The 144,179-nt window shown below is 46.9% G+C and overlaps 3 protein-coding genes and 1 pseudogene across 3 annotated transcripts; 2 read left to right on the plus strand and 2 right to left on the minus strand.

Moving 5' to 3' along the window:
• Nucleotides 1-6,864: 6,864 nt before the first annotated feature.
• Prosalpha4 (proteasome alpha4 subunit) lies at nucleotides 6,865-94,759 on the minus strand. Its single transcript, XM_068393596.1, has 6 exons — nucleotides 94,585-94,759; nucleotides 50,890-51,016; nucleotides 40,034-40,136; nucleotides 22,390-22,534; nucleotides 21,891-22,073; nucleotides 6,865-7,514 (listed from the first exon to the last, which is right to left on the minus strand). The coding sequence occupies exons 1-6, from the start codon at nucleotides 94,687-94,689 to the stop codon at nucleotides 7,425-7,427; spliced, it is 753 nt and encodes a 250-aa protein (XP_068249697.1). The 5' UTR covers nucleotides 94,690-94,759; the 3' UTR covers nucleotides 6,865-7,424.
• Nucleotides 61,190-61,308, minus strand: LOC137659396 (5S ribosomal RNA; annotated as a pseudogene).
• Nucleotides 94,760-95,792: 1,033 nt separating the features above from the next.
• Nucleotides 95,793-96,676, plus strand: LOC137659008 (probable inactive protein kinase DDB_G0270444). The gene is made up of 2 exons (XM_068394109.1): nucleotides 95,793-95,973; nucleotides 96,162-96,676. Exons 1-2 carry the CDS (start codon nucleotides 95,793-95,795, stop codon nucleotides 96,674-96,676), a joined length of 696 nt encoding a protein of 231 aa, XP_068250210.1.
• Nucleotides 96,677-97,102: 426 nt separating this feature from the next.
• Nucleotides 97,103-97,573, plus strand: LOC137659009 (uncharacterized). Its single transcript, XM_068394110.1, has one exon. The coding sequence runs from the start codon at nucleotides 97,103-97,105 to the stop codon at nucleotides 97,571-97,573; it is 471 nt and encodes a 156-aa protein (XP_068250211.1).
• The last annotated feature ends 46,606 nt before the right edge of the window (nucleotides 97,574-144,179 follow it).

Consider the following 144,179-nt stretch of genomic DNA (forward strand, 5'->3'; position numbering starts at 1 on the left):
CAGGGTCGAATCTTCGAGTTCAAAGTCCTATGCTTTGGGCTCTCGACCGCCCCACAGGTCTTTACGAAGGTTTTCGAACTCGTATCTTCGTGGGCTCACAAGCACGGAATACGTCTGCTAAGATACCTGGACGATTGGCTACTCCTGGCCTCGTCCAGGGAGCTAGCTCTGGATCACCTGAGAAGACTTCTAGACCTTTGCAAAGACCTGGGGATCCTTGTAAATGCAGAGAATTCTTGCTTGACTCCAACCCAAGTCTTAAACTACTTCGGAGACTGGATCAATCCATCGCCCATCTCTTGTCTCCACTACTGCCTACAGCCAAGTCGTGGCAGAGTCTTCTGGGCCATCTTTCCTCCCTGGAAAAACTAGTTCCAAGCGTAAGATTGAGAATAAGTCTCCAGTGGCATCTGAAGACCCATTGGTCTCAAAAGATCGATTCCCCATTCTTGTCAGTGGAGGTTCCAGCTCTGGTGTTACAAGATCTTCATTGGTGGTCAACCAGAGAGAATACTCAAAAGGGCATTCCCCTCCTAAGCCCCAGTCCGAAGCTAAAACTCTTCAGACGCATTGTTACGGGGCTAGGGTTCCCACCTAGGCCCCAAATTAGCATCAGGAGTTTGGTCTCCGATAGAGCAAACTATCCGCATAAACCACCTAGAATTATTAGCTGCCTGGAAAGGCCTAAAATTCTTTGTAAAAGATCTACAAGGACGAGAGGTGGTGCTGATGAGCGACAACTCCACAGACGTCTCGTACATCAACAAACAAGGGGGTACTCTGGCAAGAGACATCTGTCTGCTAGCGGTCCAGATTTGCCAGTGGGCGGAAGGTCATAACATTTCTCTAACGGCCAGGTTTATTCCGGGTCGGAGAAACATCGTGGCGGATCAACTGAGCAGGCATCACCAAGTGTTGAGTGGCGAATGGTTTTTGGATCCTCAAGTAGCGAAGACAGTAATAGCTTTGTGGGGTTTCCCCACAATAGACCTGTTTGCCACTTCTCTGAATGCGAAACTTCCCCGCTACGGGTCCCCAGTTTCAGACCATCAGACAGCGATCCAGGACGCCCTTCAACATTCCTGGGACAACCTGGACGCATATGCCTTTCCACCCTTTTGCCTGCTCAGAAGGGTGATCAACAAACTCAGGACCTCCCGGAACTGCAAGCTAACTCTAATAGCTCCGGCATGGCCAAGCAGAGATTGGTACGCAGACCTTCTTTCCCTGCTGGTTCAAGTTCCAAGGTTTCTGCCTCCAGAACCCCTTCTGTTGATGCAGCCACACAGTGGTATCCCCTACGGGAGAATCCACTTCCTGAAGCTTCACGCCTGGAGGCTGTCCAGTCTCTCCTCAGAAGTACAGGCTTTTCAGGGAAAGTGGCTAAGCACATGTCCAGGCACCTGCGCCAATCTTCCACAAACCACTACCAAGCAAAATGGAGTGTGTTTGCAGCTTGGTGTAGAGGGCGAGGCATGTCTCCACTCGGTCCCTCTCTTCCATTAGTGACAGACTTCCTGGTGTACCTCAGGGATGAGAAACCGTCTCTCAGTCTCGGCAATTAAAGGCTATCGTTCAGCCTTAAGCCTCATCTGTAGACTGAGAGGGGTTGACCTTTCCACCTCAGAAGGTATCACCTTGTTGATTCGAGGTTTTGAGAGATCTTGCCCGCCCAGTTGAGGTTAGACCACCACCTTGGGACGTGTCCCTGGTCTTACGTTCCTTGAAGGGACCACCCTATGAGCCCTTAAATAGGACCTCTGACTACTTCCTAACTATTAAGACCATCTTCCTAGTAGCTCTGGCCTCGGCAAAAAGGGTTGGTGAACTTCATGGTCTATCCTACGAAGTCACTCATTCTAGAAGATAGGGGGGGGGGGAGTTTCGCTCAACTTCGTGCCAGGCTTTGTGGCCAAAACTCAGAATCCTTCATTGGCCGATGAGAGGTTGAGAGAATTTCAATTTTTCAGCCTCAATAGGGTAACACAGGATACTGACCAATTGCTACTATGCCCAGTCAGGGCGCTAAGGAAATACCTGAAGTGCACCAGACCTTTCAGACCTCACCTCCATCATCTCTTCCTCAGTACCAACAAGGTAAAGAAGAGAATTTCTCACAACACCATCTCTTTCTGGCTCAAGAAAGTTATTGCGAGAGCCATTCACGGAGACCCAGAGGCAGCTCAACCCAGAGGCAGCTCAACCCAGAGCCCATCAAGTTAGGGGAGTGGCTGCCTCACTGGCGTTTAAGAAGAATTTTTCAGTCTCCCAAGTCTTAAGAGCTGGAGTCTGGAAACGCCAATCTACATTCATTCACCACTCACTATTTAACCGATGTGACACATAGGTCTCTAAACGCCTTTTCTATAGGGCCTATTGTGACAGGTCAACAGGTGCTGTAGCTACCTTACGCCCTTTCAGGGTTTCAGGGGACAGTAGCCATTGGTCGAGGATTCTGTGTTACACTAGGTTTTAGAAGGACATCCATCTATCTTCTGCACCTTCCTCCCATCTGGGTATCCTAGTCTGTAACCAGTTTCAGATGGACTCGCCAATGGAAATAAGGTATGAAACTCATCTGACTCCTCTCACAGGGTATAAGTTATACTCGTAGTCACGAGGGTTCCCCTTTTCAAGGTCAGGGGAATCCTAAGTATGATAGGGTCCAAGTCATATGTTCCCGACCCTCTTCATCCTGAAACATTTGTTTCCACATAATTACAAACTTTCAGTCGTGCTAAGATTATGGGGATCTACAAAGAAAAGTTAAGGGGAGATTTTTTCATCAAAAGAGAGAAGTCTGAGGACTATCTTTCTTAGGAATAGGGAACTCCTCGTCCACCCTGACCTCAAGACTAAGTCTCCTATAGTAAAGAATGAGGGATTGTATTTAGTGTAGGAACAAATGACAAACTTAGAACAGTTTGTATTTTTCCTAACATACAAACCCGAATTCTTTACACAAATCTTCCCTCTGCCACCGCCCCCTAAAAATAGTCCTAGGTATTCAGTAGCTACCGACCGGCAGTACCCCACCCCTAACATGCGGATAACTACCGGCCCAGTCGTTAACGACCTTTTTAAGGTTTTCTGCCGTATTTTCCAGCTCGCGCCAGAATATCTCCTATAGTAAAGAATTCGGGTTTGTATGTTGGGAAAAATACAAACTCTGTTATAAGTTTGTAATGTTTGTATCCGTGTAGGAGGCAGTAACATTTTTCATAACATTGATCACCCCTTGCATGAAGAGTTTCCCAGACTATGCTATCTAACACATTGTAATAAGTTTAAAGTTAATTCCAACCCTTACCTTTTTTTTGGTAAGGTTTAGTATTATGAAGTATTCTAATTACTATATACTGGCTATGACCCCTATTGTGGAATACTATAATCTTTCTAATAAAATAGTTAAATCGGTAGAGCTTCCAAACTTGGTACAACAGGTTCTCTTGTTGAGTAGGTATCCATTGTTTAAATTCATAGTTTAACGTATTTATTTATCTTAGTTTGCACTGGGCTACTTTCCCTGCTGGGCTTATAGCTTTCTGTTTCCCTAGCTAGGATTGCAGTTTGCTCTGTAACAACAATAATAATAGTATGTACTCTAGGTAGATTAAAATACAGTCACAAGATCCTTTAGAACATTCAATAGTGTTTTGGGGACTAAATGTTTTGCTTAATTACCCAACTAATTTCATTAGTACTGTCTGATATGAAGGATATCAAAAGAAGGCTGTTGTTTTCAGCGTAAAGGTGAAATTAAGAAAGTAAAGTAAGTGGATTAGGTCCTAAACTGTCTGTGAAACTGAGGAAAATTGGAGCAGATAAAATTCCAAAATCTGACTTTAAGAGAAAAAGCAGGAAGAGCCGATATAATTTTCTCAGAAGAATCATGCAAATGGTGATACAAGCACCCTCTTTTTGGGATACTAGTCGGTGCAAACTGACTAACTATTTGAAAATCCAAGATAGCCACTCACTGGTTGTTAAGTTATTTGTCTTCCCAAGATTTGATGTAGTCCATCAAATCAGGAGCATGGCAGAGCATTTTACATATATATGAGCATACTGAAACTTATTTAGGTACTAATTATACTCAATTTTTTCTTCAATGGAAAGCTGACCATTACCAGGGCACACTAGTGACATCACAGGTGTGTAACTAAGCTAAGGGTTAATTGCCAGAAGAAAAAGATCTCAATAGCAAAAAAAACTGCTTCTTAGCAAGGCCAATTCAGTTAAACAGCCTTCACTTGAATTGACAAAACATGGCAGGTAGGAGAGGCGAGCCAAAGATAATGAGACTAGTTATCTGGATAGATGAAAAGTCAAATTAGGTGTATGGCAAAAAGCAGAAACCTAGTTGCATCCTTTACAATAAAGCGTCCATTAAACAGAATGACACGTAAAATTGAAGCTTCATCTTTGAGCCCCAAAACAGTTGCATACATGGAAACTATGAAAAAATCATGGCATACTGGTTAGACAAGTTGTTGCCTCTTGTAACCAAAACAAAACCTAGTATAAAAAAGGCACTAATGAATATAGTAACTTGGCAAAGAATATTCCTCTTTCATTCCATCACTTCAATGTCTTTCAACCTTGATCCAGGATGATTGTACTGGTGTGGCATATGCAAACTTTATAACACACCAGTGTGGCATATGCAAACTTTATAACACACCAAGGCATTGTACCAGGAGAGTTACAGGCTACTGATTAGCAACACAAAGTTACTGGACAATGTTTCTTCAATAATGTATGGACCCTTTTAAATTTTAGGTGTGATTCTTGTCAGCAAATTTACTTTTGAGAAATACATTAAGTCTGTCTTTTCTTCAGTTACACAAATATTTGGCTTATTAAGAAAGTCTTGTAGGATTTTCTTTTATGAATCTATTCTGAAGAAGTTTTAATTCTTTCACTCCACCTAGTTTTGAGTACAGTATTGTTCTATTTGGTCTTTAGCTGCTGATTCTCATCTTGTTGGACAGAAACTTAGTCTATTAGATTTCTTACTCCTGATCTACATATTAATGTCTGGCACTGTCGTTCAATTAGTTTGTTATACATTTTGCTTAAGATTTTTCATACTTCTGATCGTCCTTTACATTCAGATCTTCCCGGAGAGTACCACTTGGTTCTTAATACTAAATATGTAGTTAATTCTGTCATGCTTTCTCCATCATGAGACTCGGTATTACACAGCATTCTAGAAGTTTTATTCCAGCTGCGACCAAGTTGTGGAATGATCTTCCTAATTGGGTAGTTGAATTGGTAAACTTTAAAGTTCAAAATTGCAGGAAATGTTTTTATGTTGAAAGGCAGGGTTACATAAGTCTCCTTTTATAGTTCACATATTAAAGATTTAGTTTTACTGTTCTTAAAATATTTTATTTTAATTATTCATTACTTCTAATAAGGTTTATTTACTTCCTTTCCTCACTGGGCTATTTTTCCCTGTTGGAGCCCCTGGGCTTATAGCATCCTGCTTTTCCAACTATGGTTGTAGCTTAGTTTGTAATGATAATAATGAGCTTTTCTGTAAACTCAAAGGCATTGAGTGGCCATGAGCATTAATGAGATTTCACACTGAATACAATACTACAGTAAAAACTTTTGCTTTTGTCAAAGCTGAATTTGATACTTTAAAATTTTTCTCACTGCAATCATGAGAGCATATCCTGTTTATTTTAATTACATCCTTCAGTATAGTAACAAATGAAAGAAGCCAATTTTTGCTGAGAAGAAAAGTCTAGTTGTCCATTCAGAAAAATGACACTCAATATACAATCCCTTTAGCTAATTATAAAATGAAATTGAATAAAATAACGGAGTCATAAACATGAATGTATAAACAGGGACATGATTGTTTGGTAAATAAAAGACAACCTTATCTTTTTCAAGATACTCCAGGCATATCATTTCATCCATCAAACAGTACTGTACTGTTACAGTATCTAGTCTTTAATTAGTAAGTAGGAGTAAGATCAAGGATAATAAATGACTCCTCCTTGCAAAGCAAAGATAAGACAAGGCTGACAGAGTTGAATAACTTGGCCAGATTTAAACCCGTTGTATTAGTCTTCCATAAAGTAGTGGATTTATAAGCTTAGAAATTAATTGCGAACTCAAAATAAACATTTGAAAACTCCTTTCAAAGTTTGGCTTTTTATTAAAGACTTATCATAAATTTTTCCAGAGTTGCATTTGAGTAATTTGGTCCCTAATGATAAAATTGTTAAATTGGCTTGATCTGTGGTAGGCCTTCAAGAATACGTCTCGCTTGTCATAGAAAACGACTGAAAGGACAACTGCTCCTTTGCAGTCTTGCTTTTCTGCAAAAGGCTAGGCCCACTGCCAAAAACAGCTGCCTTGGACTTGGACTATCTGGTTAAAGGTTAGGCCCACTGGCAAAAATACATGGAAACAGCTGCCTTGCACTTTGACTATCTGGTTATAGGTTAGGCCCACTGCCAAAAACTGTGGAAACAGCTGTCTTGCACTTGGACTATGGTTAAAGGTTTGGCCCACTGCCAATAACTGTAGTTGATGACTGCAAGGGCATGCAAATGTTTTTAAACCATATCAAATTAGCTTTTGACCCCTTAATGTAGGGATAGTGGTGGGAAAGAAGATAAAGAGGTCAGATTGAGTGATTAAAATGCATCCTCACAGACTTAACAGGAAGTTTTTTTTTACCATGCAAGAACCCTTAGCAATATACAGTTTACAGTACGAAACTTACCAGTATTCTTTGGGTATAATCTGTTTGCAACTTTATTCAAAATGTAGCTCTACTCCATTTTCCAGATAATGTTGTGCTAGGACATTATTTTTAACCTTGAAATTAAATTACTAACGTTAACAGATCCCTTTTAGCATTTAATTCTGTATCAAGTGATAAGTGGCTCAATGTTCTTGACTCCCCCCCCACACACACACACACATACACATATGATTTCCCAATGGTAATAGAATAATGACATAAAAGACAAATCTTGGAAATATCGACTTATATATAGCCTGTAAATAATTGCTTCATGATGTTTAAAGCCCAAGGCTAAAACACTTATCTAAAAACCTATCAATACCTTGTAAAGGAAATTATTACTTTAAAGCAAAACTAAAGCCCCTATGTTAAAATACCGATTACAAAACATATCTTATACTTCTAAAGTAAATAATTATATTTGTGAGCAAAACTATAAGTAAAATAAATGATCATTTTCTGATGAGAGAAACTATAACCTAGATCTCAAAGCCTTTATTGAAAAATTAATAGCTGTAATAAATCTAAAACATCAATTTTATATATATATATATATATATATATATATATATATATATAGCAATGGTTGAAATCTTACTCATATCAAAAAGCAACACAAAAAAACAGTTAATCCTAGACCAAAAAGTTACTTCTATTTCTTCTGCTTCTTCTTTTCTGCCTCCTCCTCTTTTTCCTTTTCAATCTCTGTGACAATTTTTTCCAGGCTGCCAATGTCAAGCATCTGTAAATAAATTAAGGTTTCTGTAATTACCACATTCAATAAATATGACAAATTTGAGAGTAATCTGTATTTTTTCCTAACGCTACAAACCTGGAGCTATTTATAGGGGATATTACTTTCGGCGAAGCTGAAAGACAAACCATGAGAATTTTAGCGAGGGATAACCACCACAACCGCTAGTTAGCGGGAGGGATGAGGGGTAGCTGGCTACCCCACTCAGTCACACACCTGGGTTGAGTGCCCACTTTGCTTTCGGGCAAGACTTTCTTGGGGGACAGGGCTGCCGGACCAATTTGCATAAATTAGCTCCAAATCTATCATTTGTTGTCACTAAATACAGACCCTTCGCTATTTATAGGGGACGACTTACCTCTTAGGAGGGAGGAAGTCCGTGCCAACTAGCTTTGGCATTTAACCCGGGGTTCTCTCCCCTATGTCATAGATTGTAGGCAGTAGGAACCCTGCCCTTGCTAAAATAGTAATGCTTTGCATGATTAGTGGCCTATGCAAGCTGTGTTTGTGATATTAGCAATGTGGCTAGTCTAATAAAAGGATCTCAAGTCAGGAATATGAGAGTACTGAGACTTTACCAAATAGCCCCCTCGCAAGAGGTATTAGGGAAGCAACAAGTATTATTTCTATAATTAGGTTACACAAGGAAAGTGGATCTTACTTACAGAAAGGTGAGGTTAGCTGTGCTGTGTACTGTGGAGCTGATTCCCCAGAGGGGGAGAAGGTGAAGGAAAGAAAGAAGCCAGTCATTCTACTCATTCACCCCCACACTAACCCAGGTAACCTCAACCCTTTACTACGTGTCCATTAAGGAGCTTGAGGTGTTTAGACCACTTGTTGTGCAGCCACCACAGGATCAATGGAAAATGTATCCATGTTCCTGTGGGTTACATCTTGCAGGTAGTGGCGGTGAAGGTCGTCTGATGCTTCCACACCCCTTTGCAGTACCCGTGCCACAGAGTAGTTCTTTGTTGAACGCCAGGGACATTGGTTTAATGTCACGAGCTTTGGGTCGTCATAGTGGAGGATGGTCAATATTGAGTGCAAGGTCAATGACTTTCCAAATTCAGGATTGAGTTCTTCATGACCCTCCTCTTGACCTTCCCCGTGCTGACAAACTTTGCCGACACACAGGAGCAAGCTGCTGCTGTTATTCTAAGTAACCCCTCAGACTCCTCACTGGGCAAAGTACCAGTTGGTCTGGGTCTTTGGTTACATAACGAAGCCTCTCGATCTTGAAGGGTTTAGGATCCCCTACCTGTGGATTTTTGAGTCTTGGCAATAAACTCAGGGACAAAGCTGAGAATTCCCTCTCTGCATCCCCTTGAATGGGAGATGTCATCTGATAGACCATGCAGTTCACTGATCTTTTGGCCGAGGCCAAAGAGAGTAAGAACACCATCTTCAGAGTACGGTGGCCATCTCTGGCCTGGCGTAATGTTTTGAAGGGAGCTACCTTCAGAGACTGAAGAACTTGAACGGCATTCCGAGGAGGAGGTCTAACCTCCAACTGGGGACAAGTCATCTCATAAGTTTTTATGAGGAGAGATAGTTCCAATGAGGAAATATTTACTACCTTCAAATTAAAGGAGAGACTCAAAGCTGACCGGTAGCCTTTGACTGTCAAAAATGAGAGAAGCATCTCTTCCTGAAGGTATACAAGGCACTCTGCTATTGTTGGAGTAAGAGGCATCAAGGGGAGTGATACCCCTTCTATGACACCAACTACAGAAAAGACCACTTAGCCTGATACTGATGCTGAAGAGCATCAGAGGAGTCTAGACATTATTTCCGCAATTCATTGCAAAAAGCCTCTGTAAGTGAGGAGATAGTGGACAGTCTCCAGGCGTGAAGTTGAAGTGAAGCTACCGTTTTGTGGAAGCTGTTGGTATGTGGTTGTTCAAGTAGGTTGTGGAAGTTCCCTCGGAAGCACCGGGAACCACTATGCATGATGCCATATTGGAGCTATCAGAATCATTGAAAAATTCTTGCTTATTCTGACTTTGTTGAGGACCTTTCTGATTCGGACGAAAGGTCGAAGATGGTTTGGTGCGGCATATGCCCCCCCCCCCCCCCTTCTTTTAATGCATCCGAAGAGCATCGGTTCCAGCGGAGGGACGATAAGATCGACCTCTTAGCAGAGGTTCTTGTCTGCTACCCACCATCTGAGACCTGTTAATTCCTGACCTTAGTTGAATCAGGGTGTCAGAGGAATCGCTTCCTTGATTCCATTTGGACTTGAGGTGCCAGAGGACCCATGAAGAAAGATTTTCCCCTTCGATCATTGGAATATGGGAAGGGCATTGGACTACCTGGTCAATCAATTACCCCATAGAGTGGTCAACAATACCCAGGGATTGTGACTATTGTCCCACCCCCCTTAAAGACTAGGAAGTTCCCCGAGTGCAACAAGCAAACTTGACTCTAAAGCGAAAGTCAATGCTCCTCGGTTCCCCCCGAGGGGTCTAAAGATTAAAATCTCAGGTTGATGTCAAGATGTGCAACCGATTGCACATCTCTGCTACGAAGGAGGGGGGATTCTGTCTTCCAACTGCCACCAATCCAGTGGGGGTTGGCTGAGTAAGTGTGATACAGACCAGTAAACCAGGGTAGCCAGTACTGCTTATGTTATTAAAGATAATCTCCTTAACCCTTTTACCCCTAACGCTATTTGGAACTTTCTAACCCTTAACACCCAGGCGTTTTTTTTTTCAAGCACATTTTGCAATATATCTTTTTTAAATTGCTCTAACAGCCTTAATTTTCATCATAGAGAGGTTAAGTTGGTCTCATTATTTTGGAAAATGCCTGAAGTTTCTCAAAGTTATAAAAGATATGCAAAAGAAATGTAAAAAAACAGTGCTTTGCAAGGATGTACCGGTACGTCCATGGGGGGAAAGGGATGAGTTTTGTGAAACGTATGAGTACGTCCATTGGGGGTAAAAGGGTTAAGAGATCGCTTTTCGGACAGGAGAGTGGTTGGTAATTACTGAACGCACCCAACTTCTAAAGGATAAGATTAAGACATATAGTCAAGCCTCGTTATTCGCGATAGTTAGGCTACAGACACTGGCGCGATAAGCAAATTTTCATGAATAAATACTACACTAGGGTGGGCTAATTTTTAACCTAAAAAGTCACTGCCCCTTGCCACGAGTGGGTGCAGCTGATAATTAACACGAGAAATATTGCCTAATATGGTTTTAATTTGGTTTCTACAACAGTTTACAATCATAAGTACAGTGTACAGTGCATTTGCACATGTAAACTACATACATTGTTCTGTATAACAAAAGTTGTTCCTATCAAGTAATACTGTACTATAACCTAACTCACTAATACTGTAGTGTATATTACTGTAATATATGTAAAGTAATATTACTACAGCTTAACTGGTACTTACTTGAAGTGTTTTCTGTTTTCGTTCAAGACTCGTAGCCTACGCCGGTACTTTAGAAGCATGACACAACTTCTTAAGTGTTGTCTCTACCACAGTATGTTATATATCTTTCATAAACAGAAATACAGCTTGTCTTATAAACTAAAAACTTAAATATCATGAAAATAATTGCCTCTTTTAAATAAGTAAACAAAAACTGTGCATTCGATTATACACACACACGCATACACTCACTCTCTCATATTAGATTTCTTTTCAGAAGCATTATTGCATTCTAGGAAATTACGATTATCTAAATAGTTAATAGAGCATTAATAAAACATTTATGCATATATGAGAGAGAGAGAGAGAGAGAGAGAGAGAGAGAGAGAGAGAGAGAGAGAGAGAGAGAGAATTAGTTCCCTCTTCTTCAATGTCAGGATTCAAATCATTCATATTTCTCTCTTTCTCTCTCTAATTATATCTTTCTTTGCTAAGTCTCTATTGAGGCTTTATAATCAAGCACCACGGAGCTAAGAACTATAAAATATCGTGCATCGGCAACATGAATGAAACTCTGGTTATTGTCATGCGATTCAACTCACAGTACAAGTAAATAAAATAGGAGAGAAGCATTTCAAATAAAACTATTGGAATTAGTATGATAATTGGAAAATGATAGATCAAGTAATAATTATTTCTTTTAGTAAACATGAAAATCCTTCGGTAGCATGCCTTAATAATCAGGGATTTACTTAGTCCGAAAATTGAGGTTGACGGCGGACTACGCAGGGTTGATCAGCTGATTTGAATGTAAACAATCCATAAGATTATAATTTACTATGTTTTTAATTTAAACACATTACTAAAATGTGAATATTACATGCACTTTTATTGGATACAGTTAAGTAAAACACCAGGGAGAACAGAGAGAGAGAGAAGGATAAAGAAATACTGTATGACAAAGAGACGAGACAGGGGGAAGATAAGTTGTAGATGTGTGTGGGAGAGGAAAGTAAATGTACGGAAGGGATTTGAGAAGGAATTGGGAAAAGGATTAAGGATATAATAATAATGTGATGGACAGTTGTTGTTTGCGGATGATATTGTACTGGTTGCAAACGCGGAAGAGAAGCTTGGCCGATTAGTGACAGAATTTGGAAGTGTGTGAGAGAGAAGGAAGTTGAGAGTTAATGTGGGTAAGAGTAAGGTTATGAGATGTACGAGAAGGGAGGTTGGTGCGAGGTTGAATGGAGAGTTACTTGAGGAGGTGGATCAGTTTAAGTACTTGGGGTCTGTTGTTGCAGCAAATGGTGGAGTGGAAGCAGATGTACGTCAGAGAGTGAATGAAGGTTGCAAAGTGTTGGGGGCAGTTAAGGGAGTAGTAAAAAATAGAGGGCTGGGCATGAATGTAAAGAGAGTTCTGTATGAGAAAGTGATTGTACCAACTGTGATGTATGGATCGGAGTTATGGGGAATGAAAGTGATGGAGAGACAGAAATTGAATGTGTTTGAGATGAAATGTCTAAGGAGTATGGCTGGTGTATTCGAGTAGATAGGGTTAGGAACGAAGTAGTGAGGGTGAGAACGGGTGTAAGAAATGAGTTAGCAGCTAGAGTGGATATGAATATGTTGAGGTGGTTTGGCCATGTTGAGAGAATGGAAAATGGCTGTCTGCTAAAGGAGGTGATGAATGCAAGAGTTGATGGGAGAAGTACAAGAGGAAGGCCAAGGTTTGGGTGGATGGAAGGAGTGAAGGAAGCTCTGGGTGATAGGAGGATAAATGTGAGAAAGGCAAGAGAGCCTGCTAGAAATAGGAATGAATGGCGAGCAATTGTGAAGCAGTTCCTGTAAGCTCCGCTGCTTCCTCCGGTGCCTTGGAAGACCGCGGAGGTACCAGTAGTAGGGGATTCAGCGTTATGAAGCTTCATCTGTGGTGGATAACGGGGGAGGGTGGGCTGTGGCATCCTAGCAGTACCAGCCGAACTCAGTTGAGTTCCTTGTCAGGCTGGGAGGAACGTAGAGAGGAGAGGTCCCCTTCTGTTTCATTTGTTTGATGTCGGCTACCCCCAAAAATTGGGGGAAGTGCCTTGGTATGGTATATGTATGTATGTATGTAACAGACAATGATAATGTGAAAGAGATATCATATGAATATGCATGATAGGTTATATTCAGTGAGGTAATTCTGTGAAAGTGAATAGTCATATCAGTGGGATAATCTCGTGAAAGTGAATATAGGTTGACAACAGACTAGGCAGGGTTGATTAGCTGATTTGAATGTAAACAATGCATGAGATTATAATTTGCTATGTATTTTATTCTAATTATAAATACAATACTAAAATGTGAATATTACATGCATTATTATTTGGATACAGTTAAGTGAAACACCAGTTAAATCGAAATCTGGTTTATTTCCAATATAGCTGTAATTTTTTACCACATAAATGGATATACACTGTACAGAGAGAGACCTAGGACCAGCTGGGTGTATAGATAGGTAGTGGCGCACGGCGCTCCCAGTGTAAAAGAGTGAGGGCTATTTGAAATCATTGTCCGGCTTGAATTTTATAGCGATTTTTATGAGAATTTTTATCTAATAGGTATTGCATTGTTCTTAGGCCATCCCAATGCTTTTTGCCAACTATTAGAAATCAATTTCTTAACATTGGGTAAACAATCTTCACAAAGAATGTTTTTCCTCCTTGGTCAGGAAAAACCGAAACCGTGAAGCAAGATTAACAAGGTCTGACTGTAAAAGCTTTCTCTTGCAAACAAGAGGAATATTCTCCCAAAGGAGGACATTGCCTAAGACAATGCTTTCCCTCCGACCTAAGGGGAGAAACGTAGGCATAATTCACATGCTGAAAAAGATTATAAAGTTATTATTTCAACTTAATTACCAAAGAAACCATTGTGAGTGCCACCTAACCAGCAAACGGGAAAGGTGTTCTCCGCAGAGAATCTGCCTGACATCCAGTATCAACAACGATTCCCCCACTCATGCGACGAAGGCCGAGTCTGCCCTACATTGTCAAATAAACAGCAACTGTAATAAAAGATTTAAATACCGTATTTCCTGTATCATAAGACGTACCTTTTTTTCCTGAAAAAACGCCCCCATAACCACCCTGCGTCTTAACACTAAGAAAAAGTTGTAAAGGGAAGTTTGACAATTCTCAAACTAATGACTTAAAAGCACTCTCACCCACTAGACAAAATATAAACCTACAATTATCATTCATATGTAATACATGAATTTATCTTTATATTGCAGTTTCTTTAATGAAGTACTGTAGCAAATTACTGCATTTGTTTCTTTTGATAATCAGCTGAATTGCCAACCCTCTTCTACAAGCAAACACGCCAACTAAAGTATAGTGGTCACCTAGCAGATGACACTGTGACATATTACTAAAGTTGTTTATCCTAGCAGACAATGCTATGACATATTAGTTGTTAATGCAATATTTATCTATTTTATCTTTTTTTTCTTTTAGATTTTGAAATAAAGCAACATTTTGATAATGACTTTTTTGCCTGAGTTCCAAAATAGGACAGACAGTTGCTGAATATGACCTAGAAAAAAAACCTTTCACAGTTAGTTGAGTGCAGTGTTACCTAGTTGGCAGAAAGTAATTAGACCTATATACTGTACACACAGCTAATGAAGTAATGGCAAAGTTTTAAAACCAGCCTCATTTACGATTGTACAGTTTTCAAAATAAAACAATTAACTTTCAATAATTACCGGTAAAATGTAGAACAGTAACAATAAAAAGGTAAATTGCTCTTAAATATCACAAATTTTAAGTAATTTGTATTTTTCCTAACAGTACTTACCTCGAACTACTTTCTTAGGAGTATCTGGGATCTCCTTCCCATCCGACCAGAGTTTTGTGTAGTTTACCCTAAACCCATTTTCTATGAGGGGTAACCTCAGGCGGAGTGATACGCGCCCTGAGGCTAACCCCGGGTCAGAGAGCATGCTTGCTCAGGTCTCGACCTCCAGTAAGTTCTTGGTAGCTAAAGTCTCTAAGAATACCAGGGGACACTCTGGGAAGGCAGGGTGGGCCATTACCCGAAAGTAGTTCGAGGTAAGTACTGTTAGGAAAAATACAAATTACTTAAAATTTGTGATTTGTTCCAACACGAAGTACTTACCTCGAACTACTTTCCTAGGAGACTTATACTTTAGGAGATGGGCGTGGCCCTAAAAAGTTCTTGAGACCGTGCTGAGTAATATCCAGAGACCTAGAAAGGAGGCTAGGTCGTGTTGACCCCCATGGAAAATCAATCGAGAGGAAACTACACAAAAACCCATCTTAGTGTCTAAGAAACTCACCTGTGCAAGAAATCCTAGGGGATATGACTTCCCCCTGTTGAGGTACTTGTCTCTGGCTCAGGGCCCTCTCAGAGCCCACTTGGAGCGGAAAAAGAGGAAGAAAGTACAAGGGGGTTTAAGGAACGAACCTGTGTCTCTTGGGCTTGTTACCCACGGTTATCACTGAGGCTATACCTTTAAACCGTTTGGAGCGCGGAAACAACGGTACTTATCGAGAACCCGTCCAGGGATTTTCTTGAATAGTCCTTCAAATAGTGAGCCGTGAAGGTAGACTGGTTGGCCCAGGTGCCTGCCCTTAGGATCTGGCCCACTGCTATATTTTTCTCGAAAGCCAATGTAGTACTAAGGCCCCTAATGTCATGGGGCCTGGGCTTTCCCGGCAGGGGGATTCCTGCCTTACTGTAGGCCCTGATGATGACCTGCTGCAACCAGAAGGAGATGGTATTTTTCGAGACTGGCTTGTTCACGAGGCCTGTGGAAACAAAAAGGCTTTTGATCTCGGGCCGGAGTTTGGCTGTCCTCTCCAAGTATTTCCTCAACGCCCTGACGGGGCACAGGCGCAAATCCTTCAAGCCGTCCGACCGGAGGATTGCCGGAATTGAGAAACCTTCAAACCTGGGGTCCCACACGGCAGGATTCTGGGTCTTAGCTACAAAGGAAGGGACGAACTTGAACGTGACTTCCCGCCAACCTTTCGAGTGAGCCACTTCGTAGGACAGACCATGGATCTCGCACACCCGTTTAGCTGAAGCTAACGCCAGCAAGAAAACTGTCTTGAGAGTGAGGTCCCTGTCCACGATGTCTTACGGGGGTTCGGATAACATTTTCAGGACCCTTGCCACGTCCCATTGTGGCACCTTCACAGCCTGCAGGGGGCATGATAGTTCAAAACTTTTAATGAGCATTGAGATATGTCTAGAGTTACCCAGGTCTATGCCCTTCAGGAGAAAAACTTGGCCCAGAGCAGCGCGGACTCCCTTGATGGCCGGGATGGACATGTTGACCACGTCCCTGAGGTAAACTAGGAAGTCCGCTATCTGCGGAATGGAGGCCTTCAGGGGCCTGATGTCCCTAGCGGTGCACCATTTGGTAAAAGTGGCCCACTTAGCCTGGTAGACCGCTACTGATGATCGTCTCAGGTAGCCAGACATCCTTGTTGCTGTACTCGAAGAATAGCCCTCCCTCCTCAGGAGGCGCTTGATAACCTCCACGCGTGAAGGCGAAGGGACCGAAGGTTCTCGTGGAATCTTTGGAAGTGTGGTTGCCGGAGAAGGTCTGGCCTGTCCGGAAGGGGCCAGGGCGGCTGTTGTGCTAACTCCCTTAGGTCCACGAACCATTCTCTCTCCGGCCACCAGGGCGCTACCAAAGTCATCCACTGGTTGTCCGCCCTTCTTACTCTGTTGAGGACCTGCCTGAGCATCCCGAAGGGGGGGGAAAAGCGTACACGTCGAGATTGTCCCAAGGATGTTGGAAGGCGTCCTCGAACGCCGCTTTTGGGTCTGGCACAGAACAGAACAGAACACGGGGAGTTGTGTATTCAGCCTCGTTGCGAAGAGGTCCATCACCGGAGAACCCCATTTTTGAATGACCGTTCTGGCTACTCCCGGGAGCAGAGACCTTTCAGACCCAACCACTTGCCCCATCCTGCTGAGGCCGTCGGCGAGGACGTTCCTTTTCCCCGAATGAACCTTGCCGAAATTCTGATCTGCTCCACTTCGGCCCACTCCAGAAGTTCTAACGTGAGGACGCACAGCTCCTTCGACCTTAGGCCTCCCTGTTTCTTTATGTAAGCTACCACCGTGGCGTTGTCGCACATCAGAGCCACGGTGTTTCCCTGGAGTAGGTGGATGAACTCCTGGCACGCCCTTCGTACTGCCCTCATCTCTAGCACGTTTATGTGCTGGGTCTTCTCTTGGGCCGTCCTGCTCCCTCTTGCTGACTTCCCTAGGAGATGGGCACCCCACCCCTCCTTCGATGCGTCCGTGAACAGGAGCATCTCCGGGGGGTCGGCTGCAAAGGGCATCCCCTTGAGGGTGTTCGTCCTGCAGCTCCACCATCCTAGGACCTGTTTTGTCTTCAGGAACACCGGGACCACCCTATGGGGGGAGTCCGTCTGGTTCCAGCTCTCCTTCATGTTCCACTGGACCTCCATGAGCTTCAGCCTGCCCTGGGGGACCAGTTTCTCCAACGACACAAGGTGGCCTACCAGTCCTTCACCCTCCTGGGTTGGTCCGTCAGGAAGGGGCGGAAGACCTGGTCTAAGTTGTCCAACCTTTCCGAGGAGGGGAAGGCTTTCACCAACCGGGAATCCAGAACCATTCCGAGGTAGGTCATACTGGTGGAAGGTATCAGTTGGGACTTCTTTAGGTTGATGGTGATCCCCAGAAAGTTGCAGAACCGCAGCAGCTTTGCGCCTTGCTCCTTCAGTACTTCCTCTGAGGCTGAAAGTAACAACCAGTCGTCTAGGCACTGAATCAGGCGAATGCCCTGTTCGTGTGGCCAGACTGAGACCGTTGTGAAGACTTGGGGGTCTGTGGACAGCCCGAAGCAGAGGGTCTTGAACTGCAACGTTTGGGTACCCCATTTTACCCGTAGGTAATTCCTGCTGGAGAGATGAACCAGGATTTGGAAGTAAGCATCCTTGAGATCTACTGACATCATGAAGTCCCCTTCTCTCAAGGACGCCAAGACCGACTTCGGAGTGTCCATTTTGAAGTCGGTCTTGCAGACAAACTTGTTGAGGGCTGAGAGGTCTATGACTGGTCTCCACCCTCCTGTCGCTTTCTCCACCAGGAACAGCCTGCTGTAGAACCCCGGACCTGGGTCCTGGACAGGTTCCATTGCTTCTTTTGCCAACATTGCTGAGACCTCTCCCTGCAGAGCTGTCTTTTTTAAGGGGTCCTTGGGGGCTAGCCACTCCGCCTGCTGGTCTGGCATCAGAGGTGGAGGGTCCGCTAGGAAGGGCAACCTGTACCCTTCTTTCAGTACTGTCACGGTCCACGGGTCTGCCCCGTGGTCTTCCCATGCTTGCCAAGAATGTTTGAGGCATCCCCCCACCTGAGGCTTCGGCAGGAGTAGGGGGCCTTCCACCCTATCTTCTTGAGGTGCGGCCTGAACGTCCCCTTCTGGACGCTGCGAACGATGGTCTATAGGCGGCTTGGGTCGAGGCTGATCCCCTACGGGAGGCCTGAGACGAATGGGACCAGGCCGTAGCCGAGTTGTCTCTCCTGGGCTGGCTAGGAGAGGCCCGAGGATGGCGAGGCATGTCGGCGGAGGGCCTTCTGTACGCCGGCCTTCTGACCGGGTGGGGCCTGGGCTCGTACGGGTCCTTCAACTTCCTAACCCTGTCAATCGACTCCTCCGCTGCCTTCAGGGGAAAGATAGCGTCGTCCCACAGGGTCAGGCTTCTCAGAGACCTGGCCTCTGTCTGGAAGCCGTCTAGTGATTTTGCTCAAGACCGTGTCCCTCCTCCGCAGGACCCAGTTGGCGGCCAAAGCTAGCGACTGGTAGGAGAGGAATTTCAGGGCCTTACCTCGAACTGATAAGTTCCTTGAGTAAAGCCTGGGTTTCTGGTACCGTAAGATCGTATGAGGACTGGACGCCCACCAGTCCAGCCACGAGGAGACGTTGACTAAGTCCTTCGAAATCTCCTCCGAAGGAGAGAAGCAGATCAGAACTGTCGACGCCCTCTCTTCTGAGGCTCCCTGCCCCAACACGGCAAGTGCCGGCTCCAGTGCACAGGCGCCTGCTCGCTGTCCCTCCGGGAGGTAAAACTTACTCTGGGACTTCTGGCCCTGGAGTAGTTTGGAAGCACTCTGATTCTTGGGAGCCTCGGCGTGGTTGGCCACGATCCTGTCCACATGGGCTCTACCCAACTTCACTTCCCTCGCTAAAGGAAGAGCCAAGGAGGGACGCTGCTGGACCGGGGCGTCCACCATCCTATTGAGACTGGAACGCCATGAATCTTCGGAGGAGGGCTCCGGCTCATCCAGCCTGTGGTGGCTCCTGATGAGGCCTATTACCCTCCGATAAGCCGATACCTCTGCTGCCGAACCCTCTCCATGGTCGTAGAGTTCTTCCGAAGGGCGCGCTGACGCATGCGACGGGGGTACTCCGGACGGACGGCCCGGCGGAGGCCCTCACACGTGGGGGAGTCCTGGACCGACCCTCTCGCGGGGGTTCTCGCTGAAGGACGGGCATCGCCGTCGGGACGCGGGCCTCTGTCCTAGGTCCATCACCACTTCCGGAGGTCCTTGTATCTGCGGGCCTGCAAGCCGAGGGGAGCCGTAGGTCACACTCGTGACGAGCTAGGTGGGCTTTTCAGGTCAGGACTCGGCTGCCAGAGCGAAGGGGCGACTCTCTCCGCTGGGCGGATGGAGCCGGAACCTTCGCGGACTTACGCCTGTCGACTGGAACCTGCCAGGATGAATCCCTCCGTCGGTTGCCACTGCTGCCGGATGAGTATCTATCTGGGGAGCACGTCCTCGGGCGCCAACTTGAAGGGCCCGGAGTCGCAGCTAACTTCAGCAGCCTGTCGCGGTGAATCATCACCCACTCACCGTCCAGGGAGGCACTTTTCTTCCACTTCCTCCTGGGGGATCCTGGGCGCCGACTCTCGTGGTGCGAGCGAGAGCGAGAGAGCGAAAGCTTCCCGCGGGACTTCTCCCGCCATCTCCTGAGCTTCCTCAGTGCCTCGTCCACCGAAGAGCAGCTCCTCCACTGAGGAGACCGAAGACTTGTAGGCCCTCTTCGATGACCTCGCCTCCCGCGCTGGTGTAGGGGGGTTCCTTCGACGCTCCGTGGACGGCGACGCCTGTAGAGGAGCGTGGAGGCTCTTCCATGGGGGACCAGGTCCCGAAGCCTTCCTCCATCCTCAGCAGTGACCTGAAAGGCGTCTTGGGGGGAACCCATGCAGTGGGGTCCGACGGCGGGGAAAGCTCCTTCTCGACGTCGCCCTCGGCTGCAGAAGTGCCTGAAAAACACGCCCAAGAGGCTGGAGAAGAATTAGGTACATTTTCCCCCCACATGGGGTCATCTGAGGAGACGTGACCTGCTTGCACCAGGACTCCGTCTCCCGTACACACTCCCGCCCCTCCCTCAGGCCCCTCACTCGCCTGGAACGACGCCACAACTCCACTATCTTGAAGGTCAGACTCTTGAGGAAGGGCCGCGGGCCTCTTCCCCGCAATGGACTTACCTCGTCCCCTACTCTGGGTAGGGGAGGGTGGAAGGGAAGCTCGGTCCGACGAGACGCCCGGCGAAGCAAGGGAGGAAGGGATGCTCGGCTTCTTGGGCGACTTCTTTGCCGCCGCCTTCTTCTTGGTGCTATACCGCACCCACTGCACCTCATTCCATGACATCGCACTCCGGACACGTGGCGGAAGGGGAACAAACGCTGCCCCTGCACGAGGAACACAAAGAGTGCGGGTCAACTTCAGGCTTCGAGAGGAACGCTCCACACGACTTACCGGCCATAGGCCCAGGACAACGGCGGAGATGCTCCATGAGGCGGGAGAAAGCACTACGAGACACAAGCACGCACAGGGAAAGCACAAGGGGACCGCATGAGACACAAAGGGGTCGGGGACACACAAAGTCACACTGGGATTCGGAGATCGGCGATATGATATCGCGACGCGACCAGAGAACTTACTGGAGGTCGAGACCTGAGCAAGCATGCTCTCCGACCCGGGGTTAGCCTCAGGGCGCGTATCACTCCGCCTGAGGTTACCCCTCATAGAAAATGGGTTTAGGGTAAACTACACAAAACTCTGGTCGGATGGGAAGGAGATCCCAGATACTCCTAAGAAAGTAGTTCGAGGTAAGTACTTCGTGTTGGAACAACTTATCATTACAGTTACAGTCATTAAACTACTTTTGTAGATCAGCTTGTCAACCTTCATGGATCTTACTAAGGTTGCTTAATCAATTTTTCTCCACATTTTACAGCAATATTGGGAGGAGGAACAGATTCCAGTCAGTAGGTCAGATGAGATTAATATGAAAAGATGCAGAGTAAAAAACAGGATGCAATGCAACTAGAAGACAAAGAAAAGCCAAAATAAGCCTTTGCTGCTTATAATGTACAGTACTGAGTAACACAAACCTCATCACGAAATAATACTTTACCACGTCCTTCGGTCTCTATCTCCATTGCTTTCTTATTTTCATATTACATAACTTTCTTTGGTATCTAATCTTCCAACATAACTGTTCAACTTCCTCTTGTTTCAATTTTCCCCAATTTTTTAAAAAATAAAATCCCTTTTATTGGATTATAAAATTCAGGCCAGGCACTCTGACTGATCAGGTCTTAGGCTTGCTCCACAAGAGTGGATTGAAGCTGTGTAGATTAGAAATCAATGAAGATTAATGAGGCCATTCAAATGCTGCCTGCTTGGAAGAATTTCAGGTCTGTAGCCATTTACTAAAAACGTGCACAGCTAATCCACGCAGATACAATGCAGCAGCTTATAGAAATTATGAAGCTGCTTGGGGAAAATCCTTCTGTGTGAAGGCATGCCTTCTAACAGGCAGAACTACTTCTGTACGGAAAATATCCACTCGTGTGAAGCGAGCAATACAGCACTGCTGTACCATCTGGGAAAATAGCAATTTTCAGTCTTAAAACACTCACCTTCATTTGTTCATTTGGCTTCATGATAGCCACTTCTACATTCTTTGCACCGGATTGCACCACTTCTAATAGAGCACGTACAACGAGCTTTATGGCACCTTCTTCGGTGGACACGGCATCCTCGGAGTAATGTTTCTCGAGAAACTCTCGCACGGTTTTTGCACTGCGGCCGGTGGCATTAGCCTGAAATTACAAATATTTATACATGCCCTTCCTTATGGATATTAAAATCAGCATAATGTTTCTCAAGAAAATCTTGCATGGTTTTCGCACTGTGGCCAGTGGCATTAGCCCAAAAATTATAGAAACAATTTATCATAGATGCGCTATCAATAACTGCCTTTCTTTGTCAAAACTAAAACATGATATGGCATGCTTTCCTTATCAAAATTGAAACAAACTCACATGAAGAGGACCTATTACTGTATTGTTTAGATCATTCTTACAAAAGAAAGGATGGAAAAATTAGAAGAAAAAAAAAAAAAAAATGTGAACTTGCCTGCCACTCTGTGTATGTTCCAGATGGATCTGTCAGGTACAAATGGGGAGTGTCATCCATGTCAAATCCTGCAATGAGGCACGATGTACCAAACGGTCTTCGTCCATTGCTCTGGGTATATTTCTGCTTCAGTGTAGCAATATATCTGTAAAATTGAAATCATGAAAAGCATTCCCTCCTGAATGGGATTTCTGTTTAAAAAATATGCTAGTACAGGTGACCATTATTTTTTAATAATTAATTCATGGAAGCAATAGAGCTTCTCAAGCACATTCAAATGCTTCTGATGATTTATTTGCCTCTGTAATAAAGAGTAAGTGACTCAATAATACCATATGATGATTAATGTACACTTCAATGGAAGCAAAATTATTAAACTTCACAACCAGGAATAAGGATGACAAATTCATAGATAATTTGCATTTTTCCTATGATACAAAACTTAGCTATTTATCTAGGGGTATTACTTTTGTTGTTTGCGGATGATACTGTACTGGTTGCAGACACAGAAGAGAAGCATGGCCAATTAGTGACAGAATTTGGAAGAGTGTGTGAGAGAAGGAAGTTGAGAGGTAATGTGGGTAAGAGTAAGGTTATGAGATGTACGAGAAGGGAAGGTGGTGCAAGGTTGAATGTCATGTTGTGAAAAAAATTAATAGTAGTTGGGAAAAATACAAACCATTTCCACATATAACAAGCTTGGGTTATATATGTTTTAAAGTAACTCTCATTATCAATTCCCTTTTGTCATAATGTCTGATATTCTGCCCCAGTACTGTACTATAATGATTTTCCATATATTCACTGTAAAGATTTAAATTTTTCTTAAATAGGTTTACATATTTTGCCAGCAACTAATTAATTTTTTTTTTATAACAGAAAGTCATGAATAGAAGCATTTTTTATATTTTTAAGGGGTATTGTAATATTTTTTGGTCCTACCAGTTGTCTAACCACATTTGTTTTTGCAGCACGCCCTACTCTCTGTAGGGTTTTTGGAGAGGCAACCAGAAGTTCAGTCGAGACGTGGCACAAGTAAAATGATTGTAAGGGTGCTGTATTATGTCCGAGTCTGTTTATAGGGTTAATCAGCTTGATAAAAAAAAAATGGTAATGTAAACATTTCTGTCCTGCTACATGAGTCACTTCTCAAACTTGGTATTGACAGTGTGTTCTGATAGTGACCTATCTAGAGGTTTAGAAAAAATTTTTAAGGATCAAGATATTGCTACTCCACATCACCAGATCACAAAAGGTGATTCCATACTGGAACTTAGTGATGGACAGTTTTTTTAAATGTTTGCCCCAGAACCAAGTGAACGTAAAGGGGCCTAAAACCGTCTTTTTGCGGAAGACCACAAACTTTTAAGTGTCATAAACATTAGTAGTAAACTGGAACTATTGAAATGGCATACTGGTACTTGCCCAAATAGATACACGGTTAGGTGTGTCTTTGTTAATACTTGTACTGAATAGGAACACTTATGAGTGTCCCCCCAGTGGAAATCTTGATGGTGTAATTTGTTTATCGTGTTACCCGGATGCTGAAGTTTTACGTAAGGGATGTTAATTTTGTCTTTGATTATTTTGATTGATACATTACGGTATTCCTAACAGTTTTTCAAATAAATTGTTCTTTTGCCTATTTTATGTATACAGCATTTCATTTCAGAACCTCTCACCACGGTGTCTTCTCCTCCACCACTGTTTTTTGAAGCTCATAAGTACAGTAATTTATCATAATTCTTTCCTCCCACACTGTGTTCCGTTATTAATTATAATATTCCCTTTCACCTAATGTTCTTATACCTTTATTTATAATCCAGCTAGCCCAATGAAAGGTATGATAAAAAACAAGATTCTAGCTGGGTCCCCTTGCCCAGTATAAATCAAAGAGTGGTGCCCAGAGCTCCGTTCTCTTGACCTGTTATTTAGGTTTTTTTGGGGTATTCCACCGTTGTATGTTTGTTGTGTAGTGAACGTCGGGTTGTGGTCGGCATCCGGATACTAGGCAGTTTGGGTGCTACCTTTGGCCACAGTTCGCAAACCACTACATAATTTTTGGTGCCCAGACCCGGGAAACACCAACCTTTAGTGATGGCATCGTCATCCAGTAAACGCCGAAAGGCTAAGAAGAGCCTGAGCCGGGATGTAGAGAGTCTTGTCAGGATTGTCAGTGACCTGACAACTCAGGTCAAGTCCCTGACACTTCAAGTGGCGGCCCTGAAGACCGTTGAGCCGTCACCAACGTGCCACGTTGCCACTGGGGTCACAACCACAGTGACCACCAGTGCTCCATCTACGTCCCCTGCTTGGCCAAATTACAATGGTCTGGCAATTCCAGTGACTGGAGCAGAGCCACTGATTGGAGGTCTACAGCCCCCTCCAGGGTTCACACCGTTAATCCCCCCCGTACCATGCTTCTAGGAGTCTCCTGTCCCAAGTGGACTGCTTGCTTCCTCGCCTGTTCTGGCAACTAACTCTGTTAGTCCACCAGAGCCTGCAGCCAGTGGACTAGGGGAGCAGTTCCTGGATAATCCGACTGAAGCCAGTAGGCCAGAAAAGGCTCCAGCAGCTACCGCTGAGGCAGTTCTTGCCCAGACAGGGGCTATCCCGAAGCGGAGATGCCAGGCCAAGGAAAGAGCCAGACCAGCCATACCCGAAATGACCATGTCCTAGGAGTCAACCAGCGACGATTCTGGCAGCGAGACTTCTGGAGATACTTCCAGTTCCTGTCTCAGTGACACAGTCTCCACCGACCACGTCCAGTCCCTCCAGACAGAACGCAGTCTGTCTGATCTGTTGAAGGTCCTCGACTCCAAGAGGAACCCCAAGCCTGGTATCTTCCAGCTCGAAACTGGCCAGAGTTTTGCCCGATTCCTGAGGGATTTTGAGGCCTACTGTGCGAGTAAATATACCGCGGGAAGCTCTGGCCGGTGGACTGTTGACCTTGGAAGATTTCTGAAGGGAGAAATTCATGAGGCATTCTCAGCCATGGGGGGTCCCGAGATCTCATACCCCGTCATGAAGGAACGCCTCCTCGACTGGTGTGATGTGGGTAGAAAGGCCCGGTTCAGCAGTGCTACCTGTGGCGAGGGCGAACTGCTGAAAATCTACCCCGTCCGGTTAGACTCCCTGTACAAGTCTGCCTATCCTCGCCGTAGTTTGGACCGGAGGGAGCTTAGGCAGAAGCTCCTCAGAACTGTTCCAAGCAAAGCTGCGAGTTGGCTGGAACAGTCTCTGGCCACCATTAATGTCTCCGCTGGCCGTCAGGCCACTTGGCAGGATGTTTTGCACCTGTTGAGTGCTCTCGACGAGGCATCCCGTCAGCGAAGCCAGAAGGCAGAGGATTTGGCCATCAGTCGTTTGGGACAGTCATGGCACGGCTCGTATGCCGACAGGGTTGCCATGGCTGCCCCCAGCCGTTCACCTGGACCTGACAGAGCGTATTTACGCACTCCTCCTCGACCGGTCCCCAAACCTGCACCTGTGGAACTGCGCCTGCCACCATCGCACACCCCGGATAGATCTCCCCAATTCCAGAGGAGGTACTGTGCAGGGTGCCGAAAACCAGGGCACTTTGTGGACGAGTGTCGCAGACGCCTCAACCTCTGCCTACGTTGTGGCTCGTCCAACCATTATGTGGCACAGTGTGGACGACAGGCGCCGGTTATAAGCAGATCACCTGTCCAGAACACAGCTAATGCCCGCAGCCCTGGGAGGGAGACTACCTCTGTCCAGACTCCTTCAAGGTGGAGAGCAGTACCAGTGAATGCTACTCCGACCCCGTCATCCTATTCTGGATCAACCAGTAGCCGGGAGACCCGAAGTGGGAGCGAGTCCAGTGCTCCATCTCGGACTGTGGGGAAGAAGAAGAGGAGGAGCAAGAAGGCAAAGCCCAGGAAGTCAAGAACTGAGGAGTATCATAGGGCTTTAAACACCAGGCCTTCGATGTAGAAGATGGGGCTACATCGAAGGAGGGTGTGAGTGCTAGGGTGCATGCTCCTAGTATTCCGGCGGCAGCCTCGGAAATCTCGATTTCCAAGGTTACCCCTCAACCTGAAGAAGTCATTGCACCTCCAATGGCTGTTTCAGGATTGGCCTGTGATAACCTCTCCTCGACACATTCCAGAGCTTCTCCAACTGACTCCTCCAGGGAGAAAGCAGAAACTGAGGCAGTATTGAAAACCCTACGTAGGGTTAACTTGGCGCAGTTGGCTCCTGTACCACTGATGGTTGTCCCAGTGACCATGTCTGAGTTTCCATCGGGAGCGTTGGATGCTCTCATTGACTCCGGAGCTGAGGTCAACCTCCTGTCATCGAGAGTAGTACAGGATTACCAGCTGCAGATGGTACCCAACACCATTGGTCTGAAGGGTTTAGGGCAAACAGGACCTAAGACCCTAGGTACTGTACTGTTGACCCCTATACTGCATGGAATGACATCCGCCCCGGGTGTGTTCCATGTAGTGCATTCAGGGACTATGGCTGAACACATAGTGCTTGGTTACCAGTTCTTGAGAGCAAATGGGGTGATAGTTGACGGAGCCCGAAATCGGCTGAGCGTTGGCAGTACTCCCCAAGAAGCCTCTTTGGGAGTATTATGTCCCGATACGTGGAGCCTGTTGTCAGTAAGTGCTTTACGCACTTGAGGTCCACGCAGCCGATTTAATGAGGATTGCCAGTATTGAGCCAGTACTTGTTCCAGTTAGTGTTAACTTTCCTAAGGGACTTGACACGTCTTTTAGGTGCCCTGCTTGTCCGACCAACTGTTGGCCGGAAATGTATTATGATGGCGACATCATAACCCCAGGTCTGTCAAGGAAAGTTACAGCAATTCCTGGCATCCTTGAACTGAGACAGGAAAGCCTCAGTTTTAGTCAAGGGTTCATCTGAAGAAACTGCCAAGATCAAGGAGGGCGATCTCTTGGGGGAGGTGTTCACCATGGCAATGGTGGATGCTCCTCTATCCTGCCTGATAGCACAGGAGTGTGACCTGACTCCTGAACCGAGTGTATTGGAAGAGATAGACAATCTGTCTATCTCCGACGAACTGGACTCTTCTCAGAAGGACCAGTTTTGTCAAATGCTTCGACGTCATCTTCCAGTTATCAGTACTGGTGATGATGATGTGGGAGAGTGCTCAAGCACACCAATACGCATCCACCTGTATGACGAGACGCCCATTTATCAGAGAGTTCGACGGTTTGCCAAACCCGTCGCTGACGCCATCGAGGAACAGTGCAAGGAGTTGCATGAACTGGGTATTATTGAACCCAGCATCTCTCCTTGGTCTTCACCCATTGTTCCAGTCCGAAAAAAGGACAATAGTATACGGTTGTGTGTGGACTACCGTAGACTGAATAAAGTGACTGTCTCTGATAAGTTCCCGATGCCTAACATGGCCAACTCTGTATTTGGACTTCAAGGAGTCAAATACTTTACAACCCTTGACCTGGTTCGTGGATACTACCAGTTACCATTGGCAGAGGACAGTAAGGATTACACGGCTTTCTCTACCTCCTTTGGACACTGGCAGTTCAGACGCTTATCGTTTGGACTGAAAAATGCACCTGCAGTGTTCCAGAGAGAAATGCAGAGTATTCTCCAAGAGTTCCCGAAAGCCAAGGTGGTTGTCTACATTGACGACATCTTGATACTTGGGTCTTCTTTCGAGGAACACCTGAAACTGGTAGAACGAGTTTTGGCTACTCTCCAGAAGCACGGACTCAAGATAAAACTCGGGAAGTGTTCTTGGGTTCAAGCCGAGGTCCAGTATCTTGGTCATCTGGTTGGACGTTCTGGTATGCGTAAGCTACCAGAATACATCCAGAAAGTGGAAGACTTCCCTAAACCAACCACTGTGCGTGAGCTACGGGGATTCCTGGGACTGGAAGTTTATCCCCATGTGCTCACAGATAGCCAAACCATTATCTGCGAAGACTGGAGGACGAAAATCTCAAGGAACTAAGAAACTGAAGTGGACTGCAGAAATGGACAGTGCCTTTATGCGCTTGAAGGAACTCATCAAAGAGGACATTATGTTGTCATACCCTGACTACTCCGCTGATGCTAAACCCTTGGAGTTGTTTGTTGACGCTTAGGGTGAAGGTGCTGGTGCTTGTCTGTGCTAGGAGTCCTTGGAGCATCCAGGGGAGCGTCGGGTGATAGCGTACGACTCCGACTTTTCTTGACTGCGAGACCCGTTACTCTACCATTGAGCGTGAGTTGGCTGCTCTGCGATGGGGAGTGAAAACCTTCAGGGCCTTCCTTTATGGTCAGTTCTTCGTGATCCAATCTGATCACCGTCCCCTGATGTACCTTCATGACATGAAGATGGTGGACAGTCGTCTAGCACGGACACTGGAGGACCTGTCCGAATTTAACTTTATTGTTAATTACTGTCCAGATCAGAATGCCGCCGCTGACTGGTTATCCCGCTGGCCTGCATTAACTGACTGTCTGTTAGCTACTGAACCCAGCACTCCGAAGTTGCCTACTGGACTGGCCTTGTATAAGGAGGTTCGTGGTGGTCCAGATTCTCTTATCGAATCCTTGGAGCTAGTCGGGAACTGCTGGACAGAAGGGTCAGGTGTCGCACCCGACTCTCCGCTGATGGGAGCCAAGCTCCGGGATGCCTTAGTTCAGCAGTTTCTGAAAGACGCCGGTCGACTAGGCTTCAAACTGGACAAGACCAGCAGGAACAGGATCAAGGCAATGAGATTTCCAGGTACAGTCCCAGCTCTGGAGTTGCTATTGGCAGCATCAAAGTTATTAAACCTGGAAATCTGGGTCCATTGGGGTCCCACTTGTCCCGTAGTCTATCGTGATCCATCCGTGACTGAGCCTCAGTATGTGCATCTTCAGTGTCTGTCTGGAGTGCATTTTAAACCTCTGATCGAGCTCCACAATTACGTCCCTCCAACTGACGTGATTCTGGGCCATAAGGCGGAGATAAAATCTCGTGTTCCTGACGCTGAGGGCTTGATCACTGATGATCAGGAAGCGCCGGAGGATTGTCCTGTAATCCAGTACGTGACAGAAAAGGCACCTCGTCAGTCCAGTTGTACCCATGTGTCTCAACACTCGGCAGTAGGTATAGTAATGATGCAGGAGACCTTATTTTGTGCTCTTGTTGATACAGGAGCACAGGTTTGTCTAGTAAGTGAGTCTGTACAGAGCCAACTTGGCATAGAGTACCAGGTACTGTCAGGAGAACAGCTAGAGGGGTTGACTGGTTCCTGCACCAGCATTCTAGGATACGTCCAGTTAGAGGTGAAGTGTCCTTCTGGGTGGAGGCTACCGCTGTTTAACTATGCGGTGGTAGCTGCCAAAGACATTAACTTTTGTTTTGTTCTTGGTAGGAATATACTGGATGCAGCCTACCTGACACTGGATTCACCCCGAGAACAGTTGGTGTATGACCACACTACTGTTCTTCAGTTGTCTCCCAAGGTACTCTCAGTCTCCTCCCTGCATACCGAGACCACTGTTATGAAGGTAACTGATCCTGAATCTGATCAGGGAGTGTTCTCCGGAAATGCTCTTCTGTCCTTTAGTCAGGTGTCCAAGATCCAAGGAGATCATCGAAAGATTCAATCTGTCATTAAGATGATCTACTCTGGGGTTCCTGCATCTCGAGTTCCACGCTCCTGTCTACCCTATAGGAGATGTTGGTCGAACCTGGAAGTTCACCAGGGTTTGCTAGTGAAGCGGAACCCAGACGGCTCAGTAGTCCCAGTAGTCACCTTCAATGTCCTGATTGACCTAGTTGCCGAGACACACCTCCAGAATGCTCACTGGGGGATCGGAAAAATGATTGCAATGCTCCGTCGACTCGTCTGGCACAGATCTTTGATTAATGTAATCAGAGATATGTGCCGGACGTGTTGGGAATGTCAGACTTGTAAGGTCTCAAGGGAGGTGGTTGCTCCGCCGACCTTGAAAATAGTGAGCTCTTCTCCCTTTGAATTGAATGCTATGGATCTTGTAAGTCTCCCAACAACCAGTACTGGTTTTATTGGGTGTCTGATGGTAGTCGACCATTATTCCAAGTGGGTAACGGCAGTACCCATAAGGAATAAGAAGAGCAGTACGATATGCCAGGCGCTTGAAGACCGAGTTTTTCCTGTTATTCCTCGTGTTCCAGTCCGGATATTGACTGATAACGGCCCTGAGTTTATTTCCCAGGAATTTACTGAGTTGTTGGAGCGGTATAATGTTGTACATGTGAAAACAACTCCGTATAAACCCTCTAGTAACGGTGCAGTGGAGCGAGTGAATCGTACCATTGGTGAGTTACTGAGGGTGATTTCTGGGGAATCTCGGAAATGGGACCAGTTCTTATCCCGAGCAGTTCTCAGCTACAACCATTCCCACCACACTGAGATTGGCTGTACTCCAGCTGAGAACATACTGAAGGGTGCTCACGATGTTGATAGTATCCCGTTGCTATCAGCAGAAACGAGAGACCCATGGGCTGAAGGGCATCCTCGGTACAAACCGTTTAAGGAGGGTTCTCTGGTGCTTAAGAAGGTGCAACTGTTGGGACACCTTCTGACGAACAAGCTCATCCCTAGGTTTGAGGGGGTATTCCGTGTTACTAAGGTACACGAGAATAAGGTCACCTATGAGCTGCAGAGACTGCCTGATGGTGAACTGGTAAAAGCTCACCATATCCAGTTAAAGGCCTGGTTTGAACCTCCAGTTTATCTTAGGAGGCATTTTCTCTGGTATCCGAAGGGTCCTGATCTTGTAACAGAGACACTGAATAGTCCAGAACTCATGGATGACAGTCCTGTTTCTTCTGAAGTCTCTGAGAGTTCTAGTTCTAGTAGTGATGGCGACTCCTATGGGGTGGCTGCAGTAGTGGCGTCCTACCTTCTGTCTCGAGATTGTAACAAGTCCCAACGACAGAGGAAAATGAGATGTACGAGAAGGGAAGGTGGTGCAAGGTTGAATGTCATGTTGTGAAAAAAATTAATAGTAGTTGGGAAAAATACAAACCATTTCCACATATAACAAGCTTGGGTTATATATGTTTTAAAGTAACTCATTATCAATTCCCTTTTGTCATAATGTCTGATATTCTGCCCCAGTACTGTACTATAATGATTTTCCATATATTCACTGTAAAGATTTAAATTTTTCTTAAATAGGTTTACATATTTTGCCAGCAACTAATTAATTTTTTTTTTATAACAGAAAGTCATGAATAGAAGCATTTTTTATATTTTTAAGGGGTATTGTAATATTTTTTGGTCCTACCAGTTGTCTAACCACATTTGTTTTTGCAGCACGCCCTACTCTCTGTAGGGTTTTTGGAGAGGCAACCAGAAGTTCAGTCGAGACGTGGCACAAGTAAAATGATTGTAAGGGTGCTGTATTATGTCCGAGTCTGTTTATAGGGTTAATCAGCTTGATAAAAAAAAAATGGTAATGTAAACATTTCTGTCCTGCTACATGAGTCACTTCTCAAACTTGGTATTGACAGTGTGTTCTGATAGTGACCTATCTAGAGGTTTAGAAAAAATTTTTAAGGATCAAGATATTGCTACTCCACATCACCAGATCACAAAAGGTGATTCCATACTGGAACTTAGTGATGGACAGTTTTTTTTAAATGTTTGCCCCAGAACCAAGTGAACGTAAAGGGGCCTAAAACCGTCTTTTTGCGGAAGACCACAAACTTTTAAGTGTCATAAACATTAGTAGTAAACTGGAACTATTGAAATGGCATACTGGTACTTGCCCAAATAGATACACGGTTAGGTGTGTCTTTGTTAATACTTGTACTGAATAGGAACACTTATGAGTGTCCCCCCAGTGGAAATCTTGATGGTGTAATTTGTTTATCGTGTTACCCGGATGCTGAAGTTTTACGTAAGGGATGTTAATTTTGTCTTTGATTATTTTGATTGATACAGTGAACCCTCGTTTATCGCGGTAGATAGGTTCCAGACGCGGCCGCGATAGGTGAAAATCTGCTAAGTAGTGACACCATATTTACCTATTTATTCATCATGTATATTCAGACTTTTAAAACCTTCCCTTGTACGTAGTACTGTTAACAAACTACCCTTTAATGTACAGAACACTTAATGCATGTACTACAGTACCCTAAACTAAAACAGACACAAATATTAAAGGCAATTTTATATCATGCACTTCCTAAACAAGCTAAAAAGCACGATAAAAAATGGCAACCAATGTTTTGTTTACATTTATCTCTGATCATAATGAAGAAACAAACTGGAGGTAGAGCTTTGCTTATTACCCAGACATATTTCCCATACTATTCCCTTAGAACTACATCACATCTTCCTACTTTAGATATATATATATATATATATATATATATATATATATATATATATATATATATATATATATATATATATATATATATATATATATATGCATACACATATACATACCTACATACATATATACATAAATACATGCATACATATATATATATATATATATATATATATATATATATATATATATATGTTACTGTATATATATGGGTTATGGAAAAAATCCGCGAAGTGGTGAATCCGCGATGGTCGAACCGCGAAGTAGCGAGGGTTCACTGTACATTACGGTATTCCTAACAGTTTTTCAAATAAATTGTTCTTTTGCCTATTTTATGTATACAGCATTTCATTTCAGAACCTCTCACCACGGTGTCTTCTCCTCCACCACTGTTTTTTGAAGCTCATAAGTACAGTAATTTATCATAATTCTTTCCTCCCACACTGTGTTCCGTTATTAATTATAATATTCCCTTTCACCTAATGTTCTTATACCTTTATTTATAATCCAGCTAGCCCAATGAAAGGTATGATAAAAAACAAGATTCTAGCTGGGTCCCCTTGCCCAGTATAAATCAAGGGGTGGTGCCCAGAGCTCCGTTCTCTTGACCTGTTATTTAGGTTTTTTGGGGGTATTCCACCGTTGTATGTTTGTTGTGTAGTGAACGTCGGGTTGTGGTCGGCATCCGGATACTAGGCAGTTTGGGTGCTACCTTTGGCCACAGTTCGCAAACCACGACAATGTTGAATCGAGAGTTACTTGAGGAGGTGGATCAGTTTAAGTACTTGGGGTCTGTTGCTGCAGCAAATGGAGTGGAAGCAGATGTACGTCAGAGAGTGAATGAAGGTTGCAAAGTGTTGGGGGGCAGTTAAGGGAGTAGTAAAAAATAGAGGGTTGGGCATGAATGTAAAGAGAGTTCTATATGAGAAAGTGATTGTACCAACTGTGATGTAAGGTTCGGAGTTAGGGGGAATGAAAGTGATGGAGAGACAGAAATTGAATGTGTTTGAGATGAAGTGTCTACGGAATATGGCTGGTGTATCTCGAGTAGATAGGGTTAGGAACGAAGTGGTGAGAGTGAGAACGGGTGTAAGAAAAGAGTTAGCAGCTAGAGTGGATATGAATGTGTTGAGGTGGTTTGGCCATGTTGAGAGAATGGAAAATGGCTGTCTGCTAAAGAAGGTGATGAATGCAAGAGTTGATGGGAGAAGCACAAGAGGAAGGCCTAGGTTTGGGTGGATGGATGGAGTGAAGGAAGCACTGGATGATAGGAGGATAGATGTGAGAGAGGCAAGAGAGCGTGCTAGAAATAGGAATGAATGGCGAGCGATTGTGACGCAGTTCCGGTAGGCCCTGCTGCTGCCTCCGATGCCTTAGAGATGACCGCGGAGGTAGCAGCAGTAGGGGATTCAGCATTATGAAGCTTCATCTGTGGTGGATAATGTGGGAGGGTGGGCTGTGACACCCTAGCAGTACCAGCTGAACTCGGTTGAGTCGCTTGTTAGGCTGGAGGAATGTAGAGTAGAGGTCCCCTTTTTTGTTTTTGTTTCATTTGTTGATGTCGGCTACCCCCCTAATTGGGGGAAGTGCCTTGGTATATGTATGTATGTATGTACTTTCGGCGAAGCTGAAATGACGAGCCATTAAAATTTAACGAGGGTCAACTACCCATACCGCTAGTTAGCAGGGGTAAGGGGGCGTTCATCAGTGATTTAGCTCACTTTGCTTGGAGGTAGGACTTCAAGGGGATAGAGCTGGCGGGCAAGTTTTTATAATGAGCTAAGGTTTGTATCATTAGGAAAAATACAAATTATCTACAAATTTGACATTTGTTCTGCAACTGGAATACAAACCTATGCTATTTATTTAGGGGTGACTTGCCAAATAGGAAGTGTGGACATCCCTGCCAATTTGGCTTTTGGAATTTACCTGGGGGCTCCTTATCTGAGTATGTTATTACTCAAAATAAGGGGTCTCTACGCCTCGCTAAAACCTTGCTATGCAAGGTCCGCAACCTACGCAAGCTGTGTGTTGAGATATTTAGAAGTGTGACCATCCAGGTAAATTTATTTAGTCTTTAGTAGGAAAAACTGTTGAAACCAAGACTTTCCCAATGCCCCCTCGCCCGGGTATGGGGACACAACAGGATTAGCTTGCTACTAGGTACACAAGGGAGCATGGTTTACCTGCAGTGGTTTGAGGTCAGCTTGTGCAGAGAACCAAGGATGCTGCTTTCCCCAAGAGAGAGGAAGATGAAGAAAAGAATAAGAGCCAGTCAAACCTTTTCATTCACGTAGACTAAAACCAGGTAACAGTGCCCTCAACCTTCTGCAACTTGCCAATAAGGAGCTTGAGATATACCAACTGTTGTGCAGCCACCACATGACCGATAGAAAAGGTATCGAGCCTCGTGTAGGACACGTCTTGCAGGTAGTGGGATGTGAAAGTAGTTTGTCGTTTCCACACCCCAGCCTGAAAAACCTGGGTCACTGAGAAGTTCCTCTTGAATGCCAGGGAGGTAGTTACGCCCGACATCATGAGGTCTGGGGTGACGTGAAGGAGGAAGGTTTGGATTCAGTGCATGATCTAACACCTTGCAAATCCATACTGAGATTGTGTTCTTGGTGACCCTCCTCTTGATCCTTCCTCTGCTGACAAAGAGTGCAAGCACACGAGGACAGGCTGCGGCTGTTCTCTAAGGTACAGCCTCAAAGTCCTCACTGGGCAGAGTAAAAGATGATCAGGGTCATCTGTTACAGAACGAAGACTTAAAATCCGGAAGGAGTCGAATCGAGGATCCGCTACTCCCGTGTTCTGAGTCTTAGCAATAAACTCAAAGACGAAGCCGAACATTACCGCTCTCCATCCCCTTGAATGGGCGATGTCGTATAAGAGACCATGAAGTTCAACGACTCGCTTAGCCGATGCCAAAGCTAGTAGGAACATTGTGCCTGGCGTAATGGTTCATTGGTTCATAGGGAGGTATCTTAAAAGACCTGAGAATTCGAAGCACATTCCATGAGGGAGGCCTCACTTCAAACTGAGGACAGGTAAGTTTATAATTCCGTATGAGTAAGGAAAATTCTAGCGATGAAATGTCCATCCCATTCAGTTTAAAGGTGAGGCTTGAGGCTGAGCAATAGCCTTTTACCGCCGAGACTGACAGGCACATTTCTTCCCACAAATACACGAGGAACTCCGCTATTGCTGGAATAGTGGCATCGAGAGGAAAGATACCCCTTACACGACCCCAACCACAGAAGACCTGCCACTTTGCCTGGTAGACTGCTGCTGATGACTTTTGCAGGTATCCAGACATCCTGATTGCAACTTGTTGCGAAAATCCTCTCAGAGAGGAGATGCTGGATAATCTCCACGCGTGTAGTCATAGCATAGCTACGGCTTTGTGGAATATGTTGACATGTCGCTGTTTGAGTAGATCGTGTTGTGGAGGGAGTTCTATTGGAGGCTCCATCAGGAGTTGCAGAAGGTCCGGAAACTATTCCGCGTGATGCCATAGCGGAGCTATGAAGGTCATTGAGAGGTTTACCATGTTCTGGCTTTGTTGAGTACTCTCCTCATCCGACAGAATGAGGAGAAGGCGTAAACATTAATGTTGTCCCACCATTGTTGGAATGCATCTTGCCAGAGAGCCTTGGGTCTGGGACTGAATAACAGTACAACGGGAGCTTGAAGTTCAGGGCCGTTGTGAAGAGGTCCACTGTTGGAGAACCCCACAAAGTCAGGACTTTGTTAGCTACTAGATGATCCCGGATCATACGGTACTTACTGTCTGAGATGCTCTGCTTAAGTAGTTGGCGAGCACATTCCTCTTGCCCACAATGAAGCGTGTTGATAGTGATTTCGAGTGAATCAGTATCTCTACTGCTAGATGGGATAGGGGCTGCAAAAAAATACCTCCTTGCTTGTTGATGTAAGCCACTACTGTGGTGTTGTCGCTCATCACCACCACCAACGAGTGGCCCGCCAAGAACTGTTGAGGGCCAGAAAAATGGTCTTCATCTCTAGGAGATTCATGTGGAAGTACTCTTCTGACTCTGACCAGAGGCCTGAGGTCGTTTGGTGCAGCACGTGGGCCCCCCAACCCTTTCCTTTTTGAAGCGTCTGAGAACAGCAACAAATCCAGGGGAGGACGAGAAGATCCACACCCTTTCGTAGGTTCTCGTCTGCCACCTACCACTCGAGGTCCGTGTGTTCTGCTAATCACATGGGGATCCGAATGTCTGGGGAATCGAGAGGACGATTCCAACGGGACTTGACTCGCCACTGGAGAGATCTCATCCTGAGGTGACCATTGGGAACTAGACAGGCCAGTGATGGAAGGTGGCTGAGGAGACGTAACTACACCTGGCTTAGAAGTTCTTCTCGTCTGAGAAAGGGTCTTGCGACCTTTCTCAGCCTCATTATCCTGTCGTATGATGGGACGGCTTTGTGGAGATTAGTGTCTATCATCATGCCTAGGTATACCAGTCTCTGTGTAGGAAGCAGGGAGGACTTCTCAAGGTTTACCATGACCCTCAGAAGTTTGTTTCTATGTTGAAGAAGGGTTGACACCGAGTCTGCTAGGATTAGCCAGTCGTCTAGATAATGAAGGAGATAGATGCCAGTCCTGTGTGCCCAAGATGACACTAGGTCAAACACTGGTGAAAACTTAAGGTACTGTGGAAAGACTGAAGCACAGGACCTTGGACTGATATTTCCTGTTGTCTAGGCTGAATCTTGAGTACTTCCTTGAAGATGGATGAACTGGGATCTGGAAGTATTAGTCCTTTAGGTCCAGTGTACACGTGAAGTCCTGTGGTCTTACCGCTAGTCTGACCGTGTCTGCTATCTCCATGCTGAACGGAGTTCAGCAAGAGGATTTACATCTGAAGTCAATGACGACGGCTGCACACTTGCACCCCGGAGAATGAGCTGCAGCAAGGAGTCCTTGGAAGGCGGACCCGGAAGCCCCAAGTACGACCATACTTGTAAAACAGAAGACATGGACAAGGCCTCACCCGAGGGAAGAGGTGGGTGAGCTTCGCTAGGGGAAGCAACACCATCTCTCGAGGACCGGGGTTAGCCGCAATTAAAGGAGTCTACGCTACTACTCGACGCTCTCTCGGAAGAGGCAGAACAAGTAGGAGCTTCGAAGGAAGGTCGAGAGACGGCAGAAGAGGCCCTGGGTTTTTCCTCCTTTGAAGGAACCTTCGAAAGAGAAATATCCTGCTTAGATGACTTCTTCCGTCATAGCCCAAACCTCTCCCACTGGGAGGCAGACCACTCGCGACACTCACTACACTGGTTATTAGTACTATCACGCTGTTGACCTCTGCAGGCAGGACAAAGGGTGTGGCGATTGGTCTCCATGGCCAACATATAGGTTGCGCACGGCCAGCCATCGAGTCCAGGGCAGGTGCGCATGGTCGCAAAAGTCAACACACACTAATACGAAGAAAAAGCACAAAAGAATTAATGGCAGTCCAATAATAACGGCGAAGAATGAGGAACGGCAACGACCGTACACCATCTGAGCCAAAAGCAAAATGAGCTAAATCACCGGTGTGTGAGAGGGAGCGGTAGCAAGCTAACCCCCACTACCCCGCCTAACTAGCGGTATGGGTGGTTAACCCTCGCCTAATTTTAATGGCTCGTCATTTCATCTTCGCCAAAAGTAATACCCCTAAATAAATAGCATAGGTTTGCATTCCAGTTACGGAACAAATTTGATATGTAAATCTGACTTATCTTTGCATAATGCTGGTAACTTGCTCTATTCTAATCTGATTCAACTTGCAGGAAATATTTTGATACTTATTTAGTAAAAGTCTATATAAGTGATATAAGAGATTTTCAGAAAAAATACTTGAAAATTTACCTTTTATATACCGTAAAGGACTCATTTGTGGTGATTTGTGAAATCACCTTGTTTGACCAAGGTAACTCAAGTCTAGTCTCAGTTGGTTGTGGGTCACGGCAGAAAAGGTCTAACACCACGTCGGCCCCCCTCTGGGGGAAGTACATGGGTTCCCTAAATCCATTAACTTTCCTAATACATGACAAGACCTGCCTAAAGGTGGCTGGAGCTTTGGGGTTAGCTGGAGGTGGCAACACGGCTCCCGAGTAGTCCGAATCAGAAACCATCGTGTCCTTTTACTCACAAATCACGCCCATAGAGGCCAGAGTTGTGTCCAGTTTGAAACTTGCACCTTAATAAGGAGATCGAGGCCTGGGAGGAGAATCTCAGGTCAAGGGAACCGACAAAGCAGCCACTGTGACCTAAATTGTCTTCTGAAGAAAAGGGTCCTCCACCATTTTAGTTGCCCAGTTCTTTGGAAAGGAGTTCTAATCCTTCTACCCTTGAGGCTTAGAAGTGGAGGAGGCTAACACACTTGTAGCCCCCTTCTGAGGAGCCTCCAAAGGCTGCAAAGCTTGTAGGGGTTCATTGGGAGCAGCAACTAGAACGGTGAAAGCAGTATTGACTATCTAGATGGACGACAGTTGAAACTTGTCAACAGAGACCTCTCTCAGAAGTCTTGATCCACTGCTTGTTTTCAAGTAAAGGGTGTCTCCTGGAGGAGGCATAACCTGGCTTGTTTGCTCTGTCTCTTAGTCACCTTAACTGAGATAACCCACACTTGTTTCCATAAGGGATCAGGCTTGGCATGGCCAGCCTTTGAGTATAGACATCTAGACACGTGAGCAGGTGACTTGCGAACGGGCAGTGACTATGGTGCTGACAAAGGAACTACAGGGGCTGAAGGAGGAATTGGAGCACGAAAGGTGGCTGTGTTGCTCAAACATTTAGGATTCGAGGGTACACTTGTGTTCCCTGCAGACCTGGACACCATCAGGGCGATGTTCACGGCTTTATAAGATTTGTCTAGTGATTGTGGCGCTATGGGACTGGTTGTAGCATACATGACACCTTTCACAAGGCCTTGAAACCATGGCGACACTCTTGCAAACAAGGCAGCAGCCAATTTGGTTCATGACTGAGGATATTGCACCTGCCAGGTGCGAGACAATTTCTCCCCTGACGAACATAATGCCAATTGTGCATGCAACGCTATAGCGCACCATGCCAAAGGGGGGGGGGTTAAATGGAGCACTCACAGAAGCAGAGTAGGTTGTAAACATATTGCGCAAGTTGGGAGCGCGACCTAGGACTGCACGCGCTGATGCGTATATGTCTTCAACTGTATCGTGCACAGTTTACGCATGAGTCTATGCTACGTGTGCTAGCACACGAAAACTCTTGAGCTCTCATACATGGAAACAACAGTAAAACATGCAACTCTTTACATAATTTAATATTTACCTGGTAATATACTCTAGGGTTACTGGATCCTCAACAGTCAACTTGTGAGACTGGCACTCTACACGAGCTCTGTTCACGAGGATACGGGCATCAGCAGTGAGACCTGAAAAAAAAAATTGATAATACAGTATTCACTTTGATAAAAACAAACCGACAAAAGTTATAAACACCAGCTTTGTAAAGCAAGTGCAGTAACTATTTTTCCATTAATAGCAGTACAGTGGTATTACAATTTGGTCCACAAATCCCTTAAACTATCAATAATGGCAACATATTTAGATCATCATTACTATCATATAGTTTTGCAGAACTATTCTTATTCATAGACAATCTTGGAGTTTACCAAAAAGGATTTTTTCCTACATAAGAGAGGAGAAAAGACAAGGTATTTGACATGTAGTTTAAAGGTCGCTCATGAATGGCAGAGGCAAGGGACTGACATTGCCCAAGCCAGGACCAGGGAGGGCCAGGCAGTGGCTGCTGATGCCTAAGCAGATAGACCTATAGGCTCCCCCAAATCCCCCAAACCTTAGCTCACAAGGATGGTAAGGTTGCAGACAATAATAGCACAAACGTGCCTGAGCGGAACTTGAACCCCCGACTGGCAAACACCAGGTAGAGACGTTACCAATCAGGCCACAGCAACCTCTAAATGAAATGACAAATTTGTAGGTAATTTGTATTTTTCCTAACTATACAAACCTTAGCTATTTAATATGGATAATTACTTTAGGCGTAGCTGAAATGATGAGCCATTAGAATTTTAACGAGGTTTTACTACCCCACCTCTAGAAAGCTTCCTACCCCCCCACCCCCTCACACACACCTGTGCTTGAGCTCACTTTGCTTAGAGGTAGGACTTCACGGGGGATAGGGCTGGCAGGCAAGTTTGATTAAATAGCTAAGGTTTGTATAGTTAAGAAAAATACAAATTACCTATGAATTTGTCATTTGTTCCGTAACTGAAATACAAACCATGCTATTTAATATGGGTGACTCACCCCTTAAGAAGGGTGGCAAGTCCCAGCCAGTACTGGCTTTTGGCTTTGCCTGGGTACTCAGTATCTGAGTGTGTCAGCACTCAACAATAAGGAGTCCTTGCACCTCGCTAGAACCTTGCTGCGCAAGGGCTGCGGCCTACGTAAGCTGTGTGTGAAAGTCTGAAGAGTGACTCGTCCTAGGAAGTTGACCTGTAGTCCTTTAGATGGAAACTTTAGGCTAGGACTCTCCCAATACCACCTCGTCAAGGTATGGGGACGTGACAGTATTACACCTAATACAGTACTAGGAACACAAGGAAGCATGGTTTACCTGCAGTGGTTCGAGGTCAGCTGTGCAGAGAACCCAGGATGCTGCTTTCCCCAAGAGATGGGAGGATGAAGAAAAGAATAAGGGCCAGACAAACCTTTTCATTCATACAGACTAAAACCGGGTAACAATGCCCTCAACCTTCTGCTTCTTGTCCATCAAGGAGCCTGAGGTTTTAAACCAGCTGTTAAGTATCGAGGCTCCTGTGGGTCACGTCCTGCAAGTAGTGGGCTGTGAAGGTCGTCTGACGCTTCCACACCCCCGCTTGTAGAACCTGCGTCACTGAAAAGTTCTTCTTGAAGGCCAGGGACGTAGCTACGCCCCTGACATCATGTGCTCTAGAGCGATGTGACGGAGGAGGGTCAGGATTCAGGGACAGATGGATTACCCTACGAATCCATGCTGAGATAGTATTCTTGGTAACCCTCCTCTTTGTTCTCCCAGTGCTCACAAACAATGCCTGCACTTGGGGACGAACTGCAACCGTTCTTTTGAGATACAGCCTCAGACTCCTTACTGGGCACAGTAGGAGATGGTCTGGATCATCTGTTACAGAACGAAGACTCGAAATCTGGAAAGAGTCGAACCGAGGGTCCGGCACTCCCGGATTATGAGTCTTAGCAACAAACTCAGGGACGAATTTGAACGTTACCTCCCCCCATCCCCTGGAATGGGCGATGAAGTTCACTGACTCGCTTGGCCGAGGCCAAAGATAGTAGGAACACCATCTTTCAAGTTAGGTGGCGATCTGAAGCCTGGCGAGAACTCGAACCACGTTCCATGGAGGAGATCTCACTTCTGACTGAGGGCAGGTAAGTTCATAACTTCGTATGAGTAGGGAAAGTTCCAGCGAGGAAGAAATGTCCACTCCTTTGAGCCTGAAGGCTAGACTTAAGGCTGAGCGATAGCCTTTCACTGCCGAGACTGAAAGGAGCATTTCTTCTCGCAAATACACAAAGAACTCCGCTATTGCTGGAATAGTGGCTTCGAGTGGAGAGATACCCCTTCCACGACACCAACCACAGAAAACTCGCCACTTTGCCTGGTAGACCACTGCGGATGACCTTCGCAGGAGTCCAGACATCCTGCTCGCAACTTGTTGCGAAAATCCTCTCTCCGCGAGGAGATACTGGATAGTCTCCAGGCGTGAAGTCGAAGCGAAGCTATGGCTTTGTGAAAGATGTTGGCGTGTGGTTGTTTGAGTAGCTTGTGTCGTGGAGGGAGTTCTCTCGGAAGTTCCGTTAGGAGTTGCAGGTCTGGAAACCATTCTGCGTGATGCCATAGCGGAGCTATAAGGGTCATCGAGAGATTGACCGATATTCTGGTCATGTTGAGTACCCTCCTCATCAGACAGAACGGGGGAAAGGCATACACATCGACGTTGTCCCACCGTTGTTGGAAGGCATCTTGCCAGAGTGCCTTGGGATCTGGGACTGGGAAGCAGTACAGCGGGAGCTTGAAGTTCAGCGCTGTAGCGAACAGATCCACAGTCGGGGAACCCCACAAAGTCAGGACTTTGTTGGCTACTAGATGATCCAAAGACCACTCGATACTCACTATCTGAGACGCTCTGCTCAGACTGTCGGCGAGCTCATTCCTCTTGCCTGGAATGAAGCGATTCGATAGTGGAATCGAGTGGACTTCGGTCCATCTCAGTACAGTGGAACCTCTACATCCGAACGTATCTACATCCAAATTTTCCAACATCCGAAGTAAAATTCGAGCAAATTTTTGACTCTACACCCGAATTTTATTTCGACACACGAAGTAAGCAATTTTCGTCGTACCGGTTGTATCCGAATTTTTCGACACGCGAAGTACAATTCGAACACGTTCCAACTCTACACCCGAATGTTTTATTCGACACCTGAAGTAAACAATACTCGTACGCGTAGTCGGTGCTCATAGCGCCTGAAGTGTTTTTTATTTCCGCCGATAGAAGACAGCACATCGACCTCGGAGGGACGCTCAATTAGCGGGGCTTGGGTCAGCCCTCTGTTCTCGTCGGCTTCTTGCGGTTGTGCACTGTGCGTTCTGCTATTAACTCTGTTTTAATCGTGATTTTTTACGTGCATCCTTTAACGGTAATTTACGTAAAGTATGGGTCCTAAAAGGCTTAGTTTTGCAAGTGGTAGTGGTAGTGGTGAGAAAAGGAAGAAGGAAATGCTTTCTTTAGAAATTAAGCAGAAAATTATTGAAAAAACATGAGCGTGGCGTCCGCGTGAGTGAACTTGCTAAACAGTATGGCCGTAATATGTCGACGATCTCGACAATCCTTAAACAGAAGGAAGCTATTAAAGCAGTGAAACCTTCTAAGGGGATCACCATAATTTCCAAACGCCGTACCCCTATCATAGAAGAGATGGAACGACTTCTACTAGTGTGGATTAAGGACAGAGAGATCGTTGGCGACACCATCACCGAGACCGTCATCTGCGAGAAGGCGCACGCCATCTTTACGGACTTGAAGGAGGAGAGCTCTGGGGGTGATGCTGGGGAGAGTTCAACCGAGCCTTCCTCAGATGATTTCAAGGCATCTCGTGGCTGGTTCGAGAAATTTAATAAACGGTCCGGGATTCATTCAGTTGTTCGCCACGGAGAGGCTGCTAGTGCGGACACAAAGGCTGCTAGTGCGGACACAAAGGCTGCAGCTGACTTTGTCAAGAACTTCGAAAAGATCGTGCAGGAAGAAGGCTACGTAGAGCAGCTGTTTTGGAAGATGATGCCGAGTCGAACCTACATCACTGCCGAAGAGAAGAAATTGCCTGGGCATAAGCCATTGAAGGATTGGTTGACTCTTGCCCTATGTGCCAACGCTAGCGGGGACTTTAAAGTCAAGCCCTTACTGGTTTACCATTCAGAGAACCCTAGGGCCTTTAAAGCACACAACGTCGATAAGGATCAGCTTCATGTTTTCTGGCGATCCAACTCGAAGGCCTGGGTCACTAGGCAATTCTTTGTGCAATGGGTTAACCAAGTTTTCGGCCCTTCTGTGAAGAAGTATCTTCATGAACAGAAATTGCCTTTAAAGTGCCTGCTATGCCTTGACAATGCACCCGCTCACCCCCCCCGGACTTGAAGATGATATCTTCGATGAATTCAAGTTCATAAAGGTGCTGTATCTTCCACCGAATACCACCTCTATCCTCCAGCCCATGGACCAGCAAGTCATCTTTAATTTTAAGAAGCTGTACACCAAGCACTTATTTAAGCAGTGCTTTAATGTCACGCAAAGCACCAACTTAACTTTGCGTGAATTTTGGAGGGGTCACTTCAACATCGTGCACTGCTTGAAGATCATAGATCAGGCTTGGGTGGGATCAACTCAACGGATCCTCAATTCTGCCTGGAAGAAGCTGTGGCCTGATGCAGTTTCTCCCCGAGATTTCGAGGGTTTTGACCCCGAACCTGATCCCGTGGTCGGTGCAGCGGAAGCCGTAGAGGAAATCGTCTCCCTTGGCAAGTCCATGTGTCTGGAGGTCGACGCAGATGACGTTACGGAACTCGTCGCCGAACATCACGACGAACTTACCACGGATGAGCTCAAGGAACTCCATGCTATGTCGGAGCACATGAGTGATGACGAGGAAGGGAGCGAGGAGGTAGAACATGTGTTAGGTTCGGCACATATAAAAGAGGTGTTAGGAAAAAAACAAGACGTGGTCGACTTCATCGACAAATACCATCCAAAGAAATTGCAGGTTTGTCGTGTAGTTTCTCAATTCGATGATGTTTGCCTAACTCACTTTCGAAACATTCTGAAAAGCCGTACCAAGCAATTATCTATCGATAATTTCTTTAAAAAAACTGCGAAGCGAACTCGTGATGAAGAGGATGTAAGTGATTCGAAGAAAACGGCAAAGAGTGAAGCGGAAGAAAGTGAAACAAAGAAAACGGAAAAGAGTGAAGCGAAAGAAATTCAGTCAATTTTAAGTGTAGAGAGTGAAAGTGATTAAAATTACGTAATCATCAAAAAGAAAAAAAGAAAATGTAAAAAAAAAATATAAAATATAAAAATAAAAAAAAATAAGCTAAGTTATGTTAAAGTTCACTTAGTGTAAGTTAGAATAAGTTACGGTAGTGTACGTTTATCGTAGTTAACCTCTCTACCTCCTCGCCGCCCGTCCGTCTCCTCTCTGCGTAGCAAGACTAACAACACCTGCGCTGGAGTTTCTAAGGTAAAGTGACGCTAAAAACCCGTTTCTTATTTATCATTTTTTGCTAATTCTTCTTATTTACATGTCTATTCTTCTTATTTACATGTCTATTATCTAATTTAGTGTTCATTATTCTCATGGGAAAATTATGTGTAGTAGTTTATTAAGAAGTTATCATAGGTTTTTGGGCTCAACCACGGATTAATCCTATTTCAATGTATTCTTATGGGAAAATTCGTTTCGACATCCGAACATTTTCTACATCCGAAGTTGGTTCTGGAACGGATTAAATTCGTATGTAGAGGTTCCACAGTATCTCTACTGCGAGATGGGATAGCTGCTCTGAAAAGGTACCTCCTTGCATGTTGATGTAATACACTACTGTGGTGTTGTCGCTCATCACCACTATAGAGTGACCCACCAGGTATTGTTGGAACTGTTGAAGGGCCAGGAATATGGCCTTCATTTCTAGCAGATTTATATGGAGGCACTTTTCTGATTCTGACCACAGGCCTGAGGTCCTGTGGTGCAGAATGTGGGCCCCCCACCCTTTCCTTGAGGCATCCGAAAAACGACATCAAATCCGGGGGAAGGATGAGAAGATCCACTCCCCTTCGTAGGTTCTCGTCTGTCACCCACCACTGAAGGTCCGACCGTTCCACAGGACCCATAGGGATCATGACGTCCGGGGAATCGTGACCTTGATTCCACCGGGACTTGTCGCCATTGGAGAGATCTCATTCTGAGGCGACCGTTGGGAACTAGACGGGCCAAGGATGAGAGGTGACCGAGGAGACATAACCACGATTCGGCTGAGAGCTCTTCTCGTCTGAGGAAAGGACTCGCGACCCTCCTCAGCCTTGCTTTCCTGTCGTCTGATGGGAAGGCTTTGTGGAGATTGGTGTCTATGATCATGCCTAGATATACCAGTCTTTGAGTAGGAAGCAGAGAAGACTTCTCGAGATTTACCATGAGCCCCAGATCTTGGTAAAGTCCCAGAAGTTTGTCTCGGTGTCGAAGAAGGGCTGACTCAGAGTCTGCTAGGATCAGCCAATCGTCCAGATAACGGAGAAGACGGATGCCGATCCTGTGTGCCCACGACGATATTAGGGTGAACACTCTGGTGAAAACCTGTGGTGCTGTGGAGAGACCGAAACACAGCACCTTGAACTGGTAGATCATGTTGTTTAGGCTGAATCTTAAGTACTTCCTTGAAGACGGATGGACTGGGATCTGGAAGTACGCGTCCTTCAGGTCCAGTGTACACATGAAGTCTTGCAGTCTCACTGCAAGTCTGACCATGTCTGCCGTCTCCATGCTGAACGGGGTCTGCTTGACAAACCTGTTCAGAGCTGAGAGGTCGATGACTGGTCTCCAGCCTCCAGACGCCTTCTTTACAAGAAAGAGTCGACTGAAGAAGCCTGGGGACCCGTCGACGACCTCTTGGAGAGCGCCCTTCTTCAACATGGTCTCGACTTCAGCCCGAAGGGCTTGCCCCCTTGCCGATCCCATGGCAAGGGAGCTCAACGACACTGGATTCGCTGTCAGGGGAGGTAGAGATGTTGTGAACGGGACGCGATACCCTTGACTGATTACGGAAATCGTCCAGGAATCGGCCCCGAGTTGCTGCCACCTGTTTGCGCAACTTTGAAGGCACCCCCCTCCTGGTGGACATGCAGGGGGACTGTCAATCCTAGCGTTTGCGGCCTCGGCCACTCCCCCTAGGATTCTTTCCTCCCCTGGAGGACTTTATGCCTTTCTTGTCCTTGACAGGAAAGGGCTTAGACACCGTTGTCTTCGCTGTAGCTGCCGGTTTCGTAGTCTTGGTAGGACGTGGTTGCCGGGTTGCTGGAGGTTTATAGGGCTTCGATGTTAAAGCTCTATGTAGGAGAGAGTCCTGGTTGGACTTCCTCCACCTCTCAGCTGCCTGCTCCACGTCCTTAGGCTCGAACAAATTCTTCCCCAAGATGGAAGAATGTCTGAGCCTGCTGATCTCTGCACTGGGGACCTTTTGGTTAAATCTCTCAGACACCGCATCTCAACATTTCAAGATGGTATTAGCCCACAAGTTAGAGACTTGGTGGGCTAGAAACTCGATTGTACGAGTGCCTGAGAGTAAAAAGGTCTCCATGGCCTTCCTGGTACTCTCTCTGGACAAGTCCTCAGATCGTAACAGGATGCCCAGAGACCCTAGCCAGATGTCCAGCCACAAAGTTGCCTGCATGGCACACTTCGCCACCTTCTCTTGGCTAAGGATCTCCATCGCCGAGAACGATACTTGCCGGTTGGAGAGTTTCTCTAGAGGGACTCCCCTGGTAAGCTCTTCCAAAGAGTGGTGTAAGGGAAGAGCTAAACAAGTCTCCTCCATGATGTCAAAGTACCTCCTCTGATGGACACAATGAGGCGTGAGGAATTTGTTACCGGCGCTGGATCGGCTGGAGGAGGCAAGCTCGGAGAGCTGGCCTTCGACCTTGTCTCTGGCACTCTTAACCCCTTGAGACCAGGGCAAAGCCGCGCTGGCCTTTGAGGGTTTTTGAGTACCAAAGACTCGGTCCAAGACCGTGTCCTTGCCCTCACGAGGGGGAATCTCTGGATCCGCAAACCCATTGAGATTCCTCATAAGGGTCAGAACCTGCCAGAACGCATGCTCGGATTCCTGTAGCTCTCCTCCTGAAGGGCTAGCAGCGAAGTCTCCTGTCCCCAAAAGCTCTTCTTGGGGGGACTCGTGGACGTTCTCCGAAGGCTTGGCTGGCTCTGGTCTAATCCTCGAGGATGACTTAGGTAAAGTCTTGGAGTCCTTTGACTCCCTCCTGGGAGGGATGCAGGACTCCAACAGTGATGGTGGGAGGCTCTTCTCCACCCCTAACCAAGAAGACTTCCCTGTGCGAAGTGGGGTTTCCCTCATTGGTGCGATGGGGGAACACCTCACCTCACGTGACTCCCCTGAGGAGGGGAAATCTTCGTCCGAAAGGGAGGGAGTGAAAGTCTGGGGGGGGGGGGGTGAGGAGGCCTTCCTCAAAGACTTCTGAGGAGTCAGCTTCGCCCTTGGAGAAGTTACGACGTCAGATACTCCTCTCTTCCTCTTCAGGGGAGTAGAAGCTGCCACTGATTTGTGGCCCAGATCACAGAGAACAGGCTTAAAAGCCTGCATGACCGCTCTGACTAGGGACCCGAACCAGGGCTGCTGACTGACAGCTGTGCTGTCAGAAACTCCCTCTGGAGGGAAGGGGATCGTTCGATCCCTAGGAGTTACCAAAGGAAGGTTAGCCTGAAAAGAAGAAGGAGAAAAGTCCACGGACCTATCCGGAATCCTCCCTCCCTCCGGCGAGCGCGCTGTTCTGCGCTTGGGGGGGACGCGATGATGACGACCTGGTCGCGCGTTGTCCTGCAGCCTCGTGCGTAGGATCGCGCGATGGGATTTGTCCTGGGTTGCGCGCGGGAGATTGTATGCCCGCACGCGCGGGTGATGGAGCGCAGGTGAGGGCGCGCAGAAGGCTGGATGAGCACTCGCGCGCGAAGGCGAATGTTCGCACACGCGGGTGCACAGGATCTAGCCGAAGAGCCTGTGCGCAGGCGCGCATGAGAGCGCACATCTGGTTGTAGAGGTGGGCGTGCAAGGCGCGCGTGTGCAAACTCGTTGGCGCGCGATGGCGCACAGGTGAAGGATGGCGAGCAGGCGGGATCCGATGGCGCGTTGGAGTGTGCTGGCGAGCAGGGGAAGAGGTTACCTTCCCCTTTGCACCCAGATCAGAAGATCGAGGGCGCGTGGGAGATTGTTGGCGCGCAGTAGCGCGCTGACGAGCAGGAGAGCGCTGGCGCGCTATAGCAGGATCTTCAGCAGGCGAGCGCTTGCGCGCAGGGGATACCTGGCGTGTAAGGGAATTAGACACAAATTTGTGTGAAAGCCCTTTGTGCCCCGAAAGGACCATTGCCCGTTTAACAACGGGGTGAGTTGGCACCCACAGCGCATCAGCAGCCAGGAACGTCGATGGCAGGTCAGCAGGTCTGACGGGTGGAAGGTCGGCATGTCCTTTGCAAGGACGACCTTCCATCGAAGAAGAACGCGAACGATTTGCGGAGAGGTCCAGGGATGTAGCTGGTAGAGTCGGCGAACAACGGCGAGGTTCCTCTGTGGCGGACTGCGGAGATGATGAACCGAAGAGGCGCCTCCTAACACCCTTGTTCGGTGAAGGAAGGCCTCTGCAGCGAAGAGGAAGGTGGACTTTACGCCTTATACGCCCTCTGGGGGCTGTGGGGTCAGCGGGCTGACCATCAGCAGTCCTCCGAAGAGGAGTCTCTGTGAGTGAACCCCCCCGAGGGGGAGAATCACCGGCAGGAGAGACCGTTGGACTTAGTTCCTCCCTCGAAAGGTGTTCGGAGGGGGGAACTAAGCCTTCAGCTACATCAGCAACATCTGGAGCAGAGGTTTGATACAACTCATCAGAAGCCTCTGCCACAACAACGTCGACGATAGACAGAGGATCAACCTCTGCTAACGTCGGCGATTGTTTGACAGCTGTCCCCTACCTGATCATGTCAAACAAGGCTTCCTTGGAGGGCAAACCCTCAAGCCCCAAGGAAGCCCAAAGCTGCAACAAATCATTATTAGTTACATTTAAATTTAAATCCTCCCCCGGGGGAGGAGGAGGAGCTGCCTCGCTATGGGAGGCAACTCGCTCTCCCAAACCCCGAGGCCGGTCAACAAAACTACGGCCTATGCTACCACTCGACAGTTTCTCGGAAGAAACCGATCGAGTGGGAGCTTTGGAGGAGGTTTGGGGCACGGAAGAAGAGCCCTTGGGATCTTCTCCTTTCAAAGAAACCTTCGAAGGAGAAATATCCCGTCTGGACTTCTTCCGGCACCGGGAAAACCTTTCCCACTGGGAGGTAGACCACTCCCTACACTCACCACACACATTACTCTTATCACACTGGTGGCCCTTACAGTAAGGACACAAGGTGTGGGGGTCCGTTTCAACCGCCGACATATACGTACCACAAGGGCGGTCATGTAAACCAGGACACTTACGCATCGCAGAGGCCAACTTCACACACTCTGTCAAAGGAAAAGCAAACAAAAGATTAGCAATGGCTGTCAAAGAAGGCGAGGGTGACAGCGGACACGTCCGACTACCACCCGAGCCGAGAGCAAAGTGAGCTCATGCACAAGTGTATGTGAGGTGGGGGGGGGGTTAGCAAGCTACCCTCCCTACCCCTCGCTAACTAGCGGTGGGGTAGTAAACCCTCGTTAAAATTCTAATGGCTCGTCATTTCAGCTACGCTGAAAGTAATTACCCATATTAAATAGCATGGTTTGTATTTCAGTTGCGGAACAACTAAAATTTAAACCTTTGATTATAATTGAAAAAAAAAAACAGCAAAAATTCTTACCAGCAAAAGCTAACATTACATGATCATCAAGCAGACAAATTTTTCTTACAGTTCGTTCTTCTTGTAATTTGGGGACAGATTTCTTCTCCACACAAAGAACCACAACATCTTTGCCTTTCACACCAACCTGTAAAACAAAGTTTAAAGATAATAACCAAGAAGTCTTAGTACACTAGAAAACCTTTGGTAACATGTATAATGCTCAGTGTCCATTAACACATTTAACTACTGTATTTTAAAAACATTTTAATTGAAAACTTTGGTCAAAATTAAATCATACCCATAAAATTGCAAATCTTGAAAGATTTTGTAATTTTTCCTTGAATACAAACTAAATATATTTGTATGGATATTCTTCTGATGAAAGCACAAAAGACTGTAGAAGTTTATAGATAAGACACTCAACTTATGGTAACTGATGAAGTGGAAGGGGATACCACCTTAATATGAGCACTCGCTAAGCAGTTCTCCTTTCACGACAAAAATATCACAAATTTTAACCCTTTCACCCCCAAAGGACGTACCGGTACGTTCTTGCAAAACACTGTTAATTACATATTCTTACATATTTTTGATAATTTTATGAGAAACTTCAGGCATTTTCCAAAAGAATGAGACCAACCTGACCTCTCTAGGACAAAAATTAAGCTTTTTAGAGCAATTTAAAAAAATTATATAGCAAAATGTGCTCGAAATGGTGGGGGTAAAAGGGTTGAGTAATTTGTATTTTTCCTAACATACTTACCGAGAACTACTTTCTTAGGAGTTACCTGGAATCTCCTCTCAACCGACCAGAGTTTTGTGTAGTCTACCCTACTTCCGTTTTCTGTGGGGGAACTAATCCAGGAGTAAGGAGAACGTGCCCTGAGGGTAGTCCTGAGCTAGGTCGGCGTTAGCTTGGGTCTCGCTCGTCAGTAAGTTCCTAGGATGGTACAAAAGGTTCTTCAAGGTCAGAAAGGCACTCGGGGAAGGTAGGGAGGGCCATTACCCGAAAGTAGTTCTTGGTAAGTATGTTAGGAAAAATACAAATTACTTGAAATTTGTGATTTGTTCCAACACAGAGACTTACCTCGAACTACTTTCTTAGGAGACTTACACTTAGGAGGTGGGAGCGTCTTCCTAAACTTCAGACCCAGCTAAGCGGACGTCTCGTAACCTAGATGTGAACTAGGTTGTATAAAATATCGGAAAACGAAAGGTAGGGCAAACTACACAAAGAGCTCATGTTAGTGTCTAAGTACTCACCCTTTAAAAAATTCCATGATGCTGAGTCCTGTGACGTGTGGTTATCTCCAAGCAGGGATAGGAAAACGGGGACTAGGGTGAAAAGGAACGAACCTGTGTCTCTTGGTTTTGTTATCCGTGATCGTACCTGGGGCTTCACCGTTAAATCGCTTGGAGCGCGGAGATGACTGTCCCAATAGAAAAACCGTCTAAAGATCTCCTCAAGTAATCCTTGAGATAATGTGCTGTGAAGGTCGACTGATTCGACCAGGTGCCTACTCGAAGGATCTGGCCCACCGCCATGTTCTTCTCAAAAGCTAAAGACGTGCTTAGACCCCTAATGTTATGTGGCCTAGGAGTACCTGGCAGGGGCAGTCCCTCTTCATTATAGGCCCTGACAATAACCTGTCTCAACCAAAAGGAGATGGTATTCTTCGATACCTGCTTCTTCGTAACACCCGTGGAGACGAAAAGATTTTTGATACCAGGCCGGAGGTGTGCAGTCCTCTCAAGGTACTTTCTAATGGCACGGACGGGGCACAACTTCAAATCTTCTGGATTCCCTGTCTTAGGAATAGCTGGCATTGAAAATCCCTCGAACTTCGGATCCCAGACCGCTGGATTCTGAGTTTTTGCCACGAAAGAAAGGACGAACTTGAGGGAGATTTCTCTCCACCCCTTCGAATGAGAGATGTCGTAAGACAGCCCATGGATCTCTCCTACTCTCTTAGCAGAGGCCAAGGCCAACAAGAAGACCGTCTTGAGAGTGAGATCCCTGTCTACTATATCCTTCAGTGGTTCGAACGGGGGTCCACTTAACATTTTCAAAACCATTGCCAAGTCCCACTGCGGCACCCTGGAGGTTTGAGGAGGGTAAACTTGTTCGAAGCTCCTGATGAGCATAGAAATGTGCCTAGAGGTGCCCAGGTCGATGCCCTTCAGTAGGAAGACTTGGCCCAAGGCTGCACGTACCCCTTTCATAGCCGGAATTGACATGCCCACTTCGTCTCTGAGATGCACTAGAAAATCTGCGATATCTGGGACCGAAGCTTTGAGAGGCTTGATGTCCTTTGAGGTACACCATTTCGTAAAAGTGGCCCATTTTGCTTGGTAGACCGCTGCTGAAGACCGTCTCAGATAACGTGACATCTTTTCTGCAGTTCCTGTTGAATATCCCTCCTTCCTCAGGAGCCGCTCGATAGTCTCCAGGCGTGAAGGCGTAGAGACTGAGGATTGTCGTGGAACCTTAGAAAGTGTGGCTGCTGTAGAAGATCTGGCCTGTCGGGTAGCGGCCACGGAGGAAGACATGCCAGGTCCTTTAGATCCGCGAATCACTCCCTCTCCGGCCACCAGGGCGCTACCAAAGTCATCTTTAAGTTTCGGGCTGCCCTTACTCTGTTGAGCACTTGCCTGATCAATATGAAGGGGGGAAAAGCATACACGTCGAGGTTGTCCCATTTGTGCTTAAAGGCATCTTCCAAGGCCGCCTTTGGGTCTGGGACAGGAGAACAAAACACGGGGAGTTGTGCGTTCAGCCTGGTTGCAAAGAGATCCATCACCAGCGATCCCCATCTTTGAATGATGAGCCTGGCTACTTCTGGGAGGAGGGACCACTCTGTTCCCACTATTTGTCCCATCCTGCTGAGACCGTCGGCTAGGACGTTCTTCTTGCCTGGAATGAACCTTGCTGAAATCACTATCTGGTTCAACTCTGCCCAATCCAGGATCTCCAGAGCGAGATCGCACAACTCCTTTGACTTTAGACCTCCGTGTTTCTTTATGTACGCGACTACTGTGGCGTTGTCGCACATCAACGCCACCGTGTTTCCCCTTAGAAGTTCGACGAACTGCAGGCAAGCTTTTTGGACTGCCTTCAACTCCAGGACGTTGATGTGTCGCCCTTTCTCCTCGTCCGTCCAGGTTCCTCTCGCCGTCTCGTTGAGATGTGCTCCCCACCCCTCGTTGGAGGCGTCTGTGAACAGGAGCATCTCGGGAGGCTCGGTTGCGAAGGGCATCCCCTTGAGTGTATTCGACCGACACTGCCACCACTTCAGGGAGGGTATTGTGTCCGGCAGGACGGGAATTAATTTGTGGGGCGAGTCTACTTGGTTCCAGAAACCCTTCAGGTTCCATTGGATGCTCCTGAGCCTGAGCCTCCCTTGGGGAACGAGTTTCTCTAACGACACTAGATGTCCTATCAGCCTTTGCCAGTCCTTGGCTCTCCTGGGTTGTCCCGAAAGGAAAGGCAGGAGGATCCTTTCTAGGTTGTTCACCCGGTCTTCTGACGGAAAGGCCTTCACTAGTCGGGAGTCCAGTGTCATCCCCAAAGTAGGTCATCCTGGTGGAGGGTGACAGATTCGATTTTTCTCGGTTGATCGCGATACCCAGATCCTTGCAGAATTGAAGCACCCTTACACCTTGCTCCCTCAAAACTCCCTCTGAGGAGGAAAGGAACAACCAGTCGTCCAGGTACCAAATGAGGCGAATACCCCGCTCGTGAGCCCACACCGAAACTGTCGTGAAGACTCTCGTGAATACCTGGGGAGCTGTTGACAAACAGAAGCAGAGAGTCTTGAACTGTAGGATCTGGGCACCCCACTTCACCCGGAGAAACTTCCTGCTTGAGGGGTGGACCGGGATTTGAAAGTATGCGTCCTTGAGGTCTATGGTCATCATGTAGTCCTTTTCCCTCAAGGACTGCAAGACCGACTTCGGGGTGTCCATTTTGAAGTCCGTCTTGCAAACAAACTTGTTGAGGGCTGACAGGTCTATCACCGGTCTCCATCCCCCTGTCGCCTTTTCTACCAGAAAAAGTCGGCTGTAGAAGCCTGGGCCAGGATGTAAGACCTCTTCCATAGCACCTTTCTCCAACATAGTGGACACTTCTTCCTGAAGGGCTGCCCTCTTCAATGGGTCCTTGGGTGCCAGCCACTCCGCCAGGTTGGCTGGAATCAAAGGTGGAGGTTTCGTTAAGAACGGGAGTCTGTACCCTTCTTTCAGTACGGATACTGCCAATATTGTCTGAGGCATCCCCCAACCTGAGGCTTGGGCAGGAGTAGGGGGCCTCCCACTCTATCTCCTCCTGGAGGAGCGGCCTGAACGCCCTCTCCTGGACGCTGAATATGCCGTCCTAAAAGAGGCAGACGCTGCTGGGGCTCCTCTGTGGTGGTTGAGCCCAAGTGCCTCTCCTCGTCAGGCTAGGAGAGGCACGAGAAGTAGAGGGACCATCCGACGTTGACCTCTTGTAGGCGGGTCTCCTCGCGGGTTGAGGTCTGGGTGTGCTCACCTCCTTCCTTTTTGAGACCTTTTCCATTAGCTCCTCCAGCTGTTTCAATGGAAACAGGGAGTCACCCCACACAGGTAGGCTCCTCAAACCCCTTGCTTCTCTGTCCGGGATCTTCCGGGAAAGCTTGGCCAAGATAGTATCCCTTTTCCGAAGTACTGTACCCAGTTAGCTGATAGGGCAAGAGACTGATAAGTCAAGAATTTCAAGGTCTTGCCCCCGTAGATGATAAGTTCTTTCAGGAGATCTTGTTGCGCCGGTCTGTCAAGTCGTAGGTGGCTTGCACACCTACCAGAGTGGAGGCCCACCAGTCCAACCAGGAGGCGACGTGTACCAAATCTTTGGACATTTCTTCCATCATTGCAGCCTCCGACTGCGAAAAACAAATCGGGGCTGATGCGGCTCTGTCTTCTGGGGCACCCTGGCTCAATACTTCCAGGGAAGATTCTATTTTGCAGGCTCCCGGTCGCTGCCCTTCTGGGACATAAAACTTACTCTGGGACCTGAGTCCCTGTAGTAACTTTGAGGAGCTGTGACTTGGGGACCTCGGCATTGCCTGCCACAATCTTGTCCACGTGGGCACGGCCCAGGACCAAATCCCTGGCCACAGGCAGCGCCAAGGAGGTTTTCTGCTGCACGGGGGGCCTCCATCAGCTGACTTAGGCTGGACCGCCAGGAGTCCTCGTCGGCTGGAACAGATTCTTCGATTCGGTGATGTCTGCGTATCAGGCCTATCACCCTACGATATGCCGAGTCCTCGGTTGGGGAACCTTCCCTGTCGTCAGCAACACCCTCTGCCTGATTCCGAGGTGCCGGGTCAACGGGCGCTCCCAACGGGCGTCGTGGCTCCGGCTCAACGAGCACCTCCCTGCGGTGGTAGCGGTCTGCTCCGACGGAAACCTCCGCACTAGGTCCGGGTGTCGGGACGGGAATCGCCGTGTCGGCAAGGACTACCGTCCGTAAAATATCTTTGGAGGACGAGGACGCGGTTTCCGTGGGCTGGCCCGACGGAGGAAACCGTTCCTGTGAGTCCAAGGGCCGAGTCAGCTGTGCTGACCCGACCAGGCTGCCCGTCCGAAAGCATGGCTCCCCCCGCTGGGCGGGTTGAGCCGGAAGCTTCGCGGTCTTACGCCTGCCTGAAGAGGCCTTCTTGCTCTGTTCCTTGCGAGGGTCATACTTGTGGCTGACCGAGGGCCTTCGTGGCGAATAATCTCTGGACCGGCGGCTTGGAGAACGCTGAAACTCGCTCCTGCGGGGAACGAAGACCCATTCACCATTGGGGGACCTACTCTTCCTGTACTTCCTCCTCGGTGACCTGGATCGTCTTCTACTATACCTTGAGCGGGAACACCTGCTCCTGGACCTCTCCCTCCGCCGTCGGCGCCTCCTCCTCGCTTCACCCTCTGAAGAGACCGAAGAGCCGCCCTCCGAAGATCCCGACGTTACTGCATAACCCGACCGACGGACGGGAGCGGGGGCCACGGAGGTCTTCGCGACCTGTTGAGTTCCAGAGGTCGAGGGTTGTAAAAACGAGTCCGGAACCTCCGTCAGAGGAGCTGGAAAGGAGGTCGGACGCACTACGCTGGGGAACCAGGTATCTAGGCCATCTTCCATCCGTAACGGGGACCTACCTGGCGTTTTCGGGAGCTTCCACCCGAAGGGCTCCCCTACCGTCGAGTCTAATCTCTCCTGGACGCTATCAGCTGCTGAAGTACCTGAAACACAGGCCCAAGACGCGGGCGAAGAGACAGGCACAGTGTTACTCCACATGGGGTCATCGGAGGAGACGTGCCCCCCAATCACAAGGGCAGAGTCTCCAAAACCCCCAGACACAGCACTATCAGGCCCCCCACTAGCCTGTGATGGCCCAGCAACCCCCACATCATGTAAATTAGACTCTTGGGGAAGCGCCCTCGGCACTTTCCCCGCAACGGACTTACCTCGTCCCCTACCCTGGGTAGGGGAAGAAGAGACAGAAGCCCCGTTAGACCGTCCACCTGGCGACGGTAATGGCGAAGAGATGCTTGTCTTCCTGGGAGATCGTTTAGATGATTTCTTCTTCTTTGTGCTATAACGCACCCACTGGATTTCATTCCAGCTAACACACTCCGAGCACGTATCCGTCGGCGAACACACTCTGCCTCTACAGGAAGAGCAAAGGGAATGCGGGTCCACCTCCGGCTTGGAAAGGAACGCTCCACACAATTTCCCGGCTCTAGGCCCAGGACAACGGCGGGTCTGCTCCATCACAACACAACCACAAGACACAGGCACGAAGGGAATGAATAAGGAAATCACTTGAGAAACACAAGGGAAAGAAGTGAACACGCGAGAACACAAGGGAGATGCACAGAGATACCACGCGGTAACCACGTGGGACACACGAATCGGGACACAAAGGGTCGCAAGAGAATTGAGAGCGGCGTGATGGTATCACGACGCGACCAGAGAACTTACTGACGAGCGAGACCCAAGCTAACGCCGACCTAGCTCAGGACTACCCTCAGGGCACGTTCTCCTTACTCCTGGGTTAGTCCCCCACAGAAAACGGAAGTAGGGTAGACTACACAAAACTCTGGTCGGTTGAGAGGAGATTCCAGGTAACTCCTAAGAAAGTAGTTCGAGGTAAGTCTCTGTATTGGAACAAACAAACCGTAGTCATTTGTGAGGAGGTGTAGATAATGAACAGCTGGCATTATAATAAAAAAAAAAAAAAAAAAAAAAGCAGCAGCAGCAGCATGTATCAGCCTTAATCATTGTTAGCTTAACAGGTTACATATGTCAAAATGTTCCCAGACACCTAAATCACTATTTTAGCTTTTCACCAGGGCATCTCCTAAATTTTCACTTGCCTCTTGATACATGGCATATGGGTGTTAATTTAGTGATACAGTCAGCGGATATGACAAATTCAAAGATAATTTGTATTTTTCCTAACCATACAAACCTTAGCTATTTACAGAGGGTTTACCTTTTAGCTCAGCTGAAATGGTGAGCCATTAGAATTTAACGAGGGTGTATTACCCCCGCGCTAGTTAGCGGGGGGGTAGGGGAGTGGTAGCTAGCTACCCCTCCCCCCCCCTCACACACAGATGAATGCTCACTTTCACTTAGAGGTAGGACTTGTCTTGGGGGACAGGGCTGGCGGGCAAATATGTGTAAATAGCTAAGGTTTGTATGGTTAGGAAAAATACAAATTATCTTCGAATTTGTCATTTGTTCCGTAACCGAAATACAAACCATGCTATTTACAGAGGGTGACTTACCCCTTAAGTAGGGTGGAAAGTCCCCAGCCATACTGGCTTTGGCTTTACCCGGGGACTCAGAATCCGAGTGAGTCGCACTCGAGAAAAGGAGTCCCTGCACCTCACAAGTTCCTTGCTCCGCAAGGAACCATGTGTCCTACGTAAGCTGTGTGTGAAGGAAGAAGTGTGACCCGTCCTAGGCAGTTGACCTGGAGTTCCAGAAGGAACTCTGGGTTAGGACGTTCCCAATACCACCTCGTCAAGGTATGGGGGACGCGACAGTATTGACTCAATACTCGGAACACAAGGAAGCATGGTTTACCTGCAGAGCTTCGAGGTCAGCTATGCAGAGACCAGGATGCTGCTCCCCCGTAGAGGGGATGATGAAGAAAGAAATAAGGGCCAGACATACTTCTTTCGTTCATGCAGACTAAAACCTGATAACAATGCCCTCAACCTTCTGCTACCTGTCCAAAAAGGAGCCTGAGGTTAGACCAGCTGTTGTGTAGCCACCACAGAGCGATAGAAAACGTATCGAGACTCCTGTTGGTCACGCCCTGCAGGAAGCGGGCTGCGAAGGTCATTAGACGCTTCCAGACTCCAGCTTGTAGCACCTGCGTCACAGAGTAGTATTACTCGAAGGCGAGGGACGTTGCGATGTATCCAACATCGTGCTGTAGGGCGACGTGACGGGGGAGGGTCTGGAGACAGGTCGCGATGAATGTCCTTGAGTCCGGGCTGAAGAGGTATACTGGTGACTCTCCCCTGTGTCGTCCTTGTGCTCCCAAATCGGCTACAACTGAGGACAAACTGCAGTTGTTCCCAGCGCTAACCTCTCGATTCCTTTACTGGCAAGAAAGAGAAGGTCTTGGGACATCAGATACAGAATGGAGACTCGAAATCTTGAAGGAATTGGACCGAAGGGCCGGGACCCCCAGATTCTGAGTCTAGCCAACAACTCAGGAGCGAACCTGAATGTTGCCTTCCCCTCTTCCTTAGAAAGGGGGGAGTCTTAAAAGACCAAGAAGATTGTTTACACACTGGCCGTGGCCAGAGTGAGCAGGAGACCCAAGGCGGAATACAATCCGAGGCCTGTCGTAAAGGGTCTTGAGAAGATCTCTTAAAGGACTAAAAGTCCGAGCCCTGCTCCAAGTTGGAGGTCTTCCTCCGACTAGGGCAGGGACGATCGTAGCTTCGCATGAGCGAGGATAGATCCAGCGGGCAGGAAAAAGTTATTCCTTTAAGCCTGAAGGTCAGGGAAAGGCTGAGCGACAGGCTTCATTGCCGAGAGCGGAAAGGAGTTTCCTCCCGCCGAAAGGCAATAAAACCGTTATTGCTGGAGAAGAGGCCTCAAGGGAAGAGGTATATCTCCCACGGCACCAACCACCTTAGACTCTTCACTTTGCCTGGAAGACCCCTATGGATGACTATCGCAGATGACGCGACCTCCGTACCGCGACTGTAGCGGGTTGTCTCTTCTTGAGGAGGAGGCGTAGTGTCTCCAGGCATGAAGACGAAGCGACGCCCCGGTTCGGGAGAGATGTCGCAGTGTGGTTGTTTGAGTAGTCTGCGCCGTGGGAGAAGCTCTCCCGGGAGTTCCGTCAAGGGAAGCAGAGGGTCCAGAAACCGTTCTGCGCATAGTCCCAGTGGAGCTCTCCCATTGAAAGGTTGACAGACAACCTGGTCTTGTTGAGACCCATTGTCCACAGACAAAAAGGAGGGAAGACGCAGGCGTCGAAGTTGTCCCACCATCACCGGAATGCATCTTGCCAGAGTCTCGGGGTCTGAGACTGGGGGGAAGAACAGCGGAAGCTTGAGGTTCCAAGCTGTCGCGATCAGGTCCCCCAGACCAGGACTTGCTGGTAACCCAAGGTCAAAGACCCCCAGGTACACTCTCTCTACGAGGCTCTGCTCGGATAGTCGGAGGGAACATTTCCCTGCCTGGAATGAGAGAGCCGATGGTGGTATTGAGAGAATCTCAATCATCCCGGCATCTCTACTGCAAGATGTGAAGGTGTGAAAATGCGTCCCCTGCCGGTTAGAATACGCCAGAATCATGAAGTCGACGCGCACGGGGCGACTCGGCAGGAGCTGTAGGATCTGTAGAGGGGCCAGACTAAGGCCCCTAAGCCTGCCTGAATAATGGAGAGGTATCCTTCAGGTCTTGACCATAGGCCTGGACCGGAACATGCCCCCCCCCCTTTCCTTTGACGAGTCCGAGAACAGCATCAAGAATGTAGGGAAAGGACGAGAATATCCACTACCATCAAAAGGCTCCATAGGTCAACACCCATTGCAGGTCTAATAGTTCCGCTGGTCCAATAGGGGCCAGGAAGTCTGGTTAAACATTTCCTGAAGCCACCGGAACTTGGACCGCCCCACATGGAACTTATCCTGAGGCGACCGATCGGACTATAGACGGGTCAATGAGGAAAGGAGAACTAGGAAACGTTCCAAGGTAGGGCTGAAAGCTCTGCTTGACTGAGAACAGGTACTGCGACTCTCCTCAGTCTTGCTACAGTCAACTGAAAGGAAGGCTCGGAGGATGTGGTAACAGAATCTGGCGTCCCCAGGTGGTCACCCATCCAAGTACCGACCAGAACCGACGTTGCTTAACCTCGCTGGACGGACGAGAAGCGGGGTTTCCAACGTGGTAAGGCCGTTGACTCAATATCATGGCCAGATACTCCAGATGTTGAGGCAGAAGAAGAGAAGGCTCCAAGCAAAATACCATGAACCCGCACTCATGGTAAGCATCCGGAAGCTTGTCCCGGCGCTGAAGAAGGTCGAACCCGAGCCTACCGGAGTTGACCAGCCCTCCAAACAGCAGAGGAGGCGGAAGCCTGCACCTGAGCGGCCATGAGGAAGGCAGGGAGAGTTCTCTGGGGGAAAAAACCTGCTATGCCACGGCGGGATAGCCACACTGCATCATAAGCAGGAATACTTGCAGTCTAGGCTGAATTCGACGAGCTCCCTGGAAGATGGATGGAATGGAAACTGAAAGTACCCGTCCTTCCGATCCAGGGTTTAAGGAGTCCTGTCGCCTCGTTACCAGTCTGATCGATTCTGCTGTTCTACGCTGGCCGAAGTTTGTTCGACAAACTTGATCAGGGGCTGAGAGGTCGACTACGGAACTCCTCTCTCAGATCCTTCCTTACAAGAAAGGATCGACTGAAGAGGCCGGGGGTGAAGCCGTCGATGATCCTATGGAAGACCTTCGCCTAAGGTATGGATCATTCTGCCTAACCGGGCAACTCTTGCTGACGCTATGGCATAGAGGTTCAGAGACACTGAATTCGCTGACAGAGACGGCAGGCGCGATATCCTTGGCTGATCACAGAGATTGTGCGGGAATGGGCATCGGGAAGCTGTCATTCGGATGAGTAACCTTAAGCATCCTCCCAGCGAAAAACCTGCAATCCTAGAGTTCGTGAACTCTGCCGCTCCTTTTAGGACTATGCCCCCCCGGGGAAGCCTCCCGTGCCATCTGTTCCTGACAGGAGGAAACTGCAATTGGACACCTTGTCCCAGTTGTCGTAGCCGATAACTTAGGCCGACGTGGTTGAAAGAAAAGGGCGCTGGAGCCCTGCAGAGTCTGGAAGAAAGCGCCTTGGAGGAGTGAAAACGGAAGTCGATTTCCTCCGCACAGCCGCTGTCTAAGTCTCTGTCCTTGGGCACAAACAAACTCTTCTCAAGGATGGAAGGGTGTCTGAGGTCGTCGACCTCCACAGATGAGACACCCGAAGGAAGCCCTCAGTCAGCGCATCCAGATGGTACAACATCGAGCTTGTCCGCAAGTTAGATACTTAACGACGAAAGGCCAAGGTGCCTGAGCTCGAGAGGAGGAAAATACCCATGATCTTCCTGTAGCTTCCTTGAACCAAACCTCGGGCCGTAACCAAGGAGGGAAAGGACCTCGTAAGCCCCCAGAGGAAGGGGTAAGCAGTCACCCCTTGTCCGATGGAGAAATCTCGAACGGAAAGCCCCCCCGCCAAAAATCCTTCCAGGGAATGACGGGGAAGGGCTAACCCAGGTTCTGGAAAGAGGAGTGTTGCTCAGATCTCCCTGAAGTTTCTCCTATTATTGCAAGTGCCATGCTCTGTGTTTACGGGGTGAGGCCGTGTTCTGGAAATACGCTCCAGAAGAACTCGCCAGGCTGGCCATGCTGCGAAAACCCCATTGGGAATCGTGGTCGCAATCGCCCTGGAGCTCGCGCGATGGTAATTCAAAGATTTGCGCGTGGGCGAACGTGGAAGCGCCCATGCGCGGTAACGCAGGAACGCAAACGAAGGTGAGCGAAGGAGCGCAGAAGGAGGGCGAGCGTGGTAGGAAGGGCAAGAGCTGGTGGTCGGCGAGCAATAACCCATAGACGAGCAATGGATACTGCAAGAAATAAGCCGACGTTTATGCGAAGAAACACTGTAGGTTCGAGCGACGGAACACCGTCGGTTCGCGCGACGGCGTGCGACGGAACAATGTCGGTTCGCGCGACGGAACACCGTCGGTTCGCGCGACGGAACACCGTCGGTTCGCGCGACGGAACACCGTCGGTTCGTGCGACAGAACACCGTCGGTTCGCGCGACGGAACACCGTCGGTTCGCGCAACGGAACACCGTCGGTTCGCGCGACGGAACACCGTCGGTTCGCGCGACGGAACACCGTCGGTTCGCGTGGTTCTCGCGACGGAACACCGTCGGTTCGCACGGTTCTCGCGACGGAACACCGTCGGTTCGCGCGACGGAACACCGTCCGTCCGCGCGACGGAAAACCGTCCGTCTGCGCGACGGAAAACCGTCGGTTCGCGCGTGGGCGAACATTGGAGAGCATGGGCGCGGACACGCATGAGCGTAGACGTGCAGGCACGTGGGCGTGTGGGCGCGCAGGCGAATGATCGCGCGGGCGCACAGGCGAAGCGGTCGCGCAGGCGAGCGGTCGCGCAGGCGAATGGTCGCGCAGGCGAGCGGTCGCGAGGGTGGGCAGGTGAATGAGCGCGAGTCCGAGGCGGCGAACGCAAGCGTTAGCGCGATGGCAAGGAAACGCGCTGCCGCGTGGGCGAGGAAGACCGCTGGCGATATGGATCAACAGGCGATCGGTAGTGAGCTGGTGAGCGCTAACGCGCAGGTTGGCGATGACGCGTTGTGGCATGCCGACGCGATGGCGAGCAGCATGCGCAGGTGAGTGATCGCGCAATGGCGAGCAGCATGCGAAGGTGAGCGATCGCGAGCAGCATGCGCAGGTGGGCGGTCGCGCGGTGGCGAGCAGCATGCGCAGGTGGGCGGTCGCGCGGTGGCGATCAGCATGCGCAGGTGGGCGGTCGCGCGGTGGCGATCAGCATGCGCAGGTGGGCGGTCGCGCGGTGGCGATCAGCATGCGCAGGTGGGCGGTCGCGCGGTGGCGAGCAGCATGCGCAGGTGGGCGGTCGCGCGGTGGTGGCGAGCAGCATGCGCAGGTGGGCGGTCGCGCGGGTGGCGAGCAGCATGCGCAGGTGGGCGGTCGCGCGGTGGCGAGCAGCATGCGCAGGTGGGCGGTCGCGCGGTGGCGAGCAGCATGCGCAGGTGGCCGGTCGCGCGGTGGCGAGCAGCATGCGCAGGTGGGCGGTCGCGCGGTGGCGAGCAGCATGCGCAGGTGGCCGGTCGCGCGGTGGCGAGCAGCATGCGCAGGTGGGCCGGTCGCGCGGTGGCGAGCAGCATGCGCAGGTGGCCGGTCGCGCGGTGGCGAGCAGCATGCGCAGGTGGGCGGTCGCGCGGTGGCGAGCAGCATCCGCAGGTGGGCGGTCGCGCGGTGGCGAGCAGCATCCGCAGGTGGGCGGTCGCGCGGTGGCGAGCAGCATCCGCAGGTGGGCGGTCGCGCGGTGGCGAGCAGCATCCGCAGGTGGGCGGTCGCGCGGTGGCGAGCAGCATCCGCAGGTGGGCGATCGCGCGGTGGCGAGCAGCATCCGCAGGTGGGCGCGATCGCAGGTGGGCGCGATGGCGAGCAGCATGCGCAGGTGAGCTAGTAGCTGGCGAACCATGTTCCTTCAGAAGTGTTGGAGAACGTTGGCGTGCCGGCTGTAACACACGCGGGCGATCCGGAGATCGCCGAGACAGGTGATCGCTGGCGAGCTGATGATGGCTGACGAGCAGAAGGCAACGCGTGGAAGCCTGCGCATAGAAGAAGAGTCCTTGACCCCGACCTGAACCGAAGTTCTAGATCGCGAGGGCGAACGTGGGCGCGTAACAGGAACCAACAGGAACAGCAGGGATGATCATCATGAGAGCGCTGACGAACAGGAGAGCGCTGATGAGCAGGAGAGCGCCTGTGCGCTAACACTGAGCAGGAGCAGGAGAGAACACAGCAGAAGGGCGCGCAGGGGAACCCTGACACGCAAGGGAAGAACCCCCGTGGGAGGCAACCCTTTGCCCCGAAGGGATCGTTGTCCGTCGGGAGACTGATGACCGTCGGAAGACCGTTGTCTGTCCGCCAGGAGACTGATGTCCGTCGGAAGACCGTTGTCCGTCGGCAAGAGAAGAACCCCCCAAAAGGGGAAAAACTCAAGCCTGGACAGGAAAAACTTCCCTCGGAAGGAAAGTTACCCGCCCAAGGAGGCAAGCCTCCTGAGAGTTTTAAAATGAACTGGAGAGCTGTCCGTCGTCACGGGAGTACTTCCAGTAGAAGGGGACACGCCCCTGACGAAAATACAAGGGGGGAGGCAGCAACAGCCGAATCCCCGGGACTCAACAAGACAGCTCACACCGTTGCCATATTACAGAAACGAACGAGATCGGTAACTGTAAAAAAATAAAACAAAAAACATTAGTACACATTCATTCCCCCGGGAAGGCTCCGAAGAGGAATCCCGAGGGAAAGGAAACGAGAATTACACAACAGGCACGTGCCCTCACAACCACTTACACTCACGGAAGTAGAGCTGTAACCAAAACAGAATTATAACAATTATGATTATGTATCTATGTAATTATGTAATTTAAAAATGAATGAACACTAAAGAAAGAACGAAAACCCCGAAAGGAATCGTTCTACAAGCTGAAATAAAAAAAACAACTACAATTAGATTCATAAACTAACTGAGACAAACGTACGGCGTAGCAACACCCCCACACGGAAAGGAAGCTACAAGGGCGTAGTAACACGTAGTAAAAGGGTGAACGACCTCAAGAGAGAGAGAGAAAGACATAAGTCAAACTCGATCGCCACCCATAAAATTACGCCGTGGTGGCCTAACTGCCGAGGACTCCACGTAGATATCGTACACTACACACACAACTCAGAAAAGGAAACTTACTGATTTCTATACTCAATTATATATACAAACATGAAAACATGTTTACATATATATTGAGTAAATGAAAAGTAAGCGATTAAGTAAAGACAAAACAAACAATGGCTGCCAAGAGAGGACCAAGACAGAGACGTCTGTCACAGTCCGAGCCAAAAGTGAAAGTGAGCATTCATCTGTGAGAGGGGGGGAGGGGTAGCTAGCTACCACTCCCCTACCCCCTCGCTAACTAGCGCGGGGGTAATACACCCTCGTTAAATTCTAATGGCTCGCCATTTCAGCTGCGCTTAAAGGTAAACCCTCTGTAAATAGCGTGGTTTGTATTTCGGTTACGGAACAAATAACAAATTTGGAGATAACGAAACCTGGAATTATTTATATGGGTATTACTTTTTGGCAAAGCTGAAAGACTAGCCAAGACAATTTTAGTGAGGGATAACTAACCCCATCCACTAGTTAGCAAGTGGGGGTGGGGGGTGGGGTAGACCGGCTACCCCGCTCACTCTAACCACTCGGCTGAGTAACCACTTTTGCTTTCTGGCAGGACTTCTTAGGAGACAGAGTGGCGAGCCAATTTGTATAAATAGCTCCAGGATTGTATGCTAGGGAAAAATACAAATTACAGTACCTCCAAATTTGTTATTTGTTCCGGCGCAAATACAAACCTTTCGCTATTTATAGGGGTGACTTACTCTTAGGAGAGAGGAAGTCCTACCAACTGGCCTCTGCTATGACCCAGGATTTTCTATATTTTGATCTGATATTGAAGTAGTAGGAACCATATACTCACTAAAATCATAAAGTGCCGATACAGGGTTACGCATTGATAGCAGCCTACAGAAGCTTGTGTGTGAGAGACCAGTGGCTTGTCTTTACATAGGAACTCGAGTACAAGCCTAGAGTTCTAAGACTTACCCAATACCCTCCCTCAAGAGGTATTGGGGATGTAAAAATTATATAAAAATACTCAGGATGCACAAGGGAAATGAGTCTTACCTGCAGAGAGGTGAGGTCAGGTGTGCTCTTGCGGTGCTGTTTACCTACAGGGGGGAGGTGAAAGGAAGAAAGAAGCCAGTCATACTTTCTTATTCACCCCCAGACTAACCAGGGTAACCTCAGCCCTCAACCCTCTGCTACTTGTCCATCAAGGAGCTTGAGGCGTTAGACCACTTGTTGTGCGGCCACCACAGCACCAATGGAAAAGGTCTCCATGTTCCTGTGGGTTACATCTTACAGGTAGTGGGGTGAAGGTCGTTTGACGCTTCCACACGCCTACTTGCAGTACCTGCACCACAGAGAAGTTTTTCTTGAATCCCAGGGAAGTTGCAATGCCCTTGACACCATGAGCTCTGGGTTGTCTGGAAAGAGCTCTCTCTCAATCACTTTCCTGATCCAAAGAGGAAATGGTTTCCTAGTGACTCTCCTCTTGACCTTCCCCTTGCTAACAAAAAGCGCTTACTGGACATAACAGTTGGTCTGGACCTTCTGTTACAGAATGAACTCTCTATCCAGAATTGGCCGAACCCTGAGTCCAGCACACATGGATTTTGAGTCTTGGCAACGAACTCACGGACATAGCTGAGGATTACTTTTCCCCATCTCCTGGAGTGAGAGACGTCAGCAGATAGACCTTGCAGTTCACCAACTCTTTTGGCCGAGGCCAAAGCGAGCAGGAACACTGTCTTCTACGTGAGTGGTGATCGGAAGTTTGGCGTAATGGTTTGTAAGGGGGGCTCTTCAGAGACCGAAGGACCCGAACCACGTTCCAAGGAGGAGGTCTAAGCTCTGACTGGGGACAAGTAACGTAAAGCCCCTCTGTGTGAGGAAGTGCTGGACGGTCTCCAGGCGTGAGCGAAGCTACAGTTCTGTGGTAGATGTTGGCATGTGGTTGCTTGAGCAGGTCATGCTGTGGAAGGAGTTCCCTCGGAATCTCTGTGAGGAGTTGCAGAAGTCCGAGATCCACTCTGCATGGTTGAGGACTGCTCATCAGACAAAAAGGGGGAAATGTCGTTAGAAAGCATCTTATCAAAGGGCTTGGGGATCCGGGACTAGGGAGCAGTACTATATAACGGGAGCCTGAAGTTCAAGGCTGTTGCGAACTGATCTTCAGTTTGGGAACCCCACAAAGTCAGGACTTTGTTCGATACTAGAGGATTCAAAGACCACTTGGTGCCCACTATCTGAGTCGCCCTGCTCAGCTTGTCTGTTCTGCTTGCCTGGAATAAAATGAGCTGATACAGTCACTGACTTGTCTTCTGCCCATCTGAGTATCTCTACTGCAAGATGGCACAGCTGCTGCGAAAAGGTACCACCTTGTTTGTTCAGACACTCTACTACCATGGTATTGTCGCTCATCAATAACACGGACTGCCCGCCAGGACTAAGTGGAACTGTTTGAGGGCCAGGAAGGCTGCCATCATCTCTAACAGATTTATGTGCTGGTACCTTTCCGATTCACACCATTGGTCGGAGATGTAGTGGTGCAGCACGTGGGTCGCTCACCCTTCTTTTGATGTATCTGAAAAGAGCATCATCTCTAGGGTAGGAATGAAAAGATCATCCCTTTGCAGAGATTCGCATCTGCCAGCCACCATTTGAGATGCTACCATTCCTCTAGTTCTATGAGGACTAGATGATCCTTGGAATCGCTGGACTGATTCCATTGGGATTTCAGACGCTCCTGGAGAGATCTCATCCTGAGGCGACTATTGGGAACCAGTCACGTCAGACAAGACAGGTGACCTAGAAGGCGACGCCAGCTCTGCGCCGGGAGCTCTTCCCGCCTGAGGAAGGTCTGTGCTATCTTCCCCATCCTCTGAATCCTTTCGTCTGATGGGAAAGCTTCGTGCCTTGAGGTATCTATACACATGCCCAGGTATACCAGTTCTTGAGAGAGAAGCAGATGAGACTTCTGCAGGTTTACCACTATCCCCAGATCCTGGCAAAACCTTAGAAGCTTGTCTCGGTGGAGGAAAAGGACTGCCTCCGAGTATGCTAGAATCAGCCAGTCGTCCAAGTATCCTAGGAAACGGATGCTGACTCTGTGAGCTAAAGATGACACTAGGGCAAACACTCTCGTGACAACCTGGATGCTGTGGAAAGACCAAAGAACAGCTATGGTAATGCTTCTGGTCTAGCATGAATCTTAGATACTTCCTGGAATATGGGTGGATTGGGATCTGGAAGTATGCGACCTTTAGATCTAGAGTGCACATGAAGTCCTGCGGTCTTATCGCTTGTCTGACTTGTGTCGGCCGTCTCCATAACCGTTTAGAGCTGAGAGGTCGACGACTGGTCTCCAGCCTCCAGGCGCCTTTCTCACAAAAACGAGTCGACTATAGAAGCCTGGGGACCCATCGAGGACCTCTTGGAGAGCGCCCTTCTCCATCATGGTCTGGACTACTGCCCTGAGGGCACATTATTGTGCTGATACCTTCGCATAGGAGTTCGAGGGAAAAGACACTCGAGTCAGTGGAGGGAGAGAGAGTGAATGAGACGCGATACCCCGAACCAATCACCTCGATTGTCCAGGGCTCGGCCCCGTGATGAAGCCACCTCTGCCAGCGGCTTTGCAGGCATCCCCCCATAGGTGGACAAATGGGAGGACTGCCTGTCCTATTGGGATCAACCTCGGCCAAATACCCACCATCCCTTCCCTCCACGAAAGGCCTGTTTAGACCCCCTTCAGACCCTGTTGTTTAGGGTCTTTAGCCCTCTGTCTGCGGTTTCGGAGCTGGTTTCCGCTGTGGCTGAGAAGTGTAAGGCCTGGCTGTTAAGACCTTTTGGATGAAGGGGACCTGGCTGGACTTCCTCCAACTCCTGCCACCCGATCGACATCCTCGGGGGTTGAAAAGGGAATTACCTTCAAAAGGTAAATTCCTGAGTCTCTCCACCTCGGCCTGAGGGCGTTGCCTATGGAGTCTTCCTAGGACGGCATCCCTCCTCTTCAGGATGGCGTTGCCCTCGAAGGTTCACCACCTGATGGGAGAGAAACTAAATGGCCCAAGTACCATACAATAGGAGTCTCTATATACTTCCAGGAGGACTCCCGAGACAGATCCTTAGATCGAATCAGTTGTCCTAAAGAACCCAACCAGAATTCGAGCTACAGTTGCTTGCATGGCATACTTAGCGACCTTCTCCTGGTTGAGGATCTCGGAAGTCGAGAACAAGACTGGAAGTCCCGTGAGCTTTTCGAAGGGAGTGGCCCTCGAGAGTGCCCCTATGGAATGGTTGAGAGACAAGGTAGGGAGAGACTCCCCCAAGAATTTCATAATACAGTATCTCCTCTGAAAAACATACTGAGATAGGAGGAGCTTGGAGGATGAGTTGGAAAGAGAGGAGGTATATCCAGTTACCTGGGACACTGTCTTCTGCTTGGCACTCCTCAACTCCATAGAGCAGGGCAGAGCTGCACTGGCCTTCAGGGATTTCCGAGTACCATAAAACTGGTCCAGGACCATTTCCTTTCCATCAAGAGGAGCTACTGATGTATCTGGCAGAACACTGATGGAACAAATGCAGGACAGAATCTGCCAGAAGGCATGCTCCGATTCCTTCCGCTCATCCTCAATTAGCTTAGGGCTAGCAGCAGCTGGCAAAGTGTAATCCTCAAACCTCTTTGCTCTTCCACTTCCGAGCTACCACCCATTGGGACAGGCCGGAGACAAGGAAACTGCTGTGGACGTGCTAGCTTCTAACTGCCTAATAGGCAGCGAAGGAGGAAGCCTAGCCAAGGATTTAGGGATTGTAAATAAATCCTTGGGCTCTCTGCATTCCTTCATCAGCGAGGGCCTTATAGGCTCTGCTGGTCTGTGGGAACCGCTGGAGTGTAATCGTAAGAACTCCTCCTGGAATCGGCAGTAGGAGAGGCCCCAGGAATGAGAAGTGGCAACAGAGGAATCCTAAGAGTGCCTCATTAGGAATGGGAACGGTGAGTGACCCCCATCATGGCTTACCACATTACGTTGGATAATGCTCGCAGGCATTGGGGGTCGCTGGGAGGGAGCTCCTTAGGAAGAAACGGATCCCTGAGCTTAGGAACCTCAGAAGGTTCCTTAGCCCTCTTGCCTGTAGGCGGTTTCCCAGCAGGCAAGATCGGCACAGGCCTGCCCTTAGGGATGGAATCTGTGTGTTGTCGCATGGGCGACTGTGTTGTCTGAGGCAGTGGAAGCCCCTGAGACTGGAGAGATTGATGGACATCACTCCTGGTGGAAGATTTATCCCAGGAAGGGTGACCTGCAGCCAGAAACGCCAATGGAATTTTGTCCGAGGACGAAGCAACCATCAGAGCGAGGCAAGAGGAGTTCTGTGAGGAAGGAAAATCGTGAGACTCCAGGTTGCGCGACTCAAAGAAATCCACGTGAAGAGGACCCTGAGGTACCTCGTCACCAAATCCTGTAGGAGGATGGACACCAACAGGACAAGGGTTGCGAGAACCCGTAGGTTCCACATAGCGCCAGTAGCATGAGACCGAAGGCTCCGTGCGACCAGAGTCTGAAGAGTCTGTCAGGAGAGTAAAACTCAGCATGACGAGGGTCACGAGAACTGTCAGGTTCAGCGCGACTGGCCCGCCCAAAGGGTCAAACGTAACAGGAGAACGAAACCTCCCTGCCACGAGAAACCGAAGGTCCAGCGTGACTGATGGCACGAGATCCCAAAGGCTCAACGTAACTGGAACTCGGAAGTTCCAAGTCACGAGAACCTGAAGGTTCAGTGCGACGGAGGCCCGAAGGACTCCTAGGGTCATGAGAACCAGCAGGATCAACATGAGAGCCCGAAGGCTCATGATCACGCCAGCTCAAAGGGTGATCGTCATGTAACCCCGAGGGGTCAACATGAGGAGAACCAGCATGTTCAAAGAGACGTTTCCTCACAACCCAGGGAGGAGAATGTCCAGGATGGAGAGGGGTAACAAACCCTTTCACCCTAAGAACCTCCAGAGAGGAATGTAAGGCAGACTCCTACCGAAGGGGAGACTGTTCCAGCTCAAGAGCAACCTCTCCTGAAGAAAAGGTTTGGAGACAAGGCTCTCCCTCCGCCCATGGAGGAGAACCATAAGCGTACGGGGACCGCTGATGCCCAGTGGCGGTCTTCTCTCACGAACAAGAGACTTGTTCTCCCAAAGGGAAAAACATGCATCGGAGAATGCTCTGCCACCGGCCCCCGGTGGATCAGCAAAAACCTTGGCGTTGGAAACAGACTCAGAGCCTGACCGACGGGCTGCAGCACCTGCGCCCACAAAAGGAGGTTCAACCTCTGTGGAGGAAGATGACCGCATTTTCTCCGGTCCCAACTGAAGGAGTTCGAACAGAACTTTCTTCGAGAGAGGACCATTGACACCACGCAATGGCCAAAAAGGATGCAATATCAGAGAAAAGGCAGGCACTCCCTGGGGGAAGGGAAGGAACCGACTTGCTAGGGGGTCAACACATTCACCTATTCCACAGAGTTGACCTGGAGTCACAAGTGTCCGGAAACTCTCTATCAGGGGAGTCTACAGACTTGTCTTAACAAATGTCACAGGGACCAAAAAGTTCCTCTTAATGTTGGTTACGAAAACAAAGGAGTGAAACCAGTGTCGCGCAAATCTGAAGGTTTCATGCGACAGAGGACTGAGGTCTCCCTGTTACAAGAGCCCGAAGGTTCAACATAAAGTCTAGTCTGAGAGCCCAGGACTGAACAAACCTGACGCTGTGCAATCCCGAAGGATCCATGCAACGGGAAATTGAGGTTTCAGCATAGCGGGGGGGCCCGAGAGCTCTAAGTCTCAGCGTAACCTGGGTTTCGAGGTCTCAAGGGAGCTGCGCATTGAGACCGAAATCTCCCCGTCACGTGAAACCTGAGTCTTAGCATGACTGTGAGAACGCGCGCCAGCTGGCACAACGTTATCACCGTTGCGAGAACTCAAAGGCTTAGCGCAACTGGAACACGGGGGTTCTGTGCCACGAGAACTACAAGGTTCAACATCACTGGAAACCGAAGGTTTCTGGTTGCGAGAGCTCACATACCCTTGGTAAAGGGAGTCCGAAGGCTCCAACTCACACAGCAGAGCGTGTTGGTCACGAGCCCCAAAGGCTACCCCACCCCAACCCACTAACTAGCGGGTGTGGTAGTTATCCCTCATGATAATTATCATGGCTTCTTCAGGTTCAATGAAAACAATATATCCAATATAAATAGTGGAAGTGTTTGTTTGCACTGGAACAAAAATATATAAAACAAAGAATGTTTTTGTATACCCCTGTATACTGTATAAAAGAAAAAAAGGAAAAAAAATATTAAAAAGTCAAAAGGCCAGTCAGTTAGAGAGGGGAGAGAGACAATGTGTCTCTCCTCAAGCCAAAAGTAAAGTTGAGTTAGTCACATGTATGTGAGGGAGAGGGGTAGCTATCCTCACACCCCCGCTAACTAGAAGTATGGGTGGTTAACCCTCGCTAAAAGTCTAAACGCTCATCAAGTAATACCCCTATTAATATCGTTTATTTGTATTCCAGTTACTGAACAAATCCTAGAAATAATTACCATCACCTCTAGGGTCTCACATTTTGAGAGAGAGAGAGAGAGAGAGAGAGAGAGAGAGAGAGAGAGAGAGAGAGAGAGAGAGAGAGAGAGAGAGAGAGAGTTTTTTGTAGAAATAATCTAAAAGTACACAAGATATACAAGAAATACACAGCCGTGCGCAGTTCAGCCTATGCTGCTTGCCAGTACATAGGAGCAGGGGTTTTTATTTATTATATGAGCAAAGCGATCCACAGCAGAGCAAAAACCATTAGAATACTTTAAAAAAATATTCAAGAAACAATAACCAAAGGGGCGGCCTTGCCCATCTCAGCATGTACCGCTTGCCAATACATAGGAGCAGTAACTATTAGAACTATTTAAAAAATATCCTAGAAATAACGACCAACGGAGCAGGCTTGCACAACTCGGCATGTACCGCTTGCCAGTACAAAGGAGCTGTGATGTTTTTTTTCTTGAGGGCGAAGCAAGCAACGGCAGAGCAAAAACCACTTTAAGTTTTATAAAGATATTCTCAATCAACGAACCACGAGTTACGTGAATCCGATAATTTCAATACAGGGAACACCGTTTTTTCTATAGTTAATCAAGTATTCAATTAATTTTAGCTTTACTATATTTACTTAAATAAACACCGGTTTTCCTGACGTTTCCCGACTGAACTTATGTTTCCAACTCATGGCCATTGGGAAGGAAGGGTGTCTAACAGGAGTTTGGTTTATTTGCTGTTGAAATAAATGTCAAATTCAATGAAAACATTATTTACTACAGGATAAAACTATTTTTTTCTGTTTGAAATGTTGTCCCGTCCTTATCTGAAATTTTACTGTATTATGATATTTTAATTATAAAATAAATTTTTGAATATACTTACCCGGTGAATATATAATAGCTGCTACTCAGCGGCTCGACAGAAAACACACTCAAAAAACTCGCGAGCGATCGCTATGAAGGTTGCGGGTGTGCCCACCAGCGCCAACTATCGGTCAGATACCACTCTTGCATGTAAACAAACCCTTCAATTCTTCTCGTCCCGCTGCGTCTCTATTGGGGAGGAAGGGAGAGCCTTTAATTTATATATTCACCGGGTAAGTATATTCAAAAATTTATTTTATAATTAAAATATCATTTTTAAATATTTAACTTAGCCGGTGAATATATAATAGCTGATTCACACCCAAGGCGGTGGGTAGAGACCAGAGTTAATTAAGTTTACAGCGTATAAGCTAAGAGTTTTTGACAGTTATCAATATAACAAAACCAAAATATATAGGTACCTGGTAAGGAAGTTGACTTAGACGATTACTCTGCCTTGTAAGTCTGTCTTCCTCACGAAGCCCAGCGATCCTCTTAGGATGCTGAAAGACTTCCAGGAGCTGAAGTATCAAGGGCTGCAACCCATACAACAGGACCTCATCAAACCCCTAATCTGGGCGCTCTCAAGAAATGACTTTGACCACCCGCCAAATCAACCAGGATGCGAAAGGCTTCTTAGCCTTCCGTACAACCCTTAAAACAATATTAAAACATTTCAAGAGACAGATTAAAAAGGATATTGGAATTAGGGAAGTGTAGTGGTAGAACCCTTACCCACTACTGCACTCGCTGCTACGAATGGACCCAGTGTGTAGCAGTCCTCGTAAAGAGTCTGGACATCTTTCAAGTAAAATGACGAGAACACTGACTTGCTTCTCCAAAAGGTTGCGTCCATGATACTTTGCAGAGATCTATTTTGCTTGAAGGCCACGGAGGTTGCTATAGCTCTAATCTCGTGCGTCTTAACCTTAAGCAAAGATCGGTCTTCCTCATTCAAGTGGGAATGGGCTTCTCGTATTAAAAATCTGATAAAATATGACAAAGCATTCTTTGACATAGGTAAGGATGGTTTCTTAACCGAACACCATAACGCCTCAGATTTACCTCGTAATGGCTTAGTACGAGCTAAATAGAACTTAAGAGCTCTAACGGGACATAACAGTTCGTTGCCTACGATCTCAGATAAGCAAGGAATATCAAAAGATTTAGGCCAAGGAGGAGAAGGCAGTTCATTCTTGGCCAGGAAACCAAGTTGAAGAGAACAAGTGGCTTTTTCTGTAGAAAAACCGATGTTCTTGCTGAAGGCATGAAGTTCACTGACTCTTTTAGCCAAGGCCAAGCACACCAGGAAAAGAGTCTTAAGAGTGAGATCCTTCATGGAGGCTGAATGTAATGGCTCAAACCTGTCTGACATGAGGAATCTTAGGACCACGTCTAAGTTCCATCCAGGAGTAGCCAAACGACGTTCCTTAGAGGTTTCAAAAGACTTAAGCAGATCTTGTAAATCTTTATCGTTGGAAAGATCTAAGCCTCTATGCCGGAAGACCGAAGCCAACATGCTCCTGTAGCCCTTGATCGTGGAAGCTGAAAGGGAGCGAACCTTTCTCAGGTGTAAGAGAAAATCAGCGATTTGGGCTACAGAGGTACTGGACGAGGATACAGATACTGACTTGCACCAGTTTCGGAAGATTTCCCACTTCGATTGGTATACTCTAATGGTAGAAGCTCTCCTCGCTCTTGCAATCGCACTGGCTGCCTCCTTCGAAAAGCCTCTAGCTCTAGAGAGTCTTTCGATAGTCTGAAGGCAGTCAGACGAAGAGCGGGGAGGCCTTGGTGTACCTTCTTTACGTGGGGCTGACGTAACAGGTCTACTCTTAGAGGAAGACTTCTTGGAAAGTCTACCAGCCATCGAAGTACCTCGGTGAACCATTCTCTCGCGGGCCAGAGGGGAGCAACTAACGTCAACCTTGTCCCTTCGTGAGAGGCGAACTTCTGCAGTACCTTGTTGACAATCTTGAATGGTGGGAATGCATATAGGTCTAGATGAGACCAATCTAGAAGAAAAGCGTCTATATGTATTGCTGCTGGGTCTGGGACTGGAGAGCAATAGATTGGAAGTCTCTTGGTCATCGAGGTTGCAAAGAGGTCTATGGTGGGTTGACCCCAAGTCGCCCAAAGCCTCTTGCACACGTCCTTGTGGAGGGTCCATTCCGTAGGAATTACCTGACCCTTCCGACTGAGGCAATCTGCTAAGACGTTCAAGTTGCCCTGGATAAACCTCGTTAACAGGGAGATGCCTCGATCTCTTGACCAAGTGAGCAGGTCCCTTGCGATCTCGTACAGTGTCAGGGAGTGGGTGCCTCCTTGCTTGGAAATGTATGCCAAGGCTGTGGTATTGTCCGAGTTGATCTCCACCACTTTGTTTCGAAGGAGACTCTCGAAGTTCATCAAGGCCAGGTGGACTGCCAAAAGCTCCTTGCCGTTGATGTGCATGCTCCTCTGACTTGAGGTCCACAGACCTGAGCATTCCCGACCGTCCAGGGTCGCACCCCAACCCAAATCCGATGCGTCTGAGAATAGAACGTGGTTTGGTTTCTGAACTGCTAGGGGAAGTCCCTCTCTTAGACTGATATTGTCGTTCCACCAATTCAGGCATGCCTCTAGCGTCTTCTCCTTTTACCAGTGAAAAGCTAGATGGAACTGGAGAGGTCGAAGGTGTAGCCTTCCTAGCGAGACAAACTGCTCCAGGGATGATAGAGTCCCTACCAGACTCATCCAATTCCTGACTGAGCAACGTTCTCTCTTCAACATCCGTTGGATTATGAGCAGGGCTTGCTCTATTCGGGGGGCAGACGGAAAAGCCCGAAAAACTGGACTGCGAATCTCCATCCCTAAATACAGTATAGCTTGGGATGGAATCAGCTGGGACTTTTCCATGTTGACCAAAAGTCCCAATTCCTTGGTCAGATCCAATGTCCAATGAAGATCCTGCAGACAGCGATGACTGGACGAGGCTCTGAGAAGCCAGTCGTCCAAGTAAAGGGAGGCTCGGATTCCCGATAAATGGAGGAATTTTGCCACATTCCTCATAAGCCTCGTAAACACGAGAGGAGCAGGACTTAGGCCAAAGCACAGGGCCTGAAACTGGTACACCACATTGTCGAAAACAAACCTCAGAAAAGGTTGGGACTCTGAGTGAATGGGGATGTGGAAGTATGCGTCTCTTAGGTCGAGAGAGACCATCCAGTCTCCCTTTCTGACCGCTGCTAAGACTGATTTCGTGGTCTCCATGGTAAACTTTGTCTTCGTGACAAAGACGTTCAGGGCACTGACGTCTAGCACCGGTCTCCAACCTCCTGTCTTCTTCGGTACTAGGAACAGGCGGTTGTAAAACCCCAGTGATTGAAGGTCCGAGACTTTCACCACCGCTCCCTTCTCTAGCAAAAGAGACACTTCTAGTTTCAGGGCTTGTCTCTTTGATTCCTCTCGGTACATGGGAGAGAGGTCGATGGGGGAAGTCGCTAGAGGAGGTTTGTGTACAAATGGAATTTTGTACCCCTCTCTGAGCAACCTCACAGACTGTTTGTCTGCGCCCCTCTTCTCCCAGGCTTGCCAGAAGTTCTTGAGTCTGGCACCTACTGCTGTCTGAGGCTACGGGCAGTCAGACTCTGCCACGTGAGGACTCGGCTCCTCTCTTCTTTCCTTTCTTTCCCTCGGCACGAGTACTTCTCCTGCTGGGAGCTCTGCCACGAAAGGGCGGTATAAACCTGGACGCCGGAGTGTCTATCCTTGGTCTCGCAGAAAAGGATGTCGAAGGAGTCCCTTTGCGAGCAGAGGACGCTACCAAGTCATGGGTGTCCTTCTGCACGAGTGACAAAGCTATGTCCTTAACCAAATGTTCAGGGAACAAAAACTTTGATAAGGGAGCAAAGAGTAGCTCAGATCTTTGACAGGGAGTAACTCCTGCCGACAGATAAGAGCAAAGAGACTCTCGCTTCTTAAGGACTCCTGAAGTAAAAGAGGAGGAGAGCTCATTGGATCCATCGCGGATGGCTTTATCCATGCAGGACATAATGAGTAGGGAGACATCTCTATCAGCCGATGAGATTTTCCTACTTAAGGCTCCCAAACACCAGTCAAGGAAGTTGAAAACTTCAAAGGCTCTAAAAATGCCTTTCAGCAGATGGTCAAGGTCCGAAGATGACCAACTAATCTTCGAGCGTCTCATGGCTAGGCGGCGGGGAGAGTCTACAAGGCTCGAGAAGTCGCCCTGGGCAGAGGCAGGGACTCCCAAGCCGAGAACTTCTCCCGTGGCATACCAGACGCTCGATCTAGACGAGAGTTTAGATGGAGGGAAGGCAAAGGCCGTCTTCCCCAAACTCCTCTTGGTTTCCAACCAATCGCCTAAAAGCCGTAAAGCTCTCTTGGATGAGCGAGAGAGCACAAGTTTTGTAAAGGCTGGCATGTCAGCAGGTATGCCTAAAACAAACTCAGACGGCGGTGAACGAGGAGTAACAGAGACGAAGTTATCGGGAAACAACTCCTTAAAAATTAACATGACTTTCTTAAAGTCCATTGATGGCGGAACTGTTCTGGGTTCATCAATATCTGAAGGATGATCCTCAGGCTGAGGGTCAGCAACGTCCTCATCTGAAGGTTCCTCATCTGACAACTGCTGAGAAACAAGCAAAGGGGTTGGCAATGCTTGACACGCCGCGTCCACACGCACTGGTGCATTAGTAGCGGACCAGGACGCAACGTCATGTAACTGCTTGACAGTCTGTGAACTGTCAACAACAACAGGTGCGTGAGGACGCACAGCGTCCACCCGACAAAGCTTTGACCGCCTAGTCTGAGCAGTCAAAACAACTCTAAGACTGCGGATGTTGACGCTCAGCGTCAAAACAAGTCAACTCCGATGGTTGGCGAACGTCCTGAACGTCAACAGGAGCATCAGCAAGTTGCCTAACGTCCAAATGCGGCTGAAAATCCACACGAGACCGCATCGAGTGTGGTTCTAAACAAACTGATTGACGTGACTTGGCTACACCAACGTCAACAGGACGCACAAAGGAACGTTTGGGTGGCTGAAGGCCAGGATCTTGATGAGATAAACGGCTAGGCTCAACGGAAACCTTATCGGCAGAATAGTCTTCCATAAGGGAGGCAAGGTTAGACTGCATGTCCTGCAGTATAACCCATTTAGGGTCCACGGGAATGGGTGCGGTAACCGACGGGGTTAACGTCTGAGACGGCACAACCTTGCCTTGCTTAGGCGGCGAGCAGTCATCCGATGACTGCAACGGGTCCGAACTGTCCCAATGACTACATCCAGGACGTTGGACCTGTCCTGAAGGGACCGACTTCCGTTTAAGAGGCCTAGAAACCTTGCTCCACGGTTTCTTGCGTGAAAAGCCTTCGGAAGACGAGGAGAAAATGGGCTCTCTCGTCTTATGGTAGGGGCGATCTTGGTGAGATACGCCTAATACCATAGAGGGAACGTCTGTTCGCTGATTAAGGCCTCTCGAACCCATAAGTCGTACGACATTACTTCTCCCCTGGGCTTGGGAGCTTGCAAGAGGTCCCAGACTAGGTGAACGACAGGCACGAACAGACGAACCCTCGGTCGCAACACTGTTCACAACACTTTGCGCACTAATCACTTTCCCACTTTCCGCCGTGGCACTCTGACACTTAAGTTCCTTCACGTCAGCCATGAGTTGATTACGATCAGTTGCTAACGCTTCAACTTTTTCCCCCAAGGCATGAATAGCACGTAACATGTCTTGCATAGATGGTTCCTGAGTGCTAGAAGGGGGGTTAGGAACAACCACTACAGGGAAAGGATTAGGTTCAGGGGCATGTGGAGAGGAAAAATCTACAGACCTAGATGAACTCCTCCTTACCCTATCTCTCTCTAGCCTACGTGCATATTTATCGTATTCGAGCCAATCGAATTCCGAAAGGCCCACGCATTCCTCACACCGATCTCCCAATTGACAGGTTTTACCCCGACAATTGGAACACACAGTATGTGGGTCGAGAGATGCCCTTGGAAGACGCCTATTACAGTCCCTAGCATTACACTTCCGAAATCTAGGTACTTGTGAAGGGTCAGCCATTTTGAATTAGTCAAAGAAAATTCCAAAAAACAATCCAAGTCATCAACAAATAATCTGATTCAATAAAGAGTTCAAGAGTTTATGTTGAGGAAAAACACCTGCACTGCGAAAGCTCAAACCAAAATGAAGTACTTCACCAAATATGTTGAGAAAACTCCACGTTCTACAGCGAGTATTGATACGTCTTGTCGTCAAGGTCGACAGAGAAGAATTGAAGGGTTTGTTTACATGCAAGAGTGGTATCTGACCGATAGTTGGCGCTGTTGGGCACACCCGCAACCTTCATAGCGATCGCTCGCGAGTTTTTTTAGTGTGTTTTCTGTCGAGCCGCTGAGTAGCAGCTATTATATATTCACCGGCTAAGTCAAATATTTAAAATTGTTTTTTGCAAGCCATGGCTGAGAAAAAACCATAAGAAGGACTTGATGTGAATCATTTATAATTAGGATACTTTAATTTTAAGCTGCTTACATGACCCATATATTTTTGCAACTGCTTGTCTTGTTTATTTTGCACTGATCATTAGTATTCTGCAATCCACTTGTTTTTACCATTTCCCCACCACAAGAAACAGTGTTTCCCACTGGGGTCTCCTGTCTTTATTTGAGGGGGTCTAAAATCTCATGAAACTTGGTTAGGGGTGCATGTATGATAGCAGCCACCTGTATGTGTTATTATGCCTAACTTGGAATACAGCAGTGTAAGGGGAGTAGCAGGGGGCATTAGCCCCCCCCCCCCCCATCGTTAGGTATGTAGGTAAGGACACGGCTTGTAAGTTAGGTTAGGGGGGGGGGGAAATTTAGGTTAGTTGATGTCCATTTTTAATGAATGTGTGAGGAACTGGCCAACGATATACAAAGGCTCCCTTGGTAAAATTATAGTTATGAACGGAACAAAATTTGGAAAAAATAGTTTTCCCTATAGTAAATAACATGCTTTCATAGAATTTGATCTTCATTTCTACATCAAATAAACCGGAAACCTGTTAGACCGTCTATGAACGGGGATATTTGGGATAAATCTAATGGTTTTTGCTCTGCCGTGCACTTGCAAAATAAGAAAAACATCAAGCTCCTATATATTGGCAGGTGGTACATGCTGAGCTTACGCATGCTAACCCCATTGACTATTATTTTTCAGATAAAATGTTTTTATTTGCAGTGAAATTGAGTGTCATTTTCAAAGAAAACAGAAGTTATTCTATAAGGGTATTATTGTACTGTATTACAGGGCAATGTAACCTAGGGAAAAAACTACTTATTTCTATAGAAAAAACTCCGCTCTTCGAAAATGACACTCGTTCCCGTCGCAAATGAATAGTTTCAGAAATATATATATATATATATATATATCTATATCCAAAGATAATGAGGGATCCCCAGTGGGAACTCGGGGTTTTGGGTGGGGAAAACATACTGGGGAAATTGGTATATAATGAAAAAACAAGCGTTTTCTTCTCTATACATTACCTTCTTGGATGTATAATAAACCGATGAAAAAATACGGTAATATTGACCTGCCATTAGCAATGTTAGCTTAACCCTGGATAGGTACGCTACTCGGACACCCATTTAAGGGTATAATCGGTCGTGCGCGACCCCGACTCCAAAAAAAATTCAGGAAAAATTTAGTTATGCATAAATCTGTATTGTTTGACTTGCTAAAAATACTTCAAAGAATGCTAAAAACTACTGAAAATGACAAATTCGAAGATAATTTGTATTTTTCCTAACCATACAAACCTTAGCTATTTACATTGGGTTTACCTTTTAGCGCAGCTGAAATGGCGAGCCATTAGAATTTAACGAGGGTGTATTACCCCCGCGCTAGTTAGCGGGGGGGGTAGGGGAGTGGTAGCTAGCTACCCCTCCCCCCCCCTCACACACAGGTGAATGCTCACTTTCACTTAGAGGTAGGACTTGTCTTGGGGGACAGGGCTGGCTGGCAAATATGTGTAAATAGCTAAGGTTTGTATGGTTAGGAAAAATACAAATTATCTTCGAATTTGTCATTTGTTCCGTAAGCGAAATACAAACCACGCTATTTACATTGGGTGACTTACCCCTTAGGTAGGGTGGAAAGTCCCCAGCCATACTGGCTTTGGCTTTACCCGGGGACTCAGAATCCGAGTGAGTCGCACTCGAGAAAAGGAGTCCCTGCACCTAACAAGTTCCTTGCTCCGCAAGGAACCGTGTGGCCTACATAAGCTTGTGTGTGAAGGAAGAAGTGTGACCCGTCCTAGGCAGTTGACCTGGAGTTCAAGAAGGAACTCTGGGTTAGGACGTTCCCAATACCACCTCGTCAGGGTATGGGGGACGCGACAGTATTGACTCAATACTCGGAACACAATTAAGCATGGTTTACCTGCAGAGGTTCGAGGTCAGCTATGCAGAGACCAGGATGCTGCTCCCCCGTAGAGGGGATGATGAAGAAAGAAATAAGGGCCAGACATACTTCTTTCGTTCATGCAGACTAAAACCTGATAACAATGCCCTCAACCTTCTGCTACCTGTCCAAAAAGGAGCCTGAGGTTAGACCAGCTGTTGTGTAGCCACCACAGAGTGATAGAAAACGTATCGAAACTCCTGTGGGTTATGCCCTGCAGGAAGCGGGCTGTGAAGGTCATTAGACGCTTCCAGACTCCAGCTTGTAGCACCTGCGTCACAGAGTAGTATTACTCGAAGGCGAGGGACGTTGCGATGTATCCAACATCGTGCTGTAGGGCGACGTGACGGGGGAGGGTCTGGAGACAGGTCGAGATGAATGTCCTGAGTCCGAGCTGAAGAGGTATACTGATGACTCTCCCCCGTGTCCTCCTTGTGCTCCAAAATCGGCTGCAACTGAGGACAAACTGCAGCTGTTCCCAAAGCTAACCTCTCGATTCCTTTACTGGCAAGAAAGACAAGGTTTTGGGATATCAGATACAGAATGGAGACTCGAAATCTTGAAGGAATTGGACCGAAGGGCCGGGACCCCAAGATTCTGAGTCTAGCCAACAACTCAGGAGCGAACCTGAATGTTGCCTTCCCCTCTTCCTTAGAAAGAGCGGAGTCGTACGAGACCAAGAAGATTGCTTACACACTGGCCGTGGCCAGAGTGAGCAGGAGACCCAAGGCGGAATACAATCCGAGGCCCGTCGTAAAGGGTCTTGAGAAGATCTCTTAAGGGACTAAAAAGTCCGAGCCATGCTCCAAGTTGGAGGTCTTCCTCCGACTAAGGCAGGGACGATCGTAGCTTCGCATGAGCGAGGAAAGATCCAGCGGGCAGGAAAAGTTATTCCTTTAAGCCTGAAGGTCAGGGAAAGGCTGAGCGACAGGCTTCATTGCCGAGAGCAGAAAGGAGTTTCCTCCCGCCGAAAGGCAATAAGACCGTTATTGCTGGAGAAGAGGCCTCAAGGGAAGAGGTATATCTCCCACGGCACCAACCACCGAAGACTCTTCACTTTGCCTGGAAGACCCCTGCGGATGACTATCGCAGATGAAGCGACCTCCGTACCGCGACTGTAGCGGGTTGTCTCTTCTTGAGGAGGAGGCATAGTGTCTCCAGGCATGAAGCCGAAGCGACGCCCCGGTTCGGTAGAGATGTTGCAGTGTGGTTGTTTGAGTAGTCTGCGCCGGGGGAGAAACTCTCCCGGGAGTTCCGTCAGGGGAAGCAGAGGGTCCAGAAACCGTTCTGCGCATAGTCCCAGTGGAGCTCTCCCATTGAAAGGTTGACAGACAACCTGGTCTTGTTGAGACCCATTGTCCACAGACAAAAAGGAGGGAAGACGCAGGCGTCGAAGTTGTCCCACCATCACCGGAATGCATCTTGCCAGAGTCTCGGGGTCTGAGACTGGGGGGAAGAACAGCGGAAGCTTGAGGTTCCAAGCTGTCGCGATCAGGTCTCCCAGACCAGGACTTGCTGGTTACTCAAGGTCAAAGACCCCCAGGTACACTCTCTACGAGGCTCTGCTCGGATAGTCAGAGAGAACATTTCCCTGCCTGGAATGAGAGAGCCGATGGTGGTATTGAGAGTATCTCAATCATCCCGGTATCTCTACTGCAAAATGTGAAGGTGTGAAAATGCGTCCCCTGCTGGTTACAACACGCCAGAATAATAAAGTCGACGCGCACGGAGCGACTCGGCAGGAGCTGTAGGTTGGCCAGGGCACCAGCCACCCGTTGAGATACTACCGCGAGAGAGTTATGGGGTCTTTTGACTGGCCAGACAGTACTACATTGGATCCTCCTCTCTGGTTACGGTTCATTTTCCCTTTGCCTACATACACACTGAATAGTCTGGCATATTCTTTACATATTCTCCTCTATCCTCATACACCTGACAACACAGATTACCAAACAATTCTTCATCACCCAAGGGGTTACTGCACTGTACTTGTTCAGTGCCACTTTCCTCTTGGTAAGGGTAGAAGAGACTCTTTAGCTATGGTAAGCAGCTCTTCTAGGAGAAGGACATTCCAAAATCAAACCACTGTTCTCTAGTCTTGGGTAGTGCCATAGCCTCTGTACCATGGCCTTTCACTGTCTTGGGTTAGAGTTCTCTTGCTTGAGGGTACACTCGAGCACACTCTCCTATCTTATTTCTCTTCCTCTTGTTTTGTTAAAGTTTTTATAGTTTATATAGGAGATATTTATTGTTGTTACTCTTCTTGGAATATTTTATTTTCCTTTTTTCCTTTCCGCACTGAGCTATTTTCCCTGTTGGAGCCCCTGGGCTTATAGCAAACTGCTTTTCCAACTAGGGTTGTAGCTTAGTAAGTAATAATAATAATAATAATAATCTGTAGAGGGGCCAGACTACGGCCCCTAAGCCTGCCTGAATGATGGAGAGGTATCCTTCAGGTCTTGACCATAGGCCTGGACCGGAACATGCCCCCCCCCCCTTTCCTTTGACGAGTCCGAGAACAGCATCAAGAATGTGGGGAAAGGACGAGAATATCCACTACCATCAAGAGGTTCCATAGGTCAACACCCATTGCAGGTCTAATAGTTCCGCTGGTCCCATAGGGGCCAGGAAGTTCGGTTAAACCGGAACTTGGACCGCCCCACATGGAACTTATCCTGAGGCGACCGTTCGGACTATAGACGGGTCAATGAGGGAAGGAGAACTAGGAAACGTCCCAAGGTAGGGCTGAAAGCTCTGCTTGACTGAGAATAGGTACTGCGACTCCCCTCAGTCTTGCCACAGTCAACTGAAAGGAAGGCTCGGAGGATGTGGCAACAGAATCTGGCGGCCCCAGGTGGTCACCCATCCAAGTACCGACCAGAACCGACGTTGCTTAACCTCGCTGGACGGACGAGAAGCGGGGTTTCCAACGTGGTAAGGCCGTTGACTCAATATCATGTCCAGATACTCCAGATGTTGAGGAGAAGGCTCCAAGCAAAATACCATGAACCCACACTCATGGTAAGCATTCGGAAGCTTGTCCCGGCGCTGAAGAAGGTTGAACCCGAGCCTACCGGAGTTGACCAGCCCTCCAAAAAGCGAAGGAGGCGGAAGCCTGCACCTGAGCGGCCATGAGGAAAGCAGGGAGAGTTCTCTGGGGAAAAAAACCTGCTATGCCACGGCGGGATAGCCACACTGCATCATAAGCAGGAATACTTGCAGTCTAGGCTGAATTCGACGAGCTCCCTGGAAGATGGATGGAATGGAAACTGAAAGTACCCGTCCTTCCGATCCAGGGTTTAAGGAGTCCTGTCGCCTCGTTACCAGTCTGATCGATTCTGCTGTTCTACGCTGGCCGAAGTTTGTTCGACAAACTTGATTAGGGCTGAGAGGTCGACTACGGAACTCCCCTCTCAGATCCTTCCTTACAAGAAAGGATCGACTGAAGAGGCCGGGGGTGAAGCCGTCGATGATCCTATGGAGGACCTTCGTCTAAGGTATGGATCATTCTGCCCAACCGGGCAACTCTTGCCGACGCTATGGCATAGAAGTTCAAAGACACTGAATTCGCTGACAGAGACGGCAGGCGCGATATCCTTGGCTGATCACAGAGATTGTGCGGGAATGGGCATCGGGAAGCTGTCATTCGGATTAGAAACCTTAAGCATCCTCCCAGCGAGAAACCTGCAATCCTAGAGTTCGTGAACTCTGCCGCTCCCTTTAGGACCTGCAATTGGACACCTTGTCTCAGTTGTCATAGCCGATAACTTAGGCCGACGTGGTTGAAAGAAAAAGGCGCTGGAGCCCTGCAGAGTCTGGAAGAAAGCGCCTTGGAGGAGTGAAAACGGAAGTCGATTTCCTCCGCACAGCCGCTGTCTAAGTCTCTGTCCTTGGGCACAAACAAACTCTTCTCAAGGATGGAAGGGTGTCTGAGGTTGTCGACCTCCACAGATGAGACACCCGAAGGAAGCCCTCAGTCAGCGCGTCCAGATGGTACAACATCGAGCTTGTCCGCAAGTTAGATACTTAACGACGAAAGGCCAAGGTGCCTGAGCCCGAGAAGAGGAAAGTACCCATGATCTTCCTGTAGCTTTCTTGAACCAAACCTTGGGCCGTAACCGAGGAGGGAAAGGACCTGGTAAGCCCCCAGAGGAAGGGGTAAGCAGTCACCCCTATGCCGATGGAGAAATCTTGAACGGAAAGCCCCCCAAAAATCCTTCCAGGGAATGACGGGGAAGGGCTAACCCAGGTTCCGGAAAGAGGAGTGCTGCTCAGACCTCCCTGAAGTTTCTTCCTATTCTTGCAAGTGCCATGCTCTGCGTTTACGGGGTGAGGCTGTGTTCTGGATATACGCTCCAGAAGAACTCGCCAGGCTGGCCATGCTGCGAAAACCCCAGTGGGAATCGTGGTCGCAATCGCCCTGGAGCTCGCGCGATGGTAATTCAAAGATTTGCGCGTGGGCGAACGTGGAAACGCCCATGAGCGGTCACGCAGGAACGCAAACGAAGGTGAGCGAAGGAGCGCAGAAGGAGGGCGAGCGTGGTAGGAAGGGCGAGAGCTGGTGGTCGGCGAGCGATAACCCATAGACGAGCAATGGATACTGCAAGAATTAAGCCGACGTTCGTGGGAAGAAATACTGTAAGTTCGAGCGATGGAACACCGTCGGTTCGCGCGACGGAACACCGTAGGTTCGCACGACGGAACACCGTAGGTTCGCGCGACGGAACACCGTAGGTTCGCGCGACGGAACAACGTAGGTTCGCGCGACGGAACACCGTAGGTTCGCGCGACGGAACACCGAATAGGTTCGCGCGACGGAACACCGTATAGGTTCGCGCGACGGAACACCGTATAGGTTCGCGCGACGGAACACCGTATAGGTTCGCGCGACGGAACACCGTATAGGTTCGCGCGACGGAACACCGTATAGGTTCGCGCGACGGAACACCGTATAGGTTCGCGCGACGGAACACCGTATAGGTTCGCGCGACGGAACACCGTATAGGTTCGCGCGACGGAACACCGTATAGGTTCGCGCGACGGAACACCGTATAGGTTCGCGCGACGGAACACCGTCCGTCCGCGAGATGGAATACCGTTGGTTCGCGCGCGGGCGAACATTGGAGAGCATGTGTGCGGACGCGCATGAGCGTAGACGTGCAGGCACGTGGGCGCGCAGGCGAGCGGTCGCGAGGGTGGGCAGGTGAATGAGCGCGAGTCCGAGGCGGCAAACGCAAGCGTTAGCGCGATGGCGAGGAAACGCGCTGTCGCGTGGGTGAGGAAGACCGCTGGCGATGTGGAACAACAGGCGATCGGTGGTGAGCTGGTGAGCGCTGATGCGCAGGTTGGCGATGGCGCGTTGGCGAGCGATGGCGAGCAGAATGCGCGGGTGGGCGATCGCGCGATGGCGAGCAGCATGCGCGGGTGGGCGATCGCGCGATGGCGAGCAGCATGCGCGGGTGGGCGATCGCGCGATGGCGAGCAGCATGCGCGGGTGGGCGATCGCGCGATGGCGAGCAGCATGCGCGGGTGGGCGATGGCGAGCAGCATGCGCGGGTGGGCGATCGCGCGATGGCGAGCAGCATGCGCAGCTGGGAGATCGCGCGATGGCGAGCTAGTAGCTGGCGAACCATGTTCCTTCAGAAGCGTTGGAGAACGTTGGCGCGCCGGCTGTAACACACGCGGGCGATCCGGAGATCGCCGAGAGACAGGTGATCGCTGACGTGTAGAACGCTGTTGAATAGGCGATACTAATATCGCCTGTGCGCGCTGGCGAGCAGGTGAACGCTGGCGAGCTGATGATTGCTGACGAGCAGAAGGCAACGCGTGGAAGCCTGCGCATAGAAGAAGAGTCCTTGGCCCAGACCTGAACCGAAGTTCTAGATCGCGAGGGCGAACGTGGGCGCACAGGGCGCGTAACAGGAACCAACGGGAACAGCAGGGATGATCATCATGAGAGCGCTGACGAACAGGAGAGCGCTGGCGAACAGGAGAGCGCTGGCGAACAGGAGAGCGCTAGCGATCATAAAGCGCTGATGAGCAGGAGAGCGCCTGTGCGCTAACACTGAGCAGGAGCAGGAGAGAACACAGCAGAAGGGCGCGCAGGGGAACCCTGACACGCAAGGGAAGAACCCCAGTGGGAGGCAACCCTTTGCCCCGAAGGGAACGTTGTCCGTCGGGAGACAGATGTCCATCGGAAGACCGTTGCCTGTCCGCCGGGAGACTGATGTCCGTTGGAAGACCGTTGTCCGTCGGGAAGACCGTTGCCCGTCGGGAAGACCGTTGCCCGTCGGGAAGACCGTTGCCCGTCGGAAGACGAGATCAGACTGCTGTCCATCTGCACCAAGGCGGAAGATCAAGAAGAAGGAGTTGTAGGCTGCAAACGGAGATTCAAAAAGGCGCCTCTTAGCACCCTTATAGGGAGATGAGAGGCCCTTACAACGAGGCGGACGGTGGGCCTTACGGCGAAGGAGGCCAACAGCAACAGCAGCAGAAGAATCCTCCGAAGAGGAGTCTCTATGAGTGTACTCTCTCGCGAACGAAAGAGAAACACTTCGTAGAAGAGACTGGTCAGCCAGTGACCTAAAAGGAGCATTTCTCCGAAGAGGGGCTCCTGCAGTTGCCCAGCCCCTTGAGCGAAACTGCAGGTGTGACCGCTCAGCACCAAGAGCATAGTCGCACGAAAAAAAGGCAAGAGAAGAACCCCCCAAAAGGGGAAAAACTCAAGCCTGGACAGGAAAAACTTCCCTCGGAAGGAAAGTTACCCGCCCAAGGTGGCAAGCCTCCTGAGAGTTTTAAAATGAACTGGAGAGCTGTCCGTCGTCACGGGAGTACTTCCAGTAGAAGGAGACACGCCCCTGACGAAAATACAAGGGGGGAGGCAGCAACAGCCGAATACCCAGGCCTCAACAAGACAGCTCACACCGTTGCCATATTACAGAAACGAACTAGATCGGTAACTGTAAAAAAATAAAACAAAAATCATTAGTACACATTCATTCCCCTGGGAAGGCTCCGAAGAGGAATCCCGAGGGAAAGGAAACAAGAATTACACAACAGGCACGTGCCCTCACAACCACTTACACTCACGGAAGGAGAGCTGTAACCAAAACAGAATTATAACAATTATAATTATGAAACTATGTAATTATGTAATTTAAAAATGAATGAACACTAAAGAAAGAACGAAAACCCCGAAAGGAATCTTTCTACAAGCTGAAAAATTAACAACTACAATTAGATTCATAAACTAATTGAGACAAACGTACGGCGTAGCAACCCCCCCACACGTAAAGGAAGCTACAAGGGCGTAGTAACACGTAGTAAAAGGGTGAACGACCTCAAGAGAGAGAGAGAGAGAAAGACCGAAGTCAAACTCGATCGCCACCCATAAAATTACGCCGTGGTGGTCTAACTGCCGAGGACTCCACATAGATATCGTACACTACACACACAACTCTGAAAAGGAAACTTACTGATTCCTATACTCAAATATATATACAAACATGAAAACATGTTTACATATATATTGAGTAAAAGAAAAGTAAGCGATCAAAACAAAACAAACAATGGCTGCCAAGAGAGGACCAAGACAGAGACGTCTGTCACAGTCCGAGCCAAAAGTGAAAGTGAGCATTCACCTGTGTGTGAGGGGGGGGGGTAGCTAGCTACCACTCCCCTACCCCCCCTCTAACTAGCGCGGGGGTAATACACCCTCGTTAAATTCTAATGGCTCGCCATTTCAGCTGCGCTAAAAGGTAAACCCAATGTAAATAGCGTGGTTTGTATTTCGGTTACGGAACAAATATAAATGATACCCATCTACAAAATAACTATTTATTGGAAATATATTAAAAATTTAAGTATACAAAAAAAAAAAGACTTGACGTAAATATTCACAAAAAATAGAAATATACATATACACATAAATCCCTTTAGGGACACCTTCTTAATGGCAAAGCAACAGCGTGTAATTGCTGAAAATGAGTTGGACCCATAGATGTCAAGATCTGAAATGAAAAAAAAAAAAAAAAAGTAATTTTTTTTGGCCAAAAAACTAGTCCAAGTTTCACTATTTTTTTCTGGTACCTAAATGAAATAGGAAGAGGCTAATTTCTTTATAGAATAAACTCATATTATCCTTGAACAGAAATACATAATAAAATGTGCACTAAGATGTAACTTACTGTTATATCAGGGGCGAAATCTAAAGGTCATTTTTTGACGTCCTAGTTTCACAATGTAAATTTCTTATGAAAATCATTGTATCTCCTATAAAATATGATATTTATGCATTAAAATATACCAAAATGTCACGAATAATGTACAGAACAAGAATATATAGAGATATGCCAACTTACCTTTCGGGTATGTCAACAAAATGGCCGCAGACCGGAACAACTCTTACAGCCCAATCTACCACTTGAAATGGAGAATGGGTAAGTAAATTTCAAGGTGTTATTTATTTATCTAATTATTAGTGGATTGGAATAAAACTGATATGATGGCTTTCTGGATGTTTGACAATTATTTTTATCATATAAAATTTAAATTCTTTGAAATAAATTTCAGATAAAAAATGGGTGATATCTATTTTGTAAAGATTAAAATTTCCGTATTTATACAAACAAGTAGTAAAAAAAGAAAGTTTCATGATTTAACCTAGCTATAAATATCAGGTACAGTTCAGATACAAGACAGTTTGAAGCTATAGACAAACAGGCTTCCTGCTCCTCAAACAAGTGGTGTTTGTCATGTGGTCAGTCTTAGGTGGGCAGCTATGACAGTGAGTCCTTTCAGGAAGCTTGATGTGATCAACACAAAATTGATACCATACTTACAGCAAGAGAAAATAGAATTAGTAACTAATACAAATAAAAGGATATCAAATAGCCAATCGGTAGCCAATCAAAGTAAAATGAAATCAAAATAAGAAACTGCTGACCAATAAAAAGTAAAATAATATCAAATTATTATATATACATAAACTATGATCTATAATAATAATGATGACAATAATAATAATAAAACACTATATAAATCAATTTCAAGTACCTAATACACATAAGAAAAATATTGACAAATACGAAGGAGAAATTATGAGAAATAAATATCAAACACATGAGGTTACAAGCTCCATATTATCATCAACATCTCTTTTTAACTCCATTAGAAGTGTGTTGATGACATCCATGCCGAGGGAATACTGCCTGCTGGTCATTATTGAAGATAAATTCAAAATAAATAGAAAAAAATCAGAAATTTGCAAAAAATAAAAAAAAATTCAGAAATTAGCATTTGAGGGAAAATGGACCTCATGGCAATATATGGCATCTAAGCCAAAACCAATGTCATGCAAGTGGTAGACACACCATCCACCCACACTTTCCAACTATAAAGAACCAAACAAGTATCAACACTGTTCGACAATTTATAATTATGTAATAACTTTCCTGTTTGATCACTTACCCCTATACTGTAAAGGTATTTCAGGGTCGAGGTCGACTCCTGGGGGGGTAAAAAAACGGGGAAGGAGGGAAGTTGGACGAAAATCAGTCCTAAAGCAGACAATGGCATGTAGACTAGTCACCCCTTGCAGGTCGATCACTTCCATATTCGAGACAGCTGATGATTTATGGGGAAAAAACAGGTTTTGAACATGCTGTAGGGGTCGCGTACGACCCAGCATACCTGTCCAGGGTTATGCTAACATTAGCAGTGTTTTTCATTTATTTGTTGACATTCTACAGGTCGGTTGTAGTTGTTCTTGTTCGTTCGTTTGTAGATAGCAACTTTCGACCTTCTGCACAAACTCCTTCCACCTGCGCATAAACTCCCCCTCCACCAATAGGCTTACTTCTTCTCTTATAAACCCTCCCCATTTTCCCCTATGTCATTTTAACCGCTCATTCAACTATTTGACTTCACCCGCTTTATAAAGTATTTTACTTGATTCAGTACAACTATATATACCATTCCTTTTATGTAATACCTTCGTATACATATTACGTTTGACCCCAGTATTACTCGTTTTATTATCCGATACTGTATCTTATAAAATCACCTAATTTTATATTCCCATTAAATATTATTCATCATACACTCCATTTTATCTTGCTATATTACTTTTATACATTTTGTTATTACCTTATCACGCCCAGATTTCACATAAATACTTGCTCTGGACAAGTTTCCCATTCTGGTTCATTCATGTTTTCTCTAGACTCCGTTGCTTTTCTGTTAACCAATCACGAACCCCTACGTATGGAAAGTTTGCAGAGGGGGTGGGGGTTAATATTTCCCTACCCCCACCTTCCAACAAAACCTTTTCTGTGGAAACCTTTGTCCAAGTCAGGTCTTTGTTAGTTCAAGTGACGTCTTTTAGCATATTTTACGATGGAAGTTTTAGAAACTTGTATGACTGCAGTAATCCATACTTGAAAGTATTTCGGTGAATTCCAATGTTGATAATTTTCTTAAATCTCATAATGTAATAGCCCAACATTTGCAGTGACCCAAGTGCAGTACTAAGCTAAGACAAAGAAGAAACGGCGATGCGGATATGCATAAGTTAAGATGTCACAGTCACAACACCCCGGTGACCCACAAGTTTTGTCGTCGCGGTCATAAAAGTCAGTCATTAATTTCTTTAATTTTATATATTTGCAGGTAGAACCTTGGTTAGGGGGTGTGACCTGGGAAAGTTTGTGACCTGGGAAGGGGGTCCGAGGGCTTGCTCCTGGCTAGAGATTGTGACCTGGGAACTTCTAGGTTAGGTTAGGTTAGGTTGGTATGTTAGATTCTGTACCCTTTTGTACCTTTTTATATATTGTGTAAAGGGTACATGAAAAAATGCTTTATAATACACGTTAATATTATTGTAGCATTGCTAACGTCAGCAATGGCATCGTAACGTTGCGTAACATTGCTAATGTTAGCGTTTGTAGTACATACGTTCTTAACGAGTAAAGTGACACGGAATTTGAACAAGTCATTATATTTAAACACTAACAGAAAATATATGTTTTCCCATAGAAAATAACGTGATTTATCCAGTTTTCACCTTCATTTCATCCGTAATAACAGCAACCTGTACGGCTACTTAAAGTTAGTCGAACTGGTTGTTCTGTTTGTTTGCAGTTGAAATGAAGGTCAAATCATGTTATTTGCTACAGGAAAACATATTTCCTGTTCGCAATGAGAACCTGTAATAAAGTAAAACGTTACCGAAATTAGATAGGATAACACCTTGCTATCATCAGTCTGTGGCAACCTATTGTGGTAATTAGTTTGGACTTCTTAAATTCTTCTTTTATACGCATTGCCCCACATATAAATGCAGCCAGATCCCTGCTAGGATTTTTCAGCGTACCTAAACCTATGTCTTTATTCATTAGCTGTCCTAATTTTGGGCATAAAAATAAATGTTCGGTAACATCTTCATCTTTCCACAGGTCACAAATTATCTTCATATTTTTCCCTGAAATTCGCTATTAAATTGAGCATATTTAATCGTCTTCATTACAAGGGATGCCTTATCCAGATTCATTGAGAAAAATATCTACATAGTTCGGAACTTCGTTATAACATAGAACACCTGCCATCTCCTAAGTAAAAAAAAAAATAGCCAAATTCACAAATTGCGAGTTTAATGTTCAATAAAAATAATTGAAAATAACCTTGTCGCAGTACATGCAATATTACCCCCGTCTTACGAAGTATGAGTAAGCAAATATTGTTACTGCATGACCTTTGGGTTACCGGTATCCACTTATCCTTTTGGCGCATTTTAAACCTTTGGAACACATCCACTAGATACTAACAGCTGTTGATCCTTTTTTCACAGCTTCCTGTGCGTATTCAACTTGAAACAAATGTCCATCGGGACTGAAGACGGTAATTGCACGATCGTAGCTTGATCCGGACATGATGACTATACACAACGACAACGTTAATAACAACAACCAGCTACTAGCGGCTGCTACAGCCTACAAAATGCTGACCGTTGTGAAGCTATCGAATAGACAAAGTTTGATTGTAAATGCAGAGGACAGAAGACTGACATGACAAAACTTAGATTTTTTTAGGTATTTTTGTTATAAATACAAGTGAATATGTATTTCCTTACAAATTGAAATTCACAGCGTGGCGATTTTGTTAGATTTGATATGGATTTCAGGAATGATATTAACCTGGAAATCCGTTTTCAGATTTTATGTACCATAAAGTTGTTAGCTCCTTCTGTATAGAGAAGATCATATTTACTAGATCGCTAAACTCAATTTATTATTTTTTTATCATTCGACTTTGTTCACTTCAAACTAATTTGTGACCAAAGTGCTTTCGTTTCACGATGTAATTAATTTTTTTACACCCAAATAGATTATGTTCATAACCCAGATATTTTATTCTATGTAATTCTCTTTTATTTTTCTCTTGCGTGTCATATCACATTTGTGAACTGTCTCAACTTTCAATATTGTCTAGTCAATAGGGAAGCGAAATGAGGGGGGGGAGGGGACGACCTAGGCCAGTGCTTATTAAATTTAAGAATGAAGAAATGAAGTGGAAAATCCTAAAAAGTGCTAAGAAACTAAAACATGAACAAAATCCTTTGAAAAAAAGAGTAGGTATAACAAAGGAAATGACGAAAAAGGAAAGAGAGGCTATGGCAAAATTTAGGGAAGAGCTCAAAGAAAAACAAAATAATGGAGAGAATGGCTGGATGATAAAAAACGAGAAACTCCTCAGAGAACAGGGGGCCAGAGAAAGGAGGTAGAGATAGGACCACAAGAAATGCAAAAGGGGAACAGAAAAAGGAATGAATACGGATCACGCGACAGACCAACGGAAAAGAATAAGAGAATTAGTTTCAAAATGATAAATATACAAGGCTTAACAAAGCAAAAATACATGGAAATGGAGAGTCTCCTAAACGATAGCTTTGATATCAACATAGTAGTGCTAACTGAAACACAACAAAAAAATATATAAGATTAATATAAGTGATGGTACAATTAAGAAGGAGAGTATGAGGGACTTTAAGGATAAAAAAGGAGGGGGGTTAATGGTGATATACAAAGACGACAAGGATATAGAAATGGAAAAAGTTAATTCGAAGAACTTAGATATATTGGATTTAAAAGGGAATATCCTTAAAAAGAAAGTGAGACTTATTGTAGTATATATGGATTGTGGCGGGAATAGGGAAGGTAAAGAAAGAAACGTAGTGATACGAGCAGAGCTAGAGAAAAAAATAGAGGAAGATGAAGCACTAATTATAATGGGAGATTTTAATGGTCATCTACAGTAGGCTTCTTGGGATACCAAGAGGAGAATGAAAATGGAAAGAAAATACTCGAGGTAATAAACAATAAAAACCTTATATTATTAAATGTAGATGAGAAATGCAAAGGAACATATACATGGGAGAGAGGTGATCAAAGAAGTGCCACAGACTTGGTGTTGGTTAATAAAGAAATGTATGAATACTTCGATGAGATGAACATAGATGAAGAAAAAGATAAAGTAGATATATCTGACCATAATCTGATTGAGGTAGAGGTCAGCGTAAAAGCGAAGATAGAAAACTACAAAAAAGGATTTTGGAAAGAAAGTATGTATTACAAAACAGACGAAGAAAGTCTTAGGGAATACAGGGAAGAATTAAAAAATAATCTAGAGAGCAGAGAAATCACAAGGATGGATGAATTTGATGAAGTTGTAGAAGAGGCAGCAAAAAGAAAGCTACAAGCAAAGTACAGACGGAGAACAACTGGAGAAGAGAAAGCAAAGATAGAACCAGAGTGGATGACAAATGAAATCAGAGAGGAAATAAAAAAAAGAGAAAAAAACTTAACAGAGAAAAATGATACCTGCTGTATAAACAACAAAAAGAGAGAACGCAGGTTATAATAAGGGAAGCAATGTGGGAAAATGAAAAGAAGAAGGCTAGTGAAGTAAGGAAGGATAGGAACAAGATATTCAAAAATATTGACAAACTAAAAGGGAAAAAGGAAAAGGAAGAAGAAATACAATTATATGACGAAAATGGGGAAAAACTATCCAAAGAAGTAGCAGAGGAACAAATAGATAGGTTGTGGGGGGAAAACATTTATAAAATGCACGAAAATAAAATGAAAGAGGTATGGAATAGTGAAGAAAGACAAAGTTATATAAAAAAAATTAAAGGAAATAGAAAAAGAAGAAAATTCATTAGGACACTCATTCCCTATAGAAATAAGAGAGCACATGGATATGATATCACCAATAACAAGAAAGATAACACCAATGAATATTCCCAAGTTAACAGAGGAGAAAGTTAAGAAAATTTTAAGAAAAATGAAAAATAAAAAGGCAGCAGGTCCAGATGAACCGAAACCAGAATTATATAAAACTTTAGCTAATGACAGCAAATGTTTGGAAATAATGACAAAGTGCCTTCAAAATGAAACCGAGGAGAAGAACAAGCCCGAAAAGTGGAAAAAGTCTAAAACAAAAATGATAAAAAAGGTAAAGAAACCCACAGTAAAAGATCTAAGACCGATTGCCCTTACAAATGCCTCATACAAAATATTTATGGCCCTCATGAAAGATGAGATAGAAGAACACCTTGAGAGAAATATGGAGATGAAAGAAACGCAAGCCGGGTTCACAAAAGGAGGAAGAGTAGAAGACAACATATTTATTTTACAATACTGTGTAGAAGAAAGCTACAAAAGGAAGGAAAGTTTAATAGTAATTTCAATAGATTTCAAGAAAGCATATGACTCAATAAAGAGGAAAAAAAATAGAAATTATGAAAGAATATAGAATACACCCAAATGTAATAAATACATTGGAAGAAATCTACGAAGGAGACAAAACCAAAATAAACATAGGATATGAATTGGATAAAGAATTTGAAGTAACGAGTGGGATAAAACAGGGATGTACGGGGTCAACTACTCTATTTAAACTAATTACATATAAAATAATAAATGAATTAGAAAAAAAGGAAAATGCTTTGAAAATGAAATAATAAAAATTAGGGCATTGTTCTTTGTAGATGACGGTCTAATTGTAGCAAAAAATATAGTAGATGCAGAAGCAAACATAAAAATACTAGTAGAAATATGTAGAGAATGTGGGCTAGAAATAAAAAAAAATAAGAGTCATATAATCATATATAATATGAAAGAAAAACCGGAAGAAATAGAGGGTATTAAAGTAACAGATAGCATAAAATACTTAGGAATAGAGATAGAAGGGAAAAGAAATATGTTTAAAAAACAAAAGAAGAAAATGATGGAAAAGGCAGAAAAGCTAGCTAACTTAACCTACTCAATTATTGCGAAAAGCTGCCACAAAATACTAATAGGAAAAACATATTGGAAAAATGTAGCCTTACCCGGAATACTGTATGGCACGGCAGTAATGAACATAACTGAAAGTGAAATAAAACGATAACAGCAGATTGAAAACGGAGTAGGAAGAAAAATTTTGGGAGCACCATCATATGCAGCAGTAGCAACACTACGGGGAGAGATAGGAATGTCCGAAATGAAGACTAGGATAGCAGGAGGAGGGCTAAGGTTTGTGAAAGGGATAGAAGAGGGGAGAAATGATTTGCTGAAGACAATTCTGGAAGAAATGAAAGAAAATGAAAATAACAGGTGGATGAAAGAGACTAAGAAATGGATTAAAGATATGGAAATGAACGATAGAACCTTTAGGAGAATGGGAAGAGAAGAGCTTAAGGCCATAATTAGAGAAGTAGATGGTAAAAAGTGGAGGGATGAGATAAAAGAGAAAAATAGTTTAGAAATATACGAACAAGAAAAAGGGCAAATAGGAGAAGAAATGTTTTATGACAACAAACCTAATTCTATTATTATGTATAGAGCTAGGGCCAACTGTTTGAAATTAAACGATAGGAGAAGACATGAAGCAGGAGGTAGGGTAGAATGCAAACTATGTGGGGCAGTTAATGAAGACCTCGCCCACTTCATTCTTGAGTGTCCAGACCTCAGCGACGAAAGAAGAAAAATAGTGGAATTGCAACAGCCGTATGAAGAAGAAAAGAAGAAGATAATAGGAAACGTGCTGTTCAAGAAAGAAGGAATAGAGAAAAGAAAAGAATATATCTATCAAATGTGGAAAAAAAGAGAGAAAATAAAAGAATTAGAATAAAGAAGAAATCCAAGGAGGTGCCGATGGAAAGGCAAATCCCTCCGCCCAACAACAAGAACAAGAACAAGTCAAGCATATTATCAGAACTGGCGAGAAGAAGAAAGATGACAAAGTGAGCTTCTCTGTTACTTAGGATTACTATTATTAATCATATAGAAAATAGCAACTTTTCCCACTCTTCAAAATGGTTTCAAGAAGACATAAGAGACGGGGAAGAAAATTAACACAGGACTAAATATATCCCCACGTTTTGAAAGTATTTACCACAGCTATCATGAATATTTTTTCATTTAGTGGCAAAAACCTGTTTCCCTTAAAATTTACAACGTGTTAATTTCATTTGCAGAAGAATGTTATTCGCATTAAGAGCATTAGCGGTAATTGAAAAAATAATATGTAGCCAACATATAGCCACGTCTTGTATGGATGCGGTAAAATATTTTACCATCAGGCTAATTGCTGACCGTACATTCTCATCCTCTACATAAATGGTCATACACACATACACACACACTATCTATCTATCTACCTATGTATATATATATATATATATATATATATATATATATATATATATATATATATATATATATATATATATATATATATATTGGAGAAATTGTGATTTTATTTAATTTGTGTTCCGGGAGTCTCCTTACGTCAGTAAGCAAAGATCAACGGGGCAGGAAAAGGAGTACTATCACCCAAGGCAAATCTGATGACGTAGTTCAACTACCTTCACCCTAAATGTGGTGAAATTTCACCGGTTTACTAAATTGCCCGATGTACTGGGCGGATCACAAGGCCTTGAAGAGGCTAGCCTCTCAAAACCATTCAGGAATTAAGTAGAATACGGCTATATTTTAACAAATTTATTATAAAAATAATCATCTAATACGAGAGAAATATAAAAAATAAACCTTTACTCGACACACAAAGAGACACTTGACTTAATGACCACATGCGTTACTGAAAAAAAAACCAAGTCCGCACCGGACTCAAAATTAAGCAACATTAATTAAACTTTTAGTAAGTTACCTCGATAAACGCCATACCGAGACCTTTTTACGTATTTTACAAGACAACACTGATCCCCTGGCACAAGGATCGATTTAAATATTTATAGATACAAATTTTACACAACTCTAGCAAAACCTACATGGAAACCGACCTGGGTACAATAGGGGGGGGGGAGAACAATTAAGGACTTACTGTGGTTGGGGACGTCGAGAACAATTAAGGACTTACTGTGGTTGGGGACGGCGGATCAAAGAGGCAGAACTGGCCTCTGCAACCCCCGACGTCACCTTTTTCCCGCATTTTTTCCTGAACCTAAATTTCTAGATTGGATTTTTTTATCATGTTACAATAAAATGACATTATATTTCTTAATCTTAAATTACAAGTGGTCGATTTCTTTAGCCTCAGCGCCTCCCCTACCAGGCGGTTGCTCTTTTGGTTCTAAAACATTCTCGTCTTGAACCACATTCATTCGCCCGCGAGTTCTCTCCTCTCCCTCCAATTTGACGCAACGTAGGTGGAATTAAATGGCGGGAATTTTGATTGATCAGTTCGAAATTCCCGACATCCTCCACGCCCCAAAATAAGGAGCGATGAAACGTCGGTCAATTGGACAAGGCTGGACTCGGGGTGGGGGGAGTGACTTACTCTGAGACTCTGTTAGGCTCGCTGCGTAGCGCTCCGCAACGACTCGAACAGAGTACGCATAATGTACAACACACAGTAATGTTACCCCGGGGCAATAAACACAAATTAATAATCTACATGTACCCATACAACAGCTCAAATCAGGCAATGGGCCTGGCAATTGAAATGTACTCGTGTATAATACATATAAGGAATCAAATGGAACAGCAGAAATTAGCGGTAATGTACACATACATATTACAGAATTCAAATGGCAAAGCAAGTAGGCAATGGCCCTAAGACAATCAGAAATTGGCAAAGAATAGCAATGGGAATGCATACATGACAATTCAAATGCAAAGGCAATTAGGCAATGGGCCTAAGACAATCAGAAAATGGCAAAAAATAGCAATGGAAATGCATACATGACAATTCAAATGCAAAGGCAATTAGGCAATGGGCCTAAGACAATCAGAAAATGGCAAAAAATAGCAATGGAGATGCATACATAACAATTCAAATGTAAAGGCAATTAGGCAATGGGCCTAAGACAATCAGAAAATAGCAATTGAAATGTATTCACACAATACCAAGTTCAGTCTGCCTTTACTCACATTAATCGATACTTATATAGCGCTGCTACATACAGGCTATTACTTGATGGGGTACAAGAGGGAGGGGGCTGGTTCTGTGCAACGCTCGGTCTGTACGCACGAGAGACCATCCCGTCCCTGTTCTCCACGCCCTACGCACTTCCAACTTCCGCAGATTCATGCACACCTTACAAACTCCACCTCCCTACCTACCAGGGAGACACTCCCTCTCTCACTTACTGTTTGCAGCTACATTTCATAGACTGTCACCCTTTAGCAGACGATCCATCATTTCTCGTTGTTTCGCAGCCGCCCTTCTCAGTGGGCGTACAGAACGTTTTTTAACGTTCGTCTGCTTCGATTCCTTTTCACCTTCACTGTTCGCACTGAACGTATTGTTCTCGTCATGAGTGTCACTGTCGACGGTCTCTGTGGCCAGTTGTTGGGATGTCGCAGCCGGAGTCAATTCCTGGTTGTCCCCAGACGTCTCCATGATCCCTGGCATTCCGTCTGTCGAACTTTACACACCCTCTTTTCTATCGTCGTCTCCGTCTCCATCATCCTCCGCAGAGGGGGTAATTTCCAGGGGAACCAGATGGCTAACAGCTCGCTGTGACTCGACTCCCTCAAACAACACTTGGCCGAACGCACGACGCCGTCGTCGTCCGGATACGTTTCTACAACACGTCCAAGGGGCCACGTAGCTCTTCTTTGATGTTCTTGTCTTACCAACACGATGTCTCCAGGGTGCAGCTTGGAGGGTTCCCCGGACTGACAGTCGTGTCGGGCTCTCAGGGCACTCAAATATTCCTTTCTCCACCTCTCGCGGAACGCCTTCAAAGAGTCTGTTAGTTTCAAATAACGATCACGTAGCCTCCGGGAGGTGAAGGTCGTGTTGAGGTGCTCGTCCGGTAAGAGCGGTGCCATGAGGAGGACTGGGTGTCCTCTTAACAAATGGGAAGGGGTGAGGACTTCATCCTTGCATCCGTCGCCGCTGTACATAAGCGGGCGATTATTCACTACGGCTTCTGCTTCTTTCACCAGTGTCAATACGTGGGCGTTCGGTAGATACTTTTGGCCGAGGGCTATCTGGAGGGTTCGCTTCGTCACCCCTATCAGCCGCTCGAAGAATCCACCTTTCCAAGGTGCTCTGGGAGTCTGAAACCTCCATTATATTCCCGTTCTCCTCAGGAACTGCTGGACTTCATTCTCTTCGTAGAGTCCCTGCAGGAGGTGGCTGGCGGTTTTGAACGTCTGGTGATTATCAGAGGTGATGTATTGGGGGGCGCCATGCGTTGCGCAGAATCGCCTTAAAGCCAAGACGAATTCTTCTGCTTCCAAGGAGGGACAGAAGTCGAGATACACGGCCCTACTGGCCATGCACGTTACTATCAGGATGTACCCTGGCTGTGTTTCAGTTTGTGTGGCTGCTGTGTGGTCCACTCCAACTGCTGTAAAGGGTTTCTCGAGGGTTGTTCTTTCCTTCGGTATGGGGGGGGGGTGGTGGTGGTGGCTGTTTCGACGAAGACTGGAAGGCGCGCCAACACTCCATACATTCCTTTACCACCCGCTTGGTAATAGAACGCAGACCCGCCGCCCAACATTTCTGTCGAAAGATACCCATTAGAGTATTCACACCACAATGTAAATGCAAACGGTGTAAATATCTTAAATAAACCCTAACTAAGCGCCCTTTGGCTGGCAAGAGAACTAACTGATTAATTTCTTCTAACTTGGACACTCGTCATCTAGTACAAATGAGTCTATCTTTCATTACTAAATTCAACTGTCTTACAAAATTGACAACTTCACGAGGGGGTCTGACTCCGCCCTCCAAGTATGCATAAACTGAAGGCAAATAATGTCTCTGCTCTACCAGAACAACAATACTGAATGGATTCCGTTCTATTTTTGCAAACTTTAAAATTAGTCTGATGTCGAGAAATGCTGTGCTGCCATCTCTTGGCTATGTTTTCACTCCATGGACTAAAGAAGTTATTTCTGTTTATTTGGTTGTCCTTGATTTGTTTTTCTTTCTTAACATGGAGAGTCCCCGGCATTTCTCTAATCACTACCTGACACCTAGCCATCCATAACAGTAAGTACTAAAAAGACACCTTTTCATAAATAGTTTCATGTATTAGTGTATTATATAATGTCGTGTGTTAAAGTGATTAAGTGTTTATAAGTGTATACTGTATAAATAATGAAGATTGTTTGTGAATTGGAAATGTAATATGTCAACATGTGGTTAAAAGCTTAAAATGTTTAAACAATGTTTTCAATGTTTCACTTCATTGTGCAATTGACTGCATCTTCTGCAGTCAAGAAATCAATTATATTATATAAAGTTTTTAGCTGTAAATATGTTTATATTTTGCAGAACTCCTTAGACCTGGATTAGTCCTTAGACCTGGATTAGTCCTTAGACCTGGATTAGTCCTTAGACCTGGATCAGTCCTTAGACCTGGATCAGTCCTTAGACCTGGATCAGTCCTTAGACCTGGATCTGTCCTTAGACCTGGATCAGTCTTCTGCATACTTGGTCCTAAACCTTAGACTCTTGGTCATTGGATCTTGAAATATTTCATCTTGACACAAGTGATTCTTCGTCAGACTGTAATCAAGTGCAGTACTTTTCCTGATCCTGATTATACGTGCTAGATGTTCAATATATCTATATATTATTATGATTCCTGGTGTTAAACATGAAGTTTGTTAATTTTGTTTGTTTCAGTCTGTAAATATATTTCAAGTTAATAGAATTTTTCATGTTATACCTTTATATTAAAATATTAAACAAGGAAACTTAAAAGTGAACAGTCAAATATGTTTTTAAAAGAACCAGAGTTCATGGCATATAAAATCTAAAGACCATAACTCTACATCTGACTACTCTCAACAAGAATTGGAACCCTACTTCCCTTTTCAGGATGTCCCAATTCTCGCCTGGGGGGGGGTAGGACACATCTCCCCCCTTAACTCTTGTACCGCCGCTACTACGTGAGTTTGATGTAGCGGATCTTCCTCCTTGCAAGGAACAGGCTTTCCCGTGGTCCTGAAGAATTCTGGACCGTTCCTCCACAGGGAGTTAACTTGCAATTGTCGAGTCGTCGCACCTCTGGATAGGATATCGGCAGGGTTCTGATGACTAGGGACATGGTTCAGACTGAAGCTACAAACCTTCTGAATAAAAACAATCTCCGCCACTCTGTTAGAAACAAACACATTTTTATGAGACCTGGCATCGGGAGATGCTACCCATGCCAACGTTACCTTGCTGTCAGTCCACATTACTATTTCTCGTGGCTCGATCAGTTCCTTGAGAGTTCTTGCTAATCTGCTGCCTAACAACAAGGGGATCGTCAGTTTGCTCATCCCTTTCGGAGTGATCCTCATTTTGCTTGTAATCAAACTTACCCGTTTGCAATCGTCCCTGGTATATGCCACTGCTCCATATGCCTTACTGCTGGCATCGGTGAACACATGGAGTTCTAAACCCCTTTTGCCTATCGATCTTTGAAAGGTGATGTCGCTCACCGCTTTCAAATCATTCAACAATTCACTTGCCTGTTTAGCCTTTTCTTCTCCTAACACGTCATCCCAACCTACATTATCCTCCCATAGTTGTTGGAGGAAAAGTTTTCCCTTTACAAATAATGGGCTTATCAAACCTATCGGATCGTAAATTGAGACTAACAGGGAAAGTACCCTACGCTTTGTAGGCACCCATCCCTCCCCCAACTCACAGATCTTCTTACTTTCTTTCACACACAATCTGTCCACGTCCCGGGCCCATCACAGCCCGAGCACGTTCACACTCACAGGCTCACTCCACTGTTTCTCGCTATCGAAGGCCAAATGATTGCTTGCCCACCCTTCCAATGGCATACCCGCCCCTTTTAAGATGTTATTAACAGACTCCTGCTCTTGCCTCATATGTTCTAAATCCTTAAATGTGGCCAGATAGTTATCGACATAAAAAGATTTTACTAAATCTGGCCGGCCTTCCTCTTTAAAATGACAATTTAATATCTGTTGTAGCAAAAATGGACTAGCTGTGATGCCGAACACCACGACTCTAAAGGCGAAGGTAAGCGCTCGACCAGCTGCCTCGCGCCACAGAAATCGTGTGTATTTGGCATCACGAGGATCTAACAAAACACGATGGAATGCTTTACTTATGTCGGCTAACATGGCATATCGGTTCAACCTAAACCTTATGATTAAACTATATGCTACCTCTACCAAATTGGGCCCAGGTAAGAGACATTCATTCAATGACTTACAACCCTTTGACTTTGCCGAGGCATTGAACACGATTCTAAGGGGGGTGGTACGGCTGTCTTTCCGGACTCCAACTTTGCCGAGGCATTGAACACGATTCTAAGGGGGGTGGTACGGCTGTCTTTCCGGACTCCAAAGTGTGGCATGTAATAACCTTCCACTATGGGATCTTTCACCTTAGATATAAAACCTGCTTCGATTTATCTGTCTATCACTCCCTGATATTGTTCAAAATATTTCCTATCCTTTCTGAATTTGGTCTGCAACGACTCTAACTGCGCCACAGCGTTACGATAATTTGTTTCTGGCCTAGCATCCGACCCGAATGGTAGGCTAACCTGATATCCCTCAGGTTTTCTCACAACGCTTTGCGATACCTTTCACATGGCCTCGGCCTCGCGAACAGTGTATTGCTCAGATGGGGCGATGCCAACACGGTCTAAACGCCACCACTCGTCTACATCACACAGATATGGCTCGTTCGTGATTCTGCACACTCTCAACGTTCTTACTTGTTCGACCCTCTCCCCTTGCAGTAGCCACTGCGGCACCTTCCCATATGGCGACATGCCATCATGCGTCAGGAAGAGATTGATCCCATCCACTCTCTCCATGCCTATTACAAAATAACTAAAGTAGTCAGCCCCTACTAACACGTGGACATTCTTCAACACATCTGACTTGTTGGCTGGATCGGCTAACGTGACTCCCTTGCTCAACAGATGCTGTCTGACCTTTACATAACCCGCGTTATGTATCGGGACGTCCACGTGTTCGTGTGCCACTAACTTCATACGCACGATTCTTTTCCCCATTTCAACCCTACAACTTACTACATCGTATTGTCCGCTTATTTCCTCGGAACCAAACGGAGCTATATTTAAGGATACTCGTCCTACCACCGGTAGGCCTAATTGACGGGCAATTTTTGCTGAGATGAAGCTCCTCTGGCTTCCTGAGTCGAGAAATAGGCGGACTCGTTTACTACCTTGCTTTTGTTGAATACCTGCCATGGCTGTTGGCAAGATAGTGCATGGGAGGTCCACATCAGACCTCTGCGCGATCTTTGCGCTTGTGCATGGTTTAGCTTCTACTTTAGTCTTGGGTGGTCGGGGGGAAGTTTCGGGCTGCTGAGGCGTCGCATTCACTACGGGGCGGGACGTCGTTGTTTGACTATTACTATGACTAGGGATCGATTGCGGTCTACCCGCATCGCAAATTGCAGTGTGGTGCTTAGCATTACAGTTTCTACAGGAATTTGAAACGGGACATTTATCGCTACGATGACCTGATTTCGTACAATTAAAACAAAGACCCCTTTTCAGCAAAATGCGACGTCTAGCAGCTACGTCAGTCACTTGGCGACATCCGTGAGGCGGGTGCCGTTCGCTACAAAATGGGCAGGAATTATTGTGGATGGGATGGGTTTTCGGTCTTACACTACTGTCTGGTCTTTTGTCACTCTCAAGACTGTCGCCTCTCTGCAACGCATCGTCTTCTAGCATTCTCACAATAAAGTCTATTGCCTCAAAAAACTCGTCCAACGTATAGTCACATTTTCTCAAATGCTCGACCACTTTGCGGTAGAGCTTTCCCTCTGACAATTTTTGATTAATGAGGCTCATGACCATGCCCTGGCCTATGTCATTGGTACTCAGTCTTTTGATTTGTTCAATTATGATGGTCAACTCAAAACGGAACCTTTTGAGTTCTACTGGGTTTAGTGACGGCACAAAGATGTTGGCTAATTTACGGTGCAGAATCACGAGTGTCTGGTGCACGTTGCCATATTGCTTATCTAATAGGTCTAATGCTACACTATAGTTCGCGGCGGTTACACTTAGAGATTTGATGATTCTAAGTGGCTCTTTGCCCAACGTCCCCAATAAATAAGTAAATTTAGACACTTCGTCTAAATCCGCTCTTCGATCCACGTGGATTGTGAAGAGCTCACGGTACGATGCATACTCTTGCACTTCCCCTAAAAACGTGGGGAGAGGCAGCGGCTTCAACCTGGGGAGGGCAACATTCCCCGTTGAAGTGCTTTTCATTTTGTCTATCCTATTATGCAGTAGGGTAGAAGCGCGTGTAGCTTCACCTAATGTGTTCCTGATTCGGGCTTCAATACTAGACTCTAGTTTCACACACTGGCTTTTGTATAGCTCTCTTAGCTGTCGGACTTCTACCTGCAACTCCGTTACCAAATTCTGGTAAACGGACTCAGAGTAGGTCTCTAATAGAGCTCTTTGCGTTTCGCTAAGTAAGTCGTTTATTAGGCCCATCGACGCCTCGATGTGCACGATCGTGGCCACCGCCATCTTAATTAACTTTACTTTACGTTTGGGGGGGGGGGGTTTGGCAAAGCAAGGAAAGAAAGGTAATTTTACGTTAGGAAGGGACTCAAAGAAACTGACCCACGTGGGCGATCGCACATCGGGACGTAGACGACCTTTAATTGTTACTTCTCTCCCACCCTCAAAAGCTCATATTCTAATTTAGTCCTGTCCGGCTCTGGGAAGCGCTTGTGATCCGGTTCGAAGGACCAAATGTGGTGAAATTTCACCGGTTTACTAAGTTGCCCGATGTACTGGGCGGATCACAAGGCCTTGAAGAGGCTAGCCTCTCAAAACCATTCAGAAATTAAGTAGAATATGGCTATATTTTAACAAATTTATTATAAAAATAATCATCTAATACGAGAGAAATATAAAAAATAAACCTTTACTCGACATACAAAGAGACACTTGACTTAATGACCACATGCGTTACTGAAAAAAAACTAAGTCCGTACCGGACTCAAAATTAAGCAAAATTAATTAAACTTTTAGTAAGTTACCTCGATAAACGCCATACCGAGACCTTTTTACGTATTTTACAAGACAACATTGATCCCCTGGCACAAGGATCGATTTAAATATTTATAGATACAAATTTTACACAACTCTAGCAAAACCTACATGGAAACTGACCTGGGTACAATAGGGGGGGAGAGAGAACAATTAAGGACTTACTGTGGTTGGGGACGTCGGATCAAAGAGGCAGAGCTGGCCTCTGCAACCCCCGACGTCACCTTTTTCCCGCATTTTTTCCTGAACCTAAATTTCTAGATTGGATTTTTTTATCATGTTACAATAAAATGACATTATATTTCTTAATCTTAAATTACAAGTGGTCGATTTCTTTAGCCTCAGCGCCTCCCCTACCAGGCGGTTGCTCTTTTGGTTCTAAAACATTCTCGTCTTGAACCACATTCATTCGCCCGCGAGTTCTCTCCTCTCCCTCCAATTTGACGCAACGTAGGTGGAGTTAAATGGCGGGAATTTTGATTGATCAGTTCGAAATTCCCGACACTAAATGTAAAAAAAAAAAAAATAAAAAACTGTACTCTTTCCAGAGGGCTGAAAACTCTACACGTGAAATAAAAGTAATTTTTGGGCTCAGCCATGTCGTCCTGATGGAAGGTTCTTTTAGGCAGCTTTCTAAGGGATATTTGGCTACAGTGATACTCCCAGAGAATTGACCACAGGTCTCCAGAGTTCTAGCTCCTGGTGCGAGTATCCTTAAAATAACTCTTAAGGATATCACATAATATCAGGGGATGTATTTCTTGATACGGCACATGGCAATCTTCACCCCGAATAGAGTTTTCGCTCTGAGGGGGAAGAGTGGTGAAATTGAAGGGGAGCCATCATCAAGGTTACCCGGTGGATCCCCCTTCCCGCAGTACTACGTAAACTATTCCTTTTGTAGTAGCAAATTAAGCATGGTGTATCTCCCAACTGTTCTCGGTTTTGTTACTATTTCAAGGATTATTACCATGCAATCTCCAGCATCTTCATCCTCTGGAAAGTTGAGTATTTAATCTTTCCTTTGTATAATTTTTTTGGCTCCCTTCTCACAGTTAAATTATCATAATTTAGATGTGTGTAGTGGAGCAGAGCCTTCACCAGAGGCGGCCATTTTGGACCGCTGTTGTACGCCATAAATGCTTTATTTAGTTAGTAGTATAACATCCCTGGTATTTAACTTTAATGAATTATAGCTATTTAGGCAAATTATACTAGTGAAGATAAGATTACACATGTAATATTTCCTCTTCTGGTGAACGTTCATATAGTATACGATAGGGCCTCGGTGACATTGCGTAGCCAAGATCCCGACTCGAGTTAGGCTAGCCTAATGCGTTTTAGTATACTTTAGTAACGTTATCCCTATTTATCCTCTTGTATTGTTTTATGAATTCAATAGGATATAGGACATCTCCTAGAATTACTAGCATAATTCGATACTCGTCTCTTTTAGAGATTTAAGGATAAACCCTTCCTTCCCTCTCCTAGAATTACTAGCATAATTCGAAACTCGTCTCTTTTAGAGATTTAAGGATAAACCCTTCCTTCCCTCTCCTAGAATTACTAGCATAATTCGATACTCGTCTCTTTTAGAGATTTAAGGATAAACCCTTCCTTCCCTCTCCTAGAATTACTATCAAAATTCGATACTCGTCTCTTTTAGAGATTTAAGGATAAACCCTTCCTTCCCTCTCCTAGAATTACTAGCATAATTCGATACTCGTCTCTTTTAGAGATTTAAGGATAAACCCTTCCTTCCCTCTCCTAGAATTACTAGCAAAATTCGATACTCGTCTCTTTTAGAGATTTAAGGATAAACCCTTCCTTCCCTCTCCTAGAATTACTAGCATAATTCGATACTCGTCTCTTTTAGAGATTTAAGGATAAATCCTTCCTTCCCCCTCCTAGAATTACTAGCATAATTCGATACTCGTCTCTTTTAGAGATTTAAGGATAAACCCTTCCTTCCCTCTCCTAGAATTACTAGCATAATTCGATACTCGTCTCTTTTAGAGATTTAAGGATAAACCCTTCCTTCCCTCTCCTAGAATTACTAGCATAATTCGATACTCGTCTCTTTTAGAGATTTAAGGATAAACCCTTCCTTCCCTCTCTTAGAATTACTAGCATAATTCGATACTCGTCTCTTTTAGTGATTTAAGGATAAACCCTTCCTTCCCTCTGGGTGCTGCCATTAGGCGGCCACCCTATCTTTGGTCTGGTCATAGAGTAGTGTATTCCGGCTTGACTGGGATGGTGTTTCTGTCTATCCTCTTTGCCGGTGAGTATCCCGGCTTTGAGATACGACAGTAACTCAGAGTATTCAGTCTTGTTGTCGACAACTGTACCGATGGGGGATTAGTCATTCCCCTGCTGGTTTTACAGTTGCCGGCATAGGAAGCCCGGCTTCCCTAGCCCACAACCGATAGTGGTAGTACAGTTACCCCCCACCTTCTCCCTTGTGGTCTAGAAGACATGTCTTATATCTGGCAATGTCTTAGGCTGAGGAATGGTTATTCTTCTGCCACCCAAAATGGCGCCGGCATAGGAATCTATGTTTCCTTGTTTTGCTGCCGACAGTAGGAGGCAGACGTACCGCCTGCTTTCTATGCAAAATATAAGACTCTTTCTCTTCCCCTTCTGTGGCCGGTATTCTACAATCTCCCCGCTTGCCGGGCTGATTACGATGCCGGCCTGACTCCTACAAAGGCGGCTAGATTGCCGGTTCGACCTTCCCCCTAACGGAAGCAAGGCTCCGGGAAAGGTTGTGCTGGCCATGACGGCTGCCGGTGGGAGACCCTGTATAACTTTAAGTATTCTTTAGTCCTCTCTTGGACTGCCATCCACATACCCTGGAACCGGCAGTACAGCTGGCAACAGATATTGTGGCTGGATGGAAGCTCGAATTAATACATTCTTTCCCCTTCCATTTGAATCCTCATTCTGCAAAGAAGGCAGTAGAGATAGTAGTCCCTATAACCCTAAATTATTGTACTAAACTATAATAATATGGTAGCCCTTCTCTCCATGCTTTCTCTCTCTCTGTCGGCTAGTGCCACCAGGTACTATCCTAGCCGGCAGAACTATAATCTAAGACTATACAGTAGCCAGTATTTCTGCAGTATAGTAGATACAGCAGTTAGAAAACTACAGTATATAATATACAGTAGTATGATTTCCAACATATTCTGTGTTCCCTTTCACAGCCCATTTTGAGACCGCTTTATGGTTGAAGTGAAGTATTCCTTCAATATCCTGATGGATCTTAGAGCATCAGGACATAATATTCTTACTCTACAGTATTAATATTCACTTCTGGAGAAGTTAGTGCTAGTATACACTGACTCCAACTCTATGTTCTAGAGCTATTCCACCCTATATTTCCCTAATAAGGAAATTTTAAATATCAATATTGAGGGAGGTCACAGCAATTGTCTACACAGGAAATGCAGATGTGTCTTTCCTATTTCTTTTCTAGCTTACTATCCTAAGCTATTATTATAATAGTAAGATCTATTATTAATGCATGTAATTGATTTATCAGTGTGATAAATTACCCCATACTCATTTCACTCTTTCTTTCCTTACAGGAGGAGCTCAAGGTGAAGTGTGCAGTCGTGTACTGCAACCACAAAAGTAAGAACTTTTGTGGCCACAACATGTGCAGGTCTCATACCTCTTGCTCCATCGCAACTGAAACCCTGAGATACTGGGACCCCAAGGGTTGCAATGTCTGCTCGGCCTTGATGACCGAGGGTTTCGGCGATCCCAAGACGACGGAGTCGAGGGATGCTGCGAGGGAAACGCTTCGGAAGTGGGTAAGAGGGTTCCAGAAGAACTCTCCGGGACCTTACCTACCAAGCGACACCATTTGAAGCCTGCTATTCCCTATGGCAACATCTGATGCGGTTGTGCCCCAGGCACGGCCCAAGCCTTCCTGAATACAACTAGCGATAGAGACCGACATCAATAAGGCTCTAGAAGGCATGGACATCCATCAGGAAAGGATGTCAGAGGTGTCCTCGGACACTGAAAAGGATCTCCTTCAAGAAGACCCTGAAGAAGAGGTGGCCCAGCCACCCGAGGAGGAGGAAGAATCTGGTTCAACAGAGACGGAAGACCCTCTACTGTCTGTGACGGCATTTCAGCCTGTGCTGTCAACCTCATCGGCTCCAACCCCTCAACCAGCCCCGCTGTTCCCCACGGGCCAAGAGTTCATGGCGCAGATCCAGCAGATGATGGATGTTTTCCGCAAGGAACAGCTTGAGATGAGAAAGGAAGTCAGGGAAGCACACCGCGCAGCCGCTTCTCGCGGCTCCTACAAGCGGCCCAGAGTCTCTGACTTGCCTCAATGCTCTGAAACCAACCTTTGGAGGTATGCGGAGTTCATGTCCTTGATGAATGGGAAACTCTACGTCTCGGAGAAGATGGGGGCCATACCCCTCAACAATCTCCAATTCTGGCCAAACCTTTTTAATTTCTTATGTGAGCCAATGGTACGATTCTCTCATCAGTGGGTTGGGATACGTTTTGAACTCTAAACCTATTGTCCGTTAATGTTTCCAAAATGTTAAATGGGCCTTCAAGCTTAGGTGTTAGTTTATAATTGAGTCCTTTACGTACATTTACCTGTATGTATACATTATCACCCACGGTATATGTTTTAGTTGGCTTCGCTATTTTATCATGATTCCTTTTCATTATGATTTGTGATTCTTCTAAATTCTTTCGAAGGATATCAAAATGACTTTTGCTTGTATTTATACATTCTTTTAAAGGATTTGATAGATTAGTTGTAGGCGTTAATACGTGGAAAGGCGTTCTAACTGGGGTACCATACAATGCTTCATGTGGTGACATTTTAATTGATATACTGTATGATATGAATGATTCAGAGTACTCAGTACCGCAGGTATTGCAATATCCCAGTTGGGGTCTGATCCCCCTAGTGTTACTCTTAATATATTTAAAACCTTCCTATTTGCTCTTTTCACTAGCCCATTCGACTCCGGGTGATATATCATGGTATTTATTTTCTTTATGCTAAGGAATTCACACAATGAGGTAAGAAAGTGATTATTAAATTCTCCACCCGAGTCTGAGATTATCATGTGTGGAATTCCATGTTTACAAATGTAACACTCGTAAAACTTCCTAGCGCATTCAATCGCAGTTTTAGTTTTAAGCGCTGTATATCGAGTTAAAGCATCTACAATTACTAAGAGGTGCTTATTTCCTCTGTCTGACTCGTAAAATCCTGTTAACAAATCTAAATGTATTCTTTCAAAGGGTTGATTGGGCACGGGATAAGCCCCTAGGCTGACAGGTGTTTTCGTATGCCCTTTGTTTTCCTGACATGTGTGACAATTAGCTATGTGTTTTTTTTATATCTGTAAGCATCGTATGCCAATAAAACAATGATTTGGCTTTCTATGACATTAATGAGAACCCCGGGTGTCCATGTAATGGATTTGCATGCAACCAATCCAGGACAGTGGAAATAAGTGAGATTGGTACCTCTACCTGGTCGTTAGTTACATGTGGTTTATTGCGGGTTTTCCTTGTCACGGTCCTACACAGAATATTATCTTTGATTATATAATTCTGCTGCTTATGCTTTATATATCCCTTTTCCTTATGATTGCTTTTCAAAGCATTTATAATTGTTTCTAATTTCTGATCTTTTCTTTGGTCAGTCTGTAATAATTCAGCGCTCCAGCCCAAATCTTCTTGTTCAGATATCGTTTTAACAATAGGCATGGATGTTGATATATCTATTAATTCAGCTAAAGGCTCCGTACAAGATGACACGGGGTTGCGTGATAATGCATCAGCAATGATATTTGCTTTCCCAGGTAAATACCCGATTCTCGCGCCAAAGTCTTGAATGATCAAATGCCACCGAGTTCGTTTGGGGCTGTGGTTGAAGCCTTTAAAGAATTCGGTTAGTGGTTTATGGTTAGTAAGAACCTTAACGTGATAACTGTATATTATGAACTTAAAATGCACTAGTGAATTAACAATAGCTAGCCCTTCCTTGTCTATTACTGCATACTTACTTTCGGAAGTTCTCAGTTTTCGAGAATAAAAAGCTATCGGGAAAAATTGTTTATCATATTGCTGAAGCAATACCCCTCCTACTCCTAAGTCTGAGGCGTCTGTTGCAATGAAGAATTCCTTACCGATGTCAGGAAATTTTAAGATAGGAGAACTACACAGTTCATCTTTCAAGGTATTAAATGCCTGTTGATGCTGCTCAGACCATATGAAATCTACGCCATTCTTCGTAAGATCAGTTAAGGGAGCGGCTATTATTGAATAGTTGCGTATAAAACGCCTGTAATATCCACTACAACCCAGAAATTGCTGTATTCCCTTGACATTAGTAGGTATGGGAAAATTACGGATAGCCGACACCTTATCATGGACTACTTTAAGACCTTGGCTTGACACCATGAAACCCAAATATATCAATTCTGTTTTGAAAAATTCACACTTACTAATCTTTACCCTTAAGTTATGTTGTCTTAGTCTCTGTAGTACTAGTTCTAATTTACGTAGATGTTCTTCTAAGGTGTTGGAAAAGATTACAAGGTCGTCCATATAGGCATGCAATATATCCCCTAGCAAGTCTCCAAACACTATGTTAATCATTCTTGTAAATGTTATGGGAGCACAACGTAAACCAAAAGGCATCCGTAAAAATTCATAATGTCCCCTGGCTGTGCTGAAGGCTGTGTATGGGATACTATCTTCTTCTAATGATATCTGGTGAAAGCCTTTAAGTAAGTCCAAACCGGTAAAATATTTATTCTGACCTAACAAAGACAAAATATCGTCAGTACATGGCACTGGGAATCGATCAGGGATCGTCTCCTCGTTTAGACGACGGAAGTCTACGCAGATACGCCATGTTCGATCTTTTTTCGGTACAACTATTAATGGAAAATTATAAGGGCTGTTCGATTTCCTAATGACTCCTTCTTCTAGCATTTTACCTACTTCATCATTTATTTCATTCTGAAATTTCATAGGGAGTCTGTACGAGGGTACATAGATAATTTTCTGCTTGTCCTTTAACCTTATATGATGCTTGATCACATCTGTTTTTTCTAAGGATCCATCCGTAGTGGAAAAAACATCATGATATTTAGTTAAAAGCTCAAAAATTTTCTGCTGAATTTCTTCGTCTTGAATGTCTTTATTGATTTTATTTTTAATAGATTGCAAAAGGGATTCATCCGCAACTGATTGAGCGTGATTGATTTCAGCAACGGTAAGAATACGATGTTTATAAACTTCTACATCCAAGATATGTTGATTTTTGTGAATAACTAAAGTGGTATTTAAATGATTACAGACTTCAATATTACATTGTTGATGTGAGCCTACTGTCTAAATAGCTTGTGTGACAGACAATCCGTTAGTTTTCAAAGTGTCGGAAAGGATTAATATTTCAGATCCCGGTAATGTTTTCTTTACTTGCACTATTAAATTCGAAGGTACGTTTGGCTCGATAGATTGCGTGCAATATGCTATTACGGGTGAACGAGAATTCTGCTGGGTCGCGTATATTATTTTTTTATTAGTGAGACAAGTTGTTGGTTCTTCAACGTACGTTACGGTTACATTTGTCGTCTCCTTTTTATCCAAAACTGATTTTAAGGTATTAGAAGACTTATAGAATTTTCCTTTGATATACACGCAGGGGCTAAGATAATGTTTTGATTTCCCATAGATGGGTATCCTATAATTACAGCTGGATACATATCAATGTTTTGTACAACAACAAATATATTGGCAAACGTGCGCTTACCGACCTTGAACTGAACATGAGTTATGCCTATTACATTTAATTCATTATTTCCTATACCCGAGAGTCTCACTCCGGATTTTTCTATCGGAAAGTTCGAAAACAACAAATGATGTGTCCTCAAATCCATGATATTACGTGGACTACCAGAGTCAAAAAATAACGTAAAGGATTTGTGTTCTAAATTTACAGCATATAATGTTGGTCGTAACTCATTTTGGCTTATTATTGTATGAATTTGTTGCAAATCTACGGGAGCATGCACTGATTTACTTAATTTGGTCGTGTGTTTCATAGGAAAATCTATTGCCTCACAATGATCTGATAAAACATTAAATTGATTATTCAATACTACTGATGTTGACATGAATGACCTTGACCCAACATCACTCTCTTCCCCACTGGAGTTAATTATGTGGTATTTGCTTTGCTCTGCACATTCTGAAAATTAGTCTGACCTTGCGAGGTCTGGTTTGATGACCCAGGCTCAGCGTTATTCGAAGAAATGTTTGTTTGTTTGGGATTCTGAACTACATTGACGTTTGGCTGTTTCTTCTTATAAAAATGAGGATTTTTCTTTTTATTTCCATATGGAACTGACTGTGGTATTGACTGTGTATTTCTAGGATTCTGTTGTGTCTTACGCGAGTAGCACTGACTATATGAATGAGTTGAACTATTATGTATCGAACAGAATTTCGTTCTGCAGTCCGCGATCAAGTGACCTTGACGTTTGCAATTATAACACGTCATTCCCGCAACTTGACTATTATTAACTACATTTACTTGTTGTGGCTTTGTTTCATTTTTTGCAAAAACTTGAGTTGACACGGGATCAAGGTCAGGACACTTAGACATGTGTTTCTTTATCTGTTTATATACATCCAATTCCGTACTTGCAGGCGTTAACTTTTTATCAGAACACCGCACTAAATCTTCAGGCAACATAAGTGTCATGCAAGTTAAATACATTAATCGTAAAAAATCTTTCACGGAGATGTTATCTCTAGTAACCCAAGTGGAATTACCTAAAATATCTTGATATTCATTAAGCCTATCAGCTATGAGAGCTGCTCTCTCAATAACATTAAGCCGAGTCATAGTGGCTTGATTAAGTGTATTTCTTAACGTTAATACTACATCCAAGGCTTCTTCACCCCCATAGACCGCGCGTAACCTAACTTTGAAATCATCCCAGGTAACTGCCTCTTGAAATGAAACACCTCTTAAATACGCACTCGCATCCCCCTTAGAAAAATCTATAAAACTTTTAGCTTCTTGTAATTGTACAAAAGGGTCTACAATTTGTTTGGCATTTAAATGGGCATCGACGGATGAAATCCATGACTCCACATTTTGAGGCAAGAACCCATTAACCCGACCCTGAAAAGGAAGGATTGCTGACCTGGCATTTACAAGCGTCACAATCGGGAGAGGGTTTATCTGTCCTGCGTTACTAGGTCCAGGGGTGGGGCTCACATGGGGCGTCATGATTACGGTATTTCTTTTTCTATCTCTTCGACCCCTTGCAATTCTATCAAAATATCTATATGAATACAGACGTCCACTGCGTAAACGCATAAGCACTCAATGATAAAGATTATAACAAAATTCCCCAAAACAATGCTACTAATACTAAGATATTTCCCGAGAATTTCTGAAAGAAAACGGAACACAAAGATATTTCCCGAGAATTTCTAAAAGAAAACGGAACACAAAGATATTTCCTGAGAATTTCTGAAAGAAAACGGAATTAGCACAAAGAGAGAAAAAAATGAAAGGAAAATAGAAGATTAGCAAACCACTCACCCCAGTAATAATGGACTAACGACTCGTGATAACTACACTTAACTGCTTAATACTGAAATTAATAAGAAAATTGTACTTAGCTTCGGCTTATATGGCGAAGTGTGATGTCGTCATTTCCTCTCTCTCTCTCTTGATGTTTGGGTGAATGTTTTCGGTCCGATTTCCTCTCTCTCTCTTGATGTTTGGGTGAATGTTTTCGGTCCGATTTCCTCTCTCTCTCTTGATGTTTGGGTGAATGTTTTCGGTCCGATTTCCGTTGAATGTAGTGCTTCCTGGATATGTTTTGTAAGCGTTGAACGTCAGTCCTTGGTTTTCTTAGGATGTTGATTGAAGATCCAGTTCATCAGTTTGTATGTATAACATTCATTAAATGTTTCCTTCTTCGATGGACTATGATACTTAGTCAAAATTGTAGATTCATTACTGTTGATTTCTTGAAGATCTTTCTCTGATTCTTAGAGTTTTATTCGTTGATTCTTGAAGATCTTTCTCTGATTCTTAGAGTTTTATTCGTTGATTCTTGAAGATCTTTCTCTGATTCTTAAGTTTTATTCGTTGATTCTTGAAGATCTTTCTCTGATTCTTAGAGTTTTACCGCTGCCACCATTTATTAGTGTGCTACTGTTGTTAACACACATTGAGTATGTTTGTTGGGATGTTACATCTTCAAGTAAAGTCAATCAAGTTAACTTTAAAATGGTTTATTCTTTAAAAACAACAGTGTTAACATCTCCATCACAGGAGTATAGCTGGTTTGGTCGGATGACCATTCCATATGAAGTATTGATAAGAACTGGCTAAAATATCGATATCACAGATATCGTTTAGACAGTTATCTCAGCATTTAAACACAGAATGTAAACTCTACATTAGTATAGGAAGACACCTGCATCCGGTGGCAACACAACTCTTTCACACGGTTTGTATTTGTGTTTATGCTTCATAAAAATGTTACATTGCTGAGATATGCAAATCGCATCCTGTTATGATCTTGTCTGACTACAGCAATTCTCACGCTAGCTTTTACTTCCACAATGACGTATTACGTCATGTGTTTTAAACATGTAATATATGACTATTACACATGTACATTTTCAAGTGTTTATGTCTTTGGTTTGGTTGGTGGGTGATTAATGTATCTTATGTAGTTCGCAACTATTTAAAATTCCAAATATCCTGTGTGGCTGGCTGATATGTTTATTTGTTGACTGACAATTGCTTTGCCAATTCTTTTGATTTATCGATGATGGGCAAAAACACATGCGTGTACCACACGTGTATCACACATGCGCGTACACTGTAACGGTATCTCTGTTTTTTTTATTTTTGTATATTTGTGCCGTAACTGAAATACAAACCATGCTATTTACATGGGGTAATTACTTCGGCGTAGCTGAATGACGAGCCATAAGAATTTTAACGAGGGTTTACTACCCCTCCGCTAGTTAGCGGGGGGTAGGGAGGGGTAGCTTGCTACCCCTCCCCCTCACACACACCAGTGAAAGGCTCACTTTACTTTTGGCTCGGATGGCGATCGGATGTCTCCGCTCCCATCCTCACTTGACGGCCATTATTGTTTTGTCTTTTTAACTTACCTTTTCTTATACTTAATATATTTAAACATTATTGATGTTTATATATATTTTTGTGTATAGAAAATAGTAAGTTTCCTTTGCTTTCGGTTTTGTGCGGTGTGTGTTGTGTACCTCTATGAGAGTGATTGCCGGCTTAGCCTAGGCCACCACGATTCTCTTCTTGGTCACGGCCGTTCACTCCTAGGCCACCATGGTTGCCTTCGTGGAGTACGGCCCTTCTCTCGAGGTCGTTCACCTCTTACTCCGTACTACGCCTACAATAGCTTCTCAGACTGAGTCGCTATTTCGTTTTATTTGTCTCAATTATTTTTATGAATATAATTGTATTTTTAACTTTTCAGCTCGGGGACCACGTCCCTTCGGGGGTCTGTGATCCTTGGAACATTCAAAGTCAGTTGCATAATTATAATGTTATAATTTCTGTTTTTGTTAAGTTTTTCGTCCCCTCCCTCACCCATGCATGTCAGTGGGGGAGGAGGGCGCATACCGACTTTCGTTCTTATGTTTTACTTTCCCTCGGGGTTTCTCTTCGGAGTTTCACCCGGGGGAATTTCTGTTACATAATTATTCTTTTTTTATTTTCCAGTTTACAATGCTGTTTCTTCATAACTGTTGTGTGCCTTCAAAGCATGAGCTGTCCTGTTTATGCCTGGAGAGTCTGCTGTCGCCGCCGTCTCTCTAGGTCATCGTCAGGGGCGTTCCCTTCTCTTAGAAGTTACCCCGTGACTACTGTCAGCTCTTCAGTGCATCCTAGAACGATAAGGAGGTTCGCTTCCAGGGTAGTTAGTTAACTTCCCTTCTTACCTTTCCCTGGTCCTTAGGCGGATATGCTCTTGGGGCTGAACGACCACCCTTGTGACTTGCTCAAGGGGCTGAGCGGTTGCAAGGCCGGACCATGGTACTAGCGACTATGCTCTCGGGGCTGAGCGGTCGCTTCTGTAGCTACGCTCAAGGGACTGAGCAGCTGCAAGATCAGTCTTGACGTCTCTCGTTCGTGAGGGAGGCCGCACTAAGGGCTCCTCTTCGGAGGATTGCTCCTTTTGTCTCTTCCACGAAGTGTCTCCTCCCGTTCGCGTGAGAGGACACTCACAGAGACTCCTTTCCGAAGGATTGTTCTTGTTTACGTCAGCTGATCTTACGGCCCTTGGGGGCTCCATCACCAGTCTCTTCTACGAAGTGCTCACCTCTCTCGTTCGCGAGAGAGGCCACTCATAGAGACTCCTCTTCGGAGAATTGTTCCTGTTGAAACAGCTTGCTGTTCAGTCACTAACACTTCAGTGTTTAGTGACAGGGAAACTTCGGTTTCTCTTTTTTCCTGACCCTTCGGGGTCTCGGAGCTTTAGTTACGCAGATCCCTCGGGCTCTCGTAACTTTAGTCACTTCTACACTTCGGTGATTAGTGACTGGGAAACTTCGGTTTCTCGTTGCGCTGACCCTTTGGGGTCTCGCAACTCATCCCCTCGGGGCCTCGCTACTCAGGCTACGTTAGACCTTTGGTCTCTCGTGCCCTCAGTGGACCTGCTGACCTGCTTTATCCGTTCCTGACTGCTGACGCTCTTTGGGCGCCCACGCTCCCCGTTATCCAACGCTCTCCTCCCTCCGGGGCAGGAGAGGCTTTCTCACACCGTGAGTAAGTCCCTTAAGCGCCAGGTATCCCCTGCGCGCCAACGTTCCCTTGGGCGCTAGCGCTCGGCTGCTGTTCCTGTTGTTCCTGAGACTGCCTTCCAGAGACACTCTGTTCCACTAATTCATTTAGGCTGCTACCAACGTTCCCTGCGCATTAGCGCACATCGTTGGAGTTCCTGAGATAGCGCACAGGCGCTCACCAGCGGTTCAGCCTGCGGTGTCTCTAAGTCTCTTCTACGAAGGATACCTCTCCCGTTCGCGGGAAAGGTCCGTCACAGAGACCACTCCTCGGAGTGTTTAGCAGTACTTCCAGTTGATCGTCGGCTCTGAAGCAGACCTACCTTGGTCCTCTTCAGGGGATGCCCTTCCTTTTAGGGACACATCCCAGTTCCTGATCTACGAGTTAGCTGATCCTTCAACCGAGCGCACGTGTGCGCTCTCTCCGATGATCTTCTGTTGCGTTCTAGACGCACAAGGGCCGACGATCTTCACTCGCGAGTAAGCGCCGAAGATCGTCCGCGCGCGGGATGGATTCCCGCGCGCGATCTCCGAGGCCCTTCCGCGCGCGGTTTCCTGCTCGCGCTCGTCGAAGATCGTTAGCCGACGATCTTCTGATACGCGCTAGGCGCGCTAGCACCGACGATCTTCATAACGTGCGTAAGCGCCGAAAATCGTCCCACGCGCAGGATGGTTTCCTGCGTGCGATTTTTGAGGTCCGTCCGCGCGTAATCGTCAAAGACCGTTAGCCAACGATCTTCGGATCCGGCACTAGGCGCGCAAGCGCCGACGATCTTCATAACGCGTGTTGCTGCCGAAGATCGTTCCGTGCGCGGGATGGTTTCCAGCGCGCGATCATCGTGGACCATCCGCGCGCGGTTTCCTGGTCGTTCTCGGGCAGTTTTCCGCTTGTCCACGCGTGGGATGGTTGCCCGCGCGCGATCATCACGGATCGTCCGCGCTTGATCATCACGGATCGTCCGCGCTTGATCATCACGGATCGTCCGCGTGCGGTTTCTCGCTCGTGCGCGGGCAGCGAGGGTTTCCTGCGCGCGATCGCCGACTATCATCTCTTGCACGCGAGCGCCGACGATCTTCGCACACACTGAGCGCCGAAGATCGTCCGTGCTCGCGCGATCGCCGACGATCGTCTTACACAGCCGGAGATCGTACGCACGCGGGCACCAATGGTTTCCTGCTCACTATCACCGACGATCTTTTCTCGCGCTAGCGCCGACAATCTTCGTACACGCGTAGACGCTGAAGATCGTCCGCGTTATTTCTTCCGCGCGTGGGATGGTTTCCCACGCGCAATTGCCGACGGCGCGCAGGCACCGGCGATCTTTTGTCGCCGAGATCATCCGCGGGTGGGATGGTTTCCCACGCAATTGCCCACGATCTTCTTTCGCGCGCAAGCGCCAACGATCTTCATACGCGCAGAAGCGCGGGGATCGCCACGCGGTCACCGATGGTTCCCCCCGCGCGATCGCCGATACGCCCACGCTCACGCGGGTACGCTTGCGTGCGAGCGCGGTTATCCTGCTACGCACGTTTCATTCACACGCTACCCAGATCTGTGCTTTTCGCGCGATCACCAGCGTGATCAGCGCACCGTTCTCCAACACGATCGCGCCCTAATTGCATTAGGGATTCTGGCGGTCAAGCCACCTTTGTGTTTCCCTCCCCGTAGCGCAGAGCAGCACCCTCTCCGGAGGAGGGGAGGTTTCTGGACAGGTCAAAGGTCTCTTCTCCCTTCATTGCAGATTCTCTACGGGCGAACCCTCATGTGACAACTCCTCCAAGGGATCTAATGATCCACTTCCCTCCAGTGGGACTACTTGTCAGCGCGACGGTCGGTCGGCAACCCTGGTGGGACGCCGTTGTCAGAGCGCTTACGCAGGCGATGAGCCTGTGCCTTCTGACTGGGGTCACTAATCAGTAGCAACTTCCTCTCCCCCTGAAGAGGGAGAGAGGAATCCTTGACATGGTATCTCCTCCCAGGACTATCCTGTCCCTTCGCAAGTCCTTACGCAGGCGATGAGCCCTCCTCAGACTTTTTCCCCCCTCCCCTGCGGATGAGCATTACCCATCCCCAGGAGGGTCGGAAGATCCGGTCCTCTCCCCCATCACACCATAGGGGGAATCCCTGCCTCTTCCTGAGAAATCTTCTCGTGCGGAGGGGGCGAAAGCCTTACATCCTTCATTGCTGGAGTCCTGTTTCCCTCCTAGGAGGGAACCGAAGGCCCAGTCTTCCGCAAGGACCCAACAGGAACCAGATGGACCCTTGGAGCATGTCTACGAGTCTCCCCAGGAAGAGCCTCCGGGGACGAGAGACCTCGCTGCCAGTCCATCAGGAGGAGAGCTCCAGGGGCTGGAACTCGCGTTCTGGCAGGTCCTGACCCTCGGATAAACCTCAAGGGGACCCCAGACCCAGAGATTCCTCTACGTGAAGGGAAGGTTACGGTCCGGGACCGAATCTACGCCACCCAAGGACTCCCTTGGGCCGGTGCAGCTTTGCCCTGGTCTCAGGGAATGAAAAGCGCCAGAGACAAGGCCGAGGGCCAGCTCTCTGAGCTTGCCTCCTTCAATAGTCCCTGTCGGTATCGAGCCCCTCCCTCCTCCCTGGGTAGGGATCGGTAAGGGGACGGGCCCTCCGGGCAGAGGTCCAGTCCATATTGAAGATGTGCTCCCTCTAAGAGGTGGCCAACGGGTCCCAAGGCTTCCTTAGTCGTCTCCTCCCTGGGAGAAGGCGTCTGCAGGCTGGAGACCGGTCATCGACTTCTCGACGCTGAACGGGGTTGTCAAACAGTCTTCGTTCAGCATGGCGATGGCAGACGCGGTCAGTCTTGCGGTGAGACCACAAGACTTCATGTGTACACTAGTCCGGTAGGACGCGTACTTCCAATCCCGGTCCACCCGTCTTCAAGGAAGTACAGTGGAACCTCTACATACGATTGTCCTAACATACGAATTTTCCAACATACGAAGTAAAATTCGACCAAATTTCTGTCTCGACACCTGAAGTAATGCTCCAATATACGATGTAGATCTTGTTTACACCGGTAGATGGCAGCACGTAAGAGGGACGCCATTGAGCGTCGAATGCTCAGTTCTCTGTTCTTGTGTGTATCGTGTGGTTGTCCTCTGTTTGGTCTGTTATTAACAGTGCTTATTTTCTTCCTTTTCTCACATATCCTTTTTGATTTTACCTATAATCATAGTGTAAGGACAGTGAGACAAGCGTCACCAAGATCAACTGATACTTTATTCAAATGTGCATGGGAGTATATTACAAGGTGCGGATGGAAAGGTAGGATGGCGCTGGCGCCAAATCAGATTGAATTGCCCGCCAAAATATATGTGTTTTCTTACACTTACAAATATACGAATTATGAGTTAACAGAAACATGTAATGAAATGATACATATGTCAAAATATAGCTCTGATAGAGCGGAATACATATACGTGGGAAACCACGGTGTGGCGAAAGGAGAATTCAAATAAATAAACAGTTTGTTGATTTTCTGGACGACGAAGGGAGCGGTGTCCTTACAATAGTGCCTAAGAAGCTAAGTTTCAGTACAGGTAGGCCTAGTGGTGAGAAAAGGAAGGCAATTCTTTCATTAGAATTTAAGCAAGAAATTATAGAAAAACATGAGAGCAGTGTGCATGTGAGTGATATGGCTAAACAATATGGTCGGAATAGGCCTATGTTCTTGACGATCATCAAGCAGAAGGCAGCCATTAAAGCAGATAAACCATCGAAGGGGATCACCATCATTACAAGACATCGTAACAATACCCTGAAAGAGATAAAACGCCTTTTGTTGATAGGGATAAAGGACAAAGAGATTGTTGGCAATGATCATTTGTGAGAAGGGCCAGCGTGATGAACAGAAAGAAAGAAAAAAGTGAAGCAAAGAAAACCAAGATAGCATTAACAAGCTCTTTTAAAAAAGTCTTTTCTCTTTTTCTGTTTCTTTCTAAACATAGCATTAACATGTTCTTTAAGTAAAATCTCTCTCTCTCTCTCTCTCTCTCTCTCTCTCTCTCTCTCTCTCTCTCTCTCTCTCTCGCTGTTATAGTGCTAGAGACGTCTATTATTATTTTCTCTCTCTCTCTCTCTCTCTCTCTCTCTCTCTCTCTCTCGAGAGAGAGAGAGAGAGAGAGAGATTAAACAAAAATGTGTTTACAGTACATATGATTTTTAACAGCGTCAACGAGTTGAAAAACAATTAAATGTAACTAAGAAAGTAATAACAGCTAATCTGAATTCCTTTATTACCTAAAACAAATATTGATACAAACACAATCGTGTGTGCGTATGCACAAACACACACACAGGTGCAAGAATTGCTGCGCAGTAAGAAACAGACGGTAGGGGAGGAGGTAGAGATGGTGACTGCGATAACGTACCGTAACTCGTCACTAACGGTAATGAAAATTAAAAATCAAAAGAAAGAAAATGTAAAAAATATGAAATATAAAAATGAAATAAAAAAAAATAAGCTAAGTTAGATTTAAGTTTCCGTAGTGTAAGTTACGGTACGTTATCACAGTCACCATCTCTACCTCCTCGCCGATCGTGTCTCCTCCTGCTTGTGTGTGTGTTTGGGCATATGCACACGAGTGTGTTTGTATCAATATTTGTTTTAGTTAATAAGGGAATTCAGATTCGCTGATATTGTTTTTTTAGTTACATTTAATTGTCTTTCAACTCGTTGACGCTGTTAAAGAGAGAGAGAGAGAGAGAGAGAGAGAGAGAGAGAGAGAGAGAGAGAGAGTATTTATTTAAAGAACATGTTAACACCATGTCTACCTTCTCACCGATTGTCCGTCTCCTCCTGGTGTAGCAAATCCTACACTTGCGTTGGCCTGTCTCTAAGGTAAAGTGACAATAAAACACATTTTCTATTTATTATTTCTTTACAATTACCATTTTTACATGCTTCTTTCATTTTATGCAGTTATGTTATTGTTATGTGTAATTATATATAGTAATTTATTAAGGAGTTAATATAGGTTTTTGGGGTGTGGAACGAATTATACAAATTACAGTGTATTCTTATGGGAATATTTGCTCCAACATACAATTGTTTTAACATACGAAGCAGTTTCTGGAACGAATTAAGATCGTATGTAGAGGTACCACTGTACTTTGGATTTTGCCTGGAAGGCGGATATACCAGTTCAAGGTGCTGTGCTTCGGTCTCTCCACAGCACCTCAAGTGTTCGCCGAAGCTTCCACTCTGATCTCTTCATGGGCTCACAGGATCGGCATCCGTCCCCTCCGTTTTCGGGGTGACTGGCTGATCCTAGCAGACTCGAAGGCATCCCTTCTTCGCCATCGGGACAAGTTCCTCGGACTTTGCCATGTTCTAAGGATCATGGTGTCCTCGAGGAGTCCTCCCCGCAGCCCTCTCAGAGTCTGGTATACCTAGGCATGATCTTAGACACCAATCTCCCGAAGCCTTCCCTTCAGACGACAGGATAGCAAGGCGGAGGAAGGTCGCGAGACCTTTCCCCACACGAGAAGATCCTCCAACCCAAACGTAGTTACGTCTCTCCTCCCTGGCCTGTCTGGTTTCCAACATTCACCTCGGGTTGAGTTCTCTCCAGTGGTGACTCAGGACGCGGTGGAGTCAGGGACACGACTCCCCGGACGCCTGGATCCCTAGGGGACAACCGGAACAGACGGACCCCCAGTGGTGGGAAGCAGACGAGAATCTACAATAGGGAGTGGACCTTCTCGTCCTCCCCCCAGACTTGATGGTGTTTTCGGACGCGTCAAAGAAAGGGGGGGGGGGGTCCACGTTCTGAACCACGGGACCTCAGGCCGGTGGTCAGAACCAGGAAGTACCTTCTCTAGACCTACTAGAGATGGAAACCGTGTTTCTGGCACTTCAGTAGCTCCACCAAGCCTGGCGGACTACTCTGTGGTTGTGTGGATCAACAACACCACAGTGTTGGCTTACATGCTCAGACAGGGAGGTACTTTTCAGTACAGCCATCCCATCCTGCGGTAGAGATACCGGGATGGTCCGAGTTCCCCTCGATCTCCTTAGCAGCTCGCTTGATTCCAGGCAAAGAAACGGGCTTGCCGACAGTCTGAGCAGTGCGACACAGACACCACATACCGAGTGGTCTTTGGATCCTCAAGTAGCCTACAAAGTCCTGACTCGGTGGGGCTCCCCTCTGTGGACCGGTTCGCTACAACGCTGAGCTGCAAGCTCCCTCTGTACTGCTCCCCGGTCCCGGACCCCAAGGCCTTCTGGTAAGATGCCATCCAGCAACGGTCTGACAACATCGATGTGCTTGCCTTTCCCCGTTCTGGCGGATGAGGAGAGTACTCTACAAGACCAGAGTATCGGTCAGTCTCTCAATGACCTCCATAGCTCCGCTAGGGCCTCTCGCGGATGGCTCACCAGTCCCTCTGTAACTCCTTACGGAGCCTGCGAGGGAACCCCCCCCACGTCACGGGTTACTCACACAGCCACATGCCATCATCCTCCGCAAAGCCGTAGCTTTGCTCTGACTTCCCGCCGGGAGACTATCCAGCATCTCCTCAAAGAGAGAGGATTTTCGCAACAAGTTGCGAAAAGGAGGTCTGGACACCTGCGCAAGTCTTCCACAGTAGTCTCCCAGGCGAAGGGGCGAGTTACTGTGGTCGGTGTCGTGGAGAGGGTATCCCTCCACACGATGCCGCTTCCAGCAATAGCGGAGCTCCTCGTGGGATTGCGGGATGAAATGTGCCTTTCAGTTTTGGCTGAAAGGCTATCCCTCAGCCTTAGGTCTTGCCTCCAGGCTCAAGGGATAGACATTTCTCCCTCGCTGGAACTCTTCCTCCTCATACGTAGCCATGTCCTCTCCTGCCCTCAGTCGAAGGTGAGACCTCCTCCTTGGAACGTGGTTCGAGTCCTCAAGTCTCTAAAGAGACCCCCAGACGAACCACTACGTAAGGCCCCAGATCACCACCTTACTGGGTAGACAGTGTTCCTGCTAGCCTTATCCTCGGCCAAGCGAGTCACATGGTCTCTCATACGACTTCTCCCATTCAGGGGGATATGGGGAGGCAACGTTGAGGTTCGTCCCTGAGTTTTGTTGCCAAGACTCAGAACCTGGGAGTGCCGGACCCGCTGTTCGACTCTTTCCAGGTTTCGAGTCTCCGTCCTGTAGCAGATGACCCAGACTATCTCCTACCTTGCTGGTAGGGAGTCTGAGGTGGCGTCTTAAGAGAACAGCTGCAGTTCGTCTCCAGGCTCAAGCCTCGTTCGTGGGCCCTGGGAAAACGAAGAGAAGGGTCTCCAGGAATACCATCTCAGCCCGGATTCGCAGGGTGTTACACCCGGCCTTGAATCCTGACCCTTCTCCGTCGCATCGCCCTAGAGCCCATGATGTCAAGGGCGTAGCTACGTCCCTGCCCTTCATGGAGCATCATTCAGTGACGCAGGTCCTGCAAGCGGGGGTGTTGAAGCATCAGACCATCTTCTCAGCCCCTTACCTGCAAGACATGACCCACAGGAGGCTTGATACGTTTCTATCGGCCCTGCGGTGGCTTCACAACAGCTGGTCTAAACCTCAGGCTCCTTAATGGACAAGTATCAGAAGGTTGAGGGCATTGTTACCTGGTGTTAGTCTGCATGAATGAAAAAATCTGTCTGGCCCTTATTCTTTTCTTCATCCTCTCCTCCCTTGGAGTAAGCAGCATCCTGGGTTCTCTGCACAGCTGACCTCAAACCACTGCAGGTAGACCATGCTTCCTTGTGTTCCTAGTACTGTATTAGGTGTAATACTGTCATGTCCCCATACCCTGACGAGGTGGTATTGGGAGAGTCCTAGCCTAGATTTCCTTCTGAGGAACTCCAGGTCAACTTCCTAGGACAAGTCACTTTTCACCTTTGCACACACCTTACGTAGGCCGCGGCAGTTTCACAACCGCTAGCGAGGAGCAGGGATTCCCTATTATCCGAGTACTTGATCGCTCGAATATGGAATCCCCGGGCAAGCCAAAGCCAGTATGGCCGGGACTTACCACCCTTCCTAAGGGTTAAGTCACCCCATATAAATAGCGTGGTTTGTATTTCAATTACGGAACAAATGACAAATTCGTAGATAATTTGTATTTTTCCTAACTATACAAACCTTAGCTATTTACACATATTTGCCTGCCAGCTCTGTCCCCCAAGATAAGTCCTACCTTTAACCTAAGTAAAGTGAGCCTTTCACTGGTGTGTGTGAGGGGGAGGGGTAGCAAGCTACCCCTCCCTACCCCCCGCTAACTAGCGGAGGGGTAGTAAACCCTCATTAAAATTCTTATGGCTAGTCATTCAGCTACGCCGAAGTAATTACCCCATGTAAATAGCTAAGGTTTGTATAGTTAGGGAAAATACAAATTATCTACGAATTTGTCATATTGATATTGCTCTCCCCTCACACTGATAAACTGTTTAAGCCTGAATGTTATTGTATCATTGTTTTTGAGATTTTGTGCCATTCTTGATTGGAATGACTTGTATATAAACTCATGATCCATTGAAATAAAGTTAGTTGCATTCATCTCGCCTCTCAGTTACAACTTAACTGCCCGCTTGGACATTGGTGACCAGCTGAGTGTCTGCTCCGTCCGTCCTGCCCCTTCACTGCTGTGCCATACTGTTTGAAGATGCTGCCTCTTCGGCACACGTCACCTCAAGGAAGCTGCAGCCCTATGCTGGCAGAGAAGTGTTAGCCTTGTTCCAGCATGCTCAAGTCCTGTTTTGCATCAAGGGCATGACTCGGTCAAGCACCAAAGCAGATTATGTTCTCACAATGCTCCCCTAGGTCCCTTTCTTCGAAATCTCTGATTGCCTTTGTGAGCAAGGGGACACCCCAATAGCATATGACACCCTGAAAAAATACCTCCTGGAGCAGGACTTGCCATCGCCAGCCCCCTGCATAGCCAAACGTTTTTGTCTCTCTCAACAACCATTGGAAAACCAAAATGTGTCACTTGCCATTAGGAAAATGACTAGTATCACTTGCATACAACCTGCTGCAGACGGCTCTCCTCGTAAGGGGAACCTACTTCGTGCCCTATGGGTACGACTCTTACCCGAACCTGTACGCGCTGCCATACCTGATGTTGATATTTTTCCCATGAAGGACCTGATGACCAAAGCACTTATGGACAGCCACTTCACCACCTTCAAGAACTCCATCAACGCCTCCACTCCTTATGAAAAGGACAAATATTCAACGTCAACCAAAGCTGACATAAATGTGGTGAGACACAGATGGCCACCCCAGGACGTGCCAATGTGGCGACAAAACCACCCATCACTCACTCAAGCCCCAATCAACGACCTCTATAGCCACTTACAGGTGCCCATCGGCCGAAGTTATGCTATCCCTCCAGATTTGGGGCTGTTGCAAAGATATGTTTGAATGATTGTCAGTGGTAAAAATATAGGAAATAGGCCATCACATGTGGCATTGGCCTCCCCTGTCACTAATCTTTTTTGTTTACATAATGCAGGTACGGGTGTGTGATTTTTGCCAAGGCCACTCGTCAGGACATGACGTAGCCTGTCTAAATCTGCCAATGTTCGCCTAGTAGCTGCAAACGGATTATTGTTTGGAAATGCCGGGTATCATTGGAAGTTTCTCGTTGCTGACGTCACATTGCTAATTCTCTCATTTCCTCTCACATCAACACAGACTCTTACTCATCCGCACCTCTTTACCCGACTCCCTCTGACTTCGCTCGCCACATCAGTGCACCCATGGATGCCTACGTCCACCTCCTCACTTTGTACCCAGGAGTCTTCCGTCCAGAACTACGTCAAACGCCCATGGATCCCGCCAAACACAGTATTCATCACCAAATCAAGACAACGCGGCCCCCAGTGTTTGCCAGATTCAGGTGTCTGGTACTGGGTCGTTTGGCAGCCACCAAATAAATGTTTACCAAAATGGAAGAAATGGGCTTTTGGCAAAAGGTCTTCAGCCTATGGATGTCACCCTTACACATCATCCTGGAGAAAGATGGCTCCGTGCGTCCATGTGGGGATTACAAGCATTTGAACATGCAGACAGAACCGGATCACTACCCTCTTCCAAACATCCTCGACGTGACCTACTACTTATGCAAAACAAAGTTGTTCCGTAACCAAAATACAAACCACGCTATTTACATAGGGTTTACTTTCGGCGTAGCTGAAATGACGAGCCATTAAATTTTAAACGAGGGTTAACTACCCCCAGTTAGTTAGCAGGGGGTAGGGAAGGGATAGCTTGCTACCCCTCCCCCCCACACACCTGTGAGTTGTCCCACTTCACTTTTTGGCTCGGACGAAGACAGACGTTGCTGTTTTTCGTCCTCGTTAATGACAGCCTTAATTTGTTTTTTGTCTTTTTCTAGTTCTGTGTGCTTGGAAGTTGGCCTCGACCATTGTCATCGTTATGCGCAAGTGTCCTGGACTCGCTGGCCGCCCTTGTGGGACCTTCATGTCAGCGGAGGACACCGATCCTCACACCCTTTGCCCGCAGTGCCGAGGCCGACGGTGTGACAGGGAGAATACGTGTAGGGAGTGGTCTGCCTCCCAGTGGGAGAAGTTCGGCGCAAGAAGAAGTCTAAGAGAGACTGTTCTCCTTCAGGGGCAACCTTGAAGAAGGAAGGCTCCAAGGACTTCTCTTCCGCCGCCCGAACCTCCTCCGAAGCTCCCACTCGATCGGTCTCTCGTGAGAGGCTGCCGAGTGGTAGCGCAGGCCCTAGTGGTGTTTCCCGACCTCGGGGTGCGGGAGAGGGCGTTGCCTCCCTTAGCGTGGCAGCTCCCTCTTCTCCTCCGGGGGAGGATAATTTGGTTTTTGATGAATTTGATCAAACTGTTGCTAATGATAATTTTTTTCAGCTTTGGGCTTCCTTGGGGCTTAAGGGCACTCCCTCCAAGGAAGCCCTGTTTGACCTGATCCACTTGGGAGCTGCGGTCAAACAGTCGCCGGTAATACCGGAGGTTTTCCCTTCGGATTTTGTCGACACTGTTTTGGCCGAGCCCTCCGACGGCTCTGGTCAAACCCTTGGTACTGCTCCTGTTGCGGACGTTGCTGATGGCTTTCCTCCTCCCTCCGAAGATCCTCCGAGGGTGGAGGGGAGTCCTATGGTCTCTCCTGCGGACGGGTTTCCCCCTTGGGGGAGTGCGCTGACAGAGACTCCTCTTCGGAGGACTGATGACCCGGACGCCCTCCCTTGTGGTCGTATTCGACGTAAGGCCCGTCGGCCTCTTCGCAGCAGAGGACGTCCTTTTCCCTATAAAGGAGTTAGGAGGCGCCTCTTTTGGTCGTCCTCTCCTGATCCTCCCCCGTCAGGAGCAGCCCGTCACAGCAGCGCCCCTTGACCTCTCCGCGGATCGTTCGGGATCCCCTACGCCTGCCAGACCTTCCGACCTGCCTTCTCCGTTTCTGGCTGCAGATGCGATTTGGGCGCCATCTCACCCTGTTATTCAACAGGCACCGATCCCTTCGGGGTTCAGGGACTCTACTCATGGTGTGGGTAAGTCCCTTGTGCGTCAGGGTTCCCCCGCGCGCCCTCCTGCGCGTTCGCGTGCAGTAGCGCTCAAGCACTCTCCGGAGTTACAGTCCCCGGACTTAACTCGCCAGCACTCTCCTGTTCGGCAGCGATCACCTGCTCGCCAGCGCTCCTCTGCGCGGCAGCGATCACCTGCTCGCCAGCGCTCCTCTGCGCGGCAGCGATCACCTGCTCGCCTGCGCTCTCCTTCTCGTCGTGTTCCTGATGTGCACAAGGCGCACCTACGTTCTCCTGAGCGCCATCGTTCTCCTGTGCGCAGCCGCGCTACTGCTCAACCTGATGTGCGCCCAGTGCGCCAACGATCATCACCTCATCCACGATCACCTGGTCTGGACTTTGGCAATGATACTAACCTGTCGCCTCGCCCACGCGCCCCTGCGCACCATTCTGGTCCGGCGCAACAGCGAGCTAAAGCTCCTGTTCACGAGCGTTCCCCTGTGCGTTCATCCATCTCTTCGGATGTGCGCAGTAATCTTACTGCGCGCCAACGTTCTCCTGCGCGTTTACGCGATCACTCGCCTGTGCGCAAGCGCTCTCCTGAGCGCTCTCGCCCTCTTCAGTCTGATCGCCCCAGGTCTCCGACTCGCCCGCGCGATAAATTGCCTTCGCGCAGTCGTTCACCCGTTCGTGGTACGCGCCATCGTTCTCCGGAACGCATGCGACATCGCTCGCCATCGCGCCAGCGTTCTCCAACGGGCCAGCATTCTCCAACGCGCCAACGCGACCGCTCGCCAACTCGACCGCTCGCCAACGCGACCGCTCGCCAACGCGACCGCTCGCCAACGCGACCGCTCGCCAACTCGCCAACGCGACCGCTCGCCAACGCGCCATCGTGTCCTTTCGCCTGCGCGCCCGTGCGCCCAGTCGCCAGCACGCCCACGCGCCATCTCGCCCGCGCGCCACACGCCCCCTCGCCCGCGAGCGAACGCTCCCACGCGCATTCTTCCACACGCGGCAATGCGCCCACGCTTCGGAAATCGCCCCCGCGCGGTCCCTTGAATGCCTTTTCGCGTGAGAACCGCCGCGATTCCCATTCCCGCAGGGAACATCAGCGCGGCCAACCAAGGACACGGACTTCCAGATCAGCCTCTGGATCGCCTCCGCGAAAGCGTAGGTTGACCTACCAGGACCAGGACCAGGAAGGATCTACGGAGAGGTCCATGCAACACTCTTTTCTGGGCCGACCTGTGACGGCCGGTGTAAAGGGTCCTTCTTTACACTTTTCTGATATAAATCTTCCAAATATACCAGAGAAAGATAAAAGCATGGAATGCAGAGGTTACTACCCTCGCGCGAGCACCTTGTGGGTGTCGTGTATATAGCAGGGGCATGTGAAAGCCACTATTCACAGGCTGTCTTCCATTTAGATAATTGCTTCGCTTCATCAAAGGGAAGGGCCGTAACAGAGGCCCTAGCAACCACACTTGGACCACGCCACCGACACCTAACACGAGCGCCCTCTAGGATATCCTTCTGTTTTGGACTTGCTCGCTTAGTCGTTTTTGTGTGTGCTCTTAGTGTTTTTTCCCGTTTTTGGCTTAATTCATTATGACTGACGCTACTACTTCACCTTTACCAATGTTAAGTACCATAGTTTGTTTGGACAGCTTTTTACAGTACCGGGCATTTGTTCTCTTTCCAGTAATGTGGATTTTAATTTTGGATCGGCTTGGCCTTCCTCGGTGTCGGCAGCCATTGTGGCGTTGTTTGCTTCGCTGGTATTTCAAGTTAATATTGCCCATCTGGTACTCTGTCATATAGGTTGTATCACTTACGATTTGTGACCATTATTATTATCATTATCTTATTATTGTTTTACTATGGTATTTTTTGCTAGCAAGTCCAATTTGGACGAACGAAGAATAACGTTCTTGGCTTTATTATAGTTTAAGTACCCGCCTCTGGAAGGCGATCGTTTTAGACTATATCTTTTTATCTATTTATTACTCAGTCGTTATTCTTCGTTCATGGTTATTACAATTTTTATTATTATTCTTATATCATATTATTGTGTGCTTTTGGTTCTTTATAGTGTAACCATGAGAGCATGAGCATGGAGTTCTCGTTTTCTGTTACTACAGTTACGAGTTACCCTTTCTCTCGTTTTCTTTCTTAATCTCGAGTAAGAGAGGTGGATTTCCCATTTTCCGTTTTATACGATCACGAGTTATCCCTCCTCCCTTTCTCTCTACGGGTTTATGATATTTACGTTTGATGATATTTACGTTTTATTTATGTGGTTACTGTTAATATAGCTAGCATTTTTAATAGGTCCCGTTCGTGTATGAGTCATTATTTGGGCCCGCTTTATGCCGCCACCCATAGTTCCGTCCTCTCCCCGTTCCGCCTTGGGAGTAGGTTCGGAACGTTCATCCTCTCCGCCTTGAGTTCTACTCCGCTATAAGAGATACTCATTGAGTTGGAAACTAGTCAGATATTTGGAGTGCAAGGGTGAACCCCTGTACTCGGACTCCGGCTTCGGCCTTATGGACACGAACCTTTTTCATGATTAATCATAATTTCACTATTACGGACCTTTGTCACCGGATCTCCGGCTTCACCGGAGATCACCCAGACGTTCAGAATTGAGGTTAACATTATCTTACCGCTGATGTTTACAGTTACATGTTACGTGGTTACAGACCTGTCACTGCATCCTCGGCTCGTCCGTGAATCCGCAGTGTACATTAGTTTATTCTGATTTTGCTTTAATATATTAATTTGTAGCTCTAGCTATCAATTATAGAACCATGCTAGGCACACATAATTAATGTTATCTAGATTCTTTGGTTCATCTGATCACTGACCAGAGTCTCAAGGAACATCCAGACTTATGTCTCCTTTCTTTTACAGAAGGTCCGCTGCGCTGCCAAGGGCTGCCCCGCTGCCTTTAATGATCCCCTGGGCCCTGACCTATGCCGGTCCCATGCGCATTGCGCCATATCCTTCTCTCGGGAACCAGGACAAGCCCCCTACATGGTATGGTTCCCGGAGTCCTGCACGCTCTGCTACGAGCTGTCATCCCTACTCCTGAACGATGATGTAAGTTGGTTCTAGTTTGTTCCTTTTGGTATCCTTTGGCGATGATTTAATTTGTTCTTTATATATGTATACATCGCTTATTGCGGAGAACGGTTCTCTCCTTCATCACTAATCCCCTCACCTCTTTCAGGCTGATGATGAATCTCTCCGGGCTGCAAGAGATGCTCTCCGCCCTTGGGTGTCAGGCTTTGGAAGGAATGCTCCGTCTGGCGCACCCTATCTCCTCGACGGAGACATGGCCTCTCGACTGTTCCCGGGCTCTACTACTGCGGCAGTTCCACCGGAGACAGCGGCCCCATTAATTGAGGCGGTTAGAACAACCATCCCAACGGAAGAGGAAGCTTTATTGGCGGGGGACGCGTCCTCTCTAGATTTGGACGTCGAACCCATGGATGAGCAGGTAGGTGGTGATGAGTTGGTGGACCCCCTTTTATCCCGCACTCCTTCTTCTATCTCTTCCTTCCACGGCTTTGATAAGCCTACGGCTTCTCCTCGGGATCCCTCCATTCCTGTACGACCCAAGGTGAAACCACTACGTACCTTTAAGCCTTCAGCTTTGCCATTATCTGCGTCACCGGTCCCTGGACCCTCAAAGGATCCTGATGTTCATATTACTTTGCATAAAACCGTGACTGCTAAAATGACGAAGTCCGCTAAGTCCAGGGCTTCGTCAGCGGGTCGTGCTCAGGATCCCTCCTTCTCCGCCGACCTGATCAGGGATATTGTTAAAGAGCAGATACAACAGCAGATACAACAACATTCTAGGGCAAGCCAAGGAGCTATGACGGAGCTCAAAGATATGGTGGCGAATCTGATCCGTTCAGGAACTCAGATGCCTCCTTCTTCAGCCCCAGACGCATCGAAGTTACCCCCCTTCAATAAAAACAACCCATGGAGGTTTGCCTTACATGCTCCATATATAGATGGTGCCATAACTCTGGAGGGCATAGGCACCCGCCCTCTAGAGGACCTAGAATTTTACCCTCTGGGACTAGAATTCCCATTCAACGGCTTCGTCCGTTTGAAAGAGCATGCCTTGGTTAGGTTAGACAAGGTACCGAAGGAAACGGTAATATTTCCTAAAGAGCAGGCCCAAGCTCTCTGGGCCAGGACGTTGTCGGACTGGGGGTGCGCTAATTCCAAGCTCACCCCACACAAAGGGGCCTGCACCATAATTACAACTGCTCCCGTTATTACCTTACCTATTACGGAAAAATTGGCAGATCTTACTATTCAAGCTGTCAAAGAAGGTTCTGCCATGCCGGCTCTTAAAGAGACGGACCCCACCTCCATACTCATCCCGAGTACCTCTACTACCTGGGACGATGCTTGCTCTACTTTCATAGTAGGGAAGTTAGACCCAGACTGCGCCTCTAATCTGTTTTCCGAGAAGCTTCCCAAATTACCGGAGAATCTTCTCAAGACTGAGTTTGAGGCACGGAATAGGTTAGCTAGGTCTCTCCACTCCATTACCTCCGCGGAGTCCCTAGCCTTGCTTTATCAGACTGAGACCTTGTTTTGGATATTCACGAAGAACCTGTCTCTGTCCTTCCAAATCAACCTACACGATTTCTGGTCTGCTTGGGTTAGTTGCAAGAAATACGTTCTGTTTGAGCCCTCTATCAGACATGAACCGAACAGGCTGATGGCTTCCTCCTGCTGGGGTAAAACCCTCTTTCCTCAGGAGGAGGTGAACAAGGTTCTGCAAGACGCTGCGAGAGCAAACCAAAATTTGCAAGTGAGGTGGGGCCTCACTGCCAAAAGGAAGGTCGAAGCCCAAAAGCAAGCTTTCTTTAAGAAGAAGCAGAGATTTACCCCTTACAAGACGAACTGGGGTCACTACCATCAATCGTCAGTTACCCACTCGTCATCACAGTCTCCCTCTGCTTCGATGTCTGCAACCGAATCCCCCTCAACAGGTGGTCTACCTCACTGCTCCCCCAGGTACACAACCCAACCCCGTTTGGATGCCCTCGCCTGCATACAACCCTAGCTACGAACCCTCAGGTTCCTTTCGTGGACACCAGAGAGGAAGCTACAGGGGTAGAGGACAGTTCCGCCAATGAGGCGGACCTAGGACAAGGGGTGCTCGGGGAGGGAAAGGACCTAGATTCACTCCCTCGCAATGATGTGGTCCCGGTAGGGGGGAAACTTTACCACTTTCGAGACCATTGGACCTTCAGTCCGTGGGCTCACAGCATAGTCTCCAAAGGTTTGGGGTGGAAATGGTCACAAGGTTCTCCTCCTCCACCAGTGACCTTCTTCCAGAAACCCACTCCCATCCTGAAAGAGTACACCACAGAGTTACTCAAGAAGAAAGCAATCAAACGGGTTCGATCGCTGAAGTTCCAAGGCCGCCAGTTCACAGTTCTGAAGAAAGGCTCGTCGTCATTGAGAGTGGTCCTGGACTTGTCAAAGCTAAACTCTTACATTCTCTGCGACAAGTTCCGGATGTTAACTATCTCTCAGGTACGGACCTTACTTCCCCGTGGGGCCGTCACCACCTCTATCGATCTTACCGACGCCTATTATCATGTACCAATAGCTCGAAACTTCTCTCCTTACCTAGGTTTCCGCCTAGGCAGGAAAGCCTTTGCGTTCAAAGTCATGCCCTTCGGCCTCAACATTGCTCCCAGGATATTCACGAATCTGGGAGAGACAGTGTTAGAACAACTCAGGAACCAAGGGATACAGATCATTGCTTATCTGGACGATTGGCTCATTTGGGCTCGGTCGGCCCTGGAATGCAACAGAGCTACGAAGAAAGTACTTCGATTTCTCGCTAACCTGGGATTTCAGGTCAATCTCCAAAAGTCCTGCCTGCAACCATCAGGCCACTTCGAATGGTTAGGCATTCAGTGGGACCTTTTAAAGCACAAGCTGTCTCTTCCTTCCAAAAAGGTAAGAGAAATAGCTTCCAAGATCAAGAATTTTCTCAAACACAAACAGGTGTCCAGAAGAGCCTTAGAAAGAATCCTCGGCCTTCTCCAATTCGTTTCAGTAACAGATCCCCTATTAAAAGCCAAACTCAAAGACATCAATCGAGTTTGGAGAAAGAGAGCTACAGTACCTTTAAGAGACAAGGTCTCGAAGATCCCCTCTGTCTTGAAAATGAGACTACGCTCATGGTCCTAACCGAAGAACCTCTCCAAATCGGTTCCTCTACAATTCCCACCTCCACAAGTGACAATTCATACAGATGCGTCTCTGAGTGGATGGGGGGGAGGGGGGGGGTTACTCCGAACATCAGATGTTTCAGGGCTCTTGGTCACCCGCCATGAAACAGTTCCATATCAATGTTCTCGAAGCCATGGCAGTGTTCTTGACCCTGAAGAGACTCTCTCCTCCGAGGTCGACCCACATCAGGGTAGTGTCAGACAGCACAGCTGTAGTACACTGCGTCAACAGAGGAGGATCCAAGTCACCCAACCTGAATCAGATCCTGGTCACTATCTTCGCCTTGGCAACAGAAAAGAACTGGTTCCTGTCAGCAACTCACCTAGCGGGAGTCCAGAATGTGATAGCCGACTCACTATCCAGGACGAAACCACTGGAATCAGAATGGTCTCTAGACATAATTTCATTCCGGTGGATACTCAGGCTGGTTCCGGGCCTCCAGGTAGATCTGTTCGCAACTCAGAGGAATCACAAACTTCCTTGTTATGTGACCCCAAACCTGGACCCTCAGGCTTATGCCATGGACGCATTAACCCTGGATTGGAACCATTGGAAGAAGATTTACCTATTTCCCCCAGTGAATCTTCTAATGGAAGTTTTACACAAACTACGCTCCTTCCGGGGGGCAGTGGCCTTAGTAGCACCTCACTGGCCAAAGAGCAGTTGGTTTCCTCTCCTCCTCGAGTTGAAACTCCGTCCCTTCCGGATCCCATTCCCCAAACTGACCCAAGTAATCCAAACTCAGACAGTGTCAGATTCCTCAAGGATAGCCAAAACCCTAACTTTGTGGACTTCATGAAGTTTGCAGCTTGTAGAGACGCAAACATTGACCCGGAAAACGTTCTCTTCATCGAATCAGACAAAAGGGACTCGACAATTCGTCAATATGATTCGGCCGTTAAGAAACTAGCAGATTTCCTAAAGAATTCAGACCATACTCGTATGTCTCCGAGTATAGCCATCTCTTTCTTTAGGTTCCTATTTGACAAAGGCCTAGCAGCTAGCACTATAACCACCATCAAGTCAGCTTTGAAGAAGATCTTCCTTGTTGGGTTTAACATTAACCTGGCTGATTCCTATTTCTCATCTATTCCAAAAGCGTGTGCTAGGCTTCAACCTTCGGTTCGGCCACAAAAGGTCTCTTGGTCTCTGAACGATGTCCTCAAACTTGCGTCGGACACGGACAATGAATCCTGCTCATATATCACTCTTCTTAGGAAGACTTTATTTCTAACGGCTTTGGCCTCAGGTGCTAGAATCTCAGAACTAGCAGCTCTCTCACGAAACCCGGAAAACATAGATTTACTCCCTTCAGGCGAAGTACTCCTTTCCCCAGACAGAGCTTTCCTAGCTAAAAATGAGGATCCGCAAAATAGGTGGTCCCCTTGGAAGATTATCCCTCTTCCACAGGATCCTTCTCTGTGTTCAGTCACTACTCTCAGGGCCTTTTTAGCTAGAACTGCCACCCGCTCGTCTGGCCCCTTGTTTATCAGGGAACAAGAAGGTACTATTTCCATTCAAGGTATTAGACAACAAATCCTCTACTTCATTAAACATGCTAATCCGGAATCATTTCCCCATGCTCATGATATACGGTCAGTAGCTACCTCCATCAATTACTTCCAGAACATGGACTTTGATGACCTTAGAAAATATACAGGTTGGAAATCTCCTATGGTTTTCAAACGCCACTATCTAAAGAACTTACAGGCCCTTAAATACCCAACGGTTGCAGCGGGGAGTCTTATCTCTCCCCATTAATCTCATCTTCTTCCTTTCTTCCATCTCTTCTCTTCTCCCTCCTACCCGCCACTCACACCACGTCGCCACTCTCCTGGGTGGTTCGTTAGCCCTAATATATTTACCATGTTTAATTCCTATGGTTTAACTTTTATTGTATTTACCGTTCCTTTAATGTTTAGATATGCTTAGACATGTAAGATTTGATGCCTTTTGCGTTTGGACACTCAGATGTTTCCTTGTCTTCATATTTATTTAGCCTTACGTTCCCTATGTCCTTTGGCTAGTTTGTAATTTTATGTTTACTTACAGTATTATATTATATTATTGTCTTACATGGTGTTTGTATTCTCCTCATTATGTTATTACTTTTTGGGCTTGGAAGGCATTCTCTGGTACATTTTAACCGGCCGTCACAGGTCGACCCTGAAAAGGGATTTTGACGAAGGAAAAATCTATTTCTTGGAAGTGACCTGTGACGCCCGGTGAAACCCTTCCCGGTTATTTTGTACGGACCCACCCTTTCCTTGCCAAGCCATATGTTCGTGCAGAAGGATGTCCTAGAGGGTGCTCGTGTTAGGTGTTGGTGGCGTGGTCCAAGTGTGGTTGCTAGGGCCTCTGTTACGGCCCTTCCCTTTCATGAAGCAATTATCTAAATGGAAGACAGCCTGTGAATAGTGGTTTTCACACGCCCCTGCTATATACACGACACCCACAAGGTGCTCGCGCGAGGGTTGTAACCTTTGCATTCCATGCTTTTATCTTTCTCTGGTATATTTGGAAGAATTATATCAGAAAAGTGTAAAGAAGGACCCTTTACACCGGGCGTCACAGGTCTCTTTCCAGAAATAGATTTTTCCTTCGTCAAAATCCCTTTTTCCTCTTCTTTTCAGGCAGGTCCTGTGGTGTCCACTCCGAAGGATCAGGAGATCCCCTTCCCTCCAGCGGGGATTACTGACACTGCGTCAGTTACTCGCCAGCCTTGGTTCCGTCACATTATGAACGCTGTGGTTCAGGCTGTGAAGCCTGCCCTCGTTGATATGGGACTCAAACCAACGGCAGGCTCATCCCCGCTGAAGAGAAGGAGAGGAGTGGACTTCGTGGTGACTTCTCCTCGGGTGAAGTTGGCTCCCAAGAGGTCGGTTAGGAGGACTCCTACGCCTTCTCCTACGCGTGTTGTTTCTCCTTCTCCTGTGGACGAGTTATCTCCTTCCTCAGGAGAGTCCAGCGAGGCAGGATTGTCTCCCACGGCACCAGTGGGAGGAACCCCTCCTCTTCAGAGAGAAGCTGCTCGCGAGGAAGCCCCCTTCCGGACTTCTTTGCTGGAGTCCTGTATTCCTCCTAGGAGGGAGCCTAAGGACGCCAAGACTATTCCTAAATCGTCATCTATGATACGTCCAGAGCCAACTAAACCCCGGGAGGACATCCACGTACCTCCCCAAGATGAGCCTTTGGGGACCGGAGACTTAGCTGCCAGTCCGCAAGGAGGAGACCAGTTCGAGTCGGAACACGCTTTCTGGCAGGTCCTAGGCTTGATGAGGCAGCTCAACAAGTTTAAGGACCCGGAGACTGCCCCTCGTGAGGGCAAGGACACGGTGCTAGACCAAGTCTACGGCACCCAGAAACCCCCTAAGTCCAGCGCAGCTTTGCCTTGGTCCAAAGGGGTGAAAGGGGCCAGGGACAGAGTCGAAGCCCAGCTCTCCGAGCTCGCCTTCTCTGGTCGTTCTTCTGCCGGGTTCAAACTCCTCCCACCTCCTCGGGTACATCAGAGGAGGTACTTCGAGATCATGGGGGAGTCCAGTATGGCCCTTTTGCTCCACCATTCCATGGAAGAGCTGACCAGGGGAACTCCTCTCGAGAAGCTCTCAGCCCGGCAGGTGACGTTCTCGGCGTCGGAGATCCTGAACCTTGAGAAGGTCGCGAAGAGTGCCTTGCAGGCAACTTCGTGGCTGGACGTTTGGCTGGGATCTCTGGGCATTTTATTGCGCTCTGAGGATCTGTCCAAGGAGAGCAATAGGAAGGCTTTGGAGACCTTCCTCCTCTCGGGCACTCGTTCGATCGAGTTTCTCGCTCACCAGGTGGCTAACCTGTGGGCTAACTCGATCCTCAAGCGTCGCGACGCACTGACCGAGAGGTTCCATCCGAAGGTCCCCGCCGTGGACGTCTGCAGGCTCAGGCATTCCTCCATTACTGGGAGGGATCTGCTTGAGCCCAAGGACATGGAACGAACAGCCGATAGGTGGAGGAGATCGAATCAAGATTCTCTCCTCCAGAGGGCCCTTACATCTCGGCCCTACAAGCCTCCGGCACCCCAACAGCAACAGCAGCCTTGCAAGACACCGAAGCAGGCTCCGGCAGCTAAGACAAGTGTGTCTAAGCCGCAGCCCTTTCAGTCCAAGGACAAAAGGCGCGGCAAGTCCTCTAGGGGAGGTAAGAAACCTAGAGGCAGCGGCCGAGGTCGCAAGCGCTAGGATCGGCAATCCCCCCGCGTGTCCACCTGTGGGGGGATGCCTGAAAAGTTACGTGCACAGGTGGCAGCAACTTGGGGCCGATTCTTGGACGGTCTCTGTGATCGGCCAAGGCTATCGCATCCCATTCACGACATCTCCACCTCCCCTGACAGCGAATCCAGTGCCGCTGAACTCCTATGCCATGGGATCGGCCTAGGGGTTAGCCCTTCGGGCGGGAGTTGAGACTATGCTCAAGAAGGATGCTCTCCAGGAGGTCGACGACGGCTCCCCAGGCTTCTTCAGTCGACTCTTTCTTGTAAAGAAGGCGTCTGGAGGCTGGAGACCGGTCATCGACCTCTCGGCCCTGAACAAGTTTGTCAAGCAAACTTCGTTCAGCATGGAGACAGCAGACACGGTCAGACTTGCAGTGAGACCGCAAGACTTCATGTGCACACTGGATCTGAAGGACGCGTACTTCCAGATCCCAATCCATCCGTCTTCCAGGAAGTACTTGAGATTCAGCTTGACAGCAAGATCTACCAGTTCAAGGTGCTGTGTTTCGGTCTCTCCTCAGGTGTTCACCAGAGTGTTCGCTCTGATTTCGTCTTGGGCACACAGGAACGGCATACGTCTCCTTCGTTATCTGGACGACTGGCTGATGCTAGCAGACTCGGTGTCGACCCTTCTTCGACACCGAGACAGGCTTCTGGAGGTTTGCCGAGACCTGGGGGTCGTGGTAAACAGTGAGAAGTCCTCTCTGCTTCCGATGAAACGACTGGTATATCTAGGCATGATATTAGACACCGATCTCCACAAAGCCTTTCCATCAGACGACAGGATAGCAAGGCTAAGGAGGGTCGCGGAACCTTTTCTCAGGCGGGAAGAGCTTCCGGCCCATTGGTGGTTGCGTCTTCCAGGTCACCTTTTCTCCCTGGCATGTCTAGGTCCGAACGGCCACTTCAGGATAAGATCCCTGCAATAGCGGCTAAAGTCCCAGTGGAATCAAGGCTACGATTCCCCGGACTTTCTGGTTCCTATAGGATCCACGGAACTGACGGA

The sequence above is a fragment of the Palaemon carinicauda genome, chromosome 19, assembly GCF_036898095.1.
Source record: "Palaemon carinicauda isolate YSFRI2023 chromosome 19, ASM3689809v2, whole genome shotgun sequence".
In the NCBI taxonomy this organism is placed as follows: domain Eukaryota; kingdom Metazoa; phylum Arthropoda; class Malacostraca; order Decapoda; family Palaemonidae; genus Palaemon; species Palaemon carinicauda.

Bases quoted from the DNA above. Each gene is read 5' to 3' on its own strand.
- LOC137659009 (XM_068394110.1), top strand. From the start codon at position 97,103: ATGAAAAATAAAAAGGCAGCAGGTCCAGATGAACCGAAACCAGAATTA.
- Prosalpha4 (XM_068393596.1), bottom strand. From the start codon at position 94,689: ATGTCCGGATCAAGCTACGATCGTGCAATTACCGTCTTCAGTCCCGAT. The intron at 51,017-94,584 runs GTTAGTATCTAG...TTTGTTTTACAG, and splicing joins TGAAAAAAGGATCAACAGCT to GTTGGTGTGAAAGGCAAAGA. The intron at 22,535-40,033 runs GTAAATATTAAA...TCAATTTTACAG, and splicing joins ACCCTAGAGTATATTACCAG to ATATATTGCTACACTGAAGC.
- LOC137659008 (XM_068394109.1), top strand. From the start codon at position 95,793: ATGAGGGACTTTAAGGATAAAAAAGGAGGGGGGTTAATGGTGATATAC. The intron at 95,974-96,161 runs GTAAAGAAAGAA...TATTAAATGTAG, and splicing joins TTGTGGCGGGAATAGGGAAG to ATGAGAAATGCAAAGGAACA.